General features: G+C 39.0%; 1 protein-coding gene across 1 annotated transcript; it reads right to left on the reverse strand.

The window, feature by feature from the left end:
* Window positions 1-905: 905 nt before the first annotated feature.
* Window positions 906-120,395, reverse strand: LOC135697713 (uncharacterized). Its single transcript, XM_065217502.1, has 14 exons — window positions 119,470-120,395; window positions 47,159-47,261; window positions 5,756-5,969; window positions 5,548-5,693; window positions 5,347-5,409; window positions 4,923-5,270; window positions 4,707-4,880; window positions 4,635-4,676; window positions 4,485-4,598; window positions 4,245-4,454; window positions 4,173-4,202; window positions 3,111-4,028; window positions 2,747-3,055; window positions 906-1,647 (listed from the first exon to the last, which is right to left on the reverse strand). Exons 1-14 carry the CDS (start codon window positions 119,512-119,514, stop codon window positions 932-934), a joined length of 3,432 nt encoding a protein of 1,143 aa, XP_065073574.1. The 5' UTR covers window positions 119,515-120,395; the 3' UTR covers window positions 906-931.
* Between the last annotated feature and the right edge of the window lie 23,784 nt (window positions 120,396-144,179).

Below are 144,179 nucleotides of genomic sequence, written 5' to 3' on the forward strand. Positions count from 1 at the left end.
AGAGCCAATGTGACCGTGCACATTACCTGCCGAGTTTTATGAAAACCCATGACGTCCAAAATCGACCACATCGGAACATGCCCGGGACGACTGGTGTGATCACAGACCTTCAGTAAGGCCAATACCAGCCGAGTTTTTAAAAATCATGAAGTTTGATGTTTCGCACGACGAAATTTAATTCTTCTGAGAATTGGCCATTTCCCGGAAAGCACCAGAAAATTTCCAGGATGACCAATGTGACGGTAGCATCTCAATAAAGTCATTACCCGTCGTGTTTTGAAGAACTATCAAGTTTGATATGTCACTCGACGGGTTTTCGTTCATGTCGAGAATTAGTCACTTCCCCGGGGGCACCGAAACATTTCCGAGGGCACCAGATCATGCCCGGAAGGGCTAATATGGCCGTTGACTATCAATAAGGCAAACTAGTGTTACCATGAACTGTCGGGAACTGTGTTTTGTAAAATCGTGAAGTTTGATATGTCACACGATGGTTTTGTTTCTTGTCGGAAGAGCTACTGTGACCGTGAACTGCCATTAAGGTCATTAGCAGCCAAGTTTTGTTGAGCCGTAATAGCTATGGAATTAAAAACGATGCTGATGGTAGGCGACCACAAGCAAATTGGCCGTGATATTTCATTACAAACAATAACCACATTTTTCTCCTATTACTTGTATTGACACGCTTGACATCGTTCATTGTCGTTTTTCTATTGACAAACAGTTTCATTTCTCTAGCGCATACATTAGCTTAAATTCGAATGAGTATTTTCATCTCTCACGTCCAACCAATTCTTTTATTTTTTTTTTTTCCTGAAGGACGCCGTCGGACTTGCAAGTCACAACCAGTCTGTTTCCTCACAAGTTTCTCACTATCAGCGTTGTCCGCTTCCCTTGACCCCTGCCCACCCAATCCCATAGTTCACCTCCCCTAAACGGTTTCAATCTGCGTTTCCTGCTGTGGCTGCTGTACCACCGGCGGTCGTCGACTCCGGAGTCTTCGGTTGCGATTCTGGCGTGGTCTCGGGGGCTGAACCTGTTGTGGCTCTGGTGCCAGCTGTGGCTCTGGTGCCAGCTGTAACTGTTGCAGTTGCTGTTGTCGTTCCTCAGGTGACAGCTGCTGGACGTCCCAACTGCCATCCGATCCCTGCACTAGCCGTTGGAGCGGCAAGTCTTCAAGGGTTCGACCCAGGCCGTTCGGCGGAGGAGGAGCCGGCCAGTTAATGTGAGTAGGGAGACCACTCTTTTGAGCATTACAGCTCGGTACGTAGATGACCGGGATGAACCCGAGATAGCCGGTAGGTTGATTTGGTCGGTTCTGGTCCTGTGGACAATTGCATGGCGCTTGTGGGACATTAGAAGGTGGAGGATAAGGATAAGGAACAAAGAAATAAGGATATTGAGAAACGGCGATCTGATACGGTGGGTACTGGTTATTGTTGTTGTTGTTGTTATTATTGTTGTTGTTGTTGTTGTTATTATTGTTGTTGTTGTTGTTGCCGCCATTGGGCGGAGGAGAACCGTTTTGACCGGGACGATTTGGAGGTTGAACGCCGCTTGCCGTTGGTGGATAACCGGGTTGAGCGGTGGTAAATCCAGGCTGTGGAGTCGGTGACGTTGGTCCATAGGGATAGTCCGTAGAGGGTCCTAAAAGAAATACGGTAATTGTGTTAGAGTGGATCAGCAAGCTTACCACATTTGGTGTCATGTTTAACCTTGAGGGGGTCTACCAAATTCTACACTACCACCACCGCCGACTGTTACGCTACCTTGCTGGGGATTTATGAGTGGCGCACTAATACTGGCATTCGTGGTAAGCATCCCACTCACTTCGACGCCGACGTGCTCCGGATTAATTGCTCCCCCAAACGAACCTCCGGATGTGCTACTTACGTTAACCGAACCTACCGCAAGGGTTTCGGTGTGATTAACCGTACCTCCAACAGTTATCTGACCTCCCTCGATCGAACCTTCCAGGTTGTTAACACCCGACACGGATACGTGCGTACTGTTTAAGCTATTCGAACCTGTATGCGTTCCCTGTACTCCCTGACCGTCCAGAGATCCACTGCTGGCGGAAGTGTGATTGTAGGAAACTCCTAGTACACTTCCCGTGGAGTTGTGGCTCGTCGATGCATGAATGCCACCGGTCCCGACAGATCCACCAATGCTGGTAGCTCCGGTGTGTGAGGTCGTATTGTGAGACGTCGCGAGGGTACCACTTAATCCTGCCTGAGAAATGCCAGCGCCCACGGTAAGACCCACTAGAAACGGGATCCAAAAAGAAAATAACGGAAAAAGCACAACAGGCGAAAGCGCAAGTCGAAAGCAAAACATTAGTAAAGCAAGAATATGAGCAAAGTACGAGGCAGGTATTTACCGTGTGGTCCACCTATACTAATTGATGCGCCTAGGCCCCCACCGCCCAATATTTGAGGTCTTATGCCAATGTGTACTGCGTGTGCGTGCGTTGATCGGGGTGCGTGTGTTCGTGTTGTATTTGGTATACGTGAAGATGTAAAGATGTGCATTTGTGAGTGTTTGTGTTGGTGAAGGTGTGATTGTTCGTGTGCGATTAAATTAGGTTTATGAAACGAAAACAATAGGTTACCATTTATGTGATGTAAGTGTTGGTGAATAAGATCTTATTCCTCAAGGTATTATCAACGGTTAGCGTCACTTACGAATAAGAAGACTGAGATTGTTAGAACTTTCAGCAGAGCTTTCTGAAACTGCTTGACCTTACCTCCGATGGGTCTCGCAGTGGTTGTTTGCTGTTGACCCTGACCCTGTCCCTGTCCTTGCCATTGGCCTTGTCCCTGCTGCTGTCCTTGACCTTGACCTACGGATTTTGAAAGAAGATAACTCATGTCCTTATGACCCTGGTCTTGTCCTTGCCACTGACCTTGACCTTGCTGTTGGCCTTGACCTGGTTGTTGACCCTGTCCCTGCTGTTGACCCTGTCCCTGTTGTTGTCCTTGACCTTGACCTTGTCCTTGTCCCTGCTGTTGTCCTTGACCTTGTCCTTGTCCTTGCTGTTGACCTTGTCCTTGTCCTAAAAATAAGCGTTGAATGAAATCAAATAATCATTAAGTTTTGACCCTACATACCTTGTTGTCCAGGCTTCTCATGGCCCCAGGAAACCTGTACATTATGTGTTGTATTACCGAGTGGTCCTTGGTGTGAACCTTGATGCTGACCTTGGTGTTGATTGTTGCCACCTTGGTGATTCCCTTGATGGCTTCCCTGATGCTGTCCCGAGCTAATCGGACCTTGATGCTGACCCTGGTGCTCTCCTTGATGTTGTCCCTGATGTATTCCTTGATGGCTGCCTTGATGCTGACCTTGATGTTGACCAGAGCTAATTGGGCCTTGATGAGAGCCTTGGTTTTGACCCTGGTGTGAACCCTGACTTATGCCCTGATGACTACCCTGGTGCTGACCTTGATGTTCGCCGGAACTGATAGGTCCCTGATGCGAACCTTGGTGCTGTCCACCATGTTGTCCAGATGAACCTTGGTGGCTGCCCTGGTGTTGACCTTGATGTTGACCCGAACTTATTGGTCCCTGATGAGATCCTTGGTGTTGACCTTCGTGAGATCCTTGACTGACTCCTTGATGACTTCCCTGATGTTGACCCTGATGCTGGCCGGAGCTAATGGGTCCCTGATGTGAACCTTGATGTTGTCCTTGATGGTGATGTCCAGGACCAGATGGGGTGGTTTGCCCTTGGCTCTGACCACCCGGGCCTTGTTGCTGCCAATTTCCATTTTGACCTTGTCCCTGTCCTTGTCCTTGTCCTTGTCCTTGTCCCTGGCCTTGACCTTGCCCTTGTCCCTGCCCTTGACTTTGTCCTGGTCGCTGTCCTTGTCCTTGCCCTTGTCCTTGTCCTTGTCCTTGTCCTTGTCCTTGGCCTTGTCCTTGTCCTTGTCCTTGACCCTGTCCTTGGCCTTGACCCTGTCCTTGGCCTTGACCCTGTCCTTGGCCTTGACCCTGTCCTTGGCCTTGTCCTGGTCTCTGACCTTGCCCTTGTCCTTGACTTTGTCCTTGTTGATGTCCTTGTCCTTGTTGCTGTCCTTGTCCTTGTTGCTGTCCTTGCCCTTGTTGCTGTCCTTGTCCTTGTTGCTGTCCTTGCCCTTGCCCTTGTCCCTGTCCCTGTCCCTGGCCTTGACCCTGTCCCTGTTGCTGCCCTTGTCCTTGTCCTTGTCCTGGATGCTGACCTTGTCCTTGTCCTGGTCGCTGACCTTGTCCCTGACCCTGTCCCTGTCCCTGTCCCTGTCCCTGTCCCTGTCCCTGTCCCTGTCCCTGTCCCTGCCCCTGCCCCTGTCCCTGTCCCTGTCCCTGTCCCTGTCCCTGTCCCTGTCCCTGTCCCTGCCCCTGTCCATGCCCCTGTCCATGCCCATGTCCCTGTTCTTGTCCTTGTCCCTGTCCTTGTCCCTGACCTTGTCCCTGTCCTTGTCCTGGTCGCTGACCATGTCCCTGACCTTGTCCTTGCGTCTGACCTTGTCCTTGTCCTTGTCCTTGTCCTTGTCCCTGTCCCTGTCCCTGACCTTGTCCCTGTCCTTGTCCTGGTCGCTGACCATGTCCCTGACCTTGTCCTTGTGTCTGACCTTGCCCCTGTCCTGGTTGCTGACCTTGTCCCTGACCTTGTCCCTGACCTTGAACCTGTCCTTGTCCTTGTCCCTGCCCTTGTCCTGGTCGCTGACCTTGTCCCTGTCCTGGTCGTTGACCTTGTCCCTGGCCTTGACCTTGCCATTGTCCCTGTCCCTGTCCTTGTCCCTGTCCTTGACCCTGTCCTTGACCCTGTCCTTGACCCTGTCCTTGACCCTGTCCTTGACCCTGTCCTTGACCCTGTCCTTGACCCTGTCCTTGACTCTGTCCTTGACCCTGTCCTTGACCCTGTCCTTGAACCTGTCCTTGACCCTGTCCTTGTCCTTGTCCCTGTCCCTGTCCCTGTCCCTGTCCCTGGCCTTGTCCCTGGCCTTGTCCCTGGCCCTGTCCCTGTCCTGGTCGCTGACCTTGTCCTTGTCCCTGTCCCTGTCCCTGTCCCTGTCCCTGTCCCTGTCCCTGTCCCTGTCCCTGTCCCTGGCCTTGTCCCTGGCCCTGTCCCTGTCCTGGTCGCTGACCTTGTCCCTGCCCTTGACCCTGTCCTTGTCCTTGTCCTTGTCCCTGTCCTTGTTGCTGCCCTTGTCCCTGTCCTTGTCCTTGACCCTGCCCAGGACGATTTCCACCAGGTGGCTGCTGAGATCCACTACCTCCTCCTCCGGGAGCTAAAATACAATAATCGATAGCTCGTAGTGCCACCCTAGCAGCGATTCTAGTTCTGAAACAAAAGTCAAACAATACCTTGAGGACTACCAGTGCCACTGCCACCGCTAGTACTGGTGCCGCCAGTCGGTCTTGTAGGTGCTGTAATTATGTAGTGCAAGTAAACAAAATTGTGGTTGTGGTGCAATGTTCTACTTTTTACGGTGCGATTTGGGTGCAAGTTCTAACGGCCTGCCTTTAAACTACGATCATTCTGGTTGGAGCACGATCATAACTTACCCCCTGTGGAAGGCGGCTTAGTAACGGGAGTCCCATCCGGTCGTAGACCTCCAGGATACATCCCACATCCACGAGGAAGATATAGATCCTGCCACGGTACTAGCTGGCCTCGCTGTCTCGTTTGAGCATCGTCGTCGGTGAGTGCACTGGTGGGTACAAATCGTTAAATTTACCTGTAACTCATCGAATCCAACGGGTATAGTCTTACTTGCTGTATTGCGATGGAGAATTGGTGAAAATTTCCACCGATCGGTTCGGTTCAACTACCCGGTATCCGTGACTATCGGCTACGTAGTGTGTCACTCGCAGCATGCCATTTGGATCTATGTATCCGTAACAGCCGTACGTCACTCCGTCGGGGCCTCGTGTCTCGTGATGGAATTGACCGTTCGGCCCAACTTCGTATCCGAATTGATAGGAACCTGAAACGAGAATTGGAAAATGAAGGCCACAATTAACACTTTGCTAAAAAAAAGTGTCATAATACAACTGATCTCGACTGATTTTGCAGTTTTGGCATGAAGGTGGGAGTTTATTTGAGTTGAACCTTCATACCGAACGATGTAATCTCATTGCTCTGCAGCTCATGTACTGCTTTATTAACTATTTGTAATGTAATATTAATTAAATATCCTTCTTTTCATTCCACAGCTTCTCGAAAAGTTCTTTCTACCTGTGTGGTGTTTACTATCTGTGAGCAATTTCTCTCGCAATGGCGTCAATAAATTATAAATAAATCCCCTTTATCCAAATTTTATAAAAAAAAATATGATCTACCAATTTGAACTACATTTGCCAGCAACACTGACTGGGTGTATCCTATGGCTTACCTTCCCTACTAACATAATTCCTAAATTCCCGAGACATTTATGAGGGGTCGTAGAGTTCTCTGCATCTCTCTTAGGTAAATGTTGAACTAACATACCTTTCCTATCCCTCTCAGTTGTAGGGACGTGGCCAGGACAATCCTTAACTGTTGGAGCGGGATATGTCTTTATTTGGGAGATAGTAATTATTTCCTACTTACTATCTGTACAGTAATAGATATCCGTCTTGTTCTTAATAGTTTTGAATTCGTACCACCTACGATAGTGTGCAACTTGTTCGATGCTAATGCTAATGCTAATATATGGTCCATACAAATTTCCACAAACATTTATGGACAATTGTCTACGAGAGGCGGGGAGGTTTCTAAAACCTCTCAAAAACGGATTACGTAGTTTATGAACTACCTCAAAGAGAAACATAACTGCCGATCGACACCGAAAACGAGAACTGCTGCAGCTTTGACAGCTAAGAGCAAGGGGCAAGACAATTTAGCTATATTGGAAAATATCTTCAAATACTTCAAAATATCAATGAAAATGTTTGGAATAAGTATTTTCAAAACTAATGAGGCTTTCATGCATGTTTTTCTACGGATACTTTTGATTTTAAGGTCAAGCCAAGAAAATTAAAATTTCAATTGATATATTCAGCCAAGGTGTCCTACCCAGCGGTGGTAACGATAGTTTTTTTTTTTTCTAATAAAATGACACTATGAAAATGTATGGGGAGAAATGTGTCCCCACATAGTTTCTATGACATTTACCGGTTCTGGTCCTACCTCCTACCCCTTGGCTGAGAGCAAACTGCAACTCAAAGCATTTGGAATCAAACTAATTGTATACCCAAAATCCCCAATTCAAGGCTTACAACTGTGAGAGCTTTGATTTATCATTTGCAGCTAGAATTTAGAATTTGCGTAGCTAGAACGATTTTTTTTTTCGGAAGAGTGTTCAAAACGAACTTTTGCTCAAACATGTCCCAATGCGGCAAAATGGTAACAAACTAAATGGTAGTTTTAGAGAAGTTTTGACACTTCTTCAACTTCTAGGCCTTTTACGCTTCTTATGCGAGCGGTTTGCTGGCTCTCAACTTAATTTTATATATGCACTTCCACAGCTATTAATTGAGAGGTTTCCATGGCGAATTTGTGTGGCAAAAGCGCTAAACCTAAATGCCCAGGGAAGTCGAGAAATTTACCTTCCCGAAAGATTTCCTCGTCCGGACCGGGAATCGAACCCACCGTCTCCGCTTTGGTAATACCATGCCTTTGCTAACTAGGCTATCTGAGGCCCCTAAAAAGTTATACCTTTTCAAATCTTTAAATGCCCCATGATGGTTTGAACGACATAAAGAAATCACATGTTTGTCCCCAGATATGGTCAGAACTTGAAAAACAACGAGATCCACTCGAAAATAGTGGTAGCATTATAGAGATTGCTAACGTTTATCGTACGCACACTACGTCGCGTATACGTACACACAAAATGTTTTCATCCGGAAAAAAAGTCATAACGGAACATTTTCCCAATGAACATTTTAGCAATCTCTTTACTGAAACAAGGACCATAGTTACTATTTGGCAGAAAACACTTATTTTCAATATAACCACGCTTTTTATCGTTCAATCTACTATGATTTCAGTATAGTTAACTATGAATATAAGCAAATGTATTACACAGTTCGAAAAAGTAGTGTAAATTTCTGTCACTATGATGCACATAAATGGACCGTCACATATCATACAAATTCACATTACAGATCGTGTAAATTTATGAGTCATTTAATGAAATATTCTAAATATCGTATGCAACCATCCATCTTTGTAAGCAATATTTCTTGCAAGTTGCTAGTTTACGTGAAAAGGAAGTTTACATGCTTCAATTTTAGCATGCATGAATATTTACATCACTATTAAAATTCATAATTTTTTGATGTGTATGATTCTGGCAAAACTACTATACTTGCTCAAAATGCATAGTTATTTTGATAGAATTAACAGTAACATTAAATGAAATTGTTTTCGGCAAAAGTCTATTGGTGGGGGTATTCAATTTAAACCAGCAATATAGTATTTTTGCCAATGAATTTTGAATCAGTATATGCTCTATTCCAAGGGGCAAGACAGCTTAGATATACAGCCATTCCATAGCAAAACGATATATCGGTTCTCAGAATTTCGTAAAAAAGGGTAAATTTGTTCCTTATTGCAAAATATTAGTTTTTTTTTGTCATTAGGGTTACTATTTCCATGTTTTTTTCCCTTGACACCACCACGACGCCGCTAACCATGTGAAGGTGATCCAAATTTTTTTTATCAAAAATTTCTTTATTAAAAAAATTATAACTTTTGAACCACATGACCGATTTCAATGATCAAAATATCAATAGAAAGTTAATTTCGTCGTGACCTTACAATTACAGTTGCTATAAATTGATGGAACATATGATAGTCTAATCGCATAGGAGTATTGAGCAAAAACCCAACTTAAAAAAATATGACTCAAAAAGGAAAAAAAATACATCGCTGATTTTGTGATGCAATGTGTAAAAAAGCCTAAATTTTCAAGGAAAAATATAAAACATAGATTGCGGCCTCTATCTACAAACAATGCAAACCATAAAAAACAAATACAATCAATGATTTTCAAAACAAAAACTCAATTTTTTAATATTTTTATATATTTATATTATATATTAATATTATAATGTATTTTTAATTACCTTTCATTTTATATTTTGATCTTTTGAAATCGGCCTAATGGTTCAAAAGTTATGTTTTTTTTTTTTTTAAGTCATTTTTGAAAACAACGATTTTTGGACCACTTTAACGCGGAAATGGTCACCCTAATGAAAAAAAATACGGGTCTAATATTTTGCGATAAGGAACACAACTACCAATTTTTACGAAATTTTGAGAACCACTAAAACGTTTTGCTATGGAATGGCCGTATGTATGAAAATATCTTCAAATATTTCTTAATATTAACGAAAATATTTAAGTAGGGGAAATGGATGTAATGTCGGCATAAATGCCCCTAATTTGGGCCCATATAATTCAGCAATTGACTAAACTTTCAATAACAGCCAAAATATCCATTAGTACCGTCCCAATGACGCGTTCATCTAGATAAAATTGATAAACAGCAGATTTTTAGCGATGGGCCCAATCTTAGATCCATAGGCCAACATTAGAGCCAATTCCCCTATTTTCAAAATATAATACACGCAAAAGATAGGGCATTTTGTACTGTACAATGTTTGTTCTACAGATACTGTTGTGTTTAAGAAAATGAAAAAATCTAAAACATTTGATGTATTCAGCAAAGGTGTCCTGCCCCCTGAACCATTTATGATTATTTGCAGTAAATATATGCATTTTAAATATTTGGAACACGACTCGAACTTTTACCCCGCTGGCTCTAACTTTTAGCTCATTATATGCCATTCCAGCTCCCTGATGACATATAGAAATCTAATTCCCAAAAAAAAACATATCCCACACAAACACCCAGGAAATAGAACGTATGGTATTTATACGATCAGACGTATGAACCTTTAAGCAAGCGTCCAAAACTCAAGAAACCATATGAAATAATTACTTTGCCTTTGTCTAGGAATACATGGATCTGAGAAGCTTTTAGTTGGCATTATCCCACAAGTGACATTGCGCTAGTGAGTCAGGTACCCACCTCCCAATCTCAAAACCCGTAGTTCGAGTCCCGGTTGCAACTTTTATCTTCAATATAGGTAAATTATCATAATATTATCTAATGACTAACTTTCATAAAATTTTAAAGAATACGTTGTGACAAAAACTCATAAGATATTCGTATGAATTCCTGTCAACTTATTCGCTCAGAGTATATTTTTTTTCTTTTTCTACGTTCCCAAAATTGGTCAAATGTTATAATTTATCAACTCGAAACAAACTTTTGTTTTAACTCTTTGAAAACATCACCAATTTTTGTGATATCTTGGGGGAATGTTTTGCTCTAATAGACCTTCCCAACAAGTGCTGAAACAGTGAGGATTATTTTGTACGAGCTTCGAAAACTTCAAAAGGAACTTTTGCTCTACCGTACTCAGTTCTCCGTGGCATTTTTCTCAAAAACTGCACTTGTAGCATGCTCAAAAATCAAGTACAATTATGTTATAGTATGCATTCCATTATTCACCTTAAAGTCCCACTTTATACCACTGAGTCCGTCACATCTCATACTGTTGTGCACATTTAGTGTGCACGTTAGTTTAACTTATTCGCTCATCAAGCTTCCGGCAGGGCTGAGCAGCCACAACATATGCTGACAAACGTTAAATATTCAATCCACAATTCTCTGAAAGTCCCTGTGCACTAAAAGCACAGACAAACAGACATATATCTCGCAAGTTGTTCATCGAACAAGCATTTAACGGTAAATTTCAAAGTATCTTCTATCCGTCTCATTCGGCACAAAGTTCTGCCGCAGCAAGTCCGACTGGAACACCCCCAAATTCCAGTTACTACGCAATGAGCCATCACCACTCAATCAAACGACCTTCAACCAGCGGATCGGAGCGGGGATTTCCTACCCCCGCCCTACCGGTTCCGGTGAATCTTATGCTCCAATGGAATATCAGCGGCTACTTTCTCCACTTGGCGGAGTTGGAACTCCTCTGCAGCGGTGCGTCCCCCCTGGTGATTGCCCTGCAAGAGGTCAACAACGTCATGGTGGACCGAATGAATAAGACACTTGGCGGCGATTACTTATGGTCCATTAAACAAGGATCTAACCTTCGGAGATCTGTGGCCATAGGAGTCCGTAAAAATGTCCCCCATCAAATGGTTGATCTCGATACCCAAGACCCAACTAGTATCTACATCGCCTGCGCCTATCTGCCCTGCGGAAGACTACCCAATCTAGGAACCGAGATTCGCAGAATACTTCGGCAGTTACCAGAACCCAAAATATTCATTGGGGACCTGAACGGCCATCACCTGGCCTGGGGTTGTCCAAGAGCCGACCCACGAGGGGTCACCATCTCATCAGCATCACCATCATCACCACCATCAACATCAACATCACCATCAGAGTCATCCTAAATGACGGGGGCCCGACGTTCTTTAACGGACGGCACACCACCGCCATCGACGTGTCCGCAGTTAGCCGCTCTTTAGCGGGCAAAATGCTGTGGGGCATCAACCCGGATCTGCACGGCAGCGACCACTATTCGGTACAGATCCGGTTATCCGCCGCAATGGCACCGGAGAACACCAGAAGACCACGGTGGCGGTATGGAGAAGCCGACTGGGAGGGCTATCAGCTCTCTTACTGAACTCTCGCGCAGACTGAAGAACCTACGGACATCCCAAGTATCACGGGAGTCATCCACAAAGCAGCCAGCACCAACATCCCAAGAACAGGCAGTATTCCCGGGCGGAGGGCACTCCGATGGTGGAATGAAGACACGAAAAGTGCTGTAAAAGCCAGGCGGAAGGCACTCTGTAAACTCAAGCGAACCTCTACGAACGACCCTGCGAGAGAGGAAATCCTCGCAAACTACCGCCAGCAGCACAACAAATGCCGACAGGAAATCCGGACGGCGAAGCAAAATAGCTGGTCGGATTTCCTGGAAAGCATCAACGCCGAACAATCTAGCAATCGTCAGCAGAACTTTGGAGCCGCATCAATGCCCTCAGCGGCAAGCGGCGATCATCGCCGCTACAAGTGCAAGCCGACACCGTTACCATCACCGAACCAAACGCCGTAGCAGATGAACTGGGAAAATACTTCGCTAAACTATCAGGAATCGCGGAGTACAGCGAAAGTTTCCATCGACGAGTCGGTCCTTCGCTGTCCTCGGTGCCCACTTTCGGAATTTCCACAGACAACGACGACCTACCGATCAACCAACCATTCTCCTGGGAAGAATTCTCGTTCGCTCTTAGCCGGAGCAACGGAAACTCGGCCGGACCGGATGAAATCGGATACCCACTGCTGAAGCATCTACCGCTCGAAGGGAAAACACAATTGCTCGAACTCTACAACCAGCTATGGACCAACGAAGAATACCCGGACAAATGGAGGGAAAGTCTCGTGATCCCGATCTCCAAAACAAATATAGGGACCAAGGACGTCACAGGATTCCGCCCCATCGCGCTGACCTGCTGCATGGCCAAAGTCTTGGAGCGGATGGTCAACAGAAGGCTCAAGCAATACCTGGAGTCTGAGGGACTGCTTGACCATCGACAGCACGCCTTCAGGCAAGGGTACGGTACCTCCACCTACTTCGCCACTCTTGGAGAAGTCCTGAAGGAGGCACAGGACCAAGGCCATCATACGGAGATCATCTCGCTGGACATCTCCAAAGCATTCAACAGAACGTGGACACCAGCAGTAATGAAGAAGCTAGCCGAATGGGGACTAAAAGGACGCATCCTACACTTCGTCCGAAACTTTCTGACCGACCGATCTTTTTGGGTGTCGGTCGGAAACGTCCAATCCAGAAGGTTCAGCGAAGAAACCGAAGTACCACAGGGTTCGGTGATCGCGGTCACCCTCTTCCTGGTGGCCATGAACGGGGTCTTCGACAAGCTACCCAAGAACATATATATTTTCGTCTACGCGGATGACGTCCTCATTGTAACGGTGGGCCCCACCCTGCAGAGGACGAAATTAAGGGCGCAAGTGGCAGTCTCCTCGGTGGTCAGATGGGCTGACTCCGTTGGGTTCCAGCTTTCCGCCGGCAAGAGCGTGTGCTGCCATATATGCACCACCCGGCATCGGAACAACGGACAGCCCATCATGATCAAACAGTAAGCGATACCGACCAAAAACACAATAAGGGTCCTGGGAGTGCTCCTCGATCGGAACCTATCCCTCGAGCCGCACTTCCAACAGGTGAAGAAGGACTGTCGTAGTCGATCCAACCTGATGAAGACCATCTCGCGCCCCCACCGATCCAACAACCGTGAAATCCGCTTCCGAGTAGCCCGAGCCATCATCGACAGTCGCCTATTGTACGGCGTAGAACTAACGTGCCTTGCCGCCGAGAAAGCCGTCCAAATCTTGGAACCGGTCTACAACGGATACGTAAGAACAGTCTCCGGTCTCCTGCCCTCCACCCCGGCCGACGCCGCGTGCGTTGAAGCCGGTATTCTGCCTTTTCGGCTCGTCTACACCGCAGCTACCGCTACCAAAGCCGCTGCCTTCCTCGCTAAAACGTCGGGAAACAGCAGGATCTTTCTCCTCAACGAGGCGAACCGACTCCTCCGCACGGTCACCGACGTAGATCTCCCTCCAGTGCCCAGGGTCCACTGGCACGGAGACAAAAGTAGGCAATCACATCAGATCAGAATCGACAGCCGAATCAAGGACCGCTTCAGGGCAGGAGACAACTCACTGGCTTTGCGCCGGACACTCGTCGAAACTCTCGGGGCGCACTATCAAGATCACGAAATCAGGTACACCGATGGCTCGCTCTCCAGCAGCGGAGTGGGAATGGGGGTTTCAGGAGATAGTTTGGTCGTCAGCAATTCACTTCCGGCCCAGTGCTCGGTGTTTTCCGCTGAGGCAGCGGCCGTCTTTCACGCAACCACCCTTCCGGCCAATCGGCCGATCCTCATCGTTACCGACTCACAAAGCGCAATAATGGCCCTAACCGATGAAGCACCAAAGCATCCGTGGTTACAAGGGACGGTAACGCATGCGCCGCCCAACACCGTATACATGTGGGTACCCGGGCACTGTGGCATCCAGGGGAACGTGATCGCCGACCACCTCGCCAGCTCAGGCCCCATCGAACCCAGGTTCTCTGACAATGTTCCGTTTCAGGACATCAAGAAATGGATCAAGCGGACGGTTCGGAGAGCGTGGAACGACGAGTGGAGGAACAATCGAACTCACCAACTACGAAAAATCAAGGCGACCACCGATCCCTGGAAGGATCGACCGAGCCTCAAGGAGCAGCAAGTGGTGTCCAGGCTGCGCACCGGGCATAGCAGGGCCTCCCATAATTTCGGAGGAACACCGTTCCGGAGAACCTGCGAAACCTGCGGAGTGCCAACCTCCGTAGAACACATCCTCATCAACTGTGTGGAGCTCGAGGACCTTCGGGTTGCCTTCGGTCTGGAGGGAACCAGCATACGAAGTCTGCTTGGCGACGAGTCCCCGGCAGCAGACGCCCTCATCGCCTTCCTGAAGGAGGCGAATCTTTTTTACAACATTTGAGTGTTTTCTGTTTGTGCTTTTGAATTCGTTGGCCCTTTTGGTAGTGTTTTTACAATATTTTATATAATTAAGCTAAATGCCCACTTGCCAAGATTGGGATCCTCCTTTTGAGGTCCCAATTCTTTTTTGTAATTTTTAAAAGATATGAACTAGCCTTAGGCTAAAAATCTCTCTAATAAAGGAAGAAGAAAAAAAAAAAAAAAGTATCGTTGTATAGTAATTTCCCTTTAGTTTGATGTTTACACACTACCGCCATCCGTGCAGCGTACTACCCACCACTAGTGCGCAAAACAGTCAGGTTCATTGAGTCATTTGGATATGAATATGAACTGCCATCTGCCTCATCATTCACTGCCTCGTGACAGTCTGAATGATTGAGAGGTAAACGAGTCACTGACAGCCGAGCACTCAGTCAGTAGCTCAGTCAACACGTTTATTCCAAGGTGACTACATATAGGTGTTCTAATGTGTCAAATTCATGATTCAGCCATGTTGGATTTTTGTATGGGACAGCGACCGAGTTTGTTTACAATTTGCTCTAAAACCGCACTTTTCCCCCCCGCGACCTCCTCGCCTATATAGTGACAAAGCTGTATCACCATTTATATACCCACCGTGGTTTATTCTGCCGTGATGGTACCCAATATTTTTTTTTTGAACGACTGGGCGTACATTTTCTATGGAAAAATGACTCAATTACATGCTGTGTGAGCGAAGGCAAGCGGTGTGCGTCGCCTGCTCGTGAGTGACTGAATGTTTTTGTTGGCTCTTTCATTGCCTCGTCCTTTATCGTTTGGTACAAACGGTCTGCATAGAGGTGAGCAATGGATTGGATAGTGCAGTGCTTTCACACTCAGCCTAGGCAGTCAATAATTTTAAGCTCTGCCTACAACTGTGTAGTCAACAGATGGCGGTAATGTTTTAGCGACGATGTTTTACAGTGAGAAATATTCAATGTGTTACGTCTGTTTGTCTGTGCTAAAAAGTACATCCGTGAAAAACCAGCCGAATTTTCTCCACAGGCGAGCTTTTAGATATCCTTGAGTACAAAGGAGGTAGGCGATGTTCACTAGTTTCACACTCCCAACTAACATCAACATTGTAATCTAGCGCGTCCATTTTTTTCTGTAGCTGGAATTCTCTAGCGAAGCCAATAGTAGGAGGCAAGCTGTTTTGCCTCGGAAGCAGGTGGGTGTCATGTTGGCATACTTTCATCAAAAGCATGTTTCCATAGTACAACGTGGTGTGCGAATCTGGAAAACCCCATGCTGTCTTATACATTTAGGCTTCGTTCATAAATAGATTTCTCTTTTCCGCTCTCAATTCAATTTGGTTCTATGAACAAGAAATTCCATCCGGTAAAAATAGAAACATGATAGAAATCTCTGAAATGCGACCATTAGCCATATATATTTGCGGAGTTGGATAAACACCCACACCAAATGACAAATACATCACAATCGTAATGTACACATAGATCATTGAAATCCTTGCAAATATTTCTTTCAAGATATGCTAGAAATGCTAAAGATTTTTTTTTCAGGATCATAATTTCATACAATACCCATTTAGATTCAATGTATTGATGGAAACAAACTATATTCTATTTATTAAATCACTGATTTTGAAAAAAAAATTAAAACATGAAAATCCATCGGACGATTACATTACATAACTTTTAAATGCAGTGACTCATAACACTCTGCAAATAAATTTATTTCCAAGTTGGATGCGGCAGTATTAAAGTACCAGAGCTGTCGCTTACACATCACACCGATATTGCACAAAATAATAAAAGCTCGATAAGAGTCTAAAAAAAAAATAAAGGAACACCGAAACGAAAGTTGAGAAATGTTTCGGATCTATGATAAAAGGAAAAGTCTTTCACGAACCAAGAGGCAAAAGTGCGATGGTTTTGCTGCTGGCATTCTACACAACCAAATGGAAAACGGATATAGGGGTAGACGGGGCAAGATGGCCACCCTAAGGTTGACATCAGTTTTAGTTGTATTATTTGCAATTCATGATATATTGCCAATCCTAGACAGCAAAAAAATCTTTATTTTAATTGTGATGTAATTCATTCGAGTAGATTTGTATTTCATTTCACGCAAACGAGCAACTTTTTTGCAATGTTTTTTACAATATTTGCTATATTTCATGAAATGTCTCAGAACTTTACACGATCTATGATGTAAACCTATATGATATGTATGTGACGCTCCATTTTTAGGCATCATGTTGAATAGATGTTTATACTACGTCTTTGTGGAGTACAATGGAGTGCAAATCAAAAAATTGTGCAACGACCTAGTGTTAGGTTTTAAACGCTTATGATTTGGCTTATGATGGACTTAAATATTTTTTACCCCCTTTGATTCAGAATTGATGTAAGATTTGTTTGGAGGTTTCCGCTGCACAGTTGAAGTCGAAAAACTCGTAAAACTCGTTGAAACGCCCAGACATGAACCGTATTGGGTTATGCAAGCTGTAGTTCGCAGCACGAGGTCCAAGATGCAGGAAACTCCTCGACCGAAGAACTCGTTCGGGTGCGTAGAACTCAGCCAAGATTCCTGGAGAGTCGAATCACCAATAAGTACTTTCACTACCTGACTAATCGTCCGCCTATGTTCTAGTGTTTCAAGACCCAGGAGTTGACAACGATCTTCGTACGGCGAAAGGTTCACAGGGTCATTCCAAGGAAGGTGACGAAAGGCATACCGAACAAATTTCCTTTGAACAGATTCAATCTTCGCTATCCAAACTGCTTGATACGGGCACCATACTACCGAGCTGAATTCCAAGATCGATCGCACTAGAGAGCAGTATAGAGCTTTAAGACAGGCAGGATCGCGAAACTCGTCAGGGATCTTGAAAATGAACCCGAGTTGCCTGTTAGCTTTCGCAACGATGCACAAGTAATGAAGCTTGAATGTTAAGGCACAGTCCAGCGTGATTCCTAGGTCACGAACATTGTCAACACATTGCAGAAGTTGGTTATTTATCGTATAGTTGAATGCCACTGGTTTCAGCTTGCGATGAAATGAGATAATATTACATTTTTGTACATTCAATGTGAGATAGTTTCTTGAGCACCACTCTTCGAAAGTATCGATTAGGTGCTGAAGCCACAAGCAATCGGCAAAGCTACGAACAATCACATAGATCTTCACATCATCCGCGTAGAACGATCGGCAACCAGTTGGGAGGATCAGACCGGCATCATTCACAAAAATCGAGAATAGCAATGGTCCCAAGTTGCTACCTTGAGGAACACCGGAGCGGTTTGTAAAATAGTCCGATTGCTCTGATCCGATTCTAACACAAAGTTCCCGATTGGTCAGATAGGACTTGAACCAACGAGTTAAACCCGAGGATACACCGAGTTTTTCAAGTTTAGCTAGCAGTATGGAGTGGTCAACCCGATCGAAAAGGTCTTACCAGTACGTTTTGCTTCAGATCGTCTGGGGATGTGATGGTTGTCATATCGTTAGACGTCGTACACGGCCGATGAGACTAACATAACATTGAACAGGATTTCTCTCAAAATAGTAGCAAGTGAGTTAACTTTTAAGTCTAGTACTCTAGTATGAAATTAACTCAAAATTTGCAAAAAAAACGGGTTACTTAGTGAGTGAGTAATTTTTTCCTCGATTTTCTAGGAAAAAACTTCTTGAATACCGTAGATCCCCGTTGAATAGCTTAAATTGCATTTAAACGGCGCTCACTTTGAATTTGTTTTACGGGTGAGTTGAATGCAACTCAGATATTGGGTTACTTTTATCGGTAAGTTTACACGGGTTAAATTTTTGAGAAACCCCACTTTAACGATATTATGTGAAATGTTCAGTGATGTCATTGTGGTTAGAAGTGACCAGCTCCAAATTTACCATGACATCACTGGATTGCGGTCTTCATAAAAGCTGTTCAGATGCATAAAGCCTATTGGAAGGTGAACAGTTGAGTTCAGAATTCATCTTCCAGGGGGCACTAATAAAGTATTGGCTTAACTTGACATCTTAACTAGATAAAAGGTTTCTGTCCACTTTTTATTGCTAGTATACCATTTCACTTCTTAGTGCTTTAACGTGCGACTTAGACTAGATAAAAAGACAGCTCAGTTCAGACTTCACTCATCATGTGACGCTAGCGTGCAATTTGACATCTTATTGATTGCTTTAACTTGACAGTATGACTACCGTGTGCGTGATAATGTTTGCACCATTGAGCAATGTCAAAATAAAAAAAAAAATCTCAAAAATTTCGTTTTCGAGCTTTTTTTTATTTATTTAAAGGGGGATGTTTCTCAGAGTCTTACACCATGCTAATCATCGATCGAGTTTCCACTTGCTGCAATTACGGCCTCCACACGCTTCCGAAATGCACGGCAGGTTCTAATAATGTAGTCTGGATCCATCTCTCTCCAGGTACGGGTCAATGTTTGTCTGATGCTTGCTGTACTCGGGTGGCGTTTAGAACAGACCTTGGCTTTCATGACGCGCCAAATTGAGTAATACAGCGGATTAAGATCGGGGCTGGATGGCGGCCACATATCCTTCGCCCAGAACGGAAGATGTTCCTGCAACCACTTCTGAGTGCGGTTCGAGGTGTGGCACTGAGCCCCATCTTGTTGAAATACAATATTTGGCTTCAGACCGTACTGTTCATTGATCCACGGAAGAACATACTTACTTAAAATCCCGATGTAGACCTCCGTGTCGACCTTGTCGCCTTCTGGAATGAACACCGGGTCCAATTTTTTGCCATCAGAAGCCACCAATCCAAACACCATAACGCTCGCAGGATGCTTGGTCAGATACACGTTCTTGTGCTCGTCGGCCACGTCTTTTACCGGAAGAGAACTAATATACCGGTCGGTTCTGGAATTTGATACGGGATCGACGGTAAATATGCTCTCGTCGGTGAACAGGATTACAGTATTTCTTCGCTTAAGGAAGTTCCGTAGCTCCCGGATGCGGTTGGTAATCATGTGAGCTTTTTTTTTCCGTGCCCTCGACTTCGCCCCGCAATCTTCCTTTCTATCTTCCGTGCCGTAAAGTCACTGATACCGTGTTCCTTTGCCATTTTCCTTATTGAACGCACTGGATTCACCCGAATCTTCCTTTTGATAGCAGCGATAACCCTCGGAACCGGAGCTGACCTCGGACGACCTGTGGCCACCTTCGTGGATAGTTGTCCTTTCTTTTCTCGGTCTAAAACCCTTTTGACGGTCCAACGGGACACTCCCACGGTGATTGAAATGTCTTTTTGCGACATTTGCGCGTGGGACAAATCACGAATACGCTGCCACTTCGTCATGGTGCAACTGTCAAACTAAGTAAATCATTTTCTTTTATACACAGCCTACTACGGTATGAGCTACAGGTTACGTGCATGCAAATAAAACCAAGGCATTGTATGCACAGGTGAAACGGGAACCTTATTTGTACGATGGTGCAAACATTATCACGCATACGGTAGATAAAAGATTGCTGTTTTCAGTTCTGAATGACAAGACCTATCGTATCTCACTCGAAAAAATCACTAACCACTAGTGCCATTTGATGACCCGGCGAGTATACAATTTGACTTATAATTACTTGCTTTAACTTGAAAGCTTAACTAGATAGATGGTTGCTGTTTTGGGTGAAAATTTCTTCACCAGTTGCAGTTTCTAAAAATATAAGATTATTGATGTAAAATTGCAGAGTGCTCACCTTGCCCCGTCTACCCCTAGCTTTTCCATTTTCCTATTTTGACAACAAATTCAGATGGAAACCAAGAACAAGTCGAAATCGGTTGACTTTATTCCGTCATGCTGTCGGTAGCCTTTTTGTGCAGAAAACTAAAAAGGGAGATATTTTCTCCTATGGCGTCGACGGGAAATATAGCAACGCAACAATCTGATGCCATTACGTGGGGCTAAGAAAGATGTTCGAGTTTGTAAAGGAAAGATACACTGCAGCGATAAAGATGAAATTGAAGGTTTTACAAGAGCATTTGAAAACGTGCCTTTTTATAAATTTCCAACCAACGCAATGATAGGGGAAATGGATGTAATGTCGGTCTAAATGCCCCTAATTTGGGCCCATACATAAATTCAGCAATCGACTAAATTTTCAATATGGACAAAAAATATTCATTAGTACCGTCCCAATGGCGCGTTCATCTAGATAAAATTGATAAATAGATTGATAGATTTTTCGCAATCGGAACAAGCTTAGATCCATAGGCCAACATTAGAGCCATTTTCCCTATACCTTATTATCTCTGTTGCGAAAATTTAGCATAGGATATTAGTTCCAGAGGAGATGACCCCGGCGAAGTGGTTCAAATCCCATCGCCTGGCAAATCTATAACGGGAAAAAACAAGTGCCTCATTTTGATCCTAGTTGACCACTAATTAGCTCTATCTTAAGTGTCCCATTTTACCAACTCTACAAAATATAAGGCTACAACACATATTTTTCCATATTGATATAGCAACTACATGGAAATTTGAAAACAAGTTCAACGGTAATCATATTCCGAGTGCCCCGGGGAAGAGGCCAGTTTCTGAACATCGGATTTTCAACGATAAAACCTATACATTTACATGCTCGTGTAAATTTAAATCAACGAACATTGAGAAAGCTAATAAGGCCGATTATTCGATCAGTTTTTTCTCCACTCGGTTTGTTTTGTTTTGTGCGCTCAGTTTTGGTTATGTGGAACGATTTATCGTGCATACGCGCGACCACAAATATAAAATGGATGACAGACAAAATATTGATTACAGCGATTTTATACAGAGAGTACTTTTAGTTCGTGCAGCATATCAAAAATAGGTATGGATATGGAAAAATAGAGAAACATTCAAAAATGCGCTCGTGGTTCGATTTTTTTCTCCTGACTGATCGTTTTGATGCAGCGGTGGAAGTGTACGTTATCTTTTGCTGCAGCATTGGCACTCGGAACGTCTTTGTCAGTAGGTTCCTGGCCATACAATTAAAACAACTACTTCAACTTGGTAATCCAGCTAAATCTAGCTCATTGAGCAACATGTCAGATTATGTCATTTTAATTTATTCATTGTGTCAGGCGTTCTTGTTAAAGCGAATGATTGAAATAAGCTTCAGTGAACTCTTGAAGAGAATCATAGGATGAAGTCCACCCACCACGAAAATGTCATGTAAATTTCGATGCTCTGAGACCGACACATGCAAGTGGCCTGTATGAAATAAGAATCAGTTGAAGGGGAAAATCAATTCCATCAAACGTACTTTTCATCGAGCTGCGTATGTTTCGGTTTTGGAACACTAAATTTTAAATGAAATGTTTGTTTTCGTTCCATCACTTACGTCAAAGATGGATTACGTCACGTTTAAAAATAGTAATTTTGAAGTGTGCATAATTTTTTGTCTGGGAATGCTCTGCTGAGAATTTATGGTATTTTATTAAAAAAAAAGTTAAGGGACTCTCAGAGATAATCTAACATTTATTTTTGAGGAATTCTGAATATAATTCTATGACGGAGAAATATTCTTAAATACATTCATGAGAATATCCTTATAACATCCTGATTAGAGTTCCTAGCAAAATTTCAACGAAGTTAAAACATAGACAAACCGAAAAACGTAATGCCTAGTTTCATGAAAACACTAGCGCCATCTGTTGAGTACACTGTCATGGGCAGTACGCTTAACAGATGGCGTCAAACATAAGGAAATTGACTATGTTCGCAACAGACGGCGGTACTACCATAGAGGTAACTCTAAGACCAGAAGGTCCCGAAGAAACGTGCTCAACTTTTTGGCTCAGCTCTGGCACTATCTTCGGTCGCAAGCTAATCGATTCACCCCTCGAAACATAGGAAAATCCACTAACCCCTCATTTTATCTGTCAAACTTTCATAGCGAATCAAAACAAACATAGTGTAGTACTGGAATTTATACTAGAATGGGGTACGTAAATCGATTTGCTTGGGACCAATAGGCTAGTCAAGTAGTGAGTCAATTTAAAATCAATAGTTTTGTATTGATTGTTGGTACTACCAACTAAGTTTTTTTTTATATTATAGTCACTTTAACACTCTTGGGTCATTCGTGACTTGTCCGGGGGTGAGATTTGAACTCGTGACTTTGGCGTGAGAGGTAAGGATGTTAACCACTACGCCGGGGTCGCCCCCCTACCAACTAAGAAAAAACTACAAGACACAGCCCTATGGGGTTGTACGCAATGGTTACGTAGGACTACGTGGCCTTTTATTATAAATCTTATTTGATAACTGCAGCAGAAGCTTGTGTTTTGTGTAGGGATAGGAATTTGAGCGGGGTTCTCTCTGTTTATACTTTTTAGCACGACACGCTTGACATAGATGGCCCACAGCGACTCACGAAGAGCTACTGATTCCGATCAACAGCGGTGCGGCTTCTTCCTCCTTCTATGGATGCTCATGTGGGCTGCAGCTCGCTTTCGTTGTGTACTGGAAAACAATGTTCAACACCACGTGCCGAAAGCACTGCTGCTGCTGCTGCTGCTCATGCCGACGACCAGACACCACCACACACTTTGATTGAAACTGTATCCGATGAGTGGTTGAGGCTGCTTGCGGGGAGCCTTTAGTTGTGTACTGGAGAACACCACCACTCATTGAATAAACACCATTTGGTCTGACCGGATGGAATTCAACTTTGCAATCTGTGTTAGGGAAATCGCTTTTTGTACGCAATCGGTGATAATTTTAATTATCATAGCAACCGTTGCACATTCGTGCAATTTTCAATAGTGACATTTTCAAAAACGATAAAGTCCTAAATTTAACAAGTGCGTAGAAATTTCTGATCAATTGGTTATAAAACAATTGAAATTGGTCCAGGGGCAGCTGAGTTATTAACGTTCAAAATCTTTCATAATTATGTTACATGTTGCGTTTTTGGTTTTCCCAAAGTGTACCTGCATATAGAAATCACAGACGTAGTCCTACGTCAAAATAAATTAACCGGTAAATGCGTGTTCGGTGAACAACATGCAAGTTGTATCAAACAGTATGGTAAAAACATAAACAAGTTTTGAAGAAATAACATAGAAACAATTTAAGGATCGAGGAAAAAATCTACTGTCCTTGTCATGTCTCATTTAACCTCATGATTGGCCAAATCACATTTGATTTTATACTAAATTTATATGTAAATGACATAACCAGAAAAAAATTCCGAAACTCCGGGAAAAAATGGGAAATTTCTAAGCGGGACTCTATGTTCTCTACGTCAATCAACTTCAAACAATTCTACAAGACATTTCATGAACTGATTTTTCAGTTACAAGAATAACAGAATTCAAAATTGAAAGTTTTATCAAGGTTTTAAAGAGTTCTTCAAGATCAAATCATGGTCTTCAAGACTATGATACAATTAAAATGTTATTTGCATAGTAACCTAGCCATTGTGAGGAACAAAATCAATATCATAACTACCTTCTGCCATTTTGTAAAATGAACTATTTTCAAAAACATCATGTTTATCCAAAGCAGAAACGAGCGCCCTCTGTTGAATCGACCGTTACAAAAAGTGAGGAGGAAATCAAGGAGGAATGCGAGGAAGACTTCGAGGTGGAATTGGAAAGAAACCCAAAACTGTTTACACAATCCGAATTTAATGATTTGGTGCGAGATCTCGACTTATCGAAGGAGAAATCCGAATTGCTGGCATCACGCTTGAAAGAACACAACATGCTGAGCAAGGAGGTCAAAATTTCTTGTCACAGGAATCGTCACAAGAAATTTGACAAATATTATTCTACAAAGGACAAGGCATGTTTTTGCCATGACGTAAACGGCTTGTTTGAAGAGTTTGGTGAGCCATATGATCCAGCAGAATGGCGTTTATTCATCGATAGCAGCAAGTTGAGCTTGAAAGCCGTTTTACTGCATCAAGGGAATGAGAAACCTTCTATTCCATTAGCTCATGCCGTTAATATGAAGGAAACGTATGAATCAATGGCTCTATTGCTTAATTTGATAAATTACAATCAACACAATTGGAAAATTTGTTCTGATCTTAAAGTGGTTGACATGTTGACTGGATTGCAACAGGGATACACAAAATATATGTGTTTTTTGTGTAAATGGGACAGTCGAGCTCGTAAGGAACACTACGTCCGAAAAGATTGGCCAAAACGGGATAATTTCACAATTGGTAAAGACAACGTTAAAAATGATCCTCTTGTGGTAAAAGAACGCATAATACTTCCACCACTACATATAAAACTTGGGCTATTCAAAAATTTCGTCAAAGCGTTGCAAAAAGAAGGGCCGGCATTCCAGTACTTGAAATCAGTATTTCCAAATTTATCTGACGCAAAGATAAAGGAAGGTGTATTTGATGGCCCACAGATCAAAAAACTGCTCAATGATTCCGCATTCAATACAGTTTTGTCACCAGATGAGGAAGAAGCGTGGAAATCGTTCCAGCGTGTTGTCACAACCTTTTTAGGAATTTTCAGAAGCCCAGATTATGAGGAAGCCGTCGATGAATTGCTCAAAAATTATGAGAAAATAGGTATAAATCAAAAATATTGTGTTTGTTACATATAATTAATTTCAAATCCTTTTATTTCACTGAACACAGGTGTGAATATGTCTTTGAAGATACATTTTCTAGATTCTCACATGGATTTTTTCCCGGAAAATCTTGGTGACGAGAGTGATGAGCACGGCGAACGTTTTCATCAACAAATGAAGATGATGGAACGTCGTTACCAAGGGTTTTGGGATGAAGCAATGATGGGTGACTATTGTTGGTTTCTGATTCGAGAAACAAGTTCAAAACAGCGAAGACAAAGTCATTCGATTCTCAATCATTTTTAATAAAACCTAAATAAATTTCTTTTGTATCAACTCGGTTTTAAATCCTGATATGCCTTAATCAAATTGATATGTAGAGAAAAGAATCTCCCATGAAAACTTTACATGCGATTTGGATGCTTACAACGACACCTAGAAAAGGAACTCTAAAGCTGTTGTATTTCAGCAACATTTTTAAGTGTTTTACCAAAATGCTCATAACTTCGACAATTTCCAAGCGATTTCATCCATTAAAGGCTCATTTTCTCCGGTTTTGAATGGACTTTAAGAATAAATTATGGAATGATTTTTTGAATCTTTTTATTCCATTAAAAATGTTGATTAAAACAAGATTTTTATGGAAAATTCGCAGGAAAAATAAAAAAAGATGCTGTAAATTTTTAAATGACTTCAAAATTAAATTTTTAATTAAGACATAATATTCTAATAAACGATAGCAAATTTATTTAGCTTCATTTTCATAAAAAAAAACTTTAAAATTGGTGCTCTACTTCCAAAGATATTGACATTTTAGTAATCGTACTTTTGTCCAAAATTCAAAAAATCAAAAATTTTGTATATCTCAAAAATGGCTCTACTTTAATTTTTTCTGACCACGGCATTGAATTCAGCGTAGGATTTTGCATTGGAAATGATCATCACCTTACCGAGTTCAAAAATGCTGTAAACTAGTGTTATGATCAACTCAAACCGGGTTTCCTAAGTACTCAAGACCATAGTGCCATCCAGAAATGTTCCATATGAATCCAGAGAAGTGATCAACAACAAACGAGAAGCAGCACCCATTAGCGATGCCGGTGGTGTGGTGGTAAGCGTGACTGCCTCCCACGCCAAAGGGCCTTGGTTCAATCCCACTCGGTGCCATCGGGATTTTCTGAAGCATCAAATCTCTGATCACGTCTTTCTTTGGAAGGGAAGTAAAGCCGTTAGTCACCGGTACATGAGTAGACGGGTCGATAGGTAGGGCCCAAATTGCGTAGTTTTGATCATAATGGCTAAATATTATAAATTAACTTCTCAGAACTTCAAAAAATGGATTCTTGAGCAATTTATTGAACTCAAATCGGTGAATGAGGCCAGATATTACGGTAGATGGAATATTGCGAGATTATTTTTAAAATAATGCACGAAAAAACATTTATTTATTTTTGCAATCTACTATATAAGTCAATACTTCTATAACTAGATGGTTCCTTCAATGTCGAGTTATGGAGAGTTGACTGTATTTCGTTTCTGAAATTTATCAGTTTTTTTTTTCGAAAACATCTGTATATCTGTCATAAGTTTGAATTCGTGATAGGTAAGCCCCAGGTGATCCACCGGAAAATCCGTTACATTCGCAAAAGCAGTCATTTTATAAAACAAGGTTCTTGATTTCTAAGAAGTTTCCGCCATTATAAGTAAGATGATCAATGCATTCCAAATGGTAAGTTTAGAATTATCTCACAACGTGGCACTAGTGTTCATGAGAACTTCATGTATCTATAAGGTATATCTTGAAATCCTCACCATATACGAAGTGTGGACGTCTTCCTGAACTAACCAGCCCACAAATTAGAAGACATTGGTCACCTGGATAACTTTTCCGAAGGCGGCAACTTTCGAAATAGTAAATATCTCAAGATATATTTCATACAATTACCCTGGCAAAACCATAACAAATAGTCACTGTGGCTATTTTGCACACACTCGTAAACTTCAAAATCAATCATTAAGCGACTGGATCACAAATTTACTTCTAATCCATGCCCAGCTATATTGTACCAACCTGTTCGATAGTATCTATTTTACTGCATTGCAATATAAATATCCAATGCCAACTAACCCACACAATTTTGCAAATATCTCGCCGTTATTCGCTTGAGGTTTTACGAAAATCAAACAGTAATATTTTCTGGGAACATGGCAATTAGATTGCAAACACAATTTCTCGTATCAGCACTAATTTGGATCGTGACTACCACCGAATACCCGGAATATTTAATTAAAATATTAAATTGAATTAAAAAAAACATACATGTAGCTTGATATGCAGACAATGTTGCACTGAAATAGACCCCCCCCCCCCCCTCCCCACTCTTTTGGACATAACCGATACAATGCACTTCATATATTTTTCCACAACAAACAACGATAACGCTCATACTTGCATATAAGTAGAATCTTCACAGCACCAACCAAACCAATCGATCGATATACAATCGCCCGTTCCGTACCTCACGATTATCGTCCCCCGTGGTCAATTGTCCGCAAATCGTTTGCAAATTCAAAAGTAAACAATAGCAGAATTGGCAGCCTGCCACACCACAGCTACCGGCAAGCCGAGTCGGCATTTCCCATTCGTTATCCGGTAGCGTGCCATTCCCGCCGGGTCCACCCATGCCAACGATTTACCTACTGAGTCTGCTGAACGACAAATGGGAATGAAAATGGCGAATAATTGAATTGATGTTTTAGCCTCTTCTCCTTCGATTGGCTTCACCACCAGTGCCAGAACTTCTGTATGCTGCCGCGGCTGCACCAACAGGATTTTATCTAGGAAACCGCATGCAACAGGCTGGTAAGATTTATTCCCTCATTACGTGCGAACAAGAACGGTCGGTTGCAGTCTGTGGACTATCTCTGGCATGCACTCTCAAATGAGGTGATAATTCAAGTTCCTGTGGGAAGCTACTTCTGAGCCGGACCTACCATGAAAGGAGTAAGAGGTATGGAAATACCTGCTACATAACTTCCTAGCGTTTTGAACACAACAATGCGCTGGGAAAACACTCTGCCAGTCTGTAATATACCGGTTGATCGCAGTTGGATGCCAATGATATGTGTTGAAACCAGCAGTGTGGGGTAACTATATATTAATCCAATTAGCTTTCAACTTTCCTTACTGAAGGCAACATGATAGTAACCTTGACAGTTGGCTGCCGGCGCCGGTGGTGTAGTGGTAAGCGTGACTGCTTTCTCACACCCCAATGGGTCTGGGTTCAATCCCAGCCGAGGTCGGTGGGATTTTTTCTGAGGCATAAAAATCTCTGGTCACGTCTTCCTTCGGAAGGGAAAGTAAAGCCGTTGGTCCCGGCCCATGTGTGTTGTGAATGGGTGCGATATCCTACGCAGGTGTGGAAGCTGCCTTCCTGCACATTCGATTGCCGTCAATGGATGGCAATCGATGTCCGTCGGTGATTGGCACTAGATTGCGGAACAGAGACCGACGTTCAATAAAGGAATGAAGTTGGCCAAGGTCCCTTCATTTGAACTACGATGAGCAATAAAATAAAATTGAAATTATCAATTAGTTCGAACATACTCTGCTCAAATTCAGAGAAGAACCAGTCAATGGCTGAAAGCATCGTTAATAAAGTAACCTAACCTAACATCTGCTCAAATATACAAGCTCATTCAGCATTTGCCCCTGTCTTTCTCATTCCTACACCCACATAAACGCGAACCTTTATTTGACCTTACCGAAAATGGCTAAAAATTGTTTATAATCCCTACTAAACTTTAACTGAAATGGCTATAGAACTTTACATGAACGTATGTGTGATAAAGTTTTAACCTTAAAGGGCGAACACGAAATTATTGCGACACATTCAACAGGACATAACTTTTTTACCATTGGGTAAAAATCAACCAAATTTTGCACACTTTCTCATTGATGTGTATTGTGTACATGCTGTCAAACTCGAAGTCGTGTTTTTCGATTCAACGAAAATGGAGGTGAACCAACGCGAGTTGAGAGAACAAATTCTTTCCAAACACCTGGAATTTCCTGACCTGTCGCACCGGCAGTTGGGAAAAATCTTGAACATTCACCATTCAACCGTCTCCAGAGTGTTGAAGCGGTTCCAGGAGCGGTTGACGTTGGACCACGTCAAAGGAGCTGGAAGAAAACCGGGACCGGAGAACAAAAACACGGAGGGAAAGGTGAAGCGGATGATTAAAGCAAATCCCAACGTCTCAAGCCGTGATTTGGCTAAAAAGATCGGTATGTCGCAGAGCTACGTCCAGAATTCAAAGAAGAGAGCTACATACAAGGTACAGAACTTCCCAAACCGCGATGAGCGGCAACAATCGACGGCTAAAACTCGGGCACGGAAGCTCTACGAGAAGATGCTGACAAAATATGGCTGCTGTGTGATAGACGACGAAACGTATATAAAAGCCGATTTTAAGCAAATTCCGGGGTTGGAGTTTTTCACCGGCAAGAGCAAGTTCGATGTGGACGACAAATTTAAGATGAAGAAAATGTCGAAGTTCGCCTCCAAATATCTCATTTGGCAGGCCAGCTGCTCTTGCGGACTGAGGAGTGAGCCTTTCGTGACAAAGGGCACAGTAAATGGCGAGATCTACAAATCTGAGTGCCTCGAGAAGCGCCTTTTGCCGTTCTTGCAGCAGCACGACGAACCTCCGCTATTTTGGCCAGATTTGGCATCATGCCACTATTCTAAAAGTGTCCTGGAGTGGTATGAGGCCAATTCTGTCCATTTTGTTCCAAAGAACATGAATCCGCCAAACTGTCCGGAGCTGCGCCCGGTGGAGCAGTACTGGGCAATAATGAAGCGGGAACTTCGGAAGAGCAAGAAGACAGTCAAAGACGAGAAGGACATGTTAAGAAAATGGAAAAAAAACTGAGAAACTGGTACCGGATGACACTGTAAAGACTTTGATGGAGGGGACCAAGCGAAAATGCGTTCAATTTTACACTCAAGGCTCCATCGATTAACTTTTCTTTTGATTTTTGAAGTAAATATGTGTATAAAACTACCCTAAAATTTTGGTTTGATTCTAAACATTATAAGAAAATTGGCATGACATTTTCGGTGTCGCAATAATTTCGTGTTCGCCCTTTATGTATTATGGTTTTTTGGAAGTGGACCTTACAAATAATGGGTTGTTAAGAATCATTACCATTCAAAATAGTTGTTTACTCCATACATTTTCGGAAAGAGAACTATATTAGAACCTTTTTACTTATGGTTTGAGAACTTTAAAGAATATGATTATGGTAGTCAGTAGGGTCCATGGATGGTTTTGTATTGTCGGTCAACTTTACGTGGAGTACATCGCGAATTGGTAATTATTAATTTGCAAGCAACCAATTCACGATATATTCCACATAAAGTTGATCGATGTTACAAAGCTATCCTTGGACCTTACTGACTACCATAACCATTACCATTAAAGTTATAAAATCATAAATAAAAAGGTTCTAATATAACTCCTTTTCCGAAAATGTATGGAGACAACAAGAATTTGGAATGGTAATGGTTCTTAACAACCCATTATTTGTAAGGTCCACTTAAAAAAAACATAATACATAAGGTTAAAACTTAGTCACACAAACGTTCATGTGAAGTTAAAGTTTAGCAGGGATTATAAACAATTTTTAATTATTTTTGATAAGGTCAAAGTAATGGATCACATTTATGCCGGCAAATGTTAGATGCTTTTTTAGATTTGCCTGAAAAGTATGCACAATTAGCAATGTTTCGTGACATGAACAGATTCTACTATATGGGGTGCAAATCTAAAAATATTTGCTGTGAAATAGTGTTAGGTTTTCTACGCTTGTAACTTTTTCATTTAAAGATGAAATTAAAATCAAAATAAGCCAATCGATAGGATATTACTTTAAGATTCTGACTAAATAAATACTTTTTCAATTTTTCATAAAAAAAACTTTTGAAAAATGTACAATAATTTTATCACTGTTTTTTTTTTATGAAATGAACGTTTTTCCCGAGCCCGGTCGTCATAATCGAGTACTACTTGGTTGCACATCGTTCAGCTTGAACCTAAAAATATATAAAAGAGCGCTACTGCCGTGCCTTTACCGCTTTGAACGGGGTGGCACTGGGTCCTGCAGTAAGCAGGAGCAAGTCAGCGATTAAAGGTGGAGCAGCGATGGAGTGGAAGGAAACTTGAGTCCCGTTAAACTAAGGGGCTGTTTATTAACTACGCAGACAGCTTAAGGGGGGGTGGCAATTATCCACGGCCCATACAAATTTAAAAAAATGTATTTACATTCGCAGGGGGAGGGAGGGATGGGGGGGCAAGAATCCCAAAAAAAATTGTCTACAGCCCCTAATATTAAATGCGGAAAGGTTATTTGTGCAAAACTTCCCACTAAGAAACCTCCAAACTCCTGTGACACTTATGAGAGGGCGTAGGGTTCTCAGCATCTCTCTTAAGTAAGTGTCCCACTAAAAATTCTTCCAACCCCCAGCAGCTGCAAAGACGTGGCCAGGACAGTTCGCGATTATTGGAGATACTGCTACTTCCATCTAAAAAGCCGAGATCAATCCCATATCTCGGTCAATGCGGTAACGGACGGAGGTGGCAATACTCACATAAAATTGTCTAGGGCTTGTACCACCTACGAATTTGTGCAGTTTGCTAAATGCTAATGCTAATTATTTATTCTTTAGTAATATTAGAAACTAGAAAGTTAGACTTTTTCACCAAACACACATTTTTCATATTCACATGTTATATTCATAGAAGAAAAAAACAAGGCATACATTAAGACGCAGTGCGAAAATGATATAAATCGGTCCAACCATTACCCTACACCGGGGCAAGTTGAAACGCGTGGTGAAGTTAAAACGGTAGATGTATCTCTTAGTGGAAGTGAATAATCACTGTTATTATTTCTAATATAGAAGTGTACTACCGCAACACAACGCCTCTCAAAAATAATTACAGTGAATATTCACTCCCGCTAAGAGATACACGTACCGTTTAAACTTGCCCCGGTGTACCTTAACTTTGATGCTTACTATCAAAACATTGAACATAATGATGATGCATGGTAATTTTATGTTAGGGTTGTCGTCAAAATTGGAGAACAAAGACATATGAACCAACATTTTGTTCAAAATTGTAAGTACCGTCTTCTGATAAGGAAAACAGCTGCCTGTTGCATTATCATAAAATGCAACCTTCACTCTCTTCTCTGCTTCAGAGAACTAACTTAAAACTAATGATGGAACTACTGAAAAAAAGTTACGCATTTTTTAACAATTGTTTAATCAACATGCATGGCGTCTTTGTGAACTATACTGGGGTGCTACCACCGACGAACCGACATGCAACAGGAGCATTTCGTTTGTCCACAATTCGAATTGTCAAACGAGTGATTCGAACTTTCAAACGGGCGATCAGATCTGTCAAGCGAGGTGAGACGCATGCCAACGTATTTTAAATATGGCTTCTTGGGCACAAATTTGAAAGTAGCTTGTATGAGCTGTCAAGTCAGTTCGTCGGTGGTGCTACTCCAAAATATATAGCGGCTTGTTTAGGAACCCACATTTGAATTTTCACAATTTATTACATTCCAGGAAAAATACTTGAACCACAATTGAACTATAAACCGAACCGAAACATTGAAATACTATACTTGAAAAAATTAAGATAAAGTATAATAGTCAAAAATGCATGACAAACATCAACTTTGCGTAGTTCTACGTCATACTGCGGTCGTGTATAGGACACAACCCTTTATTTTATTTTATTTTTTAATTTGAATGTTAGTATATTTGTTGAACAAAGATTGTTTCCCCAAAAGCATTGCGTTTAGAAACTCATCTGGTGAAGGTTTTATTCAAAAATATGACTCAACCCTATATTTGACGTAAGAGAAATTTGTTTTGCGTGTACGAGAATTTAAATAATAATACAGTAATCCATATTCGAAGCTTTTCCATTATTTGAATGACAGCTTCACTGCCAATCATTACTTTTTCTACGATGAATTGTGTCACTTTCCAAGCAGCAATCCTTTCCAATGTTGAGGCAATACAACGTTTTTGCTACTTTAGAAGACTGAAAGAGCCGAAAATCCGCTAGACAGTAAATTTGCTTAATAGGGAATGTGCCCCTAATATCTTATTTAAAAATTGAATTGAAATTGCAAAAATTGTTTAGATATTCTTATTATCTCGATAGTAATTAGGCGCGACGCAAAATCTAATTGAAAGGTCCTGCTACGTTTAACCTTCGAAGAATGAAAGCACTATCCAAAGCTGCGCCCCTTTATCAGTCAAAATTGGATTTTATAGCAACAAAATTAAGCAATCACACCGATAATGACCATGCATCAGAACCCTAGTTATAACGACTTCAAACTAGCGAACAATGAATAGAAGATCAGGTATCACAAATATGAATATTGGGTATCATGAGCGCCCGTGGATGCAACTCCGTTATTGCCAGACCAGCTGTAATTACACAGATAACCAATAGACGTTGCTTAGGACTAGCAATCATCCTCAATGCGTAAATACTGCTGATCTAAAACTAGGCAATACCATCGCTGGCCACGTTCGAATGATGGTCAAAAAAAAAAAACACCTCTGCACTTCCACGAGAAATCACTAGGATGTGGGATAAGAGGGTTGGAATTGCAGCAGGGTTCGTTTTGGTAAACGATATGCTGAATTGATGCCCTAACGATTCAATGGCGCGAAAGAGCGAGGGTTTGAACCCAAGGTCTTATGCTCATTAGGCAAAATCGGTCGCCACTAGGCCACCGAGGTCCTTATATCACAAAAAAGTTACGATAAAGTTCTCGTTCAAGTTGCTGTTACTAATATCGGTCCCGGTGGCGACCAGACGACGACAGCAACAATTGTATAAACTGTTTAAAAAAAAATCAAAAATATTGTACAAGGACATTTTAAAGTTTTTATCACTTTTTCGATTTTTTTTTTTTCAAATTACAAAAATAATTCATGGTGTATTTTTTTTTTCTAGAAAGGCTTTATTTCTCCCTATAATTTTATCTCAGACGTCAATTAGATTAGAAGCAGTACTGTCATGGAAAAGATAGCGGCTGGTTCTCATTGAATTTTCATATGAGTACCCAACCCACATCATATTCAGGCCCACATAATTGTAGTAAAAGAATAAACTTGTATGGACCCAAGTAACACAAATTCATTGAATCATGTTGGGTTAGTAGTAAGTGAAAGCAGGGTTCTACATTTTCGAAACAAAGAAAAGAAAATGAACTCTCCGCAGAATCGCTTGATTTCGAGCAATATCATTTTCGTGTAAGTCATCGTGCTTCTTGTTATCGAGTCACGATGAACATTCCTATTTTCAAACATGACTGGACTATCACTTGTTTAGTTTGTCAAGTGCTTCAGTTCATTTCATTTGAAGTAAAGACTTGTTTCGATTGACACAATGAATGACTCGAAAACTGCTTCCTTCGTTTTTTCCACTTTCACTTCAATTTGGGGCTCGTTCGACTTGTCACGACCTGACGACGTAGGCATGAAAATATAGTATCCGGATAGTATCCACACAATATCGGTTGCCGATAGGGATGGCATCTGGATTATATGTAGTAATAATATATTATTTTATATTAAACGAAAATTGAATTAACGATGCCATGCTGGAGTCCATCGGGGTCAGGGAAAGTCTCAAATACCCTGCAATTCGGGTATTTTTGAAACGGGGACGACGTGAAGGTGCCGAAAATCGGTATTCGACGATTGAATTTTGGAATCCAATATGGCAGCCATCAGGATTCAGAAAGTATCAACTATCCTACAATATGGATATTTTCGGAACGGGGATGCCAAAAATCGATATTCGACGCCATTTTGGAATCCAAGATGGTGGCCATCAAGTTTCATAAAACGTGTCAAATACCCCAAGATTTGAGTATTTTCGGTACGGAGACAACGCGTGGTTGCCGAAAATCGATATCCAATATGGCGGCCATAGGATTTCATAGTGTCAAATACCCTACAATATGGTTATTTTCGGAACAGGGACAACGCGTAGATGCCAGAAATCGATATCAGATACCACTTTGGAATCCAATATGGCGGCTATCAGGGTTCAGAAAGTGTCAAATACCCTACAATATGAGTATTTTCGGAATGGGGACAACGTGTGAATGCCGAAAATCGATATCCGACGCCATTTTGGATTCCAATATGGCGACCATCGGGTTTCACAAAAAGTGTCAAATACCCTAGATGCTGAAAATCGATATTCGATGCCATTTGTAGTTTGAATTTCAAGATGGCGTCGGACATCGATTTCTTTCTTCTAGCTGTCAGCCCGATTCCAAAAAACCCACATTGATCGGTATTTGACAGTATTTTACAGTTTTTCTCAATCAAAGTTGCCATCTTGGACGGCGTAGCATCGGCATCTACGTCTCATCTACATTTTGAAAATAACCATATTTTAGGATATTTGACACTTTTCCGCAAACCGGAAGCCACCACTCATGGATTTCAAAATGGCGTCGGATATTGATTTCCAATCTCCAGACGTCACCCCGATTCCAAAAATACCCATATTTATGGGACGGCATCAGCATTTCCCATTTTTTTTTTCTGAAATAGGAAGCCGTCATATTGGGTTTCGATCTGTAGACTTCATACCGATTACAAAAATACCAATATTGATGTGTATTTGACTGTATTTCCACTTTTTCGTAAATCGCAAGCCGCCATCTTCGATTTCAAAATGGCGTCTGATATCGATTTTCATTCTCTAGACATCATCCCGATTCAAAAAATACCTTTATTGATAAGTATTTGACAGCATTTCCCACTTTTTCTTAAACTGGAAGCCACCATCTTGGATTTCAAAATGGCGTCGCATATCAATTTTCGATCTCTAGACGTCACCCCGATAAAAAAAATTCCCATAATTTGGTGGGTAAAAAATCAACAATGATAAATTTGACATCCACGTGCACAGATCTATGCGCATACGCTTAAATGAACCGAGTGAACGAGCAACAAAAGTCATAAAAACTGCACGGATTTGGATCTAACAGCTTCGCTTCGTATTCCGTCCACAAAGTGAAATCAATTTGTTTTGTTGGCTATCAATATCTGAGACTTCAAATTCGATCTCCAACTAGAGTTGGCCTGACCCTAACCTTGATAAGCCAAACTCCTTATCATTTTTCTATCCCGCCATGCCTGCCTTTGTACATAAATAAGCAACCGTACGCGGAGGGAGGGTGGAGTGGCTACATCTACTCCGAAACTCTCACGTAACACATCAAATCACATGAAGATTCAGAAATAAGATGGTTTGCGGGTAAAGGACAAAGGATCCAAGAGAGATTCTGGAGAATTTCTTAAGCTCTCGCAGTTTCCCTGATATTCTCGAAATTTCCTAAAGTTCATAGAACTCCTCTAAAGATTCCGCAATTTTCATAAATCATCCCATGTGATCCCATAATTTTCCTTGAAGTTTTTGGAACTGTCTAGAAATTTAAGTAAACTTCATAAAAATCATTAAACTTTCGAAAAATTCTCTAGGCTTTGTAACTGGAAGTTCATTCCACTGCCCAGAAATTACCTGAACCTCCCTTAATTTATCTGGACTTCCCTCAAGTTACCAGTATTTATTTAAATCTCTCAGAATTTTCCTTAAGTTCATTGAGCTGTATTGATGTTCTTTGATCTTGCCGGAAGTTCCGTTTTCGAAAGTTTGGTGTTCAAGCATCTTGCTTTAAAATCATTAACATCACTAAACCTACCTAAATTTTCCTCAATAAAATAGAAATAGTCAGAACTTCCTTGAAAAACATTTGCAATTCCCCAGAAGATAATAGAACTGCTCTGAAGCTCTCTGATCTCCCCTGATGTTCCCGGAACTTGTCTGTAGTCCTTGAGATTCTTCTGAAGCGTTTGAGACTGTACTTCATTGAAGTTCTCTGATTTTTTTCCAGGAGGTTTTCAAAAATTGTCTACACTTATGTGAAGTTCTCTGGGCATCCTGGAAAAGTGGAAGCTCCTCAAAATTTATTTCTATTTTCCAGAAGCTATTGGATTAACTATGATCTTACCTGAAGTTCCCGCAATACTTGAAACTGCCGTGAGGTATACGAAACATTACTTTTGCGTTCTCCTGATGATCATTGAACTTCTTTGAAGTTTTCAACAATTTCCACGAAGTTCTCGGAACTTTTCTAAACCCAACTGGAGTTCAATAGACTTCTGTGAAGCTTCAGAAGTTATTAAAAAAAATCGCATGAGTTCTATGGACTTGCCCAAAATTCCCGGAACTTGTGGTAGGTTGTCGTAATTTTCTTGAAGCTAATACGAATAATAAATGCAGCTATAAATTTCCTGTAGAGTTCTAGATTTTTTTTCAAAGATCATGAAATCGCACTCAATTTATCAAAGCTAATTCTTCGAGATTTTTAAATTTCTCCGAAAGTTTTGACATTCCTGTAGTTTTCGAACCCTGAATTTAGGGAAACTGCCCTAAAGCTCTCTAAAAATTCTTAATGTTCTCTAGACTTACCTGAGTTTATGAGAATTTTTTTAAAGTTCCCGAACCGGAACATTTTTAAAATCTCTCAAAATCTCTAAGTTTCCAACCAAACAATTTAGCTGAGTTGGTTGGAAATGCTATCTACCATGAAGCTTTAGTGTAATAATTCATTAGCTAGATAATGGTCATAGAAGAGGGTAGGTAGATAGGTCCTTTAGAGTACGGCAGTATTAAAATTGAATATAAGTTGAAAATTAACAAAGGGCCATTAATGCGACAGTACAAAGTCAAACGCACACTTCTTTGCCTAACCCGTACGATTTACGTGGAGATTTGAAGTAAGTCTTCAAATATACAGGTTTTTACCTTTTACCTATATAGTGTGCGCTTGACTTTGCTCATACATATATTGCTGGTTAAAAACTGAATAAGCCTGCTTTTAGCTGCACAAGGATGCTACGCAGTTAAAATTGTTTGTTGAGTTACCTTCCCTGAAGTTCCTTAAATTGTCAAGAAGCTTTCAGGACTTTCTTAATGATTCGGAAATTTTTCTGATATTAATGGAGCTTAAGAATTTCTCATAATTCTTTGAGATTGCTTGATAGATTTTGCAATTATCCTGAAATGATTGGAAGTGCTCTGAAGTTTCTTGATCTTGCTCGAAGTTCTCGAAACTTTCTTGACGGTAATGAAACTGTCTAAAATCTCTTAAATTCTTGGAAGTTCTTTAGATTTTCCTGAAGATCTCGGAAGTTCTTGAAAGTTCTGTTGTTTTTTGTTTCAGAAATTAATGGGACTGCGTTGAAGTTCTCTGATCTTTGCAGAAGTACTTGCTTGCAACAAGTTGTAATTCACGAGAAATTGGCGTTTGAAGTTATTGCTAAGAACAGCTTAAGCTCTAATGGATCTAACGGTATCACATAAATTTAGACAAAATCGTTTAAAGCTGTTACAAGATCGCTTCCATTGAAAGTTCAGTTCCAAGAAGCTTATCATTGAAAGTTCAATTTTATTTGCTTCCTTGAACCCATGCTCCAAGCAATAACCATGGTAAAAAGTTAGAACCAATCTCAAACTTCCCTTGCGCAACAGAAAATGATGCCGAGGTATGGCAAAACAAAAAGTTTGTTGTCCTTCGCTGGCAAAATTCACGGAACAATTATGGTTGCAGGAATTGAGTTCAATTTTGCAGAAGCAGAAGCAGAAGAAGATGGACACTTGCTATGACCGAGGCACCTACCTTAGGTTGATGGATTTGTCATATGAGCTGTGGAATAACAGTTCTGACTACGACAACGAATGAATTTGGGAGCTAAATTCAATTTTGATTGGCTTTTTCCGTTTTCCAGTACGCGCAGGATTTTCAATAGGTTTGACCAGCACGCTGCTAGTTGTATTGCAGGATGAAGTGGGGCGAGAGTACGTACTGAGTTTTCAAATTCATGTGTGTTGTCCATGTCATATGAGAGTTTTTTCAAGATGAAATCCGTGCCAGGTACCTCTGGAACTATTGCGTAAGACTAATTATGGCATACAAAAAGGATATTACAGTAAATCTTTTCCCACTGTCAGCAGAACCTACAACGCAAATTGAAGTCAAATCCTAGGAGCTTTCGGAGGTACGTAAAGAATCTGGGCTTCCTGTCACCATGAAGTTAGGAGTTAACGTTGCATCTAGCCTTGAGAAAATTTGTCAGTTCTTCGCAAACAAACGTTCTAGCTGCCTTGTTCGCTACGTTTGGTGTTTGCTATCGAGCACTGGCACGGAGTGTAAAACTCAATGCTCTTGGTGCTGTCTACCTAAAATTATAAAATGTTTCAAGATTCCTGAACTTTAAATGAACTGAAAAAAAAAATTTATGAAGTTATTAGGGCCGGGGTAACATTAACATTCTCCCTGTATCCCTATTCTATGGTTTAATGATTATGAATAATGACATCAATTAAAAAAAAAAGATATACCTGTACTGAGTACTCAAGTTTGATTTGCCTCATGATAGATTTAGGTAAGAATTTGTTACCATCCTAAATGGTAACATTTTGTATTTTTATTTTATGTGGGAACGTAGGGCACCATTTGTTCAGCAAACTTCCAATTTAAATTGCGAACGATAGCACCGATAACGATTGTGGGTGACGAGTGAAGTCAGCTGCAGTAATTGGAACGGAAATGTAGTAGCGAACGAGAGAGCTGAGTGGTGTGAGTGCGACTATGGGTGGATGGTGAGGAGGATAGAGAGTTCGGGGGAGTCGGTGTGTAGCGATGCCTCTGGGCAGACGTTCGGTGGAAAAATGGTAGAGACGGTAGTAGAAGTGAGATGCGAAGCACGAGGTTCACGCCACCACCATCAGGCCACCGTTATCAGGCCACCGCTAACCGGCCACCGCCATCCGGCCATCACTATCCGGCCACCGCCATCCGGCCACCGCCATCCGGCCACCGCCATCCGGCCATCACTATCCGGCCACCGTCATCAGACAAATAAATGTAAGGTAAATTCTACTTTTATAGTTGGTTAGGATTTCCCCACAATCCGAAAGCTTCCCCACGCAAAAACGCCCTGGGACCCGGAACCAAAAGAGGCCTTGAGTGCCCACCCCAGGAGCTGCCGTTGGCTTAAGACCATCAGCTCGGGGCTTAGGCTGGTTCCCTTCTGGGACTACGCGGTTCCGGGGCCATAAGTGTTTCAAATTAAAGATTAAGACCATTTCCAAGCACACCAAATCCATCGAGTTATAGAAAATATCGAGTTATAGAATATCGAGTTGTCCCGAGTTGACTGTTTGTCTCAAACCAATCAAAAAGCACATCAATAAGACAAAATTGACGTTGAAATTTTTATGAATAATCAAGATTTTGAAATATGCCTGGGGCTAGATTGACCCTAAGGTAGCAGCAAGGGTTAGAGAATCTTCTAAATTATCAGAACTTTACAATCTCGAAGTGTCTCTATAAGAGTGTTTCGAAGTTATATTAGTTGTTAGTGCTTTCTACGTCCCATCCCGTTCAGAGGTCACGGGGTTTAAGAGTTCTGCTGCAAGCATATCTGGAATATTAACGTGCTATAATGCTTAAGGTCCGTAAATGTCTCATATTTAAAATTGCAATGTTTCAATAACTCCGGGGTATTTATTTTTTTAGAAATTTCCAAAAGTTCTCAAGGTTTCTAGAAGTTCTATTTAATATGATTACAGTGTAAATAAATCATTCCTTGTACGACTCTTTCTGATAACGCTTCTTACTCTACACTATATGTAGACAACTCTCCCTAACTAAATTATGTGAAACTTTTTATAAAATATAGAAAGTAAAGTACCGCATAACTAAACATCCAATGTTCATAAAGCTTATTTCAAAATACCCCCAATCCTGTTTTTCCGGGTTTCAATCTCTTTAAAAAAAATACAATGGTCTTATATAATAAATGTTATTTGTTAACTGCAGCAGGAGCTTGTGTTTTGTGTAGGAATAGGAATTTGAGTGGGGTTCTCTCTCTCTGTTTATACATCTTAGCATGACTATGATTGCCCTGAAAAGAACCTTTTAATATGAATTTTAGTTGGGACATGTTCAGAAATTTAACTCATTTGGAAAATCTTAGTGGCCCTGAAAAGGGCCGATGGTAGTACAAGTTTAAAGCCTTTGGAAGATGATGATGACGTGTAGGCAGTAGGATTGGGCTTTCGCAAGAGTCTCGGCCCGTCTGCTGCTGGACAGGGGTTGAACTGGTGTCTGCGACAGTTTGGTAGGCCGCAGAATATCAGTGTCCACCCAGCTAAAGCTCCTTCTATTTTTAGTTTTTCTCGTTAAACTCCTTCTCTCAACAAGTTGGTAAACTTGAGCCTTTCGCAGAAAGACATTTAACACTTTTTACGCAAATTTATGATCCTGTTTCATGTCATGGTTTTTCTGTTTGTCTGGTCAGATATATTAGTACTTATATTTATTTTCTCTACTGCGCTAAATCAAACGAGTAGAAATAAGAAGGGATGTTGGTGTGGTGTGGGACTCTCTGAGGACAGTGTTGGGGAAGTAGCATATGTATGTACGTAATTGGTGGATTTGTTAGTAATTTCGACGCTTTTGGACAATGCTTGACATTTACCGCTTTTTCAATACTATCTTTTTAAAACAGCGTAGAAACATTTCTGATCGAGCGGTGATAAATTTTTTGAAATTGTTCCAGGGATAACTGAGATATTCACGTTCAAAATCTTTCATAATTTCGTTACATGTTCCATTTTTGGTTTTCACAAAGTGTACCTCCATATAGAAATCACAGACGTAGTTCTACATCAAAAGCTTAACTTACTGATATAATCTACTGATAGTTGCTTGAAACTTGATTGAAAATATTCCCGAATAAGTTTCCGTAATATTGAAGGCTTAAAAAAAACTTGGTTTAAAATTTGTTGATAAGTTTTCCGTGAAATCTGCATCAAACGCGAATTCCACGCAAAATGCAAAATACCTGCCAGATGTAACAGCCGTGATTTTTTTTTTAGATTGTTTTATCACAGCTGTTAGAAAAGGATGTATAGAGCATGAGCATGCTTGACCGCCCGAGGATGCTACTCCGTTATTGCCAGATCAGTTGTAATTACAGAGAGAACCAAAAGATGTTGCTTGGGACTAACAATCATCTTCAATCATCTGATCTAAAACTAGGCAATACCAGCGCCAGCCACGTCTGAATGCTGATCAAGAAAGGAATGGGTAGGAATATGTTGACATAATACTCACTTTAATGAAAGCCGAGAACACCTCTGCACTTTCACGAGAAATCACTGGGATGTTGGATACAAGGGTTGAAATTGCAGCAGGATTCATTTTGGTAAACGAAATGCTGAATTGGTGTCCCAACGATTCAATATCGCGAAGGAGCTTGGCTTTGAACCCACGATCTTCTGCTCAGTAAGCCAAATCGGTCACCACTAGGCCACCAAGCTCCTTATTTCACAAAACAATCACGATCAAGTTACCGTTCAACTTGTTGGTGCTAGGTTTCGATCCCAGCGGCGATCTCACTGACGACTACAACAATTGCTCTTGAGAAGGATTTGATATGGATGTCCGATGAACACGTCTTTTCTAAAACTTAAATATTGCTTCCTTTACGTACCCGTCCCTTGAACCGAATTTCATGGGAAATGGCTCTAATGTTGGCCTATGGATCTAAGATTGGGCCCATTGCTAAAAGTCTGCTATTAATCAATTTTATCTAGATGAACGCGTCATTGGGACGGTACTAATGGATATTTTTGATCGCTATTGGAAATTTAGTCGATTGCTGAATTTATACATGGGTCCAAATTAGAGGCATTTAGACCGATATTACATCCATTTCCCCTATCATATTATTTATTAAAGATAGCCGATTTGAAGTATATCTCTATAATGTGAAGGAGCATAGGATTGAACCCATGGATTTCTGCTCAGTAAGCAAAACCGGTCGCCACAAGGCCACCGAGCTCCTCATTTCACAAAGCAATTACGACCAAGTTCCTGTTGAACTTGTTGTTACTAGATGTCGATCCCGATCGACTCATAAGAAGGATTTGTTTTAATTTTCCGATCAACACGTCTTTCATAAAGTTCGAATATTATTTCTTTGAGTGCTCATTTTTCAACCGAATTTCGCTTAATCTCATATTAAGAAACAAATCCTATTTATCGTTAGCGTTACCGTCAGCGTTGTTACGGTATACCTTGTAGATTAAATAAAGGTGACACTCACGTGCCTTTTGAAATTCTCAGTCAGACTGCTTTCAGGAACAATGCTGCATTGGGAGAGTTTTTTTTATTTTTAAACGGAGTTAGTTTTGCTTAAACCCATTTGGTACTTATTTATTATTTACACGTACTTCAAAGTGTTTAAATTATTTAATCAAAAATACACACACAAAGCACGGATTTGCTAAGCCATTCAAACTATCCTGCAGCTGAATTCTGGGCATAGATTTCATCGAAATCAAGGAATTATTACAAAGGGAAAATGGCTCTAATGTTGGCCTATGGACCTAAGATTGAGCCCATCGCTAAAAATATGTTATTTATCAATTTTATCTAGTTTAACGCGTCATTGGGACGGTACTAATAGATATTTTAGTCGCTATTGAAAATTTAGTCCATTGATGAATTTATGTATGGGCCCAAATTAGAGGCAATTAGGCCGACATTACATCCATTTCCCCTATTAGGTATAAGTAGAATTTTTTTTATCTCTTCGTTGAAATTTATGCCTGGAATTCAGCTGCTGGAGTGCTAATTCTTCACAATATAGAGAATGTACAAACATGTCCATTAAATCTAGATTCATCATTCAAGATTCCATCAGATTCAATTAGCTGGAAACTTTTGAATCCTTCCTGAACAACCTACAGTCTTGAAAGAATATTTGAATGCTGGAAACAGTTGGAGATCCTCAAAACATGACCAGGACTTCAGGAAAAATCTCCAGAGAACTTTACCAATATCTTCGTCTCTATGAAGATCTTTTGAATATCTCCTGATGTCTAGGAAGGATGTATGTTAAGCTTACAAAATTTCCTCAACTTCTACAAAGTTTACGGAATTTATTAGAAATTCCATATTTTTCCATCTCTCTTAGTTCTACACAGATCTCCGAACATCTTTGCACTTCTGGAAAGACACCTATTTTCAACAAATATGCTTGAATATCTGGATAGTTCCTTGAAATTTAACGAAGGTTTTAAAACCTTCCAAGAAGTTCATGGAGCTTTTTTGAAGTAAGATCTCTGACAAACAGCAATGAAGCTCCCTAAGCTGAAGCGATAATCCCTGAAGTTCTTAGAAGTTTATTGAATTATTTTTAGATGTTCTAGTTACAAAATTCCCTGAACTTTTTCAAAAATCCTTATGAAGTTTCACGCAGCTACACAAAATGCCATGAAATTCACAAAACGTCTATAAAGTTTGCTGCACTTCTATGTTTCCACAACTTTTCCAAGTCCAAAGGGTTTCAAAAAAGTGCCCTGAAATGATATAGAAATTTCCGGTCAATAATGAGCTGCTCTGAAATAAAATAATGTTTCCTTAACATCTACGAAACTCCTCAAACTTAAATAAATTTTCCACTTCTACGCAATTTTCAGAACTTTCCCAATTTCCTTGTTTCTATGACATTGCCTGAAGATTTATGAAGTTCCCACAATTACTAATAAGTTTCGTTAATTTCCACTATGTTCCCTGAGCTTCTTAGAGGTCCTTAAACTTCTACAAAGTTCCACGAGGAAAAAGAAAAATCCTTGTACTCTCGGCCAATTTGTAGAGCCTGAAGACGTCTTATTATGCTTTCGATTAAATATCGTTATAATATAATTTCTCAAAATTGTTTCTTCAAGTCCAGAACATAATAAAAGTAGTCAACATAAAGGACTTTAAAAAAACGTTGTTTGTGGTCCAACTTGACAAGCTTGACAAAATACCGGTGAGTCAAATAAAAACAAACACCAAACAATTGGGGGGGGGGGGGGTCAGATAATTGTGGATCGGGCCTGGCCTCATTGGCACCCACATTAGATACCAATGATGAATTCGCCTCAAGCTGGCGTATGTTGTGTATGTGTTGGGATCGAAATCGATGTATAAAGCTGATAAACTATATGTAGACAACTCTCCATCATAAAAAATGCAACTTTTTAATTCTTTGAAATGATATTACGTATTCCCCTCATATAATATTTTGGAAGATTTAACAATACCCCCCCCCCTTCTAAAAACAGTATATTTGCAGCTTTTTTCACCTACTTTACAGCACGACAGTTGACTAATAATGCTGAAAATGTCACTTGGGATACCGTATTCTTACCTCACTTTTACCGAAGACTGCAAATCAAGAAGACTGGCAACTCTGCCAAAAATCAGGAGACAGTAACGGCAATGCCTCTTCTGAGTAAAAGTGGAACCTGTGTATGATGGTGTGTGTTAATTCACAAGTACATTCACACACATCGGTAGAAATAAATAGCTATCAACTATTGGTTTTGTTATGATTATCGTAAGAAGTGAAACGTTTCTTTCTTTGCTTTATGCTGACAACGAGTAAAATTCCAACTGAAATTGAACAGATGCGTAAGTAAATTTGTTTTGAAAATTAAAACCATGGCAATGATGCCATTCATAATGCCGGCGCCGGTGGTGTAGTATTAAGCGTGACTGCTTTCAAACACCCCGATGGGTCTGGGTTCAATCCCAGCCGAGGTCGGTGGGATTTTTCTGAGGCACGACAACTTGGCACAGTACTCGCTGACCATTTGAATGTCTTTCTTTCTTTCTTTCTTCTTTCCTTTATTTAACGTCGGTCTCTGTTCCGCAATCTAGTGCCAATCACCGACGGACATCGATTGCCATCCATTGACGGCAATCGAATGTGCAGGAAGGCAGCTTCCACACCTGCGTAAGATATCGCACCCATTCAACACACATGGGCCGGGACCAACGGCTTTACTTCCCTTCCGAAGGAAGACGTGACCAGAGATTTTTATGCCTTAGAAAAATCCCACCGACCTCGGCTGGGATTGAACCCAGACCCATTGGGGTGTTAGAAAGCAGTCACGCTTACCACTACACCACCGGCGCCGGCATTTGAATGTCACTGGCCAATCCGACACTGTTGTTATTATTCTCTGGAAGCGGTCGGTGGTTTTATGTTCTGACAACCAAGCATGGGAAAATTCATTCACTCGCGCGAGTTTCACAGAATCAAAATAGCCATCCTCACCTACAAACAGATTGCCGAACGAGTGTAAATTCTTCCAACCAAGTGACTCTGCAGGTCGACTCAGAACTGACAGCAGTAGAAGGAAAGAATGATAAACTGAAAGGCAGCCGAACAATTTTTGAATTTTCAGCAGCTTCCGAATGATGGTAGTTCACTCAATGGTGGTGGAAGCTGCCAATTCATTGTAATTGATTGCTTCCAACAGGCAAAATAAACAATATTTCGGTTCCTCGTTCACAAGTAAAAGTTATTTTCACTAGATATCGATCCAAGTTTCAATCCTCTACTTCATTGGAGTTGGAAAACAACCGGCTTGCTGGGATTAGGATACAAATTGCCGTGAAATGTTGTAGAGCAAAACATAAACAACAACGAGTACCGTGTTATGATTATTCGTTTCGGTGATATTAGGGCACACACACAGTCACTGTTTATGAGCAGTCTCACTAACACTTGTGATTAAAAGTTCCACCTTTGATTGACAGAGGCGCTGTTATCAGTGATGTTTGATATTTGTATGGGAGAAGGGAACAGTTGCCAGTCTTCTTGATTTGTAGTCTTCGCTTTTACCCTATTGTTTATTTTTTCCGAGAATTGCTCCAGGTGAACCGGAAGGCAAATTTAATCAGGCAAGCTCATATTTGCAACATAATATGGTAAATATAACTGTTTAAACATGAAGCATGCATCATAATTGGAAAATATAATTCACGTTCAAAACTTACTCGTATTGAAGTTTGCCTCATGGTACTGTGTCTTATCTGGATCATCAATGGACACTATCACCTCCTGCTGTGCCGTCGTCAGTGAAACATGTGCGGCCAGAATCTGAAAAGAAAAAAATATATTTTTTTTATTATTAGCTACGAACAGATCAAACGAATTCCGAACGAAACGGTCCCATGAATGAGGTGCAAGTTCGCATCCGGAAAATTCGCCCCCGGAAGTTTTAATCCATAAAGAAAATATCCCGCATCGAGTAAACTTTTCAATCAGGCAACCTTTTCCCATACCAAACAGCGAACGCCGAACATGCTGTGAATATTAAGGACATCCTTCATCTTGCTCCGGGGCTCAGTCAGATCATTGACGACCTACTTGGAACTTGACGTATGGAGCGAAAAGTTATTCCCATGGACGACAATGACGGAGCGGTGGTCCAACCCGAATCGCAAATTCCAACCCCGTCAGATTCCTACAGTTTTCAAAAGTGATGTGTCCTCGCAACTCCACCCTCGACGTGACTAGAAGAAAAAAAAACTACGCACAACCGAATCCGCAGCAGGGAACACCATTCCAACTTGTTGCCATGTTGTTACTCATTACCTACTTGCTACATAAATTGAGAAACTTGGAAGGAGAATGTAACCATACCGCAGCTGCCTATGCTAGACGCGACGACAATGCTGAATGATTAGAAAACAATTGTATGTCAACTCGAAGCCGACGCAAGGGAAAGGGAAGCACGTAAAGGTCAAGTTGAGATTTAAGCTTAATACCTACTACAAGCTTGGATTTCCATTCGATGATGGCATCCGGTAGAATCATTCTAGACTTCTTCAAAAATGCCACATTGAGGCAATCGTAGAAAATATGTAGTGGGTAGTATGGGTTTGAGACGACCTCGGAATAATTATGTTTACCACGAAGCATCCGGGAGACAATATGATGCCACAGCAATTAAAATCCAATTCAGTCTATCAATTCAGAGAACGGAACCCATTTCATTTCAACGTCCAGGTTGACAATGATCTACACGTATGAAAGTGTGGGAAATTCTCCCTCACTGGACTACAATTGGGTGAGCTTCGCTAGAATTGCCGTTATATGCCGATAGTTCCGCTTGTGCGAAACAGCTGTTGTGGGAAAACTGAAACCACTAAATCAAGCATCAGAAGCCGCCCATGTATGGTTGATGATGATGCATTAGTTACGCATTGTTATACCAGCTTGCTTGTTGCAGAGGTAGGTACCTTTACCAATACATATTATCAAACCACAGTAAACACTGATAGATGCAGAGGTATGCACTAGGGAAGGGTTCTAGCTGTGAACTACGAACTTCGAATTGGATGATTTTGATTTTTGTGTTCCTGGAAGATCTTAATTTCTTGACGGCACAGATGTGCTAGGGCTCGGTTAATGTAGCGCAATTTCAGTCAAATCTGCCAAAAAATGTGACATCAATTGAATTTGCGATTTGAACAAATGTCAATTTTCGGATGCAAATTTATGAATTATCTCACAATCATCATTTAGGTGAGGTTTAGATGTAAAAATTCATCCGAATTGTTTTTTCATTGCAGAAGTTTTGAACCAGTTCCCAATTCAAAGTTTTCTTGAACCCCACCCGTATAGAAATTCTGTGCCCATCCTTGGAGCAGATACACCAGAATTGCATGCACAACCAGTCGGTACATCCATTGCAACTTATGCTAATTAGGCATACCGGATGAGAATCAGAACCGCCTGCCGTCATCATCATCACCGTGCGCACGTTCCGATCTAGATTTCACTTTCTTAGAACTGGCCCATGTAAACGTTGAAGCACGAACCCTTCGCTTGCTCGCATCATCCCTGAACCTGACAGATCCCAAACAGTACATTCCACCCGCAATGCAATAGACAGAGGCTGAGTCATCTTGTTACCGCGAGCTCACCTCCATGGCATAGCGGACGCAACGCCGAGTTAAATAGAAACGGACGCACAACAGTCTCCGCCGCAGTCCGTAAGAGGTTGATCGTATCTCTACCAAATTGGAACAAATTAAGGCCTTGAGGGCACCAAAACATAAACTGCGAACAGTAGTGGCCGAGCCTTCCCCGCCGTGTGCCGCAGTGTGAGCAATCTAAATTGGAAGCGATTAAATCAGGCGTTAAAATTCTTCCATTGAACCATGCGTAAAAAACGGGGGAGGAGTGGGGGTGGAGTTTGCACGTGATTTGGACTGAAGGAAGCGTATCGAAAATATGGGTGAATGATCATTAATGCCAGATTAGAATAACATTTCGGCCGGTCGAATTTGCACGCTCTCGTTGCTGATTTGATCTCTGTGCAGTTTGTTTCAGATCGCCCCCAGGGAAGAAGTGGATGTGTGGTGAATATCAGACAATGCTGGACTTTGTTGTGTCTGGGTATGAAAGGGATCTGAGACCGAAGATTAATTGAAGCATAAATGCCAACTTTATTAGTTTGGCGTTGCGGATGATATGATCTTGACTTATATATGGTTGAGAGGACAAGAGGTTAACTGCAATGAGAATATGTGAACTTGAAGACATCTTTATGGAGTTATTAAATCCGAGGGGAATTGCAAGACTGATGCAAATTTCATTTTTAATATATGACACCCCCCTCTCAAAAATTACAAAATATTAAAGAGGCAAGAACATAATTTACCCTATTCAAAATCGTCTTTCGCTTTACGCTTTATCTTTAGACTGCACAATTATTTCAAAAATATTAGAAAAAAGATTTTAAAAATCTAAAGAAATCTGTTTCCTCCTTAGATTCTTGAAAAATATTTCCTATCTCATCATGAAAAAAATGTTGAACTCTAGTAGATAGTTTTTTTTTTAATAATATTTGGAGGAAATTTCAGGTCATTATCTTGAAAAATAACAAATCTGCTACCGCAAGACCAAAACCATAAGATAACGACAAAGTTGCATCTCGTTTGCACAGCCCTAGCTGATGTCGATACCAAGGCCAAGAAAATTAAATGAAAAGTAGGGCAAAAGGAACAAGAGCTCGTTTACATAATCTTACTGCATTATTTACTCAGGAATGTTTATGCGTTCAAGTAGGAAAAACACGCCCACGCATGGCATGTCTGCGCATCTAGGTTAAGTTGAGCTTTTCCTCTCTGTTTATCCTTAACGAAGGATATAGTTATAATGTTTAAACGTTACAAATGTTAACATTCATACTTGTAGAGCCATATGGGATCTGAGATACAAAAAGAAATAAATTTACAAGATAACCGAGAAAACCCAGATCTGAGAGGGCATAGTATAAGGTCTAAGCAACACAAATTTACCCTTTCACTGGCGATTGGAATCCTTACTAATAGAATAGGCAAAATTAAGCAAAAGTGCATGTCCCGTAACGTGGATAGATCACCTTTCCGTGGTACGTTACGTGATGTAAGATCTAGCACCGATTCCTAGTCCTGACTAATTCAAACTAGGGAAACAGAATTTTTCAGTAATCCAAGGAACACATCTTAGTCCTTGTTACTTTTTATGCCTTGTTGATAGTGACAAGGCTCGGCTTTGTCCACCGAGGATGATCTTGAAACAAGGAAAAATGAGTTAGTTAGTTTTCATCTATGTGATTCCTAATCTTCTATTCGTTATTCCATAGTTTGAAGTGGTTAAGATTAGGGTTCTGATGCATGGTCATTATCGGTGTCGGTGTCGGTGTTTTGTTGCTAAGGAATCCAATTTTGACTGACAAAGGGGCGTGCCTTTGGAGGGTGTTTCAACGCTCCAAAGAGTATAAATAGCGGGACCTTTCAATTAGAGTCCGATCCTTGCGATAAATGCAAGAGTGGCACCTGAAAAAAAATCTAATACTTCATCATTTCTCAATAGTGATGGAGTAATACGACATGCACTAAACTAAGGACACGGGATATACTACAATAGATCAATTTACTGGTTGCAGTAGTGTTAAGGTTCAATTTACTTTGATGCTTTTTGGAAAATTTCAAAAGCAGTTTTTTCCGACGCATTATTTCAGATTGCAAAAAGCTCGCACTATTCGATTCCTATTGATATTTTACACAAAATGACGCGAGCTTTTTGCAATCTAAAATAATGCGTCGAAAAAAACTGCATTTGAATTTTAAAAATATGCATCAAAGTAAATTGAACCTTAAGTCCCGAACAGAGGAAAAAAACAAGCTGCCTCATACGTATACTTTAAAAATCAATGCAAACAATTATTTTCTAGACAGAACTGACAATCTCTCAGTGTAGTATGAGCTTCGAGAACAAATGCAGTCTAAGTTAATATAATAATAACCTTATTTTTTCTCAAAAGTCTAACCAATTTGCAGTCTTTGACAAAGTTGTTCTGCACAGCCCGAAATGTGGTGAAATTTGAGCAATATTTTTATTTTTATCAATCCAATGAATAGGTCATTTCGATTCCCATAAAAAAAATTCTAGAAAATCCAAAGCACAACCAAATTCAAAACAACCACACCAATTTAAAGAGCAGTGGGGAAGAGGGGGTTGTGATTGACTCATCAATATCCACACAGTTCGAAAAAGTAGTGTAAATTTCTGTTCAGTATAATGCACATAAATGGAGCGTTACATATCACATAAGTTTACATTTTATATCATGTAAAGTTCTGAGACATCTCATGCAATGTAGCAAATATTGTATACAAAAGCCCATTGTTGTAAACAACATTGTTTACAAGTTGCTCTGTTGCTTGAAATGAAATACAAGTTTACGTGAATGAATGTTTACATCACTATTAAAATTCAGAATTTCTATCTGTGCATCATTTTTCAAGATGCTTTCAAGAAGTGGCTGTGTTGGTGTTAGATTAGATTAGACCAGATTAGATTACATTCGATTAGATGCGATAACATTGTTTGGGTTGAGTTGCAGGGTTTTAAATGCTTGTAGTAGAAATACTCATCATTTCAAGGGGTAAAAAGAGGGGTAATCAACTCTGCACATTGTGCCAAAACACATCACGACACGTTAGAGCACACTTTGATAAGTACGACACCAAATATCATATAGAACGGCATCACTGTTTTTGCTGACGTTTTTCCAATAAGTTGCTAAGGTTGCGCACATTGTTAAAAGTCGTTGATCTTCCCTTTAGAATGAAATCAACAAATCCATTGGACGATCATATTCCGAATTAGAAGGCAAGCATACACTTTCCTCGGATTTCTCCTGCAACCAGTACTGCGTCCAATTCCCTGCAAGAGTTCTTAAAGTGTGGTGATAAATACTAGCGCCAAGATCATCACCAGCAACAGCAAGAATTAGGTCATCCACATTACCAACAAACACTTACTTGGCGTATCTGGTAGCGACAATATCGGTAATCACCGATCACATGGATCAATGCCACAGGGTGGTCAGATACATAGCATCAAACAAATCAAGCACCTTCCTTCCGTATAAGGGATCTACCGAACCACCGGCCGCCCACCCTGTTCAAATAATCAGGATTCTTTCAATATATATTATGATACCCTATTGTGCATTCTAAGACAATTTATCAGTAAGGCTTGCGTTTAAAAAAATAAAATCTGTTTTATTCCCCTTGGCATACAGCAGAACCGCACTCGGCACCTTGTAGTTGTTCACCTCGCGGCAATCGATCAACTTTTTTGCAAAATCCCCACTAATCTACAGGTAGCTATTTTCCGCCGGCAGCTGATAAAACAGTACCACCACCAGTCGCTTTCGTACTGTTTCATAATCAACGCCAAGGACGTAGAACCACGTGCAGCTTGCCGGAATCCACAAAAAAAACTCGAACTACATCAGAATGTACTGGTCGTTGACACGCGTTTCCTGATTTTTGAGGATCCGACGGCCGTCGGTGGAGTTCAGCTTTCGCCAGGACTACAATCAGTGTTTTATTGGTTTAACACTTAAACTTAAATTTTGGAACAGATTTGGTTTACTTAGCCCAGTTTGCTTTATTCGGGTGGAATTTCCATGCTGCCCGTGATTTCAGGCTAGATACATCAATTCATCACGTTTCGTTTTCCTGCATAATAACAAACAAAAAAACACAAAAGTCATCAGAGTTGCCAAACTCACGGGATACTTGATTTGCACGCTTTGGCACAGCGTTTGGCACAGCTTTCAGCACCGCTAAAACACTCGGCACTGATTGGGATGTGCGGAGTTAATTACCCCTTGCATCATTTCCATTTTTAAACATGAGTGGAATCTTCCATGGGTGGAGGCGAACCAGCCCAAGGCTGAAAGCCTCCCTAATAAAGATAAATTAATTAATTAATCTTCCATGGGTGTAATTTTTTTGTGACGAAAGGTCATATGGACATTGATTTCAAACTGTATTTAGATAAAGTTTTCAAGCTCTAATCTATAAGGCTTTATAGAACCGATGTTGACATCATTGGTCACAAGGAATCGATGCCGATTTAAGTCACGATTGACCACAGCACCGGTATGTTGGTCACTTATCAAATAACGTAAATCTTGCCAGAAACAGATACTATGCACGGAAAATGGAAACTAGCCAAAATTTGAGCCCTTTCAACTTAAATGTGGGTTGAGCCCGAGGTTGAGCCTCTGACTCACACTCGTTATTGTTGTCACTCATGACTATCATTCAATAAGGCACTATTGAGTTATTGAGGTATACTCCATTTTGAGTCAATTGAACTTAATTTTAAGTGGAAAAACTTTGTGAGTAAGTAATTTTTTGTCGGCGTAAAACGCAATCCTCTTTAAGCTGTTTAGCCAAATTCGGATTATTGAACGCAAGTCGGGAGTAGTATAAGAAATGACTGGCTGATTTTGAGCAATACAAACTGTCAAAGCCAGAGCCGATCGAGTAGCGCCTATCTTGATTGCATTGGCAGTGTAGGTAGAGATGAACCAGCCTAAGGCTGAAAGTCTCGTTAATAAAGGAAAAAAAAAAAAAAAAGCATTGGCAGTGTTGCTAGAAATCACCTAGGCATAGGTTGCCAAGTCAGTTTGTTTTGAATCCGCTCCTCTCTTATACTAGACACTCTCTAGTAGAAATCAACTTAATTTTATGTTGTTTTTTATTTCCGTGTATAGATGCATCAAACTAGGGAAATCGATACCTATCTGAGTGTTAGAAACTAGTAATCAACGGAATTTTCCATTCTTCTAAGTCCAGCCCTATAAACCTTTGTGGAATCAAGTTTAATAAAAAAAAAACTTGTTATTCCGTTAATTGACTTGAGTGTTTGATTCTCCGTTACCGGAGTTGCTAGAAGATTAGTGTCCGGTTCAAACCTCTTTCCCAAAAAGAATACTCTTGTTATTCCGTGAAGAAGATTCCTTCTTCCGTCCTCAGGGGAGCGAACTGTCAGTGTAAGCCCAAGCCAGCCGCCTGAATCACTGGGAACAATTAATTGATTCTTGTTTTATATTACCTATCCTGGATCTTCCAGATTCCAGTTCCAGTGGCCATAATCTGTTTTCTTATGAAAATGTTCGTGCAGCACATTAAAACACATAAACAGATTTTAGATTATCACAGGAACAGGACACAGGAACAGGACACAGGAACCCGGAGTATCCGCGCTAGGTCACTCGATACAACATTCACAGAATCGTTTCATACGCATTTTATAATTTGATATATCTATGATACTACATGCCCAAGGATATTTCCAACCCCAAAGATGGTCTAGACCAACCTTCAAATTCGTAAAACCATGCCTCGCTGTTAAGGCTATCTGAGGCCCTACTTACGAGTAAGCATACAATGGAAATTTTATCAGCATGCTAATTGAACTTCAGGAAAACTGGTAATATAATAAAATTACACGATATTTCCAGCAAGTGTCTCTCCACTCATAGCAATAGCTGGTATCGAATACATAAGTACAAACCCCCACAAAACATGTGTCTATATAGTCAAGGAAACACATCCTTACTGGAGTAGAAAAAAGTCATTCTAAATCAAATAGAGAGCCATTCAAACCAATCAATATCTACACCGAATTACCTTCCATCTGTGTGAACCAGGGTACGTGCCTCAGAGATACAGTGAACTCTCTACAACTCGATATTGAAGGGACCATCGAGTTTTAGAACTCCGGACTGATTCCAGATTTGAGCGTAACTGTTTTTGGCACAACAATGGCTTCAATCACCGATTTCTTGAGCGTAAAAGCTCGATTTCGCAGAAAAAAATATCCCTCTACCTGATTGTGTTGTTAGTTTTTGAGCTTGAGCTTTTATTTGCGAAAAATCGGCGATTGGAGTCATTGTCCACAAACACAGTTACGTCCAAATCTTATATCTGTCGAGTTATAGAATAATAATTCCGTAAGACATCACCATCGCAGTTGCCATAACATTCATTATTTATTACTATGGTTCTACAACTCGATATCAAGTTAGTGGACATCGTGTTGCGGAGAATTGACTGTATTATCTCACCCCGTTCAAATACGCGCCCTCCATCCTCAGGCATGTAGAGAAATACCTTTTATAACCGGTAGAACCTTCGTCAAAATATGAAACGAAGAATGGATGAAATAAATGGCTTTTCTCCCCGCGAGACACCATGTTTAGTCACCGTATCCACTCAGCCGCATAGGACTAAGAAATAAGACTACTCGGTTGGTAGCCGGTACCAGAGTGAACATCCACCCAAGCGAAACTAAAATAAGGCACAGGAAAGCCACTTCCAGCTCAATCGAAACATAATTCCTAGAACCATTTCTGGAAACCCTCCCCCCGCTGGCCCATCCCCACGAGCCCGCACTGGACGAAGAAACGATTTCGAATACGGGAGACCGGAAAACTCACAACATCACATCACCGCTTTAACTGATGTTTGAATGAGTTGTTCCTGATGGTCTTGGTATTCCTGAAACATTGCGCTTCCCATTCAATTTCTAACATGTTGACATCAAATCAAACTCTAGAAGCACGTAAATGGTTAATCGGGAAAAGCTACGGACCAAAAAAATCAGCATGAATGGACTTGATGAGGATCGTCCTACACAGATAAAGAACAGGTTCTTTGCGTCCCATATTCGGCTTGGGAAAGATAAAAATGTCTGGAGAGAGCTTCCAGCCGGCTGCGTGCTACTTTTCGTGAGGAATTATCTTCTCGGATGATAGGATGCTTGATTGTTGCAATTAACCTATAAGAATGTTGAGCCGGATCCTTGAACTATGCAGGCACTCGAATAAATCGGCATTTGCTTGTATTTATGAGTCTTGATGCGGGCATGGGAGGAAGTACCTACCGCATCGGATTATTGAAATTCGAATGTGTGCATAGCTTCAGTGGAGAGCGTTGCGTCATTTGCAATTGCGTAATAATCCATTTAATTACGAGTGTTGCATTACGTGTACTAGTTTGCATTATTGGTATTTTGCTGTAGGTAATCCCATCTTAACATTAAACTGTATTTAAGATGTGCAATGTAAATTTCACCTCTGAATTAGTAGAATTGATCGTCATGATTGACTTGATTGTAAAGGCTTTTTAATTCTAAATTTGGAATGACTTTTTTACAATTTTTTCCTATCGATAGAGGACCTATTGCTCACAGTCGCCTTATAGCTCAAAGTGTGCGTGATCTGCCCCGTAATCGACGGAATCCGAATTCTCTGCTAATCTTCGCTTGCCGCTCTTCCGGCAACCGTGCTGCCTGTTCAACCCTCTTTTAGCATGCCATGTTTGTTGTTACACCAACACGTGAACAATTTTTACATGGAATAAAGTATAAATATCATAGTCAGTTAAGACACTTAACCCAAAGGCTTGGTAGCCATCATAATGAAGTGGAATTAAATGAAAGATAACCCCTTTTTTGCTGCTTTATTTAAGCATTCCGCTAACAACCCAATTTCATTACTTCATTATGATGGCTACCAAGCCTTTGGGATTTTCCTTATTGGAGAGTTGAATAGGTTTTTCTCCTTTAGTTTACTTAAATCTTTGGTTTTTATTAGTTAGGTAGGTTCAGATTTAATACATTGTAGTTTCATTTTTATACCTGTGATCTTGACTTTTATACCTAGGGGATGGGTACTTAAGGGGGTTAGATTTTGATAAGTTCTTTAGTGGGAATGACACTGATGAAGACTGCACATTGTAGTCGAAATATGTATCTGTCATGGATACCAAAATTATTTAAGTGGAATTAAATGGAAGATAACCCTTTTTTTTTGCTGTTTTATTTTTATGAAAACATACATTTATCATTGATTTGTTAAACCACATTAGATATTCATGTGTTATTTTCTCCTGTTCGGGGAGAGGTAAAAAACCAAAAATAATACCATATTCTACGACTTCCCGAGCAGGAACGACTATCTCGATACTTAAAATTGGTATGGATGATCCTGGCATAAGAGGTAAAATACAAAAAAAAAAATCCCACAATACCATTCCAATACCAAATTATGCAATTGCAATACCAAAACAATACCACACAGGTATTTTTTGGTATCTAAATATCTTTTTTTTTTTTGTTGTTATGTACAATGTTTTTTGCATGCAATTTTTTGATATTATTCTTTGGTATTTTACCTCTATTGACATGCAGGTCAACACCAAATTCAATCAGATCAGAATTAGGTACTCATTCGTTATTTTCTCCTGCTCGGGTTATGTCAAGCTAACCCGAACAAAAACCGATAGCTAATCGATTACATATTAATATCTTAATGTTGTATTCTTGTGTATACTTGTGGTATAAAACCTTGTTTTGATATTATTCACCTATCGACATATTTTGTAAAATATCAAATAAATACCAAAATAATAAAATCTGATCTTTAAATTTTTACACAATGACCACTAAAAGAGTTATTGGATTGGTATTAAATAACAATTTATAGTATGACATAAAATACCTTTGTTATCCGTGCATTATTATATAAAACAAAATTATTTATTAGTTCGTTATTCGTAGAACATTTGTAATGTATTCTTTTTGGTATTTTGCCTCTTATGTCTGGCTCGTCAATACCATATTTCATACTTTATAAGTATTTAATTAATATATGTTAATATAAGAATTTATAAAGTATTTGCTCGGGATGATTTTGACAAATAAAAAGTGATAATTTTATTACTGTTTTCATGAAATAAACGTTTTCCCTAACCCAGTCGTCATAATCGAGTACCACTTGGATGAGCATTGGTCTGCTTGAACCTGTCACGCTCATTTTCGCATCAGACGGCGTGGTGAGTGGATCGCACAGGATCGCCCAAGATATCAGCAGCAACCAGGAGCAAGTCAGCGATAAAAGGTGGAATTTTCCCCTCTCTCTGCCGTCAAGTAGAAAAACTTCAACGCAGCGGAGGTGATGAGTGGATCACATTGACAATCAGCGTTGGGGTGGAAGGAGGCTTATCTGTTCATCGAGCTATTTTTGTATTAAGCTCAATCCACACCTACCCGATATCATCCGATCCGACTGGCGATTTTATCGCTCTCTCTTTTGTGGAGAGTCGATCGGATGATATCGGGCAGGTGTGGGATGAGCTTCAATCTAAGAACGATTTCGTACCGTTCCCCCGCAAGGATATCCACAAAGCCACCTGAGATCACCTGACCAACACACAGAAAACCAAATCGATTACGTTCTAATCGACGGGAAATTCTTCTCCGACATTACCAATGTCCGCACGTACCGCAGTGCGAACATAGATTCGGACCACTACCTAGTTGCAGTATGCATGCGCTCAAAACTCTCGACGGTTCATAACACCCGTCGAAGTCGAACGCCGCGACCCAACATTGAGCAACTACGGGACGCCGGAGCTGCCCAGGACTACGCGCAGCAGCTGGAAGTTGCACTACCCACGGAAGAGCTGCTTGGCGCAGCTTCTCTTGAAGATGGCTGGAGGGAAATCCGTTCCGCCATAGGTAGTACTGCTGCAGCGGCACTAGGTACTGCAATCCCGGACCGAAGAAATGACTGGTTTAACGACGAATGCAAACTGTTAGTAGAGGAGAAGAATGCAGCTTAATAGTTCGCGCAAAAGGCTACGTGCCGCAAGCCGATATGTGCAAGGACTTGGACGGTAACCTTCTCACAAACGAGTGTGAGGTGATTGAGAGGTGGAAGCAGTACTATGACGAGCATCTCAACGGTGAAGCAACAGAAAACGAAGGTGGCACGGCAACATACCTTGGAGCACGCGCAGAAGACGACAGGCTACCGGCCCCTGATCTTCAAGAAGTTGAGGAGGAGATCGGTCGGCTGAAGAACAACAAAGCAACTGGTGTAGATCAACTACCAAGTGAGCTATTAAAATACGGTGGTGAAGCACTGGCTAGAGCGCTGCACTGGGTAATTGCCAGGATTTGGGAGGAGGAGATATTACCGGAGGAGTGGATGGAAGGTGTCGTATGCCCAATCTACAAAAAGGGCGACAAGTTGGATTGCTGCAACTACCGCGCGATCACACTGCTGAGCGCCGCCTACAAGGTACTCTCCCAAACTCTATGCCGCCGCCTGTCACCATTTGCAAGAGAGTTCGTGGGGCAATACCAGGCGGGATTCATAGGTGCCCGCGCTACCACGGACCAAATTTTCGCGATTCGGCAGGTTCTGCAGAAATGCCGCGAATACAACGTGCCCACACATCATTTGTTCATCGATTACAAATCCGCATACGACACAATCGATCGAGATCAGCTATGGCAGATTATGCACGAGTACGGATTTCCGGATAAACTGACGCGATTGGTCAAGACGACGATGGATCGAGTGATGTGCGTTGTTCGAGTATCGGGGACACTCTCGAGTCCCTTTGAATCTCGAATAGGGGCTACGGCAAGGTGATGGACTTTCGTGTCTGCTATTCAACATCGCGTTAGAAAGTGTGATCAGAAGAGCTGGGTGGCACGATCTTCAGGAAGTCCATCCAGCTTCTTGGCTTCGCCGATGACACTGACATCATGGCACGGAACTTTGAGACGATGGCGGAAACGTACACGGGAAAAAATCCGATCTCCGAAATGAGGAAAATGACTCATGATTTCATGCACACAGCGTGTTTTCATGTTATGAAAATACACCATGAATAATATTCATGATATCATGAGCAACTTGTTTGTAACGCAACAAACATTCCCAAAATCATGAATAATCCGAGTTGAAATCATGAGCTAAATTCATGGGTTTTACTTTTAACCAAAAAATGTAAAAAGAATAAAATAATGCATCAGACTGGATTCGAACCAAGAACCTAGAGATCATTAAACCCATACTTTGACCACTAGACTATCAGTACTTGTATAAGTTAGAAGACAAAAGGCGTATAATAGATACCTATGTAGTGTGGTTTATGAACAAGGTTTGCCAAGTACGTGTAACGCTTGTAGTGGGCTTGATTCCACTGCATTATGAAATCATGACTTTCCAAGACGAAATCATGAATCATTGCTACGATTTCATGGGATGGCAAGTTTTTTCATTTCATGATTTTTTATTCATGAAAATGGAATCGGATTTGTTTCCGTGTACAACAGACTGAAGGCTGAAGCTAGGCGGATTGGACTTGCCATCAATGCATCAAAGACAAAATACATGAAAGGAAGAGGTTCTAGGGAAGACAATGTTAGCCTCCCACCCGAGTTCAGATTGACGGTGACGAAATCGAGGTGGTCGATGAGTTCGTGTATTTAGGCTAACTGGTGACCGCCGAAAATGATACCAGCAGATAAATTCAAGTTGACTGTCTACAAGACGCTGATTAGACCGGTGGTCCTTTACGGCTACGAGACCTGTACTATGCTCGTAGACGACGAACGCGCCCTTGGTGTTTTCGAACGGAAGGTGTTGCGTACCATCTACGGTGGAGTGCAGATGGATGACGGAACGTGGAGGAGGCGAATGAACCACGAATTGCACCAGCTGCTGGGAGAACCATCCATCGTCCACATTGCAAAAATTGGGCGACTACGGTGGGCTGGGCACGTCGTAAGAATGCCGCACGACGACCCAGTGAAAATGGTTCTAGAAAGCGACCCAACAGGAACAAGAAGAAGAGGCGCGCAGTGGGCAAGGTGGATCGACCAAGTAGAAGGCGACCTGCGGACCCTTCGCAGACTACGAGGCTGGCGAAGTGTGGCCATGGATCGAGTTGAGTGGAGACGACTTCTTCGGAAAGCAGAGGACAACAAGGCCTTAGTCTGATTGAAAGAAAAAGAAAAAGTTCGTAACGAAGCTCATTTCTGCATCGGACAGATCGCCTGAGGAGCTAGCAGCAGCAACAGTATCTCCAGCAGTAGGAGGTGGAGCCTTCTTACTCGGACCGAACAATCGGCCGTTGACAGGACCAGAAATTTTTACAGAAAAGTTAAATTATTGTGATAAATGGGCGATATTGACCGATTTTCAGTGAGACTACATTATCCCGCTTGGGATAAAATCAAATAATAGGGAACGCGGAATTCATTTTTTATGAAGCACCCACCCCCTATAACGAATTGAATCACAAATTCTGAGCTACCCCTCACCCCCACCCGCACACTACCTACTATTTCCATTGAGTGCAATATTACTCAGGAGTGCTTGTGCGATTACGATTTCGCGTTCTACAAATACTTCTTGGAAGTAAAATAAGGAGCCATCCATAAATTACGTAGCATTTTTTTTATTAATTATTGACCCACCCTCCCCGCTCGTAGCGTGTTTTGCAATACCTAATACATGGCCGGTCACAACTTCTAAAAAACTCCTCCCCCTGAAATTCTACGTCATTTATTCATGTTCCCTAACCGATTATTGAGATATTGTGCAACAGTGAAAATCAGTGCTATGTTAATTACGAAATGTCTCATAAAATAGGTGCAAGGTGAATGTTAGCTCCCAAAAGAAACATAGGGGAAATGACGGCTTCGGCATGACAGACTATTTTCGGCAACCCAAATTGAAACACTATTTTCACTGGATTTTCTTACGAAAACACTTCGCTGAATGCATGCAAACGATTCTTTATGCTTTCAGCTTCAATTTGACTATATTTTACCACTGAGAAAAAGCAATCTAGCAGGGTTTTCTTGAAATGAAACACACGCACTTCAAATTGTAGCTGATTTCGAGTTACCGATAATAGAACAGCAGATTTACATGCAGTTCAAATGGAACGGTTGCCGAAGAAAAACTGGTTGCCGACAATACTCGCTCTCACTAGAGAAGATTGGAGCTTTGTAAAAGCGTTTCAAAACAGTTTTTGACAATTCTTTCGACTGAAATTAATAGAGCAGCTGGCAGCAAAAGATTGTAAACAAACCAATACTGCATATGTGTGCGTTCCATAGAGAAAAAGGCTATAGAAAGAAGGTCGCTGCTTAGGTTGCCGAGAATACGTAAATTCCCCTATAACCATGAAACTGGAACTTCACGTTTGTTTCGGTGCAGTTCACAAGGATTTCCAATTCCATGAGTGATGTCACAACAGCGTCCAAGATTTGTGCTCTACACGCTATTTCAAAACTACCCAAATTTAGGTAGAATCCACCCAGATCTGTCAAAGCTGAACCTACCCAAAAATGGGTAAACTGTGTTGGGGGTGACAAGTTGACAGATGAACAACATTGATATGAATCCGATCGAGGTTGTTCATTTGTCAACTTGTCACTCCCAACACAGTTTACCCATTTTTGGGTAGGTTCAGTTTTGACAGATCTGGGTGGATTCTACCCAAATTTGGGTAGTTTTGAAATAGCGTGTAAGTAATCAGCCATCATGACAGCCATTGTTGGACGCTCCTAGGAATCACCTGAAGAAAGCCCTACCTTCATATCTGATTGTAATTTAGGAACCAAATGTAATATAATATGCATTCGCATTTTTATAAGGTCCTGAATTCGGCCAAGTTTTATTAAGTGTGAAATCCAAAATTTTTGCATAGGACCGAAATAATAAGCTACTTCTACTGTATTTTAAATCAATATTAAGGGAATTCATAATAAGCTTAACGTAGTCTACGTCAACCATGCGGTCGCGTCTCGTACACAACGCCACCATTTTTTTTTTTTTTCGACATAGGGTAGAGCGCTACTTCGTCGTAATCGCCCATTTCCGTTCTATCGATCATAAAAGATCAATAATATCAATGATTTCACCATGCACAAATCAATAATAGGTTTGTTCCGATGCTTTAGTTCATTAGCTACAACATAAATCCTGTTAGAGCGCATTGTATGAATATTTACGCCCATTGTTCTCAAAACAAAAGAAGCGCTCCTAGCGAATCCCCTTTTTCTACGTTTATCCGTAGGACGAAGAAAATCTTATGGCGTTTCAATGCGTTTGGACGGAATTGAAACTCGTAGAATGAATTTAGAATCAAGAAGCAGTATTAGATTTTAAACAATATCTCAACAATTTGTGGCTCTTTGTCAAATCCAACTGTACGTATGGAAAGGTGAATAAACTTAGAAGTCATCTTTGACAGAAATATCTCATTTATTGTTTAAACTCGTTCAGAAAAGAGAGGTAAAGCGCGGGTTGTGCATAGTAGGACGGAAATTAGATCGAAAACCCTAATTCATTTCACTTTTTCTCCCCTGTTCGGGACATAGCACCCTGCGACCAGTAATTTGATCTATTGTAGTATATCCCGTGTTCTTAGTTTAGTGGATGTCGTATTACTTCATCACTATTGAGAAATGATGAAGAATTCGATTTTTTTTTTACAGTTGTCATTCTTGCCTTCATCGCAAGGCATCGATTCTTATTGAAAGGTCTCGCTATTTATACCCTTCGGAGTGTTGGAGCACCCCCCAAAGGCGCGCCCCTTTGTCAGTCAAAATTGGATTCCTTAGCAACAAAAATAAGCAATGACACCGATAATGACCATGCATCAGAACCCTAGTCTTAACCACTTCAAACTATGGAACAACGAATAGAAGATTAGGAATCACATAGATTAAGACTAACTAACTCATTTTATTGTTTGTTTCAAGATCATCCTCGGTAAACAAAGCCGAGTCTTGTCACTATTAACAAGGCATAAAAAGTAACAAGGACTAAGATGTGTTCTTTTGATTACTGAAAAATCCTGTTCCCCTAGTTTGAAGTAGTCAGTACTAGGAATCGGTGGTAGATCTTACATCCCGTAACGTACCACGAAAAGGTGATCTACCCACCACACTCTACATTTTTTGGTCTCCGAATTTCTTACGTTGAACCTCTGCTCGGTATATCTCATGCTCCGTTCATGTGGTCTTCACTGACATCCTGCGATGGTGAACCTCTCATAATTGTAAGTCAATTTTACATCCCCCGTTTGGGTGTATGCACATAAAATTACACAAATGCCTTTGACTTCCATAAAAGGATCTTCATTAAAGTTGTACTTCTAAGAATTGACACCTATCCAATGCCAATTTTCCATAATTTTAGATTTGCTTTAGTTCACGCTGTCGACTTTGAACGACGACGAAGCATAAAACGTCACACGAAATATTATCTCCTCTGGCTGAAGTGAAACAATGCAACATCACCTATGCATATGTGACCCTTGCACCAACCAGAATCTCATTCAGTGGGGGCACGGCAAGCTCTGAACGTCTCCATACCTCACCCCTACCTGTGGCAACCTCAGTCAAGACGAGTGTTGACACTAAACGATGCTAATTTGCATTTTGTCAACATGTGAGTCAACATATGATTTTATGCGCCAACGAAAGGTAGTATAAACACTGATACAGGGTGAACTCACTCTCACGCGACTCGTAAAATTTAAAATCCGTTAAAACACGTTTAAGTGCCGCGTTCTTTCTCTCTGAGTGAATTCAAATCCATGTGTTTGAGCAACCGGCGTGCCGCAGTTATGTGAGCTGAATGATGAGCTCGAACGCGTGCGTGCGCCATCGAGCCCTCAATCACCTATGCAAATCCCAGCAGCAAAGTGCGCTCGTTTAGATGCGAGCAACCTTTTAATCTGGCAATCTTGGAGTCGGTTTCGTCGGGAGATCCGTCACATTTCGAATGCCAGTTTACTATGGCGACGCCCACGCGAGGGCGCCCCGACGTGATTTCTTCCGCGTGAGATTAGTATCGGTGTGATTAAGTGTGCATGTGTGTGAGAATTATTATTGATTTCTTCCAAAAAGATCAAATACTTCTAAGCCGGATGAGTTATGACTGAGGATTGCCATTTTAGTGTGGGGGTGTGGTGGAGTGATTCCATTGCCGATTATTGGTTTGATGGATGAAGAAATCAGTATGAGTAGGGGGAGTCGGGGATGATTCACTTGATGTCGAAAGTGAGAACGTTCCTCTGCTCCGTACAAGGAATGGGTGAGCTTTAAGGTACTAGCCTTGTATTTTTTGGCGATGTTTTCCTGCCGTCGGCTTTGCAAGAACGATTGCGTCATTTAATATGAACGGTTTCATTATTATTCCACTGACGAAACTAGATGGATTAGTTCTAATGAAATGCTACAAAACTACTAGCAGCCTAATGAAAACGTGAGGGAGCAGCGTTGTTGAGTAATCTCGTACTAACAAAAACAAATTTGCTAACGAGCACGACCTGATCTTGACCGATTCACTCAAGTTTTTGTACAATTTCATTAAACGTACTTTCTGGGAGCAATTAGTTATGAGGCTCTTAAATAGCCATCGTGTAGACATAACCATTTCGTTGCAAGATGTCTATTAGCAGTCACACAAAAAACCACCACCAAATCTGAAGAAAGCGTGACAGACCTCCACATTTATATAATTATGTTTTTGCCCCAAAAGTCATACATCACCCTCCAGCAGATGGCCGCGGACCATGATGACGACGCCAAGCTGCCATTTAGCAAACTATTCGCTAGAAGATTCTCCTTGCTAAAAGATCACTTAGCAATGCTTAAAATTCCAGCTCTACCGGCGCAGTCCATTGAAAGGGCAAATTCGAAAAAAACGCACATAACAAACGATTCTCGCCGTACGTGAACGACGAGAGCTATCCTCCAAAGATATACTCAGCAATTACCGTAAAACTAAAATCTATGATTCTTGATGAGCTTAAACTGCTTTTTCCACATGTCGGAAGGTTGGCCGGGGGATTGGGTGATGAGGAATCAACACCTTCAATCTAAATCGAGCGGCTGACTGGTCAAGCGCATCATTACTCATTTTGGAAGAAGGTGAGAACAAATAGCATACAACTCGCGTAATATTTTACTAGGGCCTATCATCTTTTGTAAACAAAGCTTGTATGGCCCTTTTCACGCGAACCGAAGTATGCCCACGCAATCCAAAATCACTATCCCCTGCCCGTTGGCATACAAAACATTGTTTACAAACGATTATAGGCCCTTTTCAAATGTTACGCGAGACAAAGTAGGTACGTACCGTTCGAGCAAATCAATACACCAGTAAGTTGCATTTAGCATTAGCATATATACACCTATCTCGAACCGCGTGGTCGGATGGATCTGGTTTAAATCGTTTGCCGGGGGGCATTATTCAATTATTAGCAATCCTAACATTAATTACTGGCTTTGCGGTGTCATTATATCGTTATGGTTGAAACATCGTGGTCGTCGTCATCATCGTGATGTTCATCAAAGGAAACGAGGCAAACAGTAAACTGTTGGCGGTTTTTTTTTTCAAATGGTTGAGAATAGCCACTTAATCAACCTGTCAATCAATACATATATTTTGAATGTTAACATAACTTTAAGCTTTGATGTTAGGTAGCTTCAATTATGTGCTCAAAAGTTTGATAGGTCTATCAGAATATTTTTAGTAAAAAACTATATTTAAGTTATGAAATATTAAACAAAACTTTTGGGATTGAGGAGAATAATCAGAACCAAGAACCATCATTCAATACAAAGAAACATTTTAAAAGTTTCCAAATAGTAATCCAGATAATTCTCGCGTTACTTTTCAAATAGACCAATGTAACATATCCGCCATTTTGATAAAATCGAAGATGAAGTTCGACAGATTATCATTTAAGCTGTTTAGAAACAATAAATTTAGCAATACTATTTTTAATGTAGTCAGTGAATAATAACGTTGAAAATTCAGTAGAAACAGTAAAATCACAATTTTACTTTGAATTCCATGCTACAATGTAGAAAAAAAACCTCATAGGACGTACATCAGACATGATAAGGATTGTATCGAAAATAAATCATCCACATATTTATCTTTCAAATCATATAAAAATGATGTTTTATTCAAACAAAAGATTGATCCTTTATGGTACGAGAATGAACTTGAATATTGTGAAGACCCGATGAATTTAATATTATTCCTTCACAAATTTTCGATTTTTTGATCGAACATATTCAAGTGTTTCACCACATTTTGTGGACGCTTTAGCCCAAATTTTTTTGAACTCCTGCATTCTGCATCTGCTTTACCACTCTTTTTGAAGACCTTCTTCACAATCGCCCAGTAACGTTCGATGGGCCGAAGCTGAGGGCAATTCGGTGGATTGATGTCTTTCTCAACGAAATGTATACCCTTTTCCGTGTGCCAATTGAGAGTTGTTTTGGCGTATTGCGACGACGCTAAATCCGGCCAAAACAGTGGAGGGGTACTATGCTTCTCATATCAAGGCAGCAACCTCTTCTGCAGACACTCAGATCGATTTATTTCCGCATTTAAAGTTCCGGTAGTGCAAAAAAAGGTTGACTTCAAACCGCAGGAACGTATTGCTTGCCATACCAGCACTTTTCGATCAAATTTCTCCACTTGAATCGACCTGTCCGCATCGCTTACATCCTCCCCTACGGCGGTAGTATAATATTGTGGACCTGGAAGGGTTTTTGAGTCCTCTTTCACATAGGTCTCGTTGTCCATCAAAATGCATGCATCCGGTCGCGAATACAATTTCCGGGCCCTTGTTGCAGCACGTTGCTTTTGTTCTGCACTTTGTTTGGCGATATTCTGCTTCTTATAGGTCTTCAGGTTGCTCCGTTTCTTGATACGTTGGATCATTCCGACGCTCGTTCCCGCTTTATTGGCCAAATCCTTCCTATTTAGAGATACCACTTTCTGGCCCAGTTTCGGGTTGGAAGATCCGGGTTTTCTACCTCTTCCTGGCAGTTCATCCAAAGAATAGTGTTCCCCAAACTTGTTTATGGCGGATTTTACACTCGCGTGATGAATTCCAAAGCGATTTGCCAATTTTGGCATAGTTACACCCTTTTCACTTAGCCATGTGTCCAAAACCTTAATTTCCACTTAATTTGCGATGCGCGACATTTTGGAAACGAAGAATTTAAACCGTACAAAAAATAAACAAACGAAAGATGACAGTCAAACGCACAGTATGCAGTGATAAGCATATTTAAACCATCACAAATACGTGCGTACAACGCAAATGTATGTGGATAGATTATTTCCGATACATTCCTTACATAGAACGGTTTTTCTCAATGACATAATCAATGAGTGTTACAATGGACGTTTTGTTCTACATGATACTAGATTCCCTTTCACAGATTTCAGAATAGAGTACCTAACTTTAGATTGGTCCCGCCATTAGAAAATGAGCACCATTCATGTTAGGCAGTCCAAATGACCGAAGTAACAATCATGTACCCATCATTTCAAACTGTATATTGGACAATTTTTGACCTATGATTATCTTAAATAAACGAAAGTAAATTTGGATGGGTGTTTTTGTATCACATACAATGATAGAAGAGCAATAGTGTGAATCGTTTAACTCGATTTGCATACATTTTTTACTTAGAATCCTTTGAAATATGACGCGTGAATTCTGGAGTTCTGGAATTATTATGATTTTACCTAACCTAATCAAAAGTTGTTGATCTCAACGCGCAACGTTTGAAAAGGGTCTATCCTCGTTGATCGATTCTCCTCATCGACCTTTTCTCGATGAACATTTCAAATGGTCCTATCTGCTTTGATCGATTCTCTTCATCGACTTTCTCTTTCGTTAATAACTTAGCTGCAAAACCTATCCCTGTTGTATTTGACGTTTTGGACGCTAGATAAGAACCTCCTTTATCAAACTATGTGGTAGAATTAGCGCGAAATCTGTTTGCATAGCAGTGGTTATGAAAAGAGAAAGTCGATGAAGAGAATCGATCAAAGCAGATAGGACCATTTGAAATGTTCATCGAGTTTTCTTTAGTTTTCCACGGCTACATAAACGAATTTCTCGCTAAACTCGCAGCACAGTTCGACAGTAGATGATGTTAACTTGCGCCTGAAACAACACACTCCAGTCGGATTATTCGCGAAAGAGAAAATATATGAAGAGAATCGATCAACAATGATAGGCCCTTTTCCACTGCGTGCACAGGGTGGGGCAAGGTGGGGCAGTTGCCCCACCTTTTATAAATAATATTTTTATTTCCACATTTACAAAGTTATGATAAAAAATAACTAGATTTCTTGATAACTTGATTTGAAGGTAAAATTGAAACCCTTTTATTGCGTCAATTCCTTTGAAATGGTGCCTGAAAATTGCACCACAAAGGTGCATGAAGGTACAAACTTCAATGAAATTTTTTGGTCAAAAAATTGCACCACATTGGTGCATACAAAAAATTTGTGGTGTAATTTTTTTTTTCAAGGTTGATCATCGAGTGTTAAAAGAAAAGGGTAAATTTCAGGATAAAAAATTCACCTTCGTGACGGTAAATCGAAGAAAAAGCATTTTATTATATATTTCTGGTGAAACAATATCATCAAGGTGGTGCATGGAGGGACTAATCAAAATGAATAACTCTGGTTCTAAAAATTGCACATTTAACTGAAAATTTCTGGTGGAAAGTTCGCAACACTGTGGTGAATGTAAAATCAAGGTTTATTAATTTTTTTCTGGTGCATAATCTGCATCGTTATGATGACTGCAAGCTTCATTGAAAATTTATGGTGGAAAATTTGCACCATTCTGCAAGAAGAGGCAAAGCCTGATAATTGCACCACAAAGGTGCATGATGAAATAAACTTCACTGACAAATTTTGGTGCACCATTCTGGTGAATGGAGGAGCATGTTCTATTGAAAATTTCTGGAGCAAAATTTGCATCGCTCTGATAAATGAAATGAATAGAAAATTTCTGGTGGAAAACTTGTACTAGTCTGGTAAATGAAGGCACAAGCTTTATTTAAAATTAAACTAAATTTAAAATTTCTGGTGGAAAAGTTTTTCGGAAATTTTTTGGTGTTAAATTTGCTGAATAGAGAAACAAAGTTTAATAATAATTTCTGTTGTAAAATTTGCACCATTCTGATGATTGGAGGGAAGCTGCTTTCCTGAAAATTTATGAAGAAAAATATGGAAATAGGGGCAAGCTTTATTTGAAAATGTCTGGTGGAAAAATGGAAAAAGGAAATCGGCACCAATCAGAAGATTGAAGAAGCAATTTTAATTGAACATTAACGGTGGAAAATTTGCATCGTTCCGGTCAATTCAAATTACTGGTGTAAAATTTTCTGGGGCAAGTTTGTATTGAAAATTTCTGGTGTATAATTTGCAACATACTGCTGCATGGAGGGGCAAGCTGAATTGAAAATTCCTGATCTAAAAATTGCACAGTTCTGGTGAATGGAGGGGCAAGCTTTATTGAACATTTCTGGTAGAAAAACTATAAAGTTTTGGTGAATGGACGGACAAATTAAACTTGATTTCCGAGAAGAACCTAAAGGGTATTGAATTCTGAGGACAGTTCCAAAAGAAAGAAAAATTCTGGGGATGATTTCATGAAAATTCTGCGAATAATTTCTAGTGAATCCTGCAGATAGTTCCAAGATAATTTCATAAAGAATACCGAGAAAATGAAATTTTGAGTGAAAAATTTCAAGAGAGTATGGATAATTTCTAACTCATTCCGAGAATAATCTCTGGATAATACTGAAGAGATTCTTCTGAAACTCCAAGGGAATTTTAGTTCCAAGGTGTTCTGAGTAAAAATCAAGAAGAGTTCTAAAAATAATTCCAGAGGACTTCTGAGAAGAATTTTAAAAAAGCTCATAGAGTTCTAAAAATTTCAAAAAGAACCTCAAGGAATTCTGAGGATAGACTTTTTTGCAACTGTACAAAGTCTAAAGACAGCTTTTGGATTCCCTAATTGTAAAGTGGGTATTAGTTTGCCATTGAACTTTGGTCTATTGTTGTGTTACTAAAAATTCGTCTAAAAATCTTCTCTGAAAATTTAAAGTCATTTGTTACCGTGGTTAAAAAGTTACAGCTGTTTATGTGCGTTGCAATAAATTCGGGTTTGTCCTTTATATCATCTTTAAAATATGTTGAATGTTCGGCATTATTTTCTGTCACCCCGACTGGCGGTACTTTGGGACAGGGTTGACATGCTCAATCCTTCGCTCAAGTCATCATTCCGTTAACAATCATGTACTCACTTGTCAAAATAGTTTTGTGCGCGTTTGTTCCAGTCGTTACATATTTTTTAAACCTTTTTAATGATCATATTAGCCTTGGTATTATCAAAATTTGAAAAAAAAAATAGAACTACAATTTTCGCTGAAAATGACCAAGTTTAACGTACTCGCAACGGTAATAGTTAAGTGTAGCTACAACACCATATAAGGGCTAACAAAACCTTGAAATAGTCAAAAATAAACTGTAACGATACCTTCAAAATATACAAAAACGTACTGCACAAAATTTCAGAAAGGTAACTGCATAAAAGATGATACCAGTACCTTGAAGAATATATTTTCTTTGGTTTATATTTTTAACCTGTAAAGAAGAGCATGCCGCAAAACATTATTACAACGATTAATACAGGGTTCAGAAATTGGAAGAAAGCGACCGAGTTGCTGGGCAAACACAATCGCAGTGATACCCATGTGATCAGGTATATTGATAATGATCGGCCGACGGAAACATTCGTGGGTGTGAGACGGGTGTTTTTTTTTTTCTTTGATTTGTTTTCCGTCGATCTTCTTTTCCGTGCTGAGCACCAATGCTACCGACGCCAGGGAGGCAGCTCCCGCACCTGGGCCCTACCTATCGACCCATCAACTCATGAACCGGAGACCAACGGCTTTACTTCCCTTCCGAAGGAAGGCGTGATCAGAGATGTTATGCCTCAGAACATCCCGGCGGCGCCGACTGGGATTGAACCCAGGCCTGCTGGGGTGAGAGGTAATCACGCTTACCACTACACCACCGGCACCGCTGATACGGGTGTTGAAAACAGACGCAACGACCATCTTCAATGCTATTGCTGAAGTCCTGAAAGCGATGCAGATTTCTTGGAAGCAGGTGTTGGCAGTATATTTTGACGGTGCCAGCCCAATAGCTGGCTGCACTGCTGCAGTACAAGCCAAGTGCAAGGACGAAAATAGCAATATACTTTAATGAAGAGCTGTGAGTGTGTTGGTTTATTTTCTTTTGACAGATACGCGTATTTCGTCTACTACTTGCAGACTTCATCAGTGCCAAGTACTCAACACCACTGATCAAGATGGGATTGATCAAGAGCAATATACTGTTTGTTCACAGCTATGCGAACTGTTTGAACCTTGTACTTGTACTTGTCGACGCAGTGTGCATGCGAAAGGAGAATGCGATTCTTATTGGTCATTCATGTCGGTTTTTCGGTGGGATTAAATTGCCAATTCCATTGGCTTAGCAGTTTCCATTGAAGAAGATGAACCACCACCGGAGTAAAAAATAAATAAAATTAGCTAAATTGAACAGTAGGGTATCAGTGGTGGGTGGACATCACCATCTCCCACGCACTTTGAAGTACTCTCCATCCCCAGATTAAATGCACCATAGAAAAAAACAATTGCCTCTCCTTCATTAGATTCCTGTGCACGCTGTGCCCTTTTCTTGTGTAGCACGAGAAATAGTTAATTTACAGGATCATCTAATGTTTAATTTGATCTGGCAAAATAACAGAATAGATCACTGAAAATGCTGAGGTTTTGACAGAACTATGCTATTGCTACCACAGTAATTTACATTTGATCGTCCATATGTGGTGGGTTCAAAACTTGACCATCTAAATTGATCCATTGCAAATTCACAGTTAGAATCATTATTTTACTCTAGCACCCCTAGTGGTCGGTTTTGCAAACTAATGAAACCAGTTTATTTTGAAAATATGTTCTTTTTCAGTGCTAAAAGTTTCGTCACAATTGATCAATTTAGATGGTCAAGTTTTGAACCTGCCACAGCATGCTTTTGGTGCTACTGTATATGGACGATCAAATCTAGATAGAGCTGGAATTAGGGCGTAACAACTTTTGTAAACAATGACTTCTCTCGATGATTTCTAGAAAGCCAAGGCTCGTCCACTCAGATCAACGGCACCATCGGGTAGGGAAAGACTTTTCCTTCCCGTTGGTTATGTTGGTTTGCGTAAGCGTGGCTTGAGTTTCGAGAAATTATCAAGAGAAGTCAAGAAATGTTACTTTGCTGTGGTAGCCAAAGCATAGTTTTGTCAAACCTCAGCAGTTACATTGATCCATTCATACAACGCTTGTCGTCCAGTACCGTACCGTACATAATCGCATCATCTCCAACTTCAGATATATGTAATTTAAATCAATAAATCAAGCAGTTTCTGACCTTTACAAAAAAAAAATCCCATGATTGACATTCAATTACCTCTATAGGGTTTGCGAACTTCTGTAATGATGATACAATGGTCCGCACCTGGCTCGTGGTCGGTAATAATAGCATATAATCAGATTATTTGATTTATTATATTTCGTTCCCTATTTTTCAATAACGAATTATAAGTAAATGAACTCAGGCGCTCAGAACCACTTAGGACACACCAACATTGATCATTAATTGGGTACCACTCACCCTTCAAAGGTACTATCGCGCCAACTTGATTTTCACATCAATGCCCAAAGCACCAATTTTCCATGCCTGCGAGTGATTGTCGTTTAGTAAATGGGTATTATCATCACCAATAGCTACTGATACCAGCATCATCATCATCATCATCATCTCTTTGTTAAAATCTAGGCCATTCCAACTCTAAAGCACCCACCAAACTCAGCACTGTAGCCACTGACGACGGGAAAGTAACAACAAGTTCCTATCGAGTGCATTCTTCATCGGCTCTGTCATAACGATTTGATTTTTCGCATCCAGTTGATTGGAGAATGTCTTGTGCTGGGGATCACCGTGTTTCAAATTTTCAAACGACACTGGTCGGTATCCAACCGACATCTCAAGTGTTTTTGCCTTGGTTACCTACATTAGTCGGGAATACACAATGCGCTGGCGGTGCATTATTTGCAACACGTGAACGCGTAAAATCGCGACCAAGTACCCACCATTCGCATCCTAACATACCTAGCTAAACAAACGGCACTCTGGGGTACGCTTTTTGGGGTTCGACAACGCATCGGTCTATCTCTAGGAGATTGTGAACGAGAAGGAGATGTTAACCTTGGCAAGCACGGGTTTGATGATTTTGTAATAAGTCGCGCGCTCGCTCGCTGTTGTCTGTTTATCTCCCGTCGTCGTCGTTGCTTGAATTTTCGTATACCTACCTACCTACATTGTTGGATTGTTTGTTTGTAGAAGCTTGATTTGCTTCTTCGATGTCATTCGACTTCTTCTTCTTCTTCGTTTGCCTACACACAAGCACTTTTGGTGACCTATGCTGACGTATTGAAGCATTCACATTTATTATTTGATCCGTCCATACATCAGAGCCCCATATCGAGCGAGAGCAGATCTGAACTGCTTATCTGCTAACTTGCTTGTTTATCTGTTTGTTGGTGCTGTTGACAAGTCTGTCACATTTGGTTGACGCACGGTTCCTCTATACCGTGAAATTGGCATCAGCGAACCAGTGATTGAAGTTTTCTATTAGCGACTCAAATAATGACATTCGCTATTTTGGGAAAAAGCACATCAACATTCTCGCTTCATGTATTTAACGATGATGGTTAGCGCGCACTGATAAGCATGGCCTTTTGGAAAAGTGTTGAATATGGAAATTTCGTTAAAAGGTGACCCCCGGGGCGATACCGTAAAAAAAGAGTCATAAAGCTTTGTTTGGATGGTGATATCACTTTCTAAATGATCCTGGAGGTGTGAAGCTTAATGCATAAAAGCAAAACAAATGTCTCTTACATCCAATGTAAGGTTGGATTTATTACATCCGCTGCCGAGTTTTCTCCACAATGCATATTTATGTATAAAACCTTCACAATATGATTGTTCGAAAAATAAGCTTACACTAAAATTACAAAATTATTTTTAAATCCATCCGGTGACCACATTACAGAATCTGTGCACGTCGCGAAACATTGCAAATAGAATGTTACATCCCCTTCTTGGATGTAGGGTAAGTAAACCAGTGTTTGGCTTTAGTGCTCCTCAAATTGGCCCTGTCTTAATTTTCAATGTTATTCATTCTATGCCAAATTTAATTGGATGCAAGGTTTGAACATAGATTTTGTCACATATCTACACAAATGAAAGCATGACAATTTTTTTCAAATTTGAGATAGGTTTTTCGGCCAAAAACTGAAGCACTAGTGCCATAACTGGCACCTAAATCTCATGTGTGAGTTTATTCGCCTATGAGTTTTACCTTGCAAAATTCAACTACGCAAAAATCACCGATGAGATTTCAGGTTCAACATTTTTTTTTTTTCTTCGGTTTGTTTTTTCCGTCGATCTTGTTTTCCGTGCTGAGCACCAATGTTACCGACGTGCCAGGAAGGCAGCTCCCACACCTGGACTCTACCTATCGACCCATCAACTCATGAACCGGGGACCAACGGCTTTACTTCCCATCCGAAGGAAGGCGTGATCAGAGATGTTATGCCTCAGAACATCCCGGCGGCGCCGACTGGGATTGAACTCAGGCCTGCTGGGGTGAGAGGTAATCACGCTTACCACTACACCACCGCCGCCGTTAGGTTCAAAAATTAATTGCTCGATATTTTGTGCGTTTTTGTTGTTGTTATTATTACTGTAGTATTTGCAACAGTGGACGGAAAACTAACACAACATTCATGGGCATGCTGTCAATTGACGTTTGAGCGGTTTTGATGAGTTTTAAGCTGAAATTATGTTTTGGTGTTGTGACAGCGTTGCCAGTATTCCACATTTATTTGGATTTTTCAGATTTTTAGTCGTCTTGCAAGATACACAGACAGGCCACGTATATTTCCAGATTTTTAAAGTATGTTCAAGATTTTCCCAGATTTTTTTTTAAAAATGAGGCTTTAAAAATATCACTGCAATTGATTTACCCCTCTGATCAAAAAATAAAAAACCAAATTACTACTTTAATTATTAAAGGCAATCAACGTTAGAATTATTTGATTATTATTATTATTGGAATTTTAAGGTAATTCTGAAAATAGTTCACAGTGCAGTGTGACGCGAATTCCTTGTGAAATCAAAGGAGAATTTCAAGTTAATTCTGAGTAGAGCTACATCCATCTTTGTGGGCTTCGGTGTCGTGCGGTGTCACCCATTATTTAGGCGTATTGTGAGTGCCACGAAGTGAGGGTTCGATTCCCGCTCCAGCCGAAGCAAATTTTGGCAACCTGAAAATTTCCCTACTGGTCTAATGGGTGTGGTGTGTTGTCCGTTGTCTAGTGTTAAATATTAAGTCTATGCAACCTCTGGTTGAAGACGCTGTCAATTGTCTTCTCAACTCTGATGACAATTGCATGAAGATTTTGTCAATAAAGGAAATACAATCCGGAAGAGAAATCATAGAAAATTCTTATGATGAAACTTAAGGAGTATGCTGATACGAATCGTGATAATAATTTCAATGGAATTCTGTCCAATGTGGAGATTAATTTTAATAAAATTTTGGGCGCAATTTCTGGGAGACTTTCAAAACCATATTGACAAAGTACTTGAGTACTTAGGTAATACTGAAAAAGATTTCAAAACAATTATGAACCTACCTACAAAGCAGTTCAAAGGGAATTGTCGGATAAGTCTGAGAAGAGTGTGACGGTCATTCTGAAGAGTGTACCAAGTAAATTGTAAAGAATATTTTAAGAATTTCATAGAGAAAATTGAGCCAATTCTTGGGAATTATTACCAGTTTGAGGGAGTTGTGGATTTGGAGAGTGATTTATGAGATATTAAGGAGGTAATGCTAAGAACTCTTAGAATGTTATTGGAAAAGTTTAGATATTTTCAAGATAATTTTTGCGGAATATAGAAAAGAAATATGATGGAATTCTAGGATGATTCAAATTGAACTATAAAAGGCGAAGAGTTCCAAGTAAGTTCAGACAAACATTTTCATGATCTGGGACGTAGGAAAATATTAAATCCGGAATTTAGAATCATGGCAAGATCCCGAGACTTCACAAATGAAGCTCAGACTTTCATTTTAGCAATATAATAAAATTATTCGTAATGGTCATGCGAATAGTGGAGTTACCCGTAGTTTAGGTAAACTGTGTGTGAGTTCCACGATGTTAGGCTTTGATTCCCACTTCAGCCCGGTGAATTTTGCTTCAAAATAAAATTGCCTACTGGTCTGCTGGGTGTTGTGTGTTGTATGATGTCAAGAATTAAACTGTAAATTTCATCAACCTCAGAGTAATATTATAATTATTTATAACTAATAAAATCTTTAAATTCTGGTACTGCATCAAATAGTAAGGACTACATCAACTATTAGTTCAAAGAATTCATCCCATCAAATTTCCTTGATTCTTTGCTTCTCATTCTTTTTAAAAAGTTACAGTTTAAAAAACAATTCTAACCATATTTTCTGCTGTTTTTTACCCACATTTAACTAAATTTTTGAAATGCTGCGTAATGGATATTTGAGCTTTTTGGGCATACCGTGTCAATACTTTTCAATTTTTGGATGATTTTAGCAATGCTTACAAGTTATTGGATTTATATAATTTATTTAAACATGTAATTTATAACCATTCTAGTATTTTAAATAAATTCTGACTGGCCTATTTTTAGGGGAGATTGGCACACCACTTTTAATTTAATAGCATTATGTTAAAAAGAGGATTTTTGGAGCATTCGAGGTTTTTCCAGATTTTATATTTTACCTGGTCCAGATTTTTCTGAATATGACCTGGCAACGCTGGTTGTGAGAGTGAGTGAGTGAAAATCCATGAGAATCTCGAGCCTGAGATTCGTTGGCCAAATTCGCACGCGAGCTTATTCTCTCAGGGAGGCTCAATGAATAAAATTTGAGATTGATTATCCGAACACTGACTGGCACACTTATCCTATTACTAGCTATACATACACTGGATGTGCAGTAGGGTGTTTTATTTTGAGAAAATTGTGTGCAATCATGGCATCCATCCCTCGGTTCATTTAATAGACCAAGAATATAAGGCTGTGCTTGAAAACGGTAAAGATTCATGAATGTGTATGGGTACAAGCGAACATTATCGGTGCTTTTTTAAATTCACGCACTATCGGTCGAAATGTTATCAAAATTGAACATTTGTTGTGACAATGATCAACAAGTGTGCATTTGTTATAGCAAATTGAATGGCAATTTGAATGGCAATTTAAATGGCAATTTGAATGGCAATTTGAATGGCAATTCGATAGACAAAATGAGTAATGCGTAATAATATCAAAATGTATATAAGGTACACCGGGGCAAGTTGAAATGTGGGGTAAATTGAAACGGAAGCCGTAACTATATGCGGAAGTGAGTTATCACTGTGATTTTTTTTAACAATAACAAACAGCTTATTAGGGTGCTCTTGAGATTTCTATATTTTCATTTTAAATTAAATTTACAATACACATTGTTTACGTATTGCTTCAATTTTCTTAATCCCTGCGCTTTAGTCAGAGAACGTAAAGGGCGTCGTTGTGACAATTTGATCGTGGCACATTTCGAGTATGAGAGAGTGATTGCAGTTAGATCAAAGGTGCCTGAGAAAAATACAAGTAGGTACTTTCGCGGATTACCAGACGTTGCGATAATGAAGATATGATCACAGACAAGCAGACATAACACTCTCAAAATGTTCCTCGAAATCGCTTTTAACGGTAAATTTATATGTTTCTGAGTTGGTGGTACCGCCACTTGAGGCGCTCATAATCAATTCCCTTGCATTTGACGTTTACACACTACAATCGTCTGTTGTGTGTATTGCCCATCACAGTGTATACGACAGATGGCGGGACTGTTTACAATGAGAAATGTTCAATGTGTGTATCTGTTAGGATAAAATCAAAATATTGAGAAATATAACGCATCACTTTCAGAAATACTTCACTTCGCAACCGATGAACCATTATGATGACTATATGAGTACCCAAGTAACCATTTAGTCACAATATAGCTTGTATATACTTAATTTGCTTGAGTATGGTTAGTTGGGGAATCCGATGAAACAGTTTTTTCTTTAAACTAATCCCTTTCGTATTTCTTTTATTCTCTTTTCGCACTTTGCATTGAACACCATCTCATACTAATCTTTTCATTGATTCAAGTGCTCGGTGGATCAGCGACTTTAGACACGAGCCTCATACCAGATGACCATGAACATGAAAGAAAATCTGTTTTCGTTGAAGGAAGTATCACAACACAGGTAATTGCTATTAGATATTTTTGCAGACAGTGACAGATGGTGGACATGAAGATCCAACAGAGGTGCCGGGCAAAGGTGTTATATCAAGCATAACATTTGATAATGGCACAAAAGCATTTGTAAACAAACTTTCTAAGGCCCTTTACACGCGAATCAAATGGTAAGTTCATCTGTCAAATGGTAAGTTCCATTCGTATATTTGAAATAAACCATCAACCACAGAAACTATATGAATTACTGCGTATCTCTGTTGTTGTTGTGCTGTGGTTTTGAGATGCTCGACTACCCTGGAGGGATCGTTTTTGCTTATTGAGCAGAAAATCATGGGTAGTATTATTCTCTTATATTCTACGTATTTTGATATAAGCATAGAAATTCATTGGGTACGGATGGGAATTGAAGCGATTTGAATGGGGAGAGTGGAATTTCCAATTTCCTGTTGATCACATTTCGTGAATTGCAGGTGTGCTCTTCTCCCCACTTATTGGGACATCCCCTCGTATGATGGCTTGTTCTGTATTGGAACTATCTGTATTGGAACATTTTTATCATCTGAAGGAGATTCTTCTTGCTGTCTGTGCTCTGCTTACGGGTCCACCCTCTGTTTTTGGTAAATTGAATTCAATCAGGTATCGTACTTATGCAAATCACTGTATAGAGATATTTCGCATTAAAGTTTGAAATCATTCTCATTTTTTATTGAACACCCGTTAAAAGTAACCAAAATTTTTTGTGATACACTCATCAGCGAAAACGCTTCCTACCATTGCAGATGGTCTAGTAAAACAACTGTATATAATGTATTCTCAGAAGCATAACAAAATCTTGGTATGTGCTTATTCCAACAAGAAATGTAAATTTTATATGATTATATATTTCATAAGATGCAGAAACAAAACCAAATTTGTGGTGTTTTGTACAAGCACCTAGCATATGTGGACCTTCATTCAAAATAGCTGACTCAAAGTTGACCGCTTTTTTGTGTTGCCTTAGTGGAATAACTGGCATAGTTCGACATCGATCTGTCAAAATAAAATTTTCGTGATATCGACACTGAGCGTTCATAAGGACCAATGTCGAAAACATAAATAATGGCTTCTTTCGTAAATCAATCCATGTAAGCTGCCAATTCTATCGAATAGGAGGACTCTTTCTCTACACAATCAATCATCGTGGTGGTTTACTTGAGTGAGTTTTCATTTTCGAGAAATTCACGCAAAAAGTAATTGTTTGCGTTTGTGGCATTGGCCATTACGAAAGAAAAGCAGGTATATGGTTGACGGCGACTCTGCAACTCTTTACTCCTGGTAAAATTCCATAAGCATCTGACAATCTGTGCATGAAATCTAGCGTACTTTGTCACCATGGTACCAGCCAGCCGCCGTAAGGGTAAAGAAATGTTCACCATGTTTCACGCACAGACTGATGTTTGTTTATGGGATTTAAACATGGGACTTAGGAGTTACAGAGTGACCGAAAAGGTGAATTGTCAATAGTCAGGATAATGCACAATGTGATCTAAACAATTGAAGCCCTGATAATTTGTCGTCTCTTTTGTTCCTCCGCTGTTTAAATGCTTGACGGAGTATGACGTGTGGGCATTCTTTTTTCGACTAGCTCGACAGGGGACTTTACAAAGGATTTTTTAACTAGTATTTTCAAGTCATTCAGAAGCCAATCAAGATCGTTGTTATCCAGTATCACCTATTTACATATGTAATATTTCTTCGTCTCTTCGATCAAATTGCATTGGATTGATTACGAAAATTATGTTAATTGAATGGAATTTAATGCAAACAACTCGAAGATTTGATGATTACGTTGAATAGGTGTAAAGCTACCATTTTGTCTGTGGTATGTTGAAATATTGTTAACTGTGCTTTTAGTGAGTCAACTTGACCGTTTTGATCAACCAGGATCAACCTTACCACGGTTTTTGTGACAAAGTAATTGGAGTAGTTTTTTGTGTTGGCATTTGAGAAGGAACTTCCAATTGACGGCAATTGAGAAACATAGAGAGTATTGAAATCTTGGGTATTACAGGTATCGATAAGCGCTCGATTTCATATATCGCCCTACTTGCAAAATTCTTACGAATTGAACGATGCATGGTCAGCTCAAAACACTGCATATTTTTGCAAATGGTACTTCTGTATAAACCTTGTCAACTGTTGCAAAATGTTGCTGCTTCTCTCTGGACTTCAAAATGTAAGCACTTAGCTCCAAATTTACGCGGTCGTATTTTTCCTCCTACGAAACCTAATGAAATCAAAGTTGGATTCAATTGGTTCCAAAAAATAAGAAAATGTCCAAAGAAGAAAATGTTACAAACATGTTTCTTCTAAGTTTACCACAGTTTTGCTGTGTGAAGCAAGGTGATGAATTTGTTAAAGTTGATGTTTCATTGACGAATAAATTGGTGAAAAGTTTTTCTCGATTGATTGACGCCTCCCGAAATTACGGATCATGGAACTTGAGAAAAGAAAATTTATTGTGCACAAACATTTAGAGAACCCTTCGTGGTCTGCCTCAAAAATAGCAAAAGTGTTAAAATTCCCAAAGTCAACGGTGAGTCTAGTAATCAAACGTTACAAGGATACTTTGAGTGTGAATAGAGCACAACGCATCTATCATAAAAGTGGCACTAGGGCCAAAGAGCTGAGGAGAAAGGTGTTGAGGTAAGTGAAAAGCAACCCAGGTGTCTCCATACGTGATTTGGCAAAGAAATACGATTCCAACTTTTCCACTGTGCGTAACATCCTTTCAAGAGAAGGATATATAAGTCTTTTTGTGCCAGTAAACATCCGAATCACTCCCTGAAACAAAATTTAGTGGCCAAAAAGCGAGCATGATTACTATACGAACGAGTTTTGACGAAATTTTATGGCTGTATTTTAATGGATGACGAAACATATGTCAAAATGGATTATAAACAAATCTCCGAACGAAAATTTTACCTGACAACTGATCGTGGGGATGTCCCTTCCAGGTATAAATTAGTTTTTGCTGATAAATTTGCTCGGAAACTAATGATTTGGCAAGGAATCTGCAGTTGTGGCCTTAAAACCAAGGTTTTCATCACATCTCACACAATGACGTCTAAGGATTACATTAAAGAGTGTCTGTAAAGCGGATTTTACCCTTCATTTGGCAACACAAGACCAACGTTGTGTTTTGGTCGGATCTAGCCAGCTGCCACTACTCTAAGGAGGTACTAGAATGGTATGCTGCAAACAATGTTAATTTCATCGCCAAACGGATTAATTCTCCGAATTGCCCTGAGTTCAGACCGATCGAAAAATATTCGGTAATTGTCAAGCGAAAACTTCGAGGATGCGGTAAAGAAGTGACAAATGCACAACAAATGCGTTTAAAGTGGAATAAGTTCGCCGGTACAGTGTCATCAGCGACTGTGCAGATCATGATAGTATCGATCACAAGTAAAGTGCGACAGTTCGTTCGAAACGGTGAAATGTAATTACTTGTTATATATCGTTTGAAAGCTGAATAAATACCCTTTTGTTTGACGTTTTGATTAACCGTGTATGTTTTTTAATTCTTGAGTTATGATCTTACTTTGAATCGGGCTTTATGTTGGACTTCATACTTAGTAAAACTTGACCAAATTCAGGACCTCATAAAAATGCGAATACATAGCCTATTACATTCGGTTCCTAAATTGTAATCAGATATGAATATTAAAATAGAAACATGTGACGAAATATAAACAAGTTCTCCACCTAAATTTCGGATTGAGGACTGAAGTTATGATTATGAAATAAAGTGTCAATCAACAGGCACCCCTTTGATCTCCAATGTGGAGGACAACCACTAATCAAAAATTAGCATGCATCATCATTATGTACTTTACGTGTTCGTAGTGTTACGAAAAATATATGTACAATGATTTTACCTCTCCAGTCGTCGTTATTTTATGGTATCTGTTTTTTGAGGAGAGAGTGCTCAACTCACTTCGTATACTCAATATGCCCCTTCCTCTCGTATCTATAGAATACTGTTTCTTTTCTCAAATCAAACGTTTGGGTTCCAAAAAAATAGGTGCTTGTGTAACATTAATTGAAAATAAGGGTGATTCAGTTATTCAATTTCAAAATCCGAACAAATTCTCGTATACAGGTTGTCCTCCTGCTAAATGTTTTGATAGTAAGCATCATAGTTACGCGTCAAACGTATGCAGCTCCAAAGGCTCGTTATAATTAATTTGAATTTCCTACCTCCAGTTGAAAGTCCTTCTCTAGGGCACATTGGGGCAACGATCCCGGTAGCGTGGCCAAAACCTCTAGCACCGTGGGTATGGATCGTACGGATATGCAGTCTTCGACAAAGTTGTTTAGTTTACAAAGAGCCAGCTTTTGGTGGTTTCTCATTAGTTCGTATTCCTGCCCTATGCGGCACTCGAACCAATCTTTTGAACGGAGAATCCTACAAGGATAGTTTTTTTTTTGGTAAAGATGTGCATTTAATAGTTCTGACTAACTAGTGGTGTGTAAAAATGCTGTTTACTCAAATAGGGATATATTTGAAATTTCAACTGTTTTAAAAATGTCATTAATGGGGTTGTATGACGAACGCATCGAGAGCCATTTGAAAGCTACAATAAAAGCTATTTAGCAACAATAAAAACCCTTTCCGAGCCATTTCCCCTAGCCGCTTGCTAAATCCAGTAGGAAAGCATCAAGCAAGATCAAAAAGGATTTATGAATCCAATCTTATAAAATAATTAAAATAGAAACTGAAGGTATAAAATTTATTACAATAGTTCACTTTAAGTGGTTTTGTTTTATATGCCTTATTAAATTTTATGTGAAATGTACGTGAAAACATCGAAAAAAAAAATAAGTCCGCCCTCATAAAACTTTGATTTGACTAATTATTTTACATTGAAAAAAAAATATTCTTCAGACCGAGCTTGGCCGAGATTTTTTTTTATGATTTTCGCATTTAAATATTTGCTAATTACTAAATTTACCAAAATACAGTTATATCCAAGAAAATATGGATTGAAAATCGAAGATTGTAAAAACAAGCAAACTAATTGTAACATGGTGGTGGCATAAAAGTTGATTTTGAAGGGTCATTGGTGAAAAAGTTGTTTTGCTGTCAAGAAATCCTTAACTATCCTTAAGGTTTTAAAATGGCTTTTATGAAGAAAGCTTGCAGGCTGAATTGTATTTATCTAAAGCCATTTTGCTTGATCCTAACCCGTTCAGATTTATGGCAGCATTTATGGAGGCAAACTTGCCTGCAAAAAGTTAAACGTCAAAGTTTGTTTATCTTTCGATAGTTGCGCTGTGGGATCCAGGGTTCTTCCAGGCGGTTTTCTCCCGATGGGTTGGGAGCAGTTACTCAGATAGTTTGCGATACTGATTTTCATCGTTCCAACGATGCAGGGATGTACGCTTGAAATGAAATTTTCGAAGAGTTGATTGTTTCGCCGAATAAAATCGCTACTATAGATCGGAAACCAGCTAATATCCGCTAACTCACAGTTTCAGTGGTTTGCTGTCGGTTGTTATTTCGATTGTCATCTATTCGCAAGATCTGGAGAAGGCTGCATGTTTTTAAAGTTTCGATAATGTTTTATGAATTCGAGGGTCACGCTCACTTTATTCTTCACCACCTGATGGTCAGTTGATGATGGTGTGCTGGTTCTTCTAAAGAAGTAAATTTTTCTGAAATCTACTTGAATTTATCATCCTACTTCGTCTATCCTTCGAGATTTCCTTGTCATAAATTTGGCTTTTATTAACTATGAGGAACCATCTTTAAGCTCAATTTGTAAACAGAGTAATTGGGGAGTTTATGATGCAGTTTAAAAAGCCTAAAAAGCAACAATAAATGCTTTTTGCTCTAATGCAAACCTAATAGTTTTATGGTTGCTTTTAGAATGATAGAACACGTTTATAAAGTATTATATCAAGACATTAATAAACAATTGCTAATTACGTTTTTTCTTGAATTATAGAACAGTTTCAAGGAGGGATTGAGAACTGTTTTAAATTTATTTTTAAAACAAGACAGTTTTTGACTTTCTTGCCAGACTATAAAAGGTTTTTAAAACAGCAAAAATCTGAATTACTAAGTATTTTACTTTGAAATGCTGTATTTAAGCTAAATGGATTGTAACGGCAATATAAAACCATCATAAATCAGAGTGGAGCCAAATGGTTACTGAATTGTTACTTAGAATCTAACTAGGTTTATACTAACCACTCCCATAAAAAACAGGTATTAAAATGTCTTGTCCTGAGCAGAAAAAAATCGAATGATGATACTTTTCAATGCAAATATTACGAATGCGGGAATGAATTGGCAATATTTTGGCAGTCCAAAAGAATCCTGGGATCTCCGGTCGTGATAAGGAAAAAGTGCGGCACACAGTACAGTTCAGCGAATCTATATACGAGAAAGTTTCCGATCGTACCATACCAGCAAACATCCCAACAGGACGCTGAAAAAAAAACTGGTTGCCAAAAACCGTGCAAGGAAGCCGTACGAGCAAGTTCTGACCAAGTATAACGGATGTATTTTGATGGACGATGAATGGACTTTGGACAAATCCCGGGCCAAAATTTTTACTTTGCTAAACGTAAGGGGGATGCTCCGGATAAATTCAAATTTGTCTTTGCAGATAAATTCGCTCGCATGTTAATGATTTTTTAAGGCATCTGCAGTTGCGGAAAGAAAACATAGGTTTTCATCACTGGAGCGACTATGAATGGACAACTTTACAAGGGGGAGTGTTCTCCAGAACATAATTTTGCCGTTCATTCAATCACACGAAGGTCCCGTAAAGTTCTGGCCCGACTTAGCTAGCTGCCATTACAGCCGCGATGTCATAAAACGGTATAAGCAGAGTAATGTAGATTTTATTGAGAAAAGTATCAATCCACCAAGTTGTCCAGATTTTCGTTCCACCTAAAAATTTTGGGCAATTATCAAGCGCAAATTGAGAAATTGTGGCAAAACAATCAAAATGCCATCTGATTTGGAGAAGTGGTGGAAGAGGATGGTAGATGAGGTTGACAGTACTACTGTGCAAGACATGATGAGAGGTAATCCGCGAAAAGTTCGAAAATGCATCCGAAAGCTGGCAAATTTTTGTTGTATTCTTCCCTTACAGCTAAATAAAAATCCTACAAAATGATTCCTTTAGCGTTTTTATAATTTATTTCCCCTTAGAGAAATTACCTATTTTGTGCGGCCAAATTCTACATTGAACAGACTTTAGTTAAGGGGAAGATTATTGCCCCGAAAATAAAAATATATTTTCAGCGCGTTTTTATTGCTCTAAAAACATTGAAAAAAATTATCAAAAATCCAAGAAAATCAGTTTCTTCCTTAGATTCTTGAAAAAATCTACATGTAAAAATAATTTTTCTATCTCATCATGAAAAAATATTGGACTCTCAGCTAAACCGAAAAGTTGATGTTTTGTGGTTTTTTGAGTCCAACTTTATGCCATGAAAAATAACAAAAAATATTTTTGCACGTGAATTTTCTTTAATACATTTGGAAAAATGTGATTTTTTTAGATTTTTGATATCTTTTCCCAATAATTTTAGAAAAATTGAAACTTTATTCTTTTGGAGCGGTTTGCTTCGCCTTAATATCCTGAGTATCAAGTTTAATATCACCACAAATTGTTTGATCCGAAAAAAATCTTATGTTTGTTTTAAATGACGAAACAGCACTGGCTGAACGACACACTATTAAAAAAAAAATGTTTTTCATAGATTTTATTTACTCATCGGAAACGGTTGTGGTGGATATTCGCGTGGCTGAGATTGAAGCAGCACAGTAAAGAGAGAAACAATTAACAACCGTCGTTCTTTTTGCTCGGTCGGTTAGTGAATTTTGATTGACACTATTTTTTTTTTTTTTTTTTTCAGTATAAAAGTGCGGTAATGTTATTGCAGAATAAACTTTTTATGCGTGGTATTGTGGATTGTCCATGAATCTGGATTAAGCTGCAGTTAGCTGCGGTGGATCATCTGTTCCTTCTACCCATGAATAGATAGTGCGAATAAGGGCATCTACGTGATGTTTTGCTGTACCTGTTGTGGACATTATTACATCCTTTTACTTAAACTTGTTGGGAACACTTTATCTTGCTTCAAAAGTTATCGTTTTTAAGGTAAGTATTTTTACAGTAAAAAGTGCACCACTAACGAGCATGAGATTTGATCCAATTATCCTCACTAGAGTTAAATAAAAAGCAAACTGCTGCTTTTGCTGATCGCATCACTTACCACAGAGAATCCTGATCTAAAAATAATCCAAACCCATAAACCCAACTATTCTTCCCGTGGCCATTGTGAAGACGCAAAGGTAAACTTGGTCCCTAGTAACAACGATTGTCAAACTAATCCTCCCGTAAAATAAACCCTTACTTTTTTCCATCAACTTTGTCTCAAACGTTATATCGAGTAGAATTGAAAATTTGCTTTCATGCTAAGATTTATTGAAAAATATCTAATACACCATTTTGATATGTTTTTCAAGATTTCTGGTGGACAAATTTTAGCTCAAAAGTTAATAATTTCCAATAATAAACAATTATGAAAAGTTTCATTCAAATCCTGAAAGATCAAGCCTGTTTCTTGAGATTCTGAACATCTTGAAGGTTGTTAGTTTTGGCAAAATTTTTCATAAGGACAATAAGGGTGCTTTCAACACGAAACTATGAGACCGAAAATTGACGCCATTTAGGAATTCATGACGTCATCCTTTTATTATATTTTACAGTTTGCCGGTATCAAGATTTACGAAAAAAAATACTCCTATTTTGAACTATAATGCTCAAACATACGCTTTAAATATGCGAATTTACATTGGACTTTATAACGCATACATACTTATTTGCAGTTCGGAACTCGCCAATTACCATTCATGTACGTTTTGTTTACAATAGTAATTTCTATTAGTATTGTATAAATCCACGTTCGACGTCTTACCTGCAAGTAAAAAGGTTAAAAGTATAAAGATTAAATTGGTTGAATTAAATTGGATTAATTTAATTGGTCTACACCGCACAGTTTCACAGACAAATACGATCTCCAAGAATCCTAAAACTAATTACAAACAATTAGCGTTGTGGAAAATGTCAAACCCGCCCGGCTATAATTACATCGGTTTTCCCGTCCATGACTCATGCCCAAATCATGGGAACCATACCGGATTACCGGCCCAGGCCTGCCGATGCCAAAAAAGCGATTAATCAGCAAGCAAACAAACGAACAAACGGAAGGTGGATGGAAAAGTAAATCTCCAAAGAACAAACAGAGACACATTTTTCCGAGAAAACAACAAACGAACCAAACGAAATGAGTGTGTCTTCATGTGTGTGCAGGGGGTTGCTTTCGTAACGCCCCCATGGCAACTGGTTTCAATTACCCAGAAGAACGTCTCTAAAGACTGCAAAATACACATGTAAAATTGCTTGTCAGAGACAACGACTGGCTTTGGGTGGTTCGCCAGGAATTTTCTTGCTAAACGATACAAACGAGTTTTACCCGTGTATTGAAAATTATTCAAATGATTGACTTAATTAGCTGTAATTAATAGTTCTGAGTGAGTTTTCCCACCCACCCATAGGCAAGCGTAAATCAGAATGTGTCAATGGGAGTTTAGTTCCGTCTTGTCGGCTGCGTGCGCAACGCGAAGTTCCGAAACCCTCCTTCTCCCAGCTCCACCTGGCTTGAGTGCCCACTTGACTCAGGTTCGCTACTCATCGACACCGAGACCGGAGAAGTATGGGGTCACTAATTACTCTCTCGTCGTCGTCGTCCGACTGCCGACAGTAGTTGATGATTTCCCACTACTGAGCGAGCAGGCGAAAGATACCGCGAGCCGTCACTTGAAGAGCCATTGTCGTTTTTAAATGGGTAATAAATAGTGGCACTCCGCCTCGAACGCTACCGGTCCGGTACCTATAGCCTATATACCTGCGTCGCGCTAATAGGTTTATTCTCGATTGCAAATAGTAACGCATAAATGTAGCTGACGAAGAATTACGAGGTGAAATAAACGGACTTCCCATCAGCTACGATTAGGCCGATAAATTAAATATTAACTAAATGGCGATAGAAAGGTCGAATGCATTATTTCCCCAATGGCCAATTAGATATACAATTTTTAGTTTTTGTACTTTAAGCTTAAATTTAATACTAATGATCTATTCCGCACGTCGTGCATCTCGAATCGCACAAGTGTTAAATTCGTAAATATGCTCTCTGGAAGACGTACGCATGCAAAGCATCTGCCAGTTTGATCCACTTCAAGTTCAAGGAAAAGGAAGGTCGGTCTGGAGTGATCTTCAAATTGTTTCATTAGCATCGCTGCCGTGGCTTGATTTGCCAGTTTGGAAGGTGAAACGAGTAGGAGGTAACATTCGTCACGAGTGTACGTTTAGCTTGAAGAGCAATGGATTGATGCGCAGAAATGAAGCCCAATTTGGGACAGGAAGTGACGTTCGAGAGGCTGTTGTTGGGACGAGTGTATCTATTGCTATTCGAGGTTAGAAGTTGCTTTGAGCGGTAGCAGAAAACTAAGTTATTCTGTTGTATTGATGGTGATCTATGAGAATGCATAGCTCATAGATATCTTGCGTCTGTGAACTCGTTTCTTAATCTTAAATTTGTATCATTTTGACAGACTTGGTGAGGCTAGAATGCTATGTCAAACTTTTTTTTCTGTGGTCTATAATTGTGAACTGAAATGTTTAAGGCCTGAATGTCAATTATGTCAACAATATTAATTAATTACAATGGAATTTAATAAATATTCATTTTTTTCTTGTGCATTGGATTTTCAGTTTTACGGTGGATCAGAACGCTACGTTTGACCTTCATCATGGGATATAAAGTTGTAGCATCTTCCGTTCAGCTCAAAAAGTTTTTCGATTAACTATAACTAGCCCCGATGAAGATCCCAACCCCTAGATCGAAACCCAAACATAATGAAAAACTACAAGGGACAGCCCTATGGGGTTGTACTCAATGGTTACGTAGGACTACGTGGCCTTATATAATGAATGTTATATGTTAACTGCAGCGGGAGCTTGCGTTTTGTGTAGGAATAGGAATTTGAGCGAGGTTCTCTTTGTTTATACTCTTTAGTGTGACTATGGTTGCCCTGAAAAGAACTTTTTGATATGATTTTTAGTTGGGACATGTTCCGGAATTTAACTCTTTTGGAAAATCTTGTTGGCAGCTGGATCAGCAAATCCGACCGAACAATCCCATATTCTTCGGTTCAATGATTGAACACTCACAAGAGTATCAGCCCGTCTGCTGCTGGACAGGGGTTGAACCTGCGACAGGTAGGAAGGCCGCAGAATATCAGTGTGCACCCAGCTAAATCTCCTCCCAAATCCTTCTGTCCATAAATCTCTGATGACAATGTTGGCGAAGCAGCATATGCATGTTATTTTGACCCTTTTGGACAATGCTTGACATTAACCAACTTTTCAATAGGTTTCTTTTTAAAAAAAAAGTCAACAGTCGAAAGCATTGCTATTGATGCTTAGAAATATTTCTGATCGATTGGTGATAACACTATTGAAATTGCTCCAGGGTCAGCTGAGTTATTAACGTTCAAAATCTTTCATAATTTCGTTACATGTACCATTTTCGGTTTTCTTAAAGTGTACTATAGAATATATGCCCCGTATAGAAATCACAGACGTAGTAATACGTCAAAATCTTCGAGATCTGTAAAAGTCTGGACTTCTCAGAAGTTTTCGATGCATCTCTGAAGTTATTGGTACTACCCTAAAGATCTTTAAACTCAACATAATTTCTCGAAATTTCCCTGAATTTATCAGAACATTTTGAAAATTTCCTCAATTTTCCTGAAGTACACTGCCGTTATACGCATAAAAGTCCCACGGTGCATAAGGATTGCATGGAACATCTCTTAAAATCTCTAAACTTCCCCGCACTTCTCAGGACTTACCTGAAGTTCTCGGTTCTTCATAACAAAGATCCCGAAATTATCAAGAAGTCCTTAATGTTCCTGATTTTTTTTTTTTGAACATTCCTAAACTTTTTGGAATTATCTATAATTCCACGGAAGTTCTTGAAAAATCCAGAAATGAATTAAAGAAGCTTTTTCTGATCGTCCATAAAATCCGCTTAACATTCCAAAAAATAATGAAAGCGCCTAAAAATTTAAAAACATCACTGAAGTTCTCAGGACTTCTCTGAAGATCTGTGAACTTTGCTAAAGTTTTTGGACATTTCCTGAGATTTTTGGAACGTTAATTGAACTGCGCTGAGGTTTTTTGATCTTCTCTGTTGTTTTTGAAGCTATCCAAAAGTTCAAGCAGTTTCCATAAAGTTCTAGACCTGAAGATTTTCCCTGAAAATTTCGGAAGATCTGTTACGTTTCTGGACTTAAGTTTGTGAAATTCTCCTAAATTTCATGCAGCTGTCCTGAATTTATAGAAATTATCATTCACAGATCTTTTTTCTCCCCCAAAAGACTGGATTTTCCTGAAACAATTGGGACTATCCTTAAGAGCTCTGAGCTTGTTTGATGATCCCGAGAACTAGTTTGTCTGAGGGTTTTGGAATTTCCTATAAAGAATTCAAAAGTACTTTCAACTTCTCTGAACTTCCATGAAGATCTTAGAACATCTTAATTAAACTAAGTTTCCATGAAGCTTACCGCTTATCTTTAGTTTTTAAAACTTTTTGAAATTTCTTGTTTTCCTAATTGCAACTGTCTTAAAATTCTCGAAATATATTTTCCTGTTATTTATGGAACTGTTTTGAAATTCTCAGAACAGCCACAAAGTTTACAAAACTTCCCTTATGATATATAAACTCAATTGAAGTCATTTAAAATATTTAAACTTCTGACAAGCTCCTGCAACCAAGCGGCGCCGGTGTTGTAGTGGCAAGCGTGATTACCTCTCACCCCAGCAGGCCTGGGTTCAATCCCAGTCGGCGCCGCCGGGATGTTCTTGTTAAGGTCCGTGAACTAAGCGAATAGATTGTAAAATAATAATACTCTTCGTTTCGATTCCAAAGATAATTTATTTACATGAAATCTAGGCATTAATATCTATATACAGAGTATAGTCCGGTAGCGATGGATAATAATAAATTTACACAATATCCGAACTCTTCTACAATCTCCGTATAGGCATATACGGCACGTAGTTCGGCTATACAGTTGCACAATAAAATATAGCGCACATTCTGTTGTACAACAGTTTGCAGCAGAAACTATTGCAGGGCTGGTAGCCAGCCATCACTGCTGTCAAAAATAGTGATTTTAGTGACCATGTTGAAGAAATAAGTGACTAAATAGTGACTTATAGTTGTAAAAATAGTGACTAAAAAGTGACCCTGAATTGAATTAAAATTAAATTGTATTGAACACTCTTAGGAATTTCTGAGGAGCACAACTCCTGTGAACTTCAAAGAAAAATTCCGGGGGCATTCTGAGGATAATTTCATAAAGTTAGTGGGAGAAAACAAATTCGTAGCATAAGTCCTTGGATTTTTTTAAATACTAAAAGAAGGATCACATAGAGGATGAGAATAACTCCAGGACATCTTCAAAGGAATTCGAAAAATAAATTCAGGAGAGTTTTCCAAACAAATTATGAGAAGAAATCTAAGGAATTTGTGAGTAGAAATGCCAATGAATTCTTCGGAGACTTTCAATGTGAGTAGAATTGCAAAAGGAAATCTGAAATGAATTCAATGAACTACTCTGAGAACTTCCCAGATTTTTCCTGAAGTGAATGAATCTGCCTTGAAGTTCTTTTGTATTTTAAGAAACTAGCCTGATGCTCATAATACAACACATTAAATTCTTAAATTTCCCTGAACTTTATAGGACTTCCAAAAGTTTCCTTAATTTTTCTAACGATCACGAATCTCTTCTAAAGGTTTAACAATTCGCTGAAGTTCTCTAAATTCTTTAAACTTTATGTGACTTCTCTTATGTTAACGGAACTGCTCTGAGGTTCTCTGTTCTTTTCTGAAATTCTCAAAACTGCTCTAACGTTTTTGCGAAGTGCTCGGAATTTCGCTGATACTGAATGAAACTATCTAAATTCTAAGTTGTCTGGAGTTTCGTAAAGATATTTATCGCTGCTTTACTAAAAGTTCTCACATTTTTTTAGATTTATGGAACTTCGTTGATATTCTCTAATCAACTTAACTAAATTTTCGTATTTTTTAAAGTTCTTGATATCTCCATGATATAACACCCTTAAAATACTCTCACGTTTTTCGGATGTTCATATAATTTTTATCACGTTCTAGAAGTTCTATCGAAGCTTTGCTGAAGTTTCCGGAAATTCCTTAAGGTTTCTACAATTTTCTTGAAATTATTTGAACTTTCCTTTGACTCTCTGATCTGTCTTGATGTTCTAGAAGCTTCCCTAAAGCTCTCAATTCTATTGAAGATTAATTTCCCTGAAATTCTTTGGACTTCTGTGAAGTTCCTGAAATATTTCTGAAGGTTTCATAAATTCTTTGATGATCTCTGTACATCCCTGAAATCGAAACATCTTAAGGGTTCTCAATTTTTCTAAATTTACGATTATAGATATTTTAACTGCTTCAAAAGGTCTGAACTAAAGTCATGGGATCTGCTCTTAAGATCTGAAATTCCCCAAAGATCTCTTGATCTATGTTTTCTGCGATGCATAGAACTTCTTAAAAAATATCACTCAAGGTTTCTATATTTCTCATGTTCACTTAACACACCTGTGATGTGATCTGAAATTCTATGAGCTTCATAAAAGTTCCTAAAAAAAATTCGCAGAAATTGTAACGATTTTTTCAAACTGTGCAGCGTTAAACCTCCTGCCACTACACCAGTGTACGTTCTGCTTTCTGTTCATTGTCTTGGTCTTGCTTTTCGATTTGCATCCCGGCCTTCTGCTTGGAACAAGAATTAATTTAGTGTCCTTCCGTCTAGCATAAGAAGCATTTATTTATATTTCCATCATAAAACATATTCCCCTTCCGATTGAGAAAATAAAGCGTGTAGGAAACAACCATCAGCACATCTGTGTGCAGTGATGGAAAAGTTCGCGAAAACTCACTATGACTCGCGAACTTTTCCCTTGGTGAACTTCGTGAAATATCGCGAACTTTTCCAACACTGTCTGTGTGCATGTTGAGGCCCAACTCCACTGATAATTTATCCCAGATAACACGCTTAACTTTCCCGTACGTCATAAGCACCAACGATAGATAACGGTTGGGAACTACCTTCAGTGATAAATCCAACGTATATTTTCCATCCTGATTTGATACAGTTTTTTTAATTATAGTCACTTTAACACTCTTGATATTCGTGACTTGTCCGGGGGGAAATTTGAACTCATGAATTTGGCGTGAGAGATATGGATGCTAACAACTACGCCGGGGTCGCCCGCATTTGATACAGTTGTCGTACTTGTCTTTATCGCAAAGAACCAATTCAATTTTTTCCTTGCTTTGTTTTCCATTGATCTTGTTTTCCATACTAATTACCAATGCTACTGACGCTATGGAGGCAGCTCCCATACTTGGACCCTCCCTACCTATCGGCCCATCACAACTCATAGACCGGGAACCAACGGTTTTAGTTCCCTTCCGAAGGCGTGAACAGAGATTTTATTCCACAGAAAATCCCGACGGTGCCTACTGGGATTGAACCCATGCGCAGGTCATGTTAAAAGTATGCAGTGCTATCTTTTTTTTTTCAAGGAAGATTTTCTATTTAAAGCAGCAGCTATCCATCTTTCGTGCTGTGTCCGTGTTTACCGAATTTCCCCTTACAAGAAATTCAAAACTGGAATTTCCTTTAGCAATCGAATGTTTCGAAATCTTTAGTCAGCAGAGCAATCATAAAGAATAATTCTGATACAAAAATGGATGAACATCGCACAATCATGCTTAACACATTTCCATTGATTAAATCTGAAGCGAACCTTCATTCTTAAATTTTGCAAGATTATCGCAAATTAATATTTACCCTCTCCAGCCGCCGGAGAGTCAGAATAATCGTTTAAATTTAAACACATTCCAATCAGACACGTTACATTCCAACATAGCATGACATTCACAGCCCCGCTTCCAGACTACACTCCTATGCTTCTACATATTAAGTTCCATTCAAGAGATTCACACATCGTCAACAATACGATTCAAGTGGACTCACGCGACTGGCTCGCGATGTGGCTCCGTGATACAGATAAATGTGAAGGATATGTGTAGTACTGAAAACGTGCCGTTGGTGCTGTCTTGGCATGGCATATGGCCGTCGTCGAGTCAACTAACAACATTGTAAGAACAGTCTATGACGCTATCACAAACAGCGAGCGTTTTGCAGCTTTTCAAGCATCCACTCACATCTGAACAAAAGCAGTTTGTTTGGAGCATTCAGGCGAGGCTAATTCTTTGCTACTCCGGTTCGACGGACGGACACACGCCACATTTGGACATTGGATTTTTGTTTTTTATTTTCGCTTCCTCACCCTATCGCCAAATCCTCTCGTTGGGTAAACGAATTATTTCACCTTAAGTCGAGCGAAGGTAAAGTTGGCGCATTTTTGCCGTGCATTTCAGCTCACCCACTCCAAACGGTGGACGCATGTGTGAGCACATCATTCGCTCTTCCCACTCTAATTCAAGTGGGGCCACCGAGGCAACGCTTTGTAAGCAGATGACTCAAGTGGGTACCTAACCTAGCCCATTAAAATATTCACCGGCAACGACAACCACGACGAACCAGACTGGTTTCTCGAAACGAGATCGTTCACTGAACTGAAGAAGTTCTTAATTAGGAAAAACGATATCCAGCCGGCATCAGCCAGTGCTCCGGTTCCACTAAACAAAGGCTTGCTTTTAAGTGGATCTTAGCCTCCAATGCTGGTGTGTGTTTTTTGTTGCAAATTTGGAACAAAGTTAAAGGCACAACCTTCAAGGAAATGGCGATCATCATTAGCGACAATCATTATTTATCGGCCTACAACTCCACTTGAGTCCGAGTTGTTTACCTATGCTATCGCGATTCAGTGGATTTACCCAAAGTCGAATAAAGCTGAAAATTTAATTCGCGAATCAATGTTGGCTGAATTTTGCAAATCGGTTTCAGATGCGTCACTTTGATATTATCTGATTTCAACGATTCCGGTTGCAGAGCACTGCTTCAGGGCAGAATTGCTATTTTCAAGATTAAATAATCTTAATTGGCGGCCTGTCCATGGCCTATTCCGAAACTGTGTCGCATGGGATTTTGGAAGCGGTGGGTTTGATTCTCCCGGTCCAGCCAAGGAATTTTTTAATTAAGCGAACAGTTCACAGTTCTACTCAATAAACACGAAAAAGTAGAAGAAAATATCATTTCAAATAATCAAAACTGTTTCCTTTTACGTGTCGTAAGGTAAATGATGGTTTCGGCACCCATTGACTGTTTTCGACAACCAAAATTTAAAAGTTAATTTCGCTGTATTTCCTCACCATAACACTTCGCTGAACATATTTAAACGATTGCTTAGTCTTTTAGCTTCAATCTGATGACATGTTTGTGTACACAAGTGCTATTTAAAAAACTATACCTACAAATCACTTGGCACTCTTCAATTTACAAAAGGACAATGATTCAGAAATCATTTCCAAGTCTGTTTATTTACACGTATTCAATGAGCTGATAAAATCAAAATATTTATAGAAGTACCAGCGAAACCTTGGGAAACAATTTTCATCGATTTCACCAAAAATCATGCTTGCTATTCAATTGAAACTTTTTATATGGAGCCATGGCAACATATTAAAAAGACATATTAAATATGCATATTGAAAAATAATAGACCACATCGACCAGAAAACCATTCTCGGGAAAATTACTCTGATCTAAGAACCATCAATAAAGTGAAATTTCCAGTGTAATCTTTTTGGAGAGGTAGGATAGAACCAGTGAAGTCGGATGGTAAGATGAAACTTCCAGAGATACACATCCAGAAAAAGTCGGCAAAAATTCAGGGGCAGTTTAAAAGCCGGAGGAAACTTTAATGTTTAATGTTTAGAGAAACTTTTAGAGAAAGTTGGCACACACTTCCTGATCAAGTCAGCAGGACTTCTGGGGTAAGTAGGAAAGAGCTTCCTGGAGAAATCATAAGAATATTCCAGTGTAAATCTGGAGTTAGTCTGGAAAAAAAACTGCCAGATGACGTTGGAAGAAACTTCAGGAGAAATCCAGAAGCACTTTTCGAGAAAGTCGCAATATATCAGGATGCAACTTCATAAATCTTTCAGTGAAAATCAGAAGAACCAAGAAGTCATTATCAAACTGGGACTATCTTCCATGTCAAGATTAAAGAAAATTCCGCAGCAGTCAGAAGACATATTCAGGGGAAGGCAGAAAAACTTCCAAGATAAGTCGGAAGAAACTTCTGTAGGTAGTAAGCAGCAACTCCTGAGGGAAGTTAGCAGAAACCGGAGCAACTAGGAAAAAATCTGGATCACAGATTTAAAAAAATACATCAACATTAAGGACCTTCCATAATTTCCAAGGCTCATCAAATGTGATGTTAATTTCTAAGGAACTCTTTCCAAGTACTGGGGAGAAATGTGAGGAAAACGTCAAGTACAATCTTGTTTTCAATGTAGTACTGAGGAACTTCAGATTCTATATGAAACCTGAGGAGAATACAAAGGTAGTTCTAGGTACAATTTCAAGTAAACCCTGAAGGAAATTTTATAAAAAAAATCATAGCGATTTTTGATAATAATTCCTAAGGTATTCTGAAGAGGACTCCAAGGAAATTCAAGGAAGGTTTCTAAAGGAACTCTGAGGATAATTTCAAGAAATTTCAGGGAGAAATTGAATCCACAGCAAATGTTCATGGGAATTTTGAGCAGTATGCAAAAATGAAGATTTCAATAAAAACTTAAAAATAATTCCAGGAGAACTTCAAAGGAACTCGGAAAAGGATTCCAGGAGGGTTCTGACTTGAATGCAAAATAAGGTAGGTGCATTATTAGTGAATAAAATTCCAAGGGAAGGAATAAAATACCAAGAGAAAGAGTAAAATTAGAAGGCCAGTGTGAAATGACTTCATTGAAAATTCTGAGAATAATTTCACAGAATTTCTTACTAATTAGCATTTTAAAGTAATATCGAGGAAAACTCCAAGAGAATTTAATTCCACAGAAAATTTCATGGGAATTTAATTCCGAGCATGATTTTTACGAAATTTCTAGACACATTTCAAGGAAATTGCAATTCCATAATTTTTAGAGAATTCATAGGAGAAATCCAACGAAATTCTGATAAGCATTTCAATAGAAAAATTAGATAAGTATATCATAGAAAAATTCGATAAGAATTTCTGGAGAAACAAAGTGAACGCTAAGGAGAACTCCAAGTGAATTTTCCGGGAAATCGCCGAGAAGTTTCTAGGTAATACCATAGAGGTAACTCTAAGACTAGAAGGTCTCGAAATAACGTGCTCAACTTTTTGGCTCAGCTTCGGTCCCAAGCTAATCGATTCACCCCTCGAAACACAGAAAAAAACCAATAACCCCTCATTTTATCTGTCAAACTTTCATAGCTAATCAAAACAAACATTGCGTAGGACTAGAATTTCGACTAGAATGGAGTACGTTAATCGTTTGCTTGGGACCAATAGGCTAGTCAAGAAGTGAGCCAATTTAAAATCGTTAGTTTCGTATTGATTGTTGGTAATACTGCATGAATTATAAATATTTTGATTTTCCTTGGTTTGTTGATTTTCCGTAGATCTTGTTTTCCGTACTGAGCACCAATACTAGCGACGCCAAGAAGGTAGCTCCCACACCTGGAACCTACATATCGTCCCATCAACTCATGGGACCGGGGATCAACGGCTTTACTTCCCTTCCGAAGGCCACGCTTTCCACAAAACCTCCGGCACCGCTAATTATACATAATTTGAAGAGCATTGCATAGTGAGTTCAACCTGGGACCTCCCTTAGCTCAGTCGTTAAAGGCACAACTACAAAGCAAGACCATGCTGGAGGTGGCTGGGTTCAATTCCCGGTCCGGTCTAGGAATTTTTCGGGTTGGAAAATTTCTCGACTTCCTACTCTATGATTGTACTTGCAACACAATTATACTAATGCAAAAATGTTACAGGCATCGAAAGCTCTCAATTAATAACTGTGAAAGTGCATCTAGAACACTAAGTTGAGAGCACGCAAAAAGCTAATATATGCCATACGCAATAAGCTTGAAATGCGAGGAAGAAGAAGAAGAGTGAGATCAAAGTGTGTTCTGCAGATGATTTTCAATAATATTATGGAGCAAATAATCAGGAAAGAGATCTAAGATGAACTCTGAGGGTATTCTGAGATGATTCTTCAGAAAATACTGATGCAATCCTGTAATGAGTTCCAAGACAAATAGGATGATCGACCATAGATTTTTGTTTTCGATATCTTGCACAAAACAAAAAGAATGAATATACAGGATTTGGAAAAAATTGACGAATCAATAAATGTTAAAAGTTCATGTTAAGAAATTTTGATGATCCTGGATTTTGAAAAATCTTCAATACTCAGGAAGTTTTATTTTAAAGTATTCCTGACATGAAGACATTTCCAAGATTCTGTAACATGGGAAGGATTCAAGTTCCAAAACTAACAGAAGTATTCGTAATGCTTTTGTCTGTAAATTTCTCGAATTCTCTGTGGGATACCCACTATCAGGCTCCGTACAGTATCCTTAGTTACCTTAAAGACGGCGTGAATCCATCTCCTCTTGAAATCATTGATGCCATTTGCTGTCCTCTTTGTTTCGAATAGTTTCCGCTTAACGCTTAACCAGAGCCCCTTTGTATTGGGCGAAGTTCTGGACAGTTTGGCGGATTGGCTGTTTTTGGCACGTATTTGACCTCTTGATCATTATACGATTCCAGAACGGATTTTCCATAGTGACAAGAGGTTAAATCAGGCCAAAACGGAGCTGGAGTGTCGTGGCTTCTGATCAATGGTATCAACCGCATTTGTAAACATTCTCGTACACATCTTTGTTGATAGTGTCAGTATAGATTAAACTTTTAGATTTCCGGCCGTAACTACATATGGCCTGCCAAACCAAATACTTTTTGGGGAATTTCGAAAGCTTCTTTGTCTGCAAACACTACTCAATGGCATTCCTATACATTGCAGTATAAAAAGCCAAATTCGGAAGCTTTTGAAAGTCTTCGAGCACGTATGTTTTGCCGTCCATTATGATACAAGAAAATGTTTTGCAAAAACTGGGTGAAAAACTCCTTAGCACGACTTTTTGCAGTGAAATTTTACTTATCATTACTATTGGGCACCTTTTTCACTTTCTACGCCTACAGCCCATGCCGCTGCTTCAGTTTTTGTACATATGATTTTGATTTTCCAACTTTGCGAGCTACATTACGAACTGAAAGGTTTGGATATTTCTCAATAATGGTCACCACCTTCTGGTTTTTTTCTTATCTTCACTTGTGCTCCCGGTCCAGAAATTTGTAGCATCGGGTTGCCACTTACATTTGGAGCAATCGACTACATTCGACCAGAGGATTGATCCCCGTAAGGTGGGTCTATGATCGGAACTGCTACTCCAAACGTGGCAGACTTTTAACTTTTATTTGTTTACATTATATTTGAATTAGTATTCTTAAGAACCTCACGAAATAAGGTCCTAATATTTGAATTGAGGAGCTCGGTTAGCTTGGTGGCTGCCGCTTTTGCTTACTGAATAGAAGATCGTGGGTTTACTTCCAAGCTCCTCCAAAAACAAAACAATTACTAGCGAATCTTGACCCATCTCCTACCCAACTATCCAACTCCGTAGCATCTATGGGGGCGTCGGTGAGTCGCTGGCCTCCTGTTAAGTAGATGTTACATCAATACCCAAGTAACATTACAAGTTTTATGGAGGTTTTAAAGCATGCTACAAGTCTAAATCATGGTCTACAGAACTCTTATAAAACCGAAATTGTTACTTAGGTAATATCCTTCCTTTCCCCGTAACGGAGAAGATGGGCATGGCCGCCAATGGTAATTGTCATGCTTTTCCTGTTCTGAACTTTTATTGGAGAGCTGTTTACTCCCAAATAGTTTTCCTTAAACAATCAAAATAAGAACGTTAAAGTAGATAAATGACAGTTGCCAGTATGCAATCTACGAATTACTCCGTTACAAACGCAACGCAACGCAAAACGCAATAATGGCTACCACCTTCTGGTACATTTGTCGAGAGCATAAGTTTCGATTTGTTCCGCTTCCAACCTTCTTCTTCTTCTTCTTATTCGCATTTCAAGCTTATTGCTTAGTGCATATTAGCTTATTGCGTGCTCTCAACTTAGTGTTCTAAATGCACTTCCACAGTTATTAATTGAGAACTTTCGATGCCAATACCAATGCATGAATTTGTATATTGTGTGGCAAGCACAATGATACTCTATCCCCAGGGAAGTCGAGAAAATTTCCAACCCGAAAGATTCCCTCGACTGGACCGGGAATTGAACCCGCCGCCTCCGGCTTGGTAATACCGTGCCTTTACTGACTAGGCTATGAGGCCGCTTCCAACCTTCCGATCCACAGTTAAGCGCTGGTCAAACGATTTGCACACACTAAATATGGTAGTCTTCGGCAGTTTTAGCTTTTTGGCGAGATCGCGACTGACAACGTAGGATTTTGCTGCCATTCGTACAAAATGCGTTTGCGTACTTCCACTTGATTCGCCGCCATTTTACCAAACTGAACAAGAATGTAAACATCTTGTACCACGAAATAAAGTGGAGAGCTTCAGCTGTCATATAAGTGAAACATTTCAGCGTAGTAGTAGTAGAATATTTCAAAGACTACACTGAAAGTAAAGTGTCCAAAATTTAACGTGGACAGGCTTTATAATCCATGAAATTTTCCGTATAAGTTCTGGAAAAACCTATTAAATCTCAGGGAATTTTGAAGGAAAAAAATTCTATAAGTCTATGGTCCCTTCAATATCGGGTCATGGAGAGTTGACTGTATTCATACATTACTTAGATGTCATTTTAGTTTGTTACCGTTTGGGTAGTTTACCCTATATCACCAGCACTGGGCGAAGCGAGTGAATGTAACTATTGGCAATCCATACTGCTGTTCATTATGAACGAGCAAGGCCGACTGTGGCTATTAATATGCTATTGTGTTATTTACTATATTTTACGATTTATTTCACTGTTATAATGAAAGTTATTGTTTATTTATCTTGTGTTATATGTCCTAAATTTATGATTATAAAACATAAATTAATAAAAACAAATTAAAATGTGTCAAAGATAAGCAGAATAGATTAAAAATACCACTACAAAGAAGCGGTTAAATTAAAATTATCAAAACGCAATTTGTTAAACAAACGGTACACTTCACATAAAGACACCACAAATAGGATCGGATCATAGAAGATAAATCAAGCTGAACAATGCATTAAGTCCTAAGTAACATTGACAGAATCTCTTCGTCGACTTTCTCTTGGCATCTTCACGGCCATGTTAAGATATTCCCAGCTATTTTCAGCATACAGATCGATGAAAGAAGCTGTTATCTAGCGTTGTCGTATCAGAACGACAGACACGGTTCTGTATCCAAGTTATTAACTAAAAAGACTGTCGATGAAGAGAATTGATCAATGTTACTTAGGACGTAATGCATTGTTCAGCTTGAAATAAATGAAAAGTATGACGGGTGGATACAGGAATTATGGTTGACCAGTAGAAAATCTAGGTTGGTTCAGATCGAATGGGCAAGTTCTTTTCCAGGAGCAAAGAATACTAAAGAAGACTAATGATTTGGTATGCATTGGGCAGCATTTTAAGCATACTTTCAAATGTAATCAACCTGATTTGCCCAATTTTGCCCAACTTCGAGCAATTGACCTTGGAAATAGTGCTAATTTTGGATCAGGCGACAAAATGGCGTATTTTAAAAAACAAACATTCGTGTAGAACATACTAGTCAAAAATTACTTCCTGAAAAGTTATTTGCAAAAAAATTATTTAATGAAGGCTCCTACCAAAAAAAATGACATATCTCTGTAAAAAAAGAGATAGAGGGTTGACGTCTTGAGCAAAAATGTTTGTTTTAATATTGTCTAAAACTTTGCTCAAGACACCCATTTTGCTATCTCGACAAATAAAAAAATGAAAAATTTTCATCTCCCTGCTAGGTGGATTAATCATGAAATGGCTGAGCTCAAAAGAAGGGGGTTTTAAGTGCACAAACTTCTCCGAAGATGGCTTAAATGCACCGTTTTCGCATAAACTTAAAAACGCACATTTTGGCACTTTTAGACCACTGTACACGGCTGCGGCTGGTTCCAATGCTGCTGCTGCTGTTCCTTCTGCTTCCGTCTCCTCCAGAATTCGTTACAAGAATGCCGTCTAGGATTGGGCGATCTTGAATCGATTGTTGAGAGATCGATCTTTTTCATCTCGATTTTGGATTTTTAGGATCGTCTTTTCGTTTATTAAATAAAATCGTAAAAATTGATCTTTCTGTTCGATCTTCAATGAAACAAATAAATGTCACCATGTAAAATAGGTGACAACAAAAACGGGTAGTTCCACATTACCAAGCTAATATTCCATGATATGGGGTTATGATGACTACATTAAAGCATTTGTGGCATTAATTCCATTGCTGATTGTTTGATTCCACTTTTTTATCTTACCGTCTCCATTTAAGGAATTTCTAAATAAGTTCTTCTGAATAACATCTAAATCTCTTGAATAGCCCTAGTAAACGAAAAGGAAAAATGTTGCTTTTGTTATTTCCTTCGAATTGCTTAAATATAATTCAGCATTATGAAGAAGATATCCATCGATCTTCTTCTTCTTTCTCTTTTTCTTCTTCGTATTTCAAGCTAATTGCTTATCGCATATTAGCTTATTGCGTGCTCTCAACTTAATGTTCTAGATGCACTTCCACAGTTATTACGTGAGAGCTTTCGATACCTGTACCATTTGCATTAGAATAATTGTGTGGCAAGCTCGGTGGCAAGTACAATCATATTTTATGCCCAGGGTAAATCGATAAATTTTACAACCTAAAAATTACTAGACCGGACCGGGATCCGAACCCAGCCACCTCCAGCATGGTCTTGCTATGTAGCTGTGCTTTTACCGACTACCTAAAGGAGGCCCAAAAAAGCGAAGCTCGATTCTTTGGTACCGATTTAATCGATTGATCAATTCTAGTGCCGTGCATAAAATCGATCCGTCGGGTTAGATCTTTCCCTGAAGATCGCTCAATCTTAATGCCGTCAACGAACTTAGGTACGTCATATTTTCACCTGTTAACCTATCAAAATTCTCGAACCAATGAGATTCCGTTTACATTACGCGTATATTACGCTTCACGCTTACTCGATTCTACTCATTATTTATTCCACACTAGCTCTACATACTACACCATTGTCCTTAATTCAAGCCTCCGTTGTTCAGCGTCAAGCCACCGAACGCTTTCTAGACCGTCGGATGTGTCTATATTGCCACCGGACGCGGATCATGAATTGATTTGGTGAGTGTGCTCCTGTTAAGGATCAATGTCGCGATCGCGAAACACAATGGAGGCTTGGGACTTTACCGATTAAATTTTGACTGTGTAGTATTTTATTTGTTCCGAAATGCTCGATGCTCGATGATCGAAAATTTTGTGATAGTCCAACCGTTTTTTTTGCTTACTGAACAGAAAACCGTTGGTTTCATCCCTACACCCAACCAGGGGATGTAAGATTCACTTACAATTATGTGGGAACCTGAACCGAGGGTGCGATTTACCTAGCTGCGGTCCAATGCAAGAAAATTGGAGACCGAAAATGTGGAGTGTATTAGTGAGTGAAATGAATTATGTCGAAAAAAAATTGGAAAAAGGTTGCCGACTGGACTCGAACCACGAACGTTGCTTTCTCCACTGCTCTCTCCATGCTTCTGAATATGTATAGCCTAAAAGCAAACATCAAGCGCTCATTTTCTCGCATACTCGACTTCGTATGCCTTTTCCGCTGGAGAGATTTGAGGCAAGTGTGTGCTTCGTTCTACAAGCTTACTGGTATAGTCGAAAGTGTAGATAGAACACGAAATAAAAAAGACAAAAAACCATTACATCGCCTGTAAGGTCAACTTCTAACATTCGCTGCGATTTTCATGAACACAGGATGATAGGAAGTCGAACTAACATTCATTGTAATAAATTTTTGGTTTGCGTGTAGCCACTTTACATTACTGAGTTGATAGGGTCGCACCGTTTGCCTACCAGGCATCAAAAGATCGCAAATCATATTTGTGTCAATTTCGAAAATGAATACATTATATCAAAACTAATCAAAGCTAATCTAAGCTTAGAAGTCCCAGATAGTTAATATTGGACAAAAGAGCTTTGAGTTAACACTAGATCTCAACGTTCCATGCATTTTTAAGACATTTGGCATCAAAAGAAAATTCGATTTCCAAAATATCACGTAATCCATCTTTCTTTGATATTTATCAGATGAAGTAAATTTAAACTTTAAACCACTTTGTGGCATTCCTAAATCATGCCCGATGGAGCTAAAATTTTGCAAAGGCTTCTTTATCCCATACATATAATTGGCACCCTAGGGTACACTTTGCGAGTACGAAAAATGAGCATGTAACGAAAAGTGGTTAGGTTTTGAACAATTAAAACTCGGCTACTTCATAATATATTTTCAACATTTTTGCATCAAACGATCGAAATTGTCTCCACTTATTGATTCCAATAGGTAAACTATTGATTTTCAACAATATACTTTTGAAAAAAACGTGGAAATTAAAGAATCAATGAATAACAAATCTGCATTACTACCCCGAGACCTCAATATACTGTACCAACCATTTTTTAACATGACTGCAGTCAACCAGCAGCCACTAAATAAGAGAGCGGTGCCGTTTATATCAAATAGTGCTCCATGGCTTAGAAAGCCTTCCTTGGTTAACTGTAAACTAGCCGCAATGCCACGTAAACTGACAATTTACCTATAATCGTTAACCCTCTGCTTCATTATCCCGGTTTACGGTACCCATGCAAATCGATATTTTTGTGAATTAAGTGACCTTCTCCTAAGTCAGACTAGCTAGAACTGATTTGATCTGTCAAAATTATGACAGTGATCCAAAAATATGTTTTTCAACTAAGGCAGCGGGACTTTAGAAATTTAAAATCCCTGCCATCGTTACACAAATATGCTTGTTAACGCAATATGATATCTCAAGCCTGGATACACATCCATCATAGGTAGACTTTAAATTTTATTCCACACGTAATATTTGTCTAGCTTCATTCTGCAAGGCAACTTTTTCACCATCTTACAATGTGTCAATATATAAATGCCATCCGACGACCTGTTGACCTCACCAAAAAAAAAACAATACCCCTATCAACTCTTGTCCTGCTGCTACCCGCCATCAAAACATGCATAGTTTTCCCCGTCGTCGTCGTCGTCAGTCGAGTTGTCGCAGTCTCTGTCATCATTCACCATCATCATCCCCGTCTGTCTCTTTTGTTTGACTTTTATTTGGTTGCTGCTGCTGCTGGGGGGTTCCGAACTAATACCTCTCCTGTGTGTGTGCTGCATATGGATATGTATATATTAGCTCCTATCGTATAGGCTACTCTCTCGCGAGCACATTTCACAGCCGGTTTGCATCCATTGACCGACTAATCATTTCACGGGCAGCGTAGCTAAATGGGCGCAAAAACTCGACGCCACCTAGACAGGTAGTAGATAGGTATAACCGGCGTAGTTTTTGGATGCTAGCCCACCGGAGCCAGCGTAGTAAACGCGATTGCATAATTGTTTGCCGCCAATAGTCCAATCCGCTGTAGGTGATACCATGGGTATCGCTTGGTCATGATCTTATAACCATCACATTCACAAGTATGGACCGATTAGAAACGGGGTATGCGGTACGAAGCATCTGTAAGTTTGAGGTTACATTTATCGGCAGCTTGAATGTATTTCTGATAAATTTTCAACTATATAATTTAATTTGAAAATTTGAATTAACATTCTGCAAGTTTTGCTAAACACCACTATCTTGAATGGGAAGCGTACCTATCAAAACCGATAACCTCCAAAATACCATAACGAAGCGCGATGATGACACCATCCAAAATTTGACCTCCACCCACACTCACCTACAAATGTCTACAATTCCTTAAGAAGAGAGTACATATCTATCTACATATACCGAGGAAGAGACCGCAATGATGTGACAAGTCTACTGCAACCGACGGCACGACGACCGACCGCAGCAAGTGTGCAGTGGTGGATAACCATAATGAATCAGCGATGACTGTTGATAATGGATGAGAATCGCGACAGGTAGCGATAGGCAAATTACACTGCCGCATTACTCCCCCTGCTTGCAATGCGTACCTATAGTCAGATCCGCGTGGTTTAGAGTAGACAGCGTACGCACAGTGTGCGTTGGCGGCTAAATTGCCTAGAGGCGGAGAAGCTGTAACGATAAGTATCTATTCACTTCACAGGCGGTGGCCGTTTTGATCAATGAATCAACGCGGTGCACTCGAGCCGGCTTGAAACATTGTTGATCGGTTACTTGGTTTCGATTAACTTGAACATCATTTGCTAGGCTTTGTTTACTTACTGATGAATGTGTAATGATTATAATGATAATGAAATCGAATATAAAGCACAGAACAAAAGGCATGGGCTGCAAATCAGGAATGAAATAAATTTTCAGAATACTTCAAATGTTTGATTAGAAGTTCAAGATGCATGTTTATTTTAATCTCAGCAAGTCCCTGAATTAAGATGTGAATTTGAAGGTCAAGATTGCGAAGCTTCAGAATATAATTAAAAAAATTCAAAACGTCGCTAGGGCGAGGCTATTAGACTAATCTTAAAGTTGTTAACACGAATGCCATGAAAATTTTGAATCAGCTATCATGATGATCCCATTAAAAATTGAAACCATTCAAAATTCTAAAGCTTGGTTTGATTTAATTTTATTGATTTTGAAACTTTGAATTTTGTTTGAGATTTCATAGAAATTCGTTTTTTTTTTTTAATTTAACACGAATTTGGAAACCTTTTCATGGTTCTTGAACTAAGGTAAATGAATCAGAATGTAAATGCAAGAGGCTAAAACATATCCATGATTTTTCTCATTTTTCAGATGCTGGTTCCTGGATGAATTGAATTTCATGAACATTTCGACAAAATTCCTTGCAAAATCAGAGAAGAGCATTGATGTGGGGGTTTTGGGAGGATTTCAATATTGTTTTTACTGAAATTTACACTCTGAAAACAATTCAAACACGAACAAAAAATCCTGATGAGTTTTAAGAAGGATTCTGAAATAGTATGAATAGAATTCCAAAATAATTCTATGGAAATTCTGAAGAAAATGCATATCGATTTTTAAGGAATAAATTAATCTCTATAAATGGGTTCTGAGCAGACTTCAAGGAAGTTTTGCGCAAAGTTTCAAGGGAATCGATTTCTTTGAACTAGTTACTTGCTAACTTTCTTAAGGCAAACTTGATTAACCTTGGCGAGCAACACTGTTGAGAATAAATGCAAAATAGGGAATTTCCAAAGGAATCGAATCAACACACAAAGATTATTACACCAAAATCTGTGAAATTTTACCGAAATCTCAACAGCTGAACGTTCGGTAAACAGTTCGGTGATTTTTCACAGATTTCCTGTAAGTTTTCCCCGAATATCTCTGAAAATTACAGGAAATCTGTGAAAAATCACCGAACTGTTTGCCGAACGTTCAGCTGTTGAGATTTCGGTAAAATTTCACAGATTTCGGTAAAATAATCTTAGTGTGAAGTGTATTTCCAAAGGAATCAAATTTAAATAAAGTTAATAGCTTATGCTGCTGTCAAAACATAATTTGGTATTGTTAGGATATTATAGTATCATGAATTTAAGAGCTAATTTTGATATGATAGCAGAATAAGCCTTTAACATGCAATTAAATTGATTAATTTAACCAACATATCAATAGATTGATGGGATATAATAACAAAATGTGATATAAATTTGCTATGAGTTTTGCTGTTCTTTATAAATGGCAACAACTGACTTTGCTATTATTCAGTTATGGTCACATAGATTTTTTGAAATTATTTTTGATATTTTACCTTTTAAAACACTTAAACTAATAGCAATTTTTAACACTCCGAACACGATGCCTCCGGTAAAATTTGTAAAATCATAGCTCAGTCATTTATTGACAAATTTCAAATCTATTGACACCATTTCAAACTACATACTTTAAAAATTTGTTCAGTTTCAATGGATTGAAAACTATTGATAAATTACTGAGCAATGATTTTTAAAACATTGCCAATTTGCCGTTACACATTTTACCGGAGGCATCGTGTTCGGAGTGTTGATACCCTTAATTTAATAGTAAAACTTGCTATTTATATGATATTCTCCTCTACTCGGGAAGCATTCCTTTGGAATACTAATAAGAACTCAAAGGAAATATAATTAAAAAGTAGTTCCAAAGTGATTTCCGTGGGAATCCTGTCCATATTTCACTGCCTAGAATCGCATATCAGACCCATACGTGTTTTCGTCAATTTTAAGATAACAATGCTATCCACTATCAATTTGCATCTACTTTTGCATTATGTTATAAAACTACGGACCTTGATCGTGAAAAATGTGAAAACAACAACAAATCAGTTTGTCCCATCGTCCCTTCCAGCAAAATAATCGCATATCAGTCCCATTCTGAAATTCCATCGTCCAGAAGTCGAGTTGCAGCTCTGCTTTTAGAATTACCATATTTTTCGCTGATATAACTAAACCTGCAAGTTCTTTTTTAGTAACTGACTAGAGCTCGATGATTTCTCAAATATTTACATGGAAACTGCACTTCGCGACGTCAACTGCTTACGTTTTTCATATGAGACTGATATGCAATTCTAGGCAGGATAGGAAAACTGACCCAAATTTCAAAGATATTCTGAGGGAAATTAAATTTCAAGTAATTTCTGGAAGCGTGACTAGCATATTCTAAGAAGAATTTCTATCGAATACCGAGAAAATGCTCGGAGAATTTCATGGAACTTGACCACTGATTTCTGACTAGAGTTCCATGGTAGTTTTGAGCAAAATTCCAAGGCAATTCTGTGTTAAATTCAATTGAATGTGGGCGTCTTAGTGCAATACCTGGTTAAAGAAAGAGAGAAAGATTAGTAATTTCCATTTAATTCCACTACCTTATTTGCTTATGCTTGATAGATACGCGTATTTCCTCTACAATGTGCAGACATCGTCAGTGTATTGTACTAATGCTCGACTACAAGACACTGCAGAAGTCTGCACATTTTAGATGAAATACGCGTATTATTCAAGGATAAGAAAATAAGGTAGTCGAATTAAATGGAAATTAATAATCCTTCTCTCATTCTCATTCATAAGTCTTGTAGATCAAATAGTGATAATCATTGGAATAGGTATACAACCGTGCGTAATAAGTATTCATAATCGATAAAAAAAAAACATATGTGCATATGTCCAGAGGAAGATTGATCAGCATCAAAACAACAGCAAATAGTTATGCAAAATGTTTAAATCTTTATTCAAACCTAGTAATTGCAAACCGCGGTCCACAGCTTTTAATAGCACATTAGAACAGTCAGATCAAGTAATTGCATCTAAATTTAATGATTATTTTGTCGACAGTGTTTCATTGATTAATCAATCAATGAATTGAGCAAATGGTCGATGAACCTGACGGAATAAAGCAGCCAGTTAATTGTAGCTGTAGATTTAAAGGTTTTCACCCAATTACATTAGACGAACTGAGTTATTTGCTTTTCATTTGGACAAATCGACTGGAGTAGACAATGTTAATGCTAGAGTTATTCAAGATTGCTTTCATGTCATCATGAATCAATGCAGACTGAACATGTCCCGCACATTTGGAACGAATCCTTAGTGGTCCCTATTCGAAAAGTTGCTGGAACGATTAAAGCCGAAGTGTTTCATGCCATCAACATTAGAGAAAATTTTAGAACTTGTTGTCAAATGCCAGCTGTTGGAGTATTTGAATAGCAACTCTTTATAGATACCAGCACAATCAGGATATCGAGAAGGTCATTCTTTTGAATCTGCGTTGAATTTGGTGTTAGCAAAGTCGAAAGACACCTGGAGCGTAAAGGTACGACTGTTGCTGTATTTTTTTAGATCTGAAACGCACTTTTGAAACAATTTCTAGGCCCTTATTGTTACGATCAATCAAGCGCTTTGGAGTTACAAGTACTGCATATAAATGGTTTGAAAGCTATTTGTGTGACAGAACTCAAAGGACTGTTTTTAATGATTCTATATCCAGTACTGTGGGTGCCCCAGGGAAGTGTATTAGGGCCCCTGTTATTTACTATGTATATTAATGACTTGCGACGTGTTTTACGATTTTGCGACATTAATCTTTTTGCAGATGATACTGTGTTGTTCATTGCAGCTAAGGATTTATACTGTGCCGTTTTACACTTGAATGAAGAATTGAATACAAGTAAAACTAAATTTATGGTAATTTCGCGGAATCGAGTAAATGAGGACGTCTCTGTTGTAATTGATGATGAGATTATTGATCGCGTTCGAGAGATTAAATACCTTGGCGTGATTATTGATCACAAGCTTAAGTTCAACTCTCACATTGATAATGTCATCATGAAAATTGCCAAGAAGTCGATTGAAAAACGATTTAACTATTGCCAGTAAAATACAGTTTTACAAATCAATCATCTCTCCTCATCTAGACTTTTACCCTTCCACAAATATCGAGATTACAGTGCTTGCAGAGTAAAATAATGCGTTTGATTTTGAGATGCAATAGATTTACTTCCTCAACTTTGATGCTGGACGCCTTATAATGGCTGTCGGTGAAGCAAAAAATTGTATATTTAAATATGGTGTTCATTTTTAAAGTAGTTAACGGTTTGCTGCCTCAATATTTGTGTGATAAAATTGAAAGAGGAAGTGTTTTTCATAGATATAATACTAGAAACGCGGATGAAATAAGAACAGCCACATTTTTTGACTTGTGCTTCACAGAATTCATTGTATTTTAAAGGAACAAATATTTTCAATTCAATCCCTAGACTTATTAAACGTGCAACAACATTAGCTGAATTTAAGAGACATGCATTTCACACGTTAAACTGTCTTTTGAACAGTTATCCAGTGATTCTTTTTTTATGAAATGACAAATTATGTATCTTGACGAAGTTATCTATAACGGATTATTTTGAATGGATAGCTATCATAATGACTTTTTTAATAATTATTGTAGCACTGCAAAAAATATTTTTGTTCGCCACGGTGGAGATGATGGATTTTTAAATTTGATTTAATAGTAGTAGATCAAAAAAATAGTCTACAATGTTTTGAGTCTCGCGTGCGTATTACGGATATAGTGGACAAAGTTAAACATTTTATAAAAAAAAAAATGCAATTTTGAAGCTTATTTGGAAGAAACCTTGAGTTAGTAATAAGTTTTCTGGCTGACTGTCGGGGGTTCGTGAGCATTCCTGACATAGCTGAAAATTATGATAGCATCAGATTGCGGGGTTGCTATTTAGTGTAATAAGATGCTTTGTTGATTGTTCATTAACTCTTGATTGCTTGTAATACTTATGAATATTTTAGGTGGACAAAAAAGCGAACTAAGCTTTTTCACATTTATTTTGCTGTAAAGCAACTGCAAATTCTAGAGGGAATTTATATCTGTAACTGTAACCAGTTCGATTTTGTTTGCTAACCTGGTTAAAATTTCATATTTAATTATCTTAAAGATAAATCGTCCAGCACAAACCTTTGTAGAAGTAAGAGGTGGGACCATCATCATCATCATGAGACCCTTTGGCCCATTTTGTCCGATAGTAGAAAAAAATCCCCATATATTAAATACATTCAACTCTCCACTACTCGATGTCCACTAACTCGATATCGAATGTCATGGCAACTGTGATAGCGATTTTGTATGGGATTGAAACAATATAGAGGGAATGGATGCAATGTCGGCCTTAATGCCCTTAATTTTGGCCCATACATAAATTCAGTAATCGACTAAATTTTCAATAGCGACCAAAAATATCCATTAGTACCGTCCCAATGACGCGTTCATCTAGATAAAATTGATAAATAGCAGATTTTTAACGATGAGCCCAACCTTAGATCCATAGGCCAACATTAGAACTATTTCCTTTATATCGATATATATAGTTCGGTCCCTTCAATATCGTGTTGTAGAGAGTTCACTGTATTTCTTATATAATCTAGAATATTTCTTGTCTCGTATTTCGAAATTTGTGCTAGAATCGTAAAAATTGATCGTAACTCAGAGAATTGTTTTCTTTGGTCAAGGCCCTGCATAATGATAATATTCTTAACTCGAAAATCACAGTTTTTTTTATATTTGTCCAAAAATGTTGAAAGAATTCAAAATCATGAAAAAATGTGTTTGCAAGTTTTTGGAAATCTTAAGTTCCTGGACATTAGATTTGTTTCTTGTGGCCGGGGAATCACAACTTTGTCTATACGCAAAATCTTGTAAAATTATTAAAGTGTCTCAATTTTGAAAAAAAAAACTCAAGTCACAGAAAATGAAAATATTCCAAGGCTAGAATCTTGGTACTAATTCAATCCGTAATCTTGGAAATGTTTTAAAGTTCAATTTTTAATACATCATTACACCCCAGAAAATCACCGTAATGCATTTCCGAATACTGGACAGGTCATTATTCTGAACGTTTAATTTTTTTTATTAAATATAACATCTACTTTGAGACCTAATAGATATGTGAAATGATGATTCAAAATGATACTATTTTTTTTTAATAATGCCTTTATTTTTCCAGGCTCATTTGCCGTAGCTTTGCGGAGCCGATATTCATTGTTTAAATCACAAAATTTCTTAAAACTTCCGTCAGTAAAGCGGGGGCCGATTACTCGCGGCTATCTCGAGAGTAGGAGTAACAAATTGTAACAAATGGATGGCAGGGTAGGGGTTGAGAACACAAGGTTTTGAGAGCAATGTGCTCTTGCTATCAAACTAAGCGACATACTGATGAAAAAGACAAACATGGGGGTACACCGATGGGCAGCTAAAAACTTGGGAGAACACAAGATGACACTAACTACTAAATCCTTACCCAAGTAACATTGCAAGTTTATGGAGGTTTTAAAGCATGTTACAAGTCTGAAGTCATGGTCTACAGAACCCGAAATTGTTGCTTGGGTAGATCGATCCGTTTTAAAAACACATAAATTAGATTTGAATAGTCGAGATCTCGGTTCGCCAAGATGTCTCTAACGTGCCGCAAAGGTTACAAATGATACTAAAAGGCCACGATTAAATATTTTTTTAAGATTGATTTTTTAAACCAATTATTTATAAATTTTTCCAAGTTTGAAATCAATAAAAATCTGCCATGGATCTTTAAATTTATGCCATTGGTAATCTCAAAATAATGTTTCAATTTGAGATCACGATTTATTTTTCAACGGGGCAGTCCATTAGACTGATGCAAAATATAAAATATTCGCTCTACACTGCTCAATCGGTTCCTAATCGAGTCCTAATTAGCCTCCGAAATTTTAAACTCATTTGGCAAGAAGCTGACTTGACACAAACCATTTGAAGTTTATATGGAAACTACAATGGGAAATCCAAACTTTTAGTTCATTGTCTTCTTGCTTTTTCCATATTGCACAGTTCAACTTGCCACAAGATCGTATATCAGTCGAATTAAATAATTATTAATTGTTTAAGAGGTTGATTATTGCATGATCATTAGGATGGGTCATCATGATCATTTTTTCAGAACAATGTTTTTTTGGTTAAAATTGGGGTCCCAAACAACTGTGCAAAATTTGGGGACGATTGGTTGTAGCCCGGCTTTCCGCATTGCATTTGAAATTTGTATAGAAATTAGTATGGGAAAACCCACATTTTTACATCTTTATTAATAGAGACCACAATTTTGCACAAACCACGCATCTAAATACCTATAAGTATAGCCCAGAAAGTGTTTAACAACTTTGCTCAAAAATGTATTGTGCTAGAATGCCCTTAAAAAAAGTTAAAGCTGTTCAAAGATCAGTGTTTCGAATTAAATGCCAAAAATCCCTTTTTCTGCCAACACTGCCGGTGTACCAATGAAAGTCAGACTCCAAATTCGAAGTTAATTATTTTATCGTTTAAGTATGTTCAGATGAAAAATTCAAAAACAATAGATCTATCACATATGCGTAGTCGGAGGGGTGATGGGGGGAGGGGGGGGGGGGTCACCCATATCAATAGAAGTAAAGTTTCAAACTGAAATAACTTCGGAGTCTTATCTTATCGATTTGGTATGTTCAGATGAATTATTCAAAAACAATTTTTCAATTTCATAGGCATATTAAGAGATGAGGGGGGGCTAACTATACCTCGCTCCCTCTTACCCATATAAATGGAGGTTAGGTTTCAAACTGCAATAACTTCGGTCTTTCTTATCTTGTCAAGTTGGTATGTTCAGTACTATTAAAAAAAATGTGCTCGATTTAATAGGCGTAGTTAGATATGGGGGGGGGGCTTACTGTATGCTTTCCGGCCCTCACTTATATCAATGAAAGTAAAGATAAAGACTAATATAACTTCGGAGTTTCCCATCTCGCGAGTTGTTCGGATGGATTATTCAAAAACATTTGCTTAATCTTAAAAGAGCAGTTGTAAAGCGAGTACTACCATTCTCTTCCCTACTCTTTTGGTGCAATATACAATGTCAGATATATTCACACAAATGTCATTGGATTGTAATGATTATATTTCATTTTGTTATATACTACGATTTCTCAGGGTACTCTTTTCGATGCTGTTCTATCCCTTGAAGCAAATATTGCTGTTGAACTAGGTCTCGGGTGGATTTCTTGATAAGTCAGAAATTAGCTTCACCCCTCATTCAGCCATATCGTTGACAACCATCAAGGAAGCAACTCGTTGTATCGCATTGAAATAATCTGTATCATTACTCCACTTGTTGCCGGTTTTTGCATGAAGCCGGTCGAAATTTCGAAAAAAAATCAGCACTGTTAGAAGTGACGTTTGTCTTGGGAGCCCAACTGAAGCTTAGCCCACTTAAAGTTAGCCCAACAAGCAAAATCCGACTGTACCTGTGTCTGAGATGAAACTGGTGAAGACAGTTTTCGTTTTCTCTTGTTTTTGGTTCTTGACATACGACTACTTCTGTGTTTTCTATATGCGGGTGGCCTTTGTTCAACAACAAACAACATCTCCTCACTAACAAATGAACCGACAAGTGGATATTAAATATTCACACTACAACAATTTTCGTTTTAAAAACTGCATACAGTGATGCATGTTTAAAATCTGATGTGTTAACCAATTTAGACATTATTAGACCAACGTTAAGCATGAATACATTAGGTATAATGGATGTTAGGCATAATGGACCGCATGATTTGACATGATTTTTTCCGATTTGAATGAAACACTTTTTCAGACTGGGTTTTAAAAGAGCATATCTAATAAAAATTGGTTTATTCCTTTTTTCACTAACTCATTACTTGAATTACGGTAAATGTATTTGATTGAAATTACGTCCAAAAAAAATGAAGCTGGTACATTCTACCAGGATGTATTCACGATGTTGCTTGATTTTTTGACAGTTTTTGTACAGTATCTGAAAACAAAGAAAAGTAACCCTGAAATATGATTGCAGATTTCGAAAGTGTGATTCATTTCATATAATAATTGAACAAAAGTGTATGATTTGAGTAGCTCAAAATGATTTGGTAAGTGACTATGCTGCGTAACGTTACAATGTCAGCTACACTACTCAACACAGACTCAACACAGACTCGCCAAAACATTGTGAACTACTCAAATCATAAACTCTTAATAAATTCCAATAAGAGATTTAACGCACTTTCCAAATCTGCAATAATATTTAGGAATTACTATTATGTTTTGTCAGTATCAGGACTAAATCTGTTTAAAAGAGGCAAATCCGTTGTAACGTCACATAAAATGTGTCAGATACGTAATGAAATGCTGTTTAAGATAGATAAATTCACTGAAAAGTTATTGTAAAATCATATTTAAAAAAATCTAAATTGTTTATTTTCTTAAAAGAGCCTCTTCGAATTTCTATTATTTTCTTTTTTTTTTAAGCTGAAGTTGTATTCTCATATCTGCTACAGATTGTTAAATTGTGATTTTTTTTTTCGAAATCATAATCGACATTCACACTCTTAGTAAATTAATTCCAAACAATATATTCCTTGCATAATTTTTCATAAATTCGATCGAAGGAGGAGAATCCTTTCTTTCAAGCTTTTGACGCTCTTATATGAGCTAGTGTCTACTTTCAACATAGTGTTATAGTTCAAATATCTTCGATTTAAAAATTTAAATCTCTTCGAAGGAAAATGAAAATTTTCTTATGACCATCAAACAAAGCAGGTATTTAATACCTTAAGTAGGTTCGACAATTCAAATGTTTTTACAAGCACTGAGTTTACCAGAGCTTTCTCAAAGTCCACTATGAATCCTTTTTCATTACAGGGTAAATTTACAGTATTTTAAAATACTGAGAACTAGGAGTTAAAATGTATCTTGATTTTTTTAAGCTCCATGACCGCACATTTTGGTTTTTTTCAATTTTCACACTTTATTTTTTCTAAGCCCAATATCATGAAAGTTATTTAGAGTTTCTGAAATTCAAAACAAAAATCTTGCTAACACATTCATAAAAAAACAAATTTCGAAAGCCAGTACACCACTAGAGAAGTGAAGGAATCATCAAAAAATTGAGACATAAATTTGCGAGAAGGCTCAGGAAACTTTAAAAACTATGCACCATGAATGATATTTATGATTCGCGAATAAAGATTTTTTCCCCAAATTCCATGTTGTTTTTTCTGGATCTAAAAAATTTAATATTTCAAACTTGGAAATTTCAGTTATCCTGGATTTGAAATAAAATTAAAATAATTAGCCAGTAAGCATGTTCAAGCTGAGGTTTGACAATTATTTTATGAATCTGGCAAAACAAATTTGACCAGCTTTACAATTCATTTTTGGGCGCACCCCTCGTCAAAATCCACCAGTGTTCAGGATTAAATCATTTCACTTCGCTATGGCAAGCAATTTGAATTATCAACTCCTTTGACAAAACTAAAATCCAGCTAAACTGAGATCACCAGCAGAAACATCAAGGTGCAAAATTGATCAGAAATCTTCCATAAATAACATATTTTTGTGTGTGTAGTACAAATTTGATCCCATCAAATTGTCTAAGGGGATAAAACCGTTCGTTGCCATGTAATGTCATGGCTATACGTTCCTACTTTGGTGTTCCAATTATGGAATATAGGAATTTAACATGCCATAAAAAGGAACGTATAGCTATAACCCTACAAAATACAAACTTGTTCACTTCATTAGGGATTAATGAAAAAAAAACATCTGCGTCCAGGAAATTGTTCAGTACTAATCTAATTTACAATTTTCAATTTCCATTCAAGCACATGCTAGGTAAATCACATCACAGACACTAAACAGAGAAGGTCAACTCCGACAAGCTTTAATAACTAAATGCAGTTTCCGTCTCATATCTCCATCTGACAAATTTCCGAACAATAGCCTGACTGAGCAGGAACAGAACTCGAGCCTAAGCTTTCCCCATCATCTCGGCTCATCGGCTCAACAATGTGATCTGCCCATCAGAAGGTGTATCATTTACAAGCTTAAGTATTCTTTATGAGCACTTACCACCGCAAGCACCATCGGCAGATTTCCCATCGCTGTCAGCAGCATGTTTTCTGGTTTGCAAATATGATTATGCTATTCACTTGTTCGTTGATGAGTTTTTCCCCCCGTTCAGAAGAGTTCGCAAATCTCTTCAAACGTGGTGCGGTCGTTGTTGTTGGTGATGATTATGGCGATGCGGCGCGGGTAGCGATTGTTTACTTGTTCATTAACACCACACACTCCGGTGACACTGCACAATTCTAATACCCCCTGTAGGCACTTGAGCTTGCTATAACTGACTGAATCTACGCGTTCGTGCCTTGAGAATACATCCACGGATTCTTTCAGCGATTGAAGGAAGTGCTGCAATCTTCGCGAAACTGTTGCTTTCCTGTTGCTCGAATGGCGTGCACTCTAAGCTACATATACTAGCTATTCTAAATCGGGCGATCGTTAGGTGAATAAATAAGCAAAATACATAAATATTAAAATGGAATGGGATGGAACTGGTGATGAACTATCGGATTCGATCACACGGCTTCGACGGCGAATGCTCGGTACCTTCCAACGTCAATTGAAAAGGTAAACGGTGACAAACAGTTCACGGCGCCCACAGCAGTTAAACATTTTGAGCCGGATTAGAGGAGTTTCGACGAATTTGCACATCGATAGGCACGCCACTCGCAACTCGCAACTGTGTTCCTAACTCAGAACGAAGATCCGGCTTCTACTCGCACCAGTCACTGATCGAATCAAATCTTCACACGGCTCAACTATTCTATAAGTTCTAGATCTCACAATTTCATACGAAACACTTCCAAGGTTTAATGTCAAGTTCTTTCGATGTAAAACCCAAGGGATTCTATTCCAGAATTCTTAGAATGGAAATCCACTTGCATCTTCCAGTAGCAAAATCAAATGCCAAAATGCGATCCTCGCGAGACGAGCGTTTCCAAATAACTGGCACCAGAATTAGCAAAAACTTCATTTTAAATGCGGCACTCGCGTGGATGCGGATTGAAGCGTGTCTGACAGCGCGCGCGACGACGACGACGACGACGACGGCGTCGGCCTCGTAATTCTCTCACGCAAAATTCGTGATCGTGCTCACCGCTGCCAAACACTGGAGTGCGTCGTGTTGGCGTCGCCTAATAGCGAAATCAAAACAAACAACGAGCAGAAGATGTTTGTTTTTAACAGTGAGTGCCGTCTGCGAGAGGACCGAGCACGTGGACGCCAGCGATCTTGCGAGAGGTTCAGAGAAACTTCTCAGTTGGAGCTTAAGTGCTTTGAGAGGAGCATGGGAAACGATGATCATCGATCAATGACGATCAGCTGGAGGGCGTGAGAGATTTGCTCGGCAGGAATCAATGAACTTTGCTCGTTGGGGATTTCAACGAAGGGTTGATGGTATAAAAAGGGAACCGGAATGTTGGAAGGTCGCATTCTGGAAGGATCAGTTCTATGCTTATGCGGCAAATAGCAGTAATTATGGCTATCTATTGGGCAATGTTCGCCAAAGTCGCTTCTGAACCAGCCCTTTGCGTGTTTTTAGGGACAAAGCGGTGCGAATCTGAAAATTTAACTGGATACTTGCTTCTCTCAAGTAAATGTTGATATGTATTTTCAGGCTTACCTTACCATTCACGGTTAGGCCCTATTATGCTTTTCGCATAATAGCTTATTGCGTGCTCTCAACTTAGTGTTCTAGATGCACTTTCACAGTAATTAATTGAGAGCTTTCGATGCCTGTACCATTTTTGCATTGGTATAATTGTGTGACAATCATACTGTATGCCCAGGGATGTCGAAACAATGTTCAGCCCGAAAATTCCTAGTCATCTCCATTTCACTCGAGAGAAGTATTTTCAGCTTCGTATATTATGAAGATTGTCACTTTCAGGCCAAAAGATTTATTTTCAATTGACAAAGAGATGGCAACTACTTCAACACAATGTTCAAATCGAACATAACAGCAGTAAACGATTTTCAGAGTTGCTCTAGTACAATAATTTGATAGCTAGATAAAGTTCTAAAGAGGATAGATTGATAGTTCCGTTAGAGTACGTACAACAGTGTGAAAATTGAACAGAAGTTGAAATTAAGCGAAGGGCCATTAATGAGACAATACTAATCAAATGCGCGCTCATCTATCTAGCTCACTTGGTTAGGGAATTTTAGGTATTTTCTCAAATCCACAGGCAAAAGAGTTCGCGTTTGAATTGCTCATATACTGTCTACGGCTGGGGAATACTTTTAGCGACGTGGGGCTTTATGTAGTGATCAACGTCACTAGAACTATTCCACAGCAGCGAGTGCTCGTGTTTCAAAAATTGGCGCGTGTACTGCAAGGTTAATGGAAAATGTCATCTTGGGTAGCAACCTACATAAATGTCAAATCTAGAAGCGTCGGGACAAAATTGGTTTTGTTGTTGCCGTTTTGAGCTGTAAATTCTCTGTATGAGTATCATTATCAGTCAGAACTCCAAGGATGCAAAGTGCGTGGCGATGCTGTGAAAAATCACGCTTCTCGGCAACGGAACAGTCGTGTTGTGGCACTGCATTGCCACGCCACACTTGGGGTTGTGACTTTCAACCAGCATTGGAGTAATCTTTGTGCAAATATGACAAAAATTTACCCAAAATCAATATTCAGCATATTCAAAATGTTAGTAATCTCACTTTTGACTTGTTTGATTTTTCGAATGTCGGCTATGCAGTTTATCGAGTTCAACATTTATTTTAATTCAACCGCTATGAGACAGGCTCAATCACGTCATCTACTAGGTAAATGCTCCGAGATGTGTATGCCTATTTGTTTTTTTTTTTCTATGCGTTGCTTAAACATTTACTCAAGTGCAGTGCTGATAAATCTGTCGGTTGGATTCTGTCAAAGTTGCTAATCTTGTTGATATAGTGTCTACGCAAAAACTTAAATTTAGTCACCTGTTGGGCCTCAGATAGACCAATCAGTAAAGGCACGGTTCGATTCCGATCTGGCAAAGCCAATCTTTGGGAATGTAAATTTTTTCGACTTCCCTGGGCATAGGGTATCATGGGGCTTGCCACACAATATACAAATTCGTGCAATGGATGGCATAGAAAACTCTCAATTATTAACTGTGGAAGTGCATCAAGAACACTTAGTTGGGAGCCGACAAAACGCTCGCTACAGAACCGTAAAAAGGCCAAGAAGAAAAAGAAGTGAGGAGATCTGACCCTTCTTACGAATTAAAATTCAGATAGAAATGTACGAATCTGTATTCAAGAATTAGAGCCAGACTATTTCTGAATAATTTTAGGTTGGTTAATCAGTTTTAAACAATGTGATTTCAATAAACTCCTTTTGGATTCAAAGAGCTACAACCTGTTTTCAACCTATGTTGACAATTTTGCTACAATTTACAGTGTGATACAGAATATTACTCTTTTTAGCAGGATGGAGCTCATCCCTACATAGCAAATCTTTTACAGAGGTGGATGAATTTAAGACGGTGATTAAAGAGATATGGGACGATATACTTTAATATATGGCGTATGCCGCTCGTCACGAATTCAAGAAGCGGCTAAAGCTTAGCCGGTCAAAAGGTGACTACGCCTTTCTTTACTATGCTGGGGGTCACATTACGAAATCAAAAATGAGGTATGTAACGAAAATTTGGCAGTTTTTCAAAGCATTTTTCTCAAAAATATTAATGAGAAATAGGTCATGCAATATGTCATGCAACAGAGAATTTATCCAGCAATTTTTAGAATTAAATTAGTATTTGTTTATCAATAGTACACCATTGAAAATTGTTCAAATTTTATTACTGAATTAAACCAATCACGTGCTTTCTTGGCATGACTATCGAGTGTGTACAGACAAGTCAATAGCGGATCTCTAACACAGACATGGGTTTCGAATGCCAAAACAGTAAATACCATCAAAAATTCAACCACCCATTTGTGAATGCAACAGGAAACAGGTGGAGCATCATTTGCTATTTTGTTTAGCCTGTCTCGAACCATCGAGTTCGTCATTAAGTTGTCAGCTTAAACATGAGACCTTGACTAATTAGAAGGCTGTTACCTTTGACATAGTACAGTGAAGACAGTCAATGTCTAGTTGAGAATTCAGTCATCACGGAGTGCTAGTGTGTTATAGTCACACCTACACAACGAACAAAGTTGTTGAATATTACATAGTAACGTATGTACCCACATCATTCCGTCAGTTGTGTAATTTTACGTTTTATGATGTACACAGTTTTTACACACTGATCTAATATTGCATCAGATTTTTTGCAATTACATAAATATTCGATACATCGGCTTGAATTACCTCTGACCAGAGCATACTTTTTTGCTCGGTAGCTGCCTTTTTAACATGACTGTTGGAAAAGATTGAAGGTTGCTGTTTTGACTAAGTTCAATGGGCAAGATCCTTTGGTTCAGTTGAGCATTTCCATCTCCACGTGGCGCTAGTGTGTTATTTTGTTTCAAATTATTTGAAATTTAATAACTTCACATCTCGAATGGCTAGAATTTTGCTGTCTCCGGCAAGCCCTATTAGATGGTTGGCAGTACAGTTTAGAATTCACTCTCCAGCTATAACTTGACAGGTCGACTAAATAGAAGGTTGCTGTTTTCAGCAAAGATTTTCACTTTGACTAGGGGAAATAACGGCTTCGGCATGACAGACTATTTTCGGCAACCCAAATTGAAACACTATTTTCACAGGATTTTCTTACGAAAACACTTCGCTGAATGCATGCACACGATTCTTTATGCTTTCAGCTTCAATTTGACTATATTTTTACCACTGAGAAAAAGCAATCTAGCAGGGTTTTCTTGAAATGAAACACACGCACTACAAATTGTAGCTGATTTCGAGTTGCCGATAATAGAACAGCAGATTTACATGCAGTTCAAATGGAACGGTTGCCGAAGAAAAACTGGTTGCCGACAATACTCGCTCTCACTAGAGAAGATTGGAGCTTTGTAAAAGAGTTTCAAAACAGTTTTTGACAATTCTTTCGATTGAAATTGTTAGAGCAGCTGGCAGCAAAAGATTGTAAACAAACCAATACTGCATATGTGTGCGTTCCTTAGAGAAAAAGGCTATAGAAAGAAGGTCGCTGCTTAGGTTGCCGAGAATACGTAAATTCCCCTATATGTTTAGTATTATTTCTGCGTGATCACAACGGTTTACATAGTTGAAGATGCTTATTTGAAATAACAGACTAAAGTGGTAATTTTCATACGATAGATGAGGAGATGAAAGTATAGAATTGATTGTTGCGTTTAGAGTACGGCTGTGTGAAAATTGCATATAGAAGTAGAAAGCGAGCTAGACAACTTTTAGGAAGGTACAAATCAGTTTTATCATCTCTCTTTACCAAACTCCCCCTTTGGAGAGGGAATTTCGTTCGTGGAACTTCGTGGAAAATAATCGAGAAACGTATAAGTATAGCAAACTTTGTAAATTTCCTAGCATTTTGAGGCGCTGCGAAAAACTTCATATAAGTATGAGGAATTTCGAAAAAGTTCAGGGAATTTTGTAGAAGATCTAAATATAGCTCAATAAACTTCTAGGAACTTCAGGGATCCTTGCTTCAGTATAAGGAACTTTGTTGCAGTTTGTCAGAGATCTTAATTCGGAAAAGCTCCATGAACTTCTTGGGGGTTTTGAGAACTTCGTTACATTTCAAGGAACTTTCCAGAATATTTGTAGGTGATAGGTGCCTTTCAAGAAGTGCAAAGATGTTCAGAGATCTTCGTAGAATCGAGAGAGATTGGCAAAATATGGAATTTGGAATAAATTCAGGGAACTTCGTAGAAGTTGGGGAAACTTAGTAAAACTTAAGGGAGTTTTGTAGATGTTCAGGAAACGTTGCATAAGTTACAGGATATTCTTTCAGCCATCCTTCCTAGACAGCAGGAAATATTCAAAAGATCTCCATACAGACAAATATATTAGTAATGTTCTCTGAATATTTTTCCAAGACATCAGGTTGATCAAGTTCTGAGGATCTCCAACTGTTTAAAAAATCAATGTTCTTTCAATACTGTAAGTTGTACCGTAATCCGGGGGAAAATTGATCATCGGGGTTAAATTGATCATAATGCGCTGCACTTTTAGTTGTCACGTATAACATGGTCAGTGATAGATATCAAGAGAAATCGTAAAAGTATATCATCATGAGACTCGAATGATTGCCTTGATGTGTTTTTCCTAACAAAAAAATGATTGCATAAATTTCAATTTTATAGAGCTGACGTTAAGTAGCATACAATAGCAACATCAAACAAACGATCAAAGGACTGCAACGATTGATGTTATTACCATTCAAGTATCATTGTTTACTAAACTAAGTCTCAAATAATCCGAATTATTTAATAAATTGCGGTAGAATGTTTCAAATATCACGGGTTCTTTCGCAAAATTACCAGAGATTTTGAATAAAGTTGCCTACATTTAGGCGAAACTGTGCATTTAAGACACCTTTTTTGGCGTTTCTGCTGAAAAAAACTTTTCACACAAGTGTTTTAGCATCTGAATCGGATTCAGGGAACCCACATTTAATGAAAACAATTACTAGAAATGCACTTGGAAGCCTTTTGAGGGTTGATAAATTTTCACCCCATGTCGATAGTTTCAAATTTAAGGTTTCGGAAATTTTCTAAAAAATAACAAAACATCCAATATTATAATAAATCATGCAGAACGAGCCCCCATTTTTAGCACATAAGAAAATCCGTGCTTTTTGTGTATATTTTTTGATTCAATAAATCAAAAACACTGAAAAAGTTATTAATTAATTGGTTTCTAATAGGTATGAACAAAATTATCTTCATTTAAAATTTAAAAAATGCCAATCGTTTGGTAAAAATAAATGCAATTACTATCTAATTACAAATAGAAACACAATTATTCAAGTTTCGAGTTCATTCCTTTCGATTAGAATTAAAGTTAAATCTTGATTGACTCCGAATTTTTGTTAGTCCGATGCATCGAATAAAAATTTGTTCTGAATAAATGTTTAATTACTTTCTTTCGTATTCAAACATCAGAGTCATGACAAATTATAACCAGACTTTTCAATATTTTTCGAAATTTTTAAATCTTAATCTTGAACATGTTTGAGTCTTAAATGTATGAAATTTATTCTGTGTGAACTTTACCATGTTTCAAATTCAAACTACTAGAAATTAATTTTAGTTCCTATGTCTGTTTAACTGATGATGAAATATTCAGAATCTAAAAAAAATAGTTTCAAAATTCATGGAATTACCTCTACTCTGAGCATTTCCTTAAGTTTAAGATGCTTAAATGTATTAAATCCGGACGCTATGTGATTTCATTACAAAAAGCACGAAAAAAAGATTGCTTGTTCAAATTCAGTAATCATTGCTATGAAATAAATAAAATCAAATTTATTTTTTCACCATTAAAATAAAAGTAAGCGTCAATGTCATATTATTGGTCACAGCAAAAATTTACCCAAAACAAGCGAGTTTTATTTAACCGTAGTTTATCAAAATTTAAAAAAAAATCTACAGGCCCCCCTAGGCCAGATAAATTTTCTAGCTACGCCAATGTCACTAGACAGCGCTAGTGTGTCATTTGGTTTCAAATGGCTTGTTTTTGCTTTGATTTAAAAAAAAATGCATTTTTTTTGGCTTAAAATGTTCCTTGGGATGTATACTTTAATTTAGAAAAAAAATCCAAGTCCGCCAGAATATTCCTTACCGCTTAACGAAGCGATTTCCTAAAACATGTACCGGCGCGCTGAGAGAGCAATTTTATCTTTAAACGCGTTTATCTCGAAACGGGTTTTTTCAAACTGGCGTGGGAAATAACTCTAACCAGTTATCATCAAATTTGGATATCGCCTAGGTTTTCTTGTTCAGAATTAAATTCTGCTTAGAAATACGTATCCACATTTTCGATTTTGTCAAAAATGGATTTTTAATCCACGATTTTGTAAGCATTTTTAGGGTGAAAAAATTGACTTTTTTTTCCTAAGGCCACAACTTTTGAAAAAAATAATTTAAAAAAAAATCGGAATACGTATTTCTAACAGAAATTTCATTACTAATCAGGATTTTTGTTCGATTTATGTTCCAGGATCACATGGAAAGGAGTATTTTCCCACGCCGTTTTCCGACTTCAGCGCGAGGACGCCCGCGCGATCTGGCCCGGTGCGGCCACGGGGAGACGCCAATCGAGTTCAAAAAAATACAAATTGTAGTTCGAAGGATGAATAATAAATGGGTTGTAACATATTTGCCCTCCCTGAGTGTTTTATTGCTTAAAAAATTAACGAAAATGCCTTCCTTTTTTCACGTTCAAAGTGTACTACCCCCTTAACATGAGTTTTTCACAGTGGTAAGACATATTGGATGGTAAAAAGTTCAGTTCATTGGGTTTCAAATTGTTTGTTTTAACTTGATAGCTTGGCTAGCTAGAAGGTTGCTATCTTTGGCAAAGTTAATCAGATGGACAAGACCTATTCAACTAGTTTTTGGTGTCAAAAATCATATTCTAACACGCAATTATTATTTTGCACGCAATCGATAAACAATATATATGCGAAACGCCACCTTCTGGCAAGGGTTGCAAGATAATTGACATACAAAATCCTGCTGCCGGAATTGTATTTTGTGTCTTCGCCCATCTCTCCTTCTGAGGATTTCTAATTGATATGACATTGGCTAACAAGCCTGTTTTTGTTACGGTCAGTTTGGCAGCAATTCATGAAAGATAAAGATGCAAAAAAAGTGACTAAATATGGTAAATGTGTAGATGAGTATGTGCCAACAAAAAACCCAACTAACAATTTTCGCAATGTAAACTCTTTACTCAATTCATTTATACAGCCTAAAGTTGTATTCAAATGTTATACGATATGATGAAACTTTAACTCCACCTCTATACAAACAAATCTGGCAAACTTAGTCAGCTACTTATGGCTGTTGGGACGGTGTGGGAAAAGCTCTTAATTCATATCTATTCACGCTTTTCTACAGCTGTTATACTGCTGGGTAGTTGTGTGTTAACTTGAAAGGCGCTTATTCAACCTTTACCCGATTATCAAATAAATACTACACAGCTGTCTCTTGAAGCCGGGTTAAATATTGTTTACTCTTTTTGTTGGAAGAATCTATTAAGTTTATTTTACTGCGAACCAAATTAATAGAAAATGGTCATAAGCACAACACCAAAATATTTACACTATACCGGAACCTGAAATCAAACTCGGGACGACCGCATTGGCAAACCTTGATACTACCAACTTAGCTAAGCCAACACTTTGAACTGATGTAAACAAATCTACATGCGCTTCAACAACAAGATCGCTGAGTAGTGGCTTTATAATAGTGCACATGAATCACTTTTCACGACTAGTTAATTCAGCTTTATAAAGGAGCAGAGTAAAAGCTGTAAAACTGCACACGTCTAAAAATAAACCAAGTTGACTGCAAAAAAGCTTCCACAGCAGCGCTAACATAGTTTATTAGATGAGTACAGGTTGCTTATATGTTTGAAAAGCACTTTTGATTTTCCGTGCTGAGCACCAATGCTACTGACGCCAAGGAGGCCTGGTCCAACCTGGACCCCACCTATCGACCCATTAACTCATGAACCGAAGACCAACGGCTTTACTTTCCATTCGAAGGAAGGCGTGATCAGAGATGTTATGCCTCAGAACATTCCGGCGGCGCCGACTGGAATTGAACCCATTTCTGCTAAAGTGAGAGTTAATCACGCTTTCCACTACACCACCGGCGCCGCTAGCACTTTTGATGTTTATGTTGTTCAGCAAAGTGGTTGGTTGTGTAGAAGCCATCGCATGAGTAATACATATATTCACTTTATTTACTTTGATTAGCAGCTACAAGCAGGCATGGAAAATCATTTGCATTCATTTCGTGCATTCATTTACCTACATTCATTTGTCCATAACCTTTTCCATCAACAGAATTCCGCAAAATAATTTATGGAGCTTTTGTAGGTTTTGTTATTAACTACAACTATTGTTAACAACTCAAATCCGTATCTCTTATGCATGACGAACCATAGCGAACAGAAGCCAGTACTGTTTTTCAGTGAATGTATTTTACATTCACTGAAAAACAGTAACAAGTTCTGCCCACCCTAATTCGTGATGCATAAGAGATACAGATTTGAGTTGCGGGCAAAAGTTGTAGCTAATAACAAAACCTACTAAAGCTCCATACATCATTTTGCGGAATGCTGTTGATGAAAAAAGTTAGAAGCAAATGAATGTAAATGAATGCATGAAATGAATGTAAATGATTTTCCATGCCTGGCTACAAGTTGAAAGATGACTAACATGTGCATCGAAGGGACATTAGCCTTTATTGGTTGCTGTTATTCAGTGCGCAACTGACAAATTGTATTGTGAAACAGTTTAGTAAACGCTCTCTAAAACTATTCCGATAGCTTATGCTTGAATCTGTATCGGCAGCTTTTTTTCAGTTCCTTTACAGCCCAACGCTGTAAATGTTGGCTTATAATGCTGAAAATGGTAGTTGGGAATACCAAGTTCATCACAACAACATCATATTATTGTCATGGCAACAACATATATTATTTTCATAAAAAATAATGCTATTATACATTGCATTACGGCTCCGCAAAGCAAACTCAATTGAGCCTTTACAAATAAATGATATTATAAAATATATATATATATATATATATATATATATATATATATATATATATTATATATATATATATATATATATATATACATATATATTATTTGTTCAACATTTCGACAAATAGAACCAACCTTATAGGGAAATTCAATCATTTTCCACACCAATTCGCCAAAATTTCCTTTTGCGTCACCTCTAAACCTTCACAAATCTTTACCATTTTTGGAGAGCGGCCTATGAGAAATTTAATACATTTTTTTTTTCAAAATGAAATACCCTAGTGTCACACTGTAATCACATAATTTCATTCTGATTTGATTCGGTTTTGATTGACGTCTGATTCTATCCACCCGAAACATCCGAAGTTCCCGCAACAAGTCTGAATGTGGTCCTAGGTATTCAACTCTACTACTATTGATCTTGTAATTGACTGCTCATGTGAGCGGGTGTGGCTTATGCTTCATGTCTGATTCTGGCCTCTCCCCCAAAAGTTCCCGGAAGATATTCGGGTGTGGCTTGTAGTTGATTTTTCATGTCCTTTGATGTGTCACAAGATGGTTTTTAACTCATGTAAAATTCTGACCACATCCTCAAAGGTACCTGGATCCTGTCCGAATATGGGTAATGTGGTCCTGAGAATTCAAATGTTGTGTCAATGCTTTCGTTTTTATTTTATTCTTATGTGATTTTATGTGTCACATAATGGGATTTGACTCGTTTCAAATTCAGACCACTTTACCACTTTACTTGTTTCCACAATTTCACGTGTATATATGTTGCATGGTGGGTTTTGATTCAAGTCCAACTAACTGGTAATTTCCTAGCTGGCATCCGGAACATGTTTGGAATGTGTATGGTATGATTTTTTTTATTTTAGTTTAAAAAATAAATAACACTACATTTCATGTTTAAAACCTAACATAACAAAATCCTTTCAGACTCCACTCCCCAAACTGGGTTGTTTAATTCCGAAAAACATACAAACACACCATCTGAAAGATCACCGTTTTCGGAAAAAATTAAATTGTTCTAGCTAAGCTTTAATTTAACCAAAACATTATAAAAACCAAAGCTCTAGAATTTAAAGTTATTTTCACCCAAAAAACTACATATTCAATCCTCCAAGCTAGTTCTATTGAATTGAACTGGATTTAAACTTTTCAACCGTCCCTTCAATTTAAATTCCCCTCCTGGTGCGATTAATCCTTTTCCCTTATGTCCCGATCCAAGATCCGAAGCAGCTCACCATAAATCAATATTGGCACTGCACACAGTGGGACCATTCTGAAAAAAACGGTCAAAAACCTTTTCACGCTTTTCTAGATGTTTTAGCATTTAGGTGTCTCCGGATAAGTTTGTGGAAAAAAATATTTGCATCTCTGAAATATTCATATACATTTTTATTAAAGTAGTATTACAGTTAGGAAAACAAACTTTTTTTAAATCACAAGATAATATGTTTATGTTTCAGAACTATAAATTTCATTGAATTTTGCTGAAGGCACCAAGTTTTTACGTCATAAGTACAGCGAGATATAAATGGATTTTTGTCAGTACTACCCTAAAATCAGTTTTATACATTAATATAAATTATAGCTAGCACTATTAAAAAAATAAAAAATAAATAAGAGAAGCAAAAATAAATAAAAATAAAACCAACACATCCTAGAAGACTATACTAATAATCTATGTACCTGAGCAGACCCGACATCGATTTTTGGTCCCTTAGTACCTCATGTCATGATTGATCAAACAACGTAAGTTTTGGCTGCCATAAACTGCCATTTTCGAAGAAATTTTAACTGCAAATTGGTGAAATTTTATATTTAAATTGGTTTACATAGCAAATGAAGCGATTTACAGCACTGCTATCTTAAGAAAAGATGTTTATTTTGATGAAATTGAAAACTTTGTAGAACATGTCAAATCGATTAGTTAAGATTTAAAAGTAAAATAAAATGATTTTAAGGTAATCCATTTATATCTCGCTAGACTTATTACGTCTGCTGTCCGTAGGCGTAGCCAGAGGGGGGCAGGGGAGAGCGATAGCCCCCCCTAAACTCAGCAACACAAAGGATTTCGGGGAAGTGACATTTGGCCAAACTTTCCATGGTAATTTTTTTTTTCGCCCCTTCCTAACTCAAAACCTGGCTACGCCCTTGCTTCTGTCTAGTGTATTCTGAAAAGTTTGATAAAATGCATAGTTCTACAACTTTTCCGAAGACATAAACCTATTATCTTGTGATACCAAAAAGTTAGTTTTTCTAAGTGTAATACCACCTTAATAAAAATTTATATTTTAATTCAAAAGATTCAGAACAATATTTCAAGAAACTTCTCCGGAGACACCTAAACGCTAAAACACCGAGAAATGTGCGAAAAGGCTTTTGACCGTCTTTTTTCAGAATGGTCCCACTGTGCTGCGGAGTATCATCTTGAGATAATGGATTCTTGATTTACTTAGACTAGCCTGAACGCACGAGGGACCACACCAGAACCCACATCGTCTAGTTGCGACACCTCTGTTTGTAGCTGCCATCACTCTAATCGTAAATTATTAGAGCTCTAGATCGCGGTGCGTGGTCATTGCCATGTGGCGGGCGCGGAATAAGTCAAGTGCGAAACGTTCAATGTTTATGGGCGCGTCCCGGTGACCGATGATGGTTACGGTCTTGTGACGGGCGAACCGGTGAGAAGATGATGGTGAGGCCGGTGATCGTGTGATGGGATTTATCTGAATTGCTCTATTTTGTTTTGGATTATGTATAGCTTTGTCACTTAATTGGCTGGTGCTAATTGAAGGTGAGCTTTCGTGTGAGAACAGATTTGAAGCAATTTATTGACTAATAAGAACTTTCAATTGTCAACTAGCTCTGAACGTTTCCATTTATTCAAGGTGAAATACATTGTTCATTGGTTTTTGAAACCCTCACAGTTGTATGGTAAATTACTTGACACATACTGAATGTATTCTACAACAATTAATAGTGTTCATTAAGCATCCATGATTCTCCAGGAGAAGTTGAACAAATCTTGCATAATTTTCAAAAGATCGCCAAGAACCATTTGAAATAAGCATTTTCCGCTGGAGAAATAACTTGAAATGAATCAATTGCTGTAGGAATACAGTTGTGACGTGACACACTACAGGAAAAACTCCAGCACCGGTAATTCCCTCCTCTAGATGTGTCGGTTCAACAAAGTAAAATACACTTGAAAGGAGGCATTTATTTCCATCAACCGGAGAACGCTCCTAATGCCGCCAGGAAGGATGAAAGTTGGCATGATGCGATTGAAATGCGAATGAAAGGTTACTCTCTGCTCGATGAATCAAATGTTCGACGAGTCAAATTGATGCCAATTGAACGCAGTGTTTAGTTTGTATCAATCATTTGCGGATCGTAGAACGTAAATAGCAAGTATAGAAAGATATGACTGCACTTGATTGGAGTCGTTCAAAGGGAATGCAAATGCACGTGTAAGCATGATAATTCAGTTAGTACCTCTATTGAGGCGGTTTGCGGGGGAATCCTTACAGTAATCATCTTCGTGAACAAGGGAACATGATTACAGAGTGATTACGTGTGCTTTGATATCAGTGCCAGTTGAGGAGGAGCGTGCAGCTCGCAATTATGCCAACTGAAAATAAGATGGCTTGTTTCTTAACGGCTTCATCAACGGGAGATATTTGATCCTTAGGGAATGTGGAAATGGACGATGGAGATTGGTTATCATCGTTCACGTCACATAATATACAAAGTCATGCTATGGCAGGTTTTGAAAGCTGCTTATTAACAACTGTGGAAGGGATTAAAATGAACACAATGAGAGAACATCTCAAGACAATAAGAAGGAACACTTTAGTAATATGTAAGTTCGAAAATTCCAATATTGTCCTTCTGTGCTCTCGCTCTATTTGGCCAATTTGTCTAACAAGTATATATAATGTACCTATTTATATGTAACTATCAACTCGCGTGAATAAAATAATACCACAGTTTGGAATTTACTCACTTTTCAAAGTAGCTATACTTATTTATATTCGCATTGCCACGTATTTAGGCATACATACATTGTTCTGACGTAGGTTCGAACTGCAAACCGCTACGCATCCAGTGATGAATGATGACCGTTCCTGACAGCAGCAACCAACAGCACCAAAAGGATAACGATAAAACGCGTTTGTGGGCTGTGTCGATGCTCTGTTGAAGTCCGTTCGAGCAAGCCCGGTTCATGTGCTGTGATAAAATCTGCAACTAATTAAATGAGCTACCCACTAATTCAGCTGATTAATGAGCATCATGTTAATTAAATTATTCGCTCGTTAACAGTCAGACGCAGTGAATGACTTAACAAAATGAATCGCCGGTGAAGAATGGCCTGCGTGGAGTTGATAGTCAGCATGTTCTGTGAGATGGGAACTATAAATTTCCAATTACAACGACAGTAAGAGAATTGTATGGACATTTACCAAGGAATTTCTTCAATTTCAGAATCTTACCGCAGAATTAATTAAATGCGACTAGCAATTCCCTTCAAATCAATTAATTCTCTCTAAAATTTCTGCTGAAAATTATTCTCAGAATTCTCCCAAAACAACCATTGCCATTTTAGTTTTGATAAGGACTCCCTTGTTTGCATAAATTGCTTAAAATGCTCCTCAGAATTCCCTTATGATTCTCCATTGAATTCCCTTGAAATTCCTCATGGAAGTGCTTTGAAACGCTTTTCCATATTTCTTTTACAATTTCAGTGGAACGACCACACTGTGGAACAAACTGGAATTTTTTATTCTAGGCCATACGAATCATATCATATTTGTCTATAGTTATGCCCTAATACGTCACGATTTTTTGGGTACCACCCGCATTATGATTTGGAATATTATTCCCAATGGCTAATTATTGCCATGTGACATTATTGATGCATTAAGACGATTTTTCGCGTAGCTTTTCAAAAGGTCCTAAGTAACAAATGTAAGCAAATCGAGTTAATCGATACAAACTATAGCCCTTCTATTGTATGTGATACAAAAACTTACTTTCATTCATTTAAGATAATCATAGGCCAAAATTTGTCCAATGTACAGTTTGAAATGATGGGTACATGATTGTTACTTCGGACATTTGGTTTGCCTAGCTTCTTCTTCTTCTTCTTCTTCCTCGCATTTCAAGCTTATTGCGTATGGCATATTAGCTTTTTGCGTGCTCTCAACTTAGTGTTCTAGATGCACTTCCACAGTTACTAATTGAGAGCTTTCGAGCCTGTACCATTTTTGCATTAGTATAATTGTGTGGCAAGTTCAATCATTCTCTATGCCCAGGGAAGTCGAGAAATTTTCCAACCCGAAAAATTCCTAGACCGCACCTGGAATCGAACCCAGCCACCTCCAGCATGGTCTTGCTTTGTAGCTGTGCCTTTACCGACTGATCTAAGGGAGGTTGCCTAACATGATTGGTGCTTATTTTCTAAAGCCGGGGTATGGAAAACCAATCCAAAGTTATAAGTAAGGGTACCAGCCATTTTTTCGATATTTGGTACTCTACTCTGAAATCTGTGAAAGGGAATCTTGTATAATGTAAAACAAAACGTCAAATGTAACCCTCATTGAGTCTGTCATTGAGAAAAATCGTCCAAAGTAACATCCACCGGGGCACCCAGAACCTTATCCAAGATAACCAGAGCAAGCTGTGGATCTAATCGAACTTGCATTATCATAGGCAAGCAAAACCTTACAGTATGATACCCATATTGATATGGTTCCGGTCATGGCCCCAATTGATCACTTCTCCCGAACCTCACCGGAGTTGGGCAAGTAAAATAATGAAATCACCAAGGGGTTGGTCACTCCACATAGTGTGCCAAAAATAAGCTGGGCACACCTGGGCAGAGTCATTGGCACAATTTTACTAATTTTTACACTGAACTTTTTCTGCGCCTGCGCAGTGTGCATGTGTCAAAATTTGTTATTGATGTTGCCACAATATAATCAATTTTTTTAAAACACAATCGTGAATCTCCACCAAGTCTCGTCGTTGCTTTTCATTTCCTTCTAAGGATATGGACTTCATCTTACATTAGTTCATCGTAACATGCCCATGTTTTCGGTGTTCTCGTTGCTCTAAGCGCCGTCTTGGACGAGGAGAAGCACAGCTTCATAATGAACGTGAATTTTGTGCTTTTGTGATCGATGACGCTGTGGTTGTACTTCATGAAGGCGTTCACCGCTAGGGCTACGCTCGGGAACTCAAAGAATCCGGAGGAGGAACGTGCAGATTTCAGCGGGAACATTGCGACGGGTGGCAGTCCTTGGTGGTGAATGCAGTCAGCAGCAGATCCTCGGACATACCGGGTGGGGTATTGAAGAACTGCAGAATCTTGCTCGGGAAAAGAAGCGATTGTTCTTGACGGCGCTGTAGTCCTTGAAGCTGATCGAATTGTCCAGCAGGGTGTAGGGGTTGGTGGACTCTAGCAAGTAGTTCTGCTTGGAAAATGCAATCTGAATTTTGCTACCATCATTTCTGATTGGAATGTTGATCAAGTGCTGGATGCTCTTTGGTCTTCAAGAACACTTTATCCTTACAACATGTCTGTACAGGCAGAACAGATTGAACAGCTTATCGGCGATGATTGTGCTGTTATCGAGTCCGTAGACCATCATCACTGCGCCCTGTTGCTGTGCCGGTTGAATGAAGTTGGCTGGTCCATTTCGGGTCAGTGGTGCTTCCTTCATCAGTCCGACGTGTGTTTCGGCAGTTTTTGATTTCCATTTTTCCGACAGATGAAACTCCGGCGTTGAAAAATTTGGAGCAAATCCGTTTCCTCCACCCAGGAGGGCTAGTTTAGGACCATGGTTGCCTAATGATTGAAGGTCGTTGTACGGGCTGGGCCTTCTGCTGAAGATGGTAGGATCGTGTAGCAACGGAGCTCGTCCGTTGCAGGCATCCTTGGAAACGGCTGCTTCCAACTGGAGTCCGTGTCGTTTTTGTAAACATTGAGTTTTTCTGGCTTGGCATAGTCGATCTTCAGTTCAACCGGAGTAGATGTCACAGCCGTTCAATGCATCCCGGGTTCTGGTGGCGGATTCAATGCTGTCAAACTCAACCATAGCTTGGCCTCCATTTTTTTTAATATCTTGATACGTTGCACTTGTCCGTTGGGTGAGCAGATGGTGTAGAACGTGCACTGTAATAGGATAGACTGGATTAATAATGGTGAACAGCAGGATATGGTTGGGCCAGATTGCTACCTCGCGCTTTCGCTGAGGCTCATCTGATGCGTTGATGTTGTTGTTGTTCCGATCATCTCCAGGCCGGTTCAGAGGCACTTGTTGTGCAGGCTGTCCTGGCCACCGCCGGTACCGTTTCCGTTGAACAACGTAGACTCGTACTAGGTGAAACTCCCCCCCAAGGTCCGTATCTCGGAACGGAAATGTCCTTCCTACTCTGACCCGGGAGTTTTGCAAAACAAAACAAAAAACAAGCGCTGTTAAAATACCGGTTTGCCAAACAAGACATTATTCACAAGCAAACAAAAGTCACACTCATAAAATAAATCACATAACCAGTGGAAAATATCCATGTGAATTTCTTGTGATCCCATAATTGGAAATCGCACCACAAAATTACATAAACGTTATGTGTCTCATGAAATCTATATGATTTCTCAAATAGAATTTCTTATGCTATGTGATATTCAGATAACAATCATTATTTTTGTTACTGGAAAAATATTATTTGCGTTCCTAATAGAAACTAAGTGATAACTTTTTTCAGTGCAGTTCAATTACTTCTCGGTACTGCTGGAACAGCTGCGGCGCGCTGAGAAAAAAGTTGGCGCAAAATAAGTGTGTAGAGTGACCACCCCTTGGAAATCATCCATATTAATATATGGTTCTGGTCATGACCCCAATTGACCACTTTTCCGGAGAACTCAGAACCTGCTCCAAGATGCCCATCACAATTCGTGATTCTGAAAATACTTCTAGAGATATCGAGCTGCAAAATCATGAGGATCGATACCTGTGTTGACGTTATTCTTCTTCTTCTTCTTCTTCTTCTTCTTCTTCTTCTTCTTCTTCTTAAAATTTCCTTTATTTAACGTCGGTCTCTGTTCCGCAATCTAGTGCCAATCACCGACGGACATCGATTGCCATCCATTGACGACAATCGAATGTGCAGGAAGGCAGCTTCCACACCTGCGTAGGATATCGCACCCATTCAACACACATGGGCCGGGACCAACGGCTTTACTTCCCTTCCGAAGGAAGACGTGACCAGAGATTTTTATGCCTCAGAAAAATCCCACCGACCTTTTCTGGGATTGAACCCAGACCCATTGGGGTGTTAGAAAGCAGTCACGCTTACCACTACACCACCGGCGCCGGCAAGACGTTATTCAAGAGATTAACATTACTGTTCGCATTACCGTAACCGATTACACGGGAATGGCCAGATATCGGTTGTTTCTTAACCGATCTTGGATCTTTTGCCACCAGTGAATTCAAAATTCCTTCTAGTAGGGTTAATTACCCCATTTCCGGCCTATTAACCACAACCCATACTAAGTCTTTCTTAATCTAGCGCAGTTTAGCACCAAACGGAATGTTGTTATTACTGATGGCTTCCAAATTTATTTACCTTTCCGTACATACCGTGAGATTTGTTAAAGAGAAACCAATCGTTAAGATATTGTCAAAAGTCTAACACTACTTCTTGACGCCAAACTCGGCCTACGGATTTTAAACTCGGCCTAACGCATTGAAACGCCAATGAATTCACTTCGGCCTATCGAATGAAGATAAAAATTGATTCGGTCAGAGCGCTTCTTTTGTTTTTGGGAATAATGGGTGCAAACCTTCATATCACGCGTTCTTATTGACTTCGTTCGATAGCTTATTAACTAAAGTATCGTACCAAACGCATAATTGACTTGTTAACTCTGAAATCATGAATTTTTTGAAGTTTTCTGCTCGATAGGCCCAAAATGGGCGATCAGGCCGAAGTAGTTCTCGACCCAATCAGAAAAAATAAAAAAATTTAAAAAAAAATACGCTCAAGCAAATACTAAGCGATGGTAAACAAACAATTTTTAGCAGGCAACCATAAAATTTTGACCAATTTTCAAATATTTATGGTCATTTAAATTTGACAATTTTTTTTCCTGTCGCAATCATTTTGCCAACCAAAGTCGAAGTCGAGCGAATATCGACAAAATCTAGCAATGTAAGTTCTTTATAATTCTATTTCTCAATCTTTAAAATAGGAGAATAAGACTTTTCTGAAATAAACAAATGCCTTATTGCACCTAAAATCACATAAACAATTACTAATTCAGAGGGACTAGCCTGGACAATCCGTAATCGAATCCCTATAATATCACAAAAGAAACCTTCAAGCTAACTTAAAAATCCAATTTTAATCAAAACAACAACTGAATCTAGAGAAGTAAGCAATCAAAAGAAAACCTGAAGTAAAGGTGAGTGTGTGAACTTTAAGAATTTAATTGAGAGGAAATGCCAAAAACACGACCACAGCGATTATTGCAACAACGAGATGATTTATTATCGGAACTTGTTGCGGACGAACAACATTCTCAAAAATTCTGGCGTGCAAAGTAACGTAGCTACTGCACGAGCAAACCGAGTCGCTTTGGACGGTAATTTGTTGGCGTCCGAAAACGCGAGGTTGCTATCACAACTTGAAAGTGTCAAGGCCCAAATAGAGGACCAACGAAGGCTAGTAAGTATTTTAAAGGCTCAACTTGCTGCCGATAAGCGAAGTAATCCTTAAATGCCGGAGAAGACGTAATTTTAAAATCTCTGCAAACTCTTTAAACTGTGCGAGATCTGCTGTGTTTCACCAGTGTTCCAGCAAAATTACACACCTTCATAAAGGTAATAGACAGTCTGTCTACAATATTTGGATGCAATCCTTTCGGTTAAAAATTACTTCAGAATGCTGACTCCGTATTTGGACTTAACGGAACAGAATTGATTTGGGAAGATATTAAGTCTACCTTAATCACTCATTTTAATGATACGAGGGACGAAAATTCTATAACGAGAGATTGGTTTAAATTTTCGCTTTTATTACTGATAAATCAACTATGTCTGAATGAAACAGATAATGTGAAAACTGAAAAATTTTAAAGCATTCACTAAGATTATGTTCAGAGGAAAGTAATTTTAATTTTGTAAAGAATCCGGTTAAAACGCACAATCCACCTATTCCATCCAGACCTCTACACCAACCCGCACATTACCCACAATATCCACCCATGCTTAGGCAACCACCTCTTATACCACCACTTTAATTCCCGCAACAAAGACTATTGAAATAGGTACCCACAACAAACACCATTCCAGTTCCAACACCAAAGACCATCCCTATTTAACCAACCCTTACCCTTACGTCTTGAGTGTGAAACAATCGATAGAACTGTTTCCGCACATCGAAGGTACGTGAGCAAATCACCGATAATCTCTTTTTGCCAGTGGTGGCGGGGGAATACCCCTCGCCATCCCTCTCTAACAGGGGAGTTTGGTAAAGGAGATGATCATCCCGATTCTCACCTTCCTCGAAATTGACCTTTACTCGCTTTCTACTCTCTATATACAATATTCACGCTGTCGTACTCTAACGGATCTATCAACTCTATACTTTCGTCCCTTATCATATACGCAATGACCAATTAAGTCTGATATTTGACGTTCAGCATCTCCAACTAAATATGTTGATAATGTAGCTCAGTTTACTTTATTCCTACATAATTTAAATTGTCTGCATGCAATTATCAAAAAAAAAAATTATGCATTTTTCTGAATTTCTGGGATCTACCTGAGGATTGTTTCGTTGTCTGCGACCCATAGATTGAGCAACGCTGCTTTAGAAGGCTACTATGAAAGGAAATAAATAATACAAAATTATACTGGGCTATACATTATAAAGCGACCAACACGACCAACAAGCGACATCCCATAATAAATATAAATATTTCAATGTTTCAAATTAGTTCCCTCTCTTCCAGAACCTATCCATCCGATCAATGCTGGGTAGTTTATGATACTTTCAAACCACAGTAAACGTTCTATCGATCCATATCAGCCCCAAGACAGTAGTAGTGTGAAGTAAATCGTTTCATAAATAATTTAAAAACTTTTCCTCAACCAACTAAATCCTATACCAGCGTTGCCAGATGTACCAATTTTTGAACTTGATACCGATATACAGATAAGGTTTCTCAGAATACAGATTTTTATGATTTTATGCCAATTTATACCTATTTTTTAAATAATCAATCTGATTATTGTCTGCCCGTGCTGAACTAAAAGGCTGACTAAAAGTAAATTGGTACGCCCCTCGCGTGCCGCTAGCACGCCTCTAGTGTTGGTAATCGAAAAACCTTGGCAGTGCTTTATTTACACTTCTATAGAGAACAACTGGTGCAAGTTCAAAGTAGTCGATCGCGTTCAGAAATAACGTAAAATGGAACTCTAAAGAAGAAAAAAATATTGTGCACAAACACCTGAAAAATCCGGAGTAGTCCAGTTCCAAGCTGGCTAAAGTGTTGAAGATGCCGAAACCAACAATTTGTCGAGTGCTCAAAACCTACAAGGAAACCCTGAGTGTGGAAAGGAATCAATGGACATACGAAAAAACTGGAACCAGGGATCGTCAGCTGCGCAGCAAGGTGTTGAGGTACGTTAAAGCCAACCCCGATCTTTCGATCCGAGATGTGGCCAGAAGGTACAACGCCAACTTCCAAACGATGCGGAACATCCTTGCCAGGGAAGGAAACAAGTCTTACAAAGCCAGTAAACATCCGAACCGGCACATGAACCAGAATTCCGTGGCTAAAAAGCGTGCAATGCTCTTGTACGACCGTGCTTTAACGAAACACAAGGCGATGGTGAAACATAGTCAAACTCGATTTTTAGCAGCTTCCCGGTCAAAAGTTTTACATCGCGACTGGACGTGGGGATGTGTCGGGAAGATTCAAGTTCGTGTTTGCCGACAAGTTCGTGAAGAAGGCCATGATTTGGCAAGCAATTTGCAGTTGTGGCCTGAAAACGTAACCATTCGTCACATTCTCGACCAACACATCCCAAGTTTACATCGAAGAATGCCTGAAAAAGCGTGTATTGCCGTTCATCCGCAAGCTTAGGGGCAAAGTCATCTTTTGGCTACTACTCCATGGTGGTTCTGGAGTGGTATGCTGCCAACAAGATCGATTTATTCCCAAGCTAATGAATCCTCCGAATTGCCCGGAATTTCGACCAATCGAAAAATACTGAGCAATTTCAAAGCAGCGACTTCGACGAAGCGGCGGGGTAGGCAAGGACATCCAGTAAATGCGGGCAAAATGGAAGAAATGCGCTGATTCCGTGTCCGTTGCCACTGTACGGGCGCTGATGGGCTCCATCAAGATGAAGGTTCGAGATCTCGTTCGAACTGGAGAAATGTAACCATCTGATGCTGTAGCTTTGAAGTTTTAATAAAAGTACTGTAAAGCAATCATTAATGGACTTTTTAAACTTATTGAATCACGAATTACAGGTCTTTATATGCGTACCAGTTTACTTTTAGTCAGCCTTTATCAGAGGAAACTATTGTGAGCGACTTTCTTTTTTTTTGTATTACCGTAAAACGGGGTAACATTGATAATTTTTTAAAGAATATTCTTAATATTTTTTGCAACAATGAATATTTTTTAAATTTTATATTTTGAAAACAAGTACTGAGAATCCAAGAGTTAATTCGTTAGTTATTTGTTTAACGGAAATTAAAGCATTTGCACTATTTTTTAAGTTGTGTGACCGAAAATCAGAATTTTGATGTGGGGTTGCTTTGATAATGCTCAATGAATAAAGAAAATAAATCATGAAACTCAAACTTTTCAGTTCTTTAAATATGAAACTTTGAATGAGTATATAATCAGAAAACAGCATAGGCAATAAAAATACAACATTGAATTTGTGATGGCTATATCGGAAATAGATTTCATAAATGATGGTTTGAGTGCTTTTTCAAACAGGCAAAAAATACGAAAATGGTTTTTTAATATTTTTGTAAAATATGTAACACATACTTTATAAAAACTATATACGATGTCAACGGAAATACCCTAATCTACAATATGGAACCAATATTTCTAATTTAGAAAAAGCGCAGCGAGTAAATTTAATCTTTATATTATGCTATCAAAGTTACCCGCATTATCAAGGATACCCCGTTTTACGGTATCTCAAATTGGTTGAACCTTTAAATGCTCAACAAAATTTCATATTTAAACATTTCTTATGCTTGATACTATTTCGACTAATGTTTCCATTTACTCGCCATTTTTAACTACCCATGAATCCAGAAACAGCTGATGGCCTATCCCGGTATTTCCTGGGAATCGGGAAATACTTTTATTGGAAGTTGTTTTCCGATTCCTCCCAGAAGCTTTTCCGACTTCCGTTGGAAGCTGACTTTCTGACTTCGTTCGAAAGGTTATACCATCTTCTCAAGCCAGTTTTTTTTTTTCAACTTCCACCAACAATCAGGGATGCTTCCAGAATTGTATTGCAATTCCATTAGCTTCAGGAAAACTGCAGAAACTTTTAAGAAGATCTGAAACTTCAGAAACGCCCAAACTTTTGGGTAAGTTCGCAAATCTGTAAGGGTAGGTTAAATTAAAGACAGTTTTATTAACTTCTGTTAAAATTCGAGAACCCGAAAATTTCAGGAAAGTCCAGAGAACTCCAATGAACTTCAGGAAACATAAGAAATATTTCGGAAACTTCAGAAGTCCATCATCATTGTAATCGACGAGATCATGGTGGGTGCAATTGACCGTGTACCGAACCGTGGGCTGCTTTGGCAGCCTATCACCATGGAACATCTCAACGACTTCGATTTGGCTGATGATGTTTCTCTACTAGCACAACGACACTCTGATATGCAGAGTAAGCTCAATGATCTAGCCGGACGCTCCTCTACGGTGAGTCTCACCATCAACGTCAACAAGACCAAATCCTTGGATGTCAACACGGGCAACTCTTCCAACTTTAC

This window comes from Ochlerotatus camptorhynchus, unplaced genomic scaffold, assembly GCF_037179485.1.
Source record: "Ochlerotatus camptorhynchus isolate MF236.1 unplaced genomic scaffold, CSIRO-AGI_Acam_v1.1 ptg000077l, whole genome shotgun sequence".
NCBI classification, from domain to species: Eukaryota; Metazoa; Arthropoda; class Insecta; order Diptera; family Culicidae; genus Ochlerotatus; species Ochlerotatus camptorhynchus.

Excerpts from the sequence above, each read along its gene's own strand:
- LOC135697713 (XM_065217502.1), bottom strand. The coding sequence starts at position 119,514 with ATGCTGCTGACAGCGATGGGAAATCTGCCGATGGTGCTTGCGGTG. Across the intron at positions 4,881-4,922 it reads GGGACAAGGACAAGGACAGG|GACAGAGTCAAGGACAGGGT; the intron begins GTCAAGGACAGG and ends GACAGGGTCAAG. Across the intron at positions 4,455-4,484 it reads AGGTCAGACGCAAGGACAAG|GACAGGGACAAGGTCAGGGA; the intron begins GTCAGGGACATG and ends GACCAGGACAAG.